This window comes from Triturus cristatus, chromosome 10, assembly GCF_964204655.1.
Source record: "Triturus cristatus chromosome 10, aTriCri1.1, whole genome shotgun sequence".
NCBI lineage: Eukaryota > Metazoa > Chordata > Amphibia > Caudata > Salamandridae > Triturus > Triturus cristatus.
In genome coordinates, this window is record NC_140593.1 from 276,656,110 (window position 1) to 276,800,288 (window position 144,179).

Sequence of the window (144,179 nt, forward strand, 5' to 3'; positions counted from 1 at the left end):
ACAACCTTTGATGCATTTTAAACACACGCCCCAGGGGGATGCCTTAAATAATATTATCGTTCTAAATGATTTATGTATGGTAGAGCCCTGGGTAGCCCCAGATATTTTGCCAATACCAACCTTTCACGGATCAAGAGGTGCAACAAGCACTATTGATTTTATTTTTGTGTCCAGTAACTTCCTGCTTTATGTCAATAAACTTGAGATAATAGCTAATGCCGCAAGCGACCATAACCCCTTAAAGCTATCTTTGTGTATTCCTGCTATTGGGAAACACTCGGTCTGGGACCAGCCTATAAAATATAATAAGAATCAGGGCGTTACCATGAAGTGGAGTAAAATAGATGCTGTAGGTCTAGAGACGAAGATCTTTAATGACTGTAAGACTGAAATCGACTTATGTCAAAAGTCAATATTAGACCCAGAAAAGGTTATTGAGAGCTTTGAAAAATTATGTGGGCATGTGGCTGAGTATCTCACAAAACCAGCAGGGAAAAAGAATATAAAGTGCTTCAGATGGTTCGACTCCGCATGCTCCGCCTCACATAAATCCCTAAAAGCGGCCCTTATGCAAAAACCAAGGAATAAAGACTTGGTAAGATCAACTAGGAAGGCCTATAAAGAGGCTATCATAAAGAGGAAGCTGGAGTTAAAAAATTGTGCCTGGGAGGATTTAGAAAAGGCCTCTGAGCTAAAAGATAGTAGGCTCTTTTGGGACGTAGTAAATCGTCCCCTGTTTAAAAGTGATACCAAGGAAAGCATAGTGATGCAGGTTTCTGGTGAATCCTGGGAAGTTCACTTTGGTTAAATTTTTAATCCCAAGGAATTATCACCCTCGGATTTGTTGGATGACCCAGGAATTTTGGTAGTACCATCTACAGCTTCACTTCTTAGCTCCTCGCTTACACTGGAGGAGGTTGAAGAAGCTCTGAGGAAAGGTACATCATTAAAAGCTCCGGGCCCTGATGCTGTTCCTTTGGACTTTTTCAAGCACAATATGGAAGTATGGGCCCCATTGCTGTTAAATGTTTTCAGGGCTGTGATTGTTGGTAGCATTCCTGTATCATGGAAGAAGGCAGTGGTGGTGCCGATCTTTAAGAAGGGCGATAGGTGTGACCCCCGATGCTATCGACCTATATCCTTGATTGATGCATCATGTAAGTTATTAGGAAGGGTCATTTTGGCCAGACTGGAAACGTGGGCTGATTCTGTTGGTTTAATTGTGAACTCCCAGTATGGATTTAGAAGTGGGAAGGGGACGGTCGAACAGTGCTTAAATTTGGCGCTGATTATTGGCAAGTACATGAAGGCAAGGAATTCTGCAATTTACCTTGCCTTCATGGACTTGTCTAGCGCGTTTGACACTGTTTGCAGAAGTAAGCTATGGCAGATGATGGATAGTATGGGCTTTGAAGAACCGTTGGTTACGCTGCTCCGCAGATTACATGCTGCAACATCCGTGGCCATAAGGTTTGGACCTGGGGATGAAATAACAAAACCGATTCCCTCAACTGAGGGGGTCCGTCAAGGGTGCATTTTGGCACCTTTTTTATTCTTGGTGTATACAAATGGATTGGAGAAGTATTTGCTGGACCATTGTTGTGATTTTCCAAAGGTAAATGGTAGGAGTATCCCCATATTGTCATATGCAGATGACACTGTTTTAATGACCCTCACTGGAAATAGCATGCAGACATGCTTAGATGCTTTTAACACCTTCATGTTGGACCTTGACCTAAAGGTAAATTTTGCAAAATCCTTTGCTATGGTCTGTGGCCCAAAAGGGTCAAAATCTAGGAAATTTGTGGTGAATAACTTCACCATTGAAAAGGTGGATAACTTTAACTACCTGGGAAATCTCTTCAACAACAAATTAAGTTGGGCCCCATTAATGAAGACTCGAGTTCAGAATGCTACTCGCTCTATAGAAGGTCTTTTCCGTTTTTGTGGCAAGTTGGGTCAAAAACCTGTTGCGCATCTCAAAGCCCTATATACATCTAAATGTCTATCTGTGGCCACCTATGGGGCAGGAGTATGGGGGACTGAGAATCCTTCAGTTATACAGGTGATGGAAAACAAATTTTTAAAACGGGTATTATTGATTCCATCGGGTTCATCAAACACCTTCTGCCACAATGAAATGGGAATGACCAAAGTGACTGATATTATCCGTCTGTCGCCTTTATTATTATGGTGCAAAATATGGTTATCTGATGACCTCCAACTCTCTAGAGAAATTCTTTTAGATTGTATGAGCCTGGATAATGTAAAACAGATTCCTTGGCTGTTATATGTTAGTGACATGTTGCATAAGATAGGTTTGGGCCATGTTTATGAAAATCCTGAAAACATTCAGGGAAACATAAAAACCCAAATTAAAGCATGTTATTGGAAATTCTTAGATACACCCAGTTTGGGAGGCCCAACAAGTTATGCATCTAAGGTTCAGCATCAGTTTTATTTAACTTTTTCGACTAATGTCCAATGGCGGTTTTATCTTACAAGGCTTAGGCTCAATACACTCCACTTCCTTTTTGCCTTCCCTAAGCAAGGGGGTTGGTGTGAGAGGCTACCCCTCTGTCCTTGTAATAATAGAGTCAGTCAAAGTACCATACATGTTGTCCTTTTTTGTTCTTTATACCAGGAACCTAGGATTAGATTCATTAAGCCTATCCTGAAGGGGCGGCAACCATGTACCTATAATGAAGGCTATGACTATTTGTTGTCACTATCTTCTGTTGAAGTTTGTTGTGCTATGTTGAACTTCATACGAGTGTCGCTCCGGATTAGGAAACGTTATGGATAATCTAGTTTAGATCTGTAATCTCCCATTGGATTTTTTGTACTTATGCTGTATGACGGTCTCTCAACTAAAATTGTGTTTCTTTAATGGCTCATTTTAACCATGTACTTTATGCTTTTAATTTTGTGCTTTTATGATTCTCTGTATGAATCGAATAAAGATATTGAACCGAACCGAGAAGGAGTGAACTGACTCACAACTGAATGCATGTACTTTTTTGAGACCATAGAGGTCCAGTGTCTTGAGTCATCCTCCACAAGGAATAAGTCACATATAAATTGGGCAATTCCCTCCAGAATTGGGATCCCTGGACCTTGGTATTTCTGCATTAATGGGACATATAAGTATGCTCCTCCTTGTACTTCTCTCAAAGGATACTCCTTCATCGTCCCTCTTGTGGCTTCTTCCCCGTCTTCCTTCCCATTCTCTTTCTTTCTTTTCACCTTGACCTTCTCCTTCCTGGACTACAACTCTCTGAATTTTTCAGTATCGCTCCACTCCCTAATGTTCTCAATCTATTCCCTTACATGGGTCCTTAATCCTCTTAACTTGAACAATTGTAATTCCTTCTCACTCATCATCATCCTAACGTTCTCCTGCAACTTCTTTCTCTGGGCTATGTCAATTCCACACTTGTGCGCCACCGTTTCCATCCTTGCAGGCACCTCCCTCACTTCTTTCTTGCTCATATATAACAACTCACTCTCATTGTAATGTCCTAGGAAGTCGATTTCCCTTAACAATTTCTTCAAATTCATCTGTTAGCTAGGTGACGTTAAGTCGCTGTGGGGTTTGCCCTGAGCTTGGCGAGTTAACTGGTAAGGCTGCAATAGCTGTCTGAATTCCTCTCATGGTACTAGCCAAACTATCTCTTTGCGGGGGTCCTAATGCCATTATTCGGGATCTCTGTGTGGGGTCTTGGGTACACTAGGGATAGGTTGACTGAATAGAGTACTAACAAGTGCCCCAACCGCGGAAGCGATTACTGTACCCAACAAGGGCGGTGTGCTTACTGCTACCGGCACAGGGATCTGAACAGGAGATAAAACAGTAGTCTCTGTACCGCTTGGAGGCCCGTGAGCTTCTACAGGGAATTCTGTGACAGTCCCAGTATCGGTTACTGCCTGGGTTGTAGCACTCGGTGCAGCAGCTGCTGCATTATTTGAAGATGATGTTATGTTGAGGAGCTTGTCTATGAAAGCATTCTCCTCCTCACTCTCTGTTTCTGTCAGAACGGCAGGGGGTCGATTCCCTCGGAGGCAGATGACTAGTCCCAAATCCTTCCTGCCAAAGCCGGCGACAGGTGAAGACAACTGTCACTGACTTCAGCCCGGGGGAAAGGGGAAGTGGAAGACAAAACAAGAGAGACTGCCTCTTGACTCAGGTCGCTCTCCTCACTTCTATGTTCAGAAAGAAAGTCACCTGCAAAAGAGAACACAACATAAACTTGCCCAAAGTTCTCAATTACCTCTCTTGCTCTCTCTCTTTCTATTTTATACCTATTTACCTGAGTCCCTGCTGAGGCTAGCTCCTCTCTATATGCCTTGTCTGGATTGTGTAATTATCTGACCAACTGGAAGGAAACTCCCAAGAGCTTGAATGTCACCTTGCTTTTAGGAAGTTTCTCACATAGACAACATGTGTATCCCTCAAGGTTAAATAGAAGAATATACTGAGTTCCTCATAAGTAGTTCTCAATCAATTTGGAAGTCCAACCATAACTTAGTTCTTTTTGGTTCAGTTCTTGATAACCTCTAGAGCTCTTGGTTGAATGATTCCTTGTTACTGCTACTCTTAATCACCAACAGTCTCTTAGTCTGCAAACGTGGACTTTGAAAATCACTTGAACACTCTTACTTGTGAAACGGGGGCTCTTCTCTTCACAGAAGCAACTCCCCTTACCAAACTTCGACTCTTGCCTTTTCCCTCGACGGGGGTCAGAAGCTGCTCTGGTTTTCACCTTGTTTCTCTGGTAAAGAATTTCAGAAAAGGCTTGAGAAAACTAATATACATGCAAGAATTACAAGATAGCATTCGCTACTTCCCTACTGATAACTTTGAGTCGTCTTATAAGTTCTCTGAGGTACTTCAGTAGGTTGACGAGAAGCGCTGAGGGAGAACGCTCCTGTCAACGGTTTTCAAATCGTTGAAGTGCGCCGCGCGATCTTCGCGCATGCGCATCAGTTCTTCCGAAGCGTCTCGAGGGCGTACTACTAGACCGCGCACCACCACTGAAAGTGGACACAGTCGAGTCTCGATCCCCTGCTAAGGGGTGCTTCAAATTGCCAATAACTGCACACAAGAAGGACCTCCAACCAGGACTAATTCTCCTCCAACGCGGATACTTGGCTGCCGGGATCTTTATGGAGACATGTCTTTTCTTGTCATCATGATGCCTAGCATAAACGGGAGCGTTCCTGACAGTACTTCCCACCAAAAAGCGCTCCCCCAATCTAGGCTTTGCTGGATTGGCTTTATGAAATTCACGAATCAATCTTGGAGCATGTATGCTGGTGTGAGGCTCCCATGATCTTTCCTCTGGACCAAAGTTCTTCCAGTCAATCAGATAACACAATTTGCCCTTCCTAAACATGGAGTCTAAAATTTTATGTACCTCAAACTCCTCTTCTCCATCTATCAAAACTGGTTTAGTAGGTGCCTGACGTCTCAAATTAGGTGGACTCTTTTTTAGCAGGGATACATGAAACGTTGGATGGACCTTGAGATGGGAAGGCAAATGGATTCTGACTGTCACTGGATTTAACATCTTGTCTACTTGGAAAGGACCAATAAAGCGAGGCTGAAACTTTCGATTTTCTTTTAACCTGAGGTTCCTAGTGGATAGCCACACTTTATCTCCTGGGCTAAAAACTGGACTGATTCTCCTTTTCTTATCTGCCTGAGTTTTATAAGAAGTCTTAGCCTTGGTTAGATTTTCTTTTACTTGAGCTAAAGAATTTTGAACTTCTTTTACATATACCTCTACTGCAGGGACTGGACTTTCTTCCTTGTATAATATTAAACTAGGATGTCTACCATAGTTTAGATAGAATGGTGAATTTCCCGTGGAAGAATGCTTGGCATTGTTATAGGCGAACTCTGCTGCCCACACCAACTCTGACCACTCTGCCCCTTGATCTAAGAGATAAAGCCGGAGGTACTGTTCTAGGTCTTGATTCACCCTTTCTGTCTGCCCATCTGTTTCCGGGTGAAAACTAGTGGAATAGCGGGCATCTATTCCTAACCTCTTAGTGAAGGCCTTCCAAAAATGGGAAACAAATTGCGAGCCTCGATCGGAAATCAAAACTTTTGGAATCCCATGTAACCTCACAACATGTTGGGAAAACAACTGAGCTAAACTTGGAGCATTGGGAATTTTCTTAAGTGGGACAAAATGAGCCATCTTTGAAAAGGTATCTACCATTACAAGGATGGTATTAAAACCTTGACTTGGAGGGAGATCTACAATCAGATCCATAGAAACCGTATGCCAAGGATGTGGTGGAGTGGACAATGGCATTAACAACCCTTGAGGGGCCTTACGGTCTGATTTCCCTTTTAAACACCTTTCACAAGTGGACACAAACTGTCGTATCTGCGGTCTCATCCCTGGCCACCAAAAATTTCTTTCCACCAATTCAACTGTCTTGCAAATTCCTTTATGACCCGCTAACAGATTGTCATGGCAGGACTTCAGGGCCTTTTCCTGGAGAGCCTTTGTTGGAAGGAAAAGACGATTTTCATAGTAAGGTAATTCATTCTTTAGTTCTCTACCTTCTTCCTCCAAGGCCCATTGATTCATTTCTGTTTTAGTCATCGATCTCTTAATCTCAGTTGAAAAATCTGAAGGGTTTGTGGCTGATATAATTTTCTCCTCCGGGATAATAAATTGAGACTCTTGGATCTTTTCTTGGGAATTGGAGTCGATTCTGGAGAGTGCATCTGCTTTAGCATTACTGGCCCCTGGCCGGAAAGTGATCACAAAATTGAAGTCCGCAAAAAACAAGGACCATCGCAATTGCCTGGAAGTCAGAGTGCGAGCAGACTTTAAAAATTGCAAGTTTCGATGGTCAGTGAACACTGTGACTTTGTGCTTAGCTCCCATCAAGTAATGTCGCCACTCGATAAAAGCGCATTTCACTGCCAACAACTCCTTGTCGGCAATGGAATAATTACACTCTGGTGGAGTCAACTTTCTGGAGAAATAGGCTACTGGGTGAAGTTGTCCGGTGTCTGCATGGCGTTGAGAGAGAATTCCCCCAATGGCGACATCCGAAGCATCTGCTTCTACATAGAATGGATCTTCCGTCTTGGGATGCAGTAAAACTGGAGACTGAGTAAAAGATTTCTTTAAAAATTGAAAAGCCTCTTCAGCTTCTTTTCCCCAGACAAACTTCACTCCTTTCTTCAAGAGACAAGTGATGGGGGTTACCACGCGGGAAAAATTTGGGATGAATCTTCGATAGAAATTGGAGAATCCCAAAAAACTTTGAATCTCTTTGACATTCGTTGGAGATGGCCACTCTTGCACTGCCTTCACCTTGGTGGTATCCATACTGACGCCTTGAGGGGTGAGCACAAAACCCAAAAACTCAACCCTTTCAACATGGAACGCACACTTCTCCAATTTTACGTAAAGATGATTTTCAAACAGCCTGGTGAGAATGGCTCACACATGTTGCACATGCTCATCCTTGTTTTGTGAAAAAATCAAAATGTCATCGATGTACACCACCGCCACTCGGTCCAAAAATTCTCCGAGGATATCATTTACAAAATGCTGAAAGGCTGCGGGAGCGTTGCACAACCCATATGGCATTACTTGATATTCGAACAATCCATAACGGGTGCGAAACGCTGTCTTCCACTCATCGCCAGCTGCCACTCTAATCAGATGATATGCCCCTCTTAAATCCAATTTAGTGTACACCTTGGCATCTTTTACTTGATCCAGTAACACTGAGATCAAAGGAAGAGGGTAACGGTTTTTTACAGTCACTTGATTCAAGGCTCTGTAATCCACACATGCTCGAAGATCTCCATCTTTCTTGGGGATAAAAAATAGGGGAGAGGAAACTGGGGACTGGGAGGGGCGTATGAATCCATTTGCTAGATATTGATCTAGATAAGATTTCAAAAATTGATTCTCAGTTTCGGTAAGGGCATATATACGACTGCACGGGAGCACTGCCCCAGGCTCTAGTTCAATCTTGCAGTCATATGGGCGATGAGGGGGGAGTTTTTCGGCCTCTTTTTTGTCAAATACTGATGATAGATCCTTGTACTCAAATGGAATTTCTTTGGTTTCCACTGAACAAATTTGAACTGGATGGTGGACCAGACCTAGAACTGGCGATTCTTCTTTAGATTGGATCTGATCATTGAAACAATTTTCCTTACAGAAGGGGGAGTCCATGACAACTGTTCTCTTACTCCAATTTATGCTTGGATTGTGCTCTGTCAGCCACGGAAGTCCTAAAATTAATTGAAACTGAGGAGCATCAATTAGATTGAACGTCATGTACTCCGAATGACCATTTAGTCCATTTAATCGAACTAATTCAGTTTCGTGGGTGATAGGTCCTGAAGATAGATTTGTACCATCCACAGCCCTCACTGCTTCCAGAATTTCTTTTTTGACAAACTTGATTCCTTGCTGGCGGGCATAATTGATGTCACAAAAATTTCCGGTAGCCCCTGAATCTAACATCACTGAGACCTTCTTTATTTCCAATCCTCGAAAACTTATGGTAAAGGAGACTACCAAATGGGGAGCGGCAGACTGTAAAGTGTTCACAACTTGCTGAGGTTCTTGAGCTGACTTAGTAATTGCTTCCACCCGCGCAGCTCCTTCTACGGGTGAAGCTTGTCTTTTCCCTGCTGAGAAACCTTTGGTCTTTTTGGACACTCTTTTACAAAATGCCCTGCTGATCCACAATATAAACAGAGTTGTGCACTTCGTCGACGCTCTTTTTCTTCTTTAGTCAGGGGCCCTCTGACGGATCCAATTTGCATTGGTTCTTCGGTGGAAGCCCCGTCTGAAGTCTTGTGAGTTTCCGTCTTAACTCGGTCAAAGCGAGGAGGAAAAGGTCGAAAGTCTTTTTTCTTTTCACTACGTCGCTCACTCAGTCTGTGATCGAGCTGTAGCACCAAGTCAATCAGTTCTGAAATTTCTGTGGGTCTTCGAGGAATTTGGGCGAGCGCATCTTTTAATTCATCCTTCAATCCTCTATAAAATATGGCTGCTCTTTTTTCTTCAGGCCAATTGGTCTCTACAATCAATTTATTAAACTGCGCCAGATATCCTACAAGGTCTCGAGATCCTTGCTTGAGTTCTAACAACTCATTATCCGTGGCTTGGGATGCAGAGCGTCGATCGAAAATCCTTGAAAAAATTTTTTTGAAACCTTCAAAATCATACAAAACTGGATCATTCCGGGTGACCAGAGACATAGACCAGGCAGCTGCATCGCCATTCAGATACGACAGGATAAAGGCCACTTTAGATTGATCTTCAGCAAAGATCACTGGGCGACATAAAAAGTGCAACGAGCACTGGGTCAAAAATATTTGCGCCTTAAGAGGATCTCCACCAAATCTTTCTGGGGGCGCCAAAGGAATGATTGGCGAGATTGCGTGAATGACTTGAGTGGAAATGTCTGCAGAGGAGGGGTAACTTGACGTAGGTAGGGAACCCTTAAGAACTGACCCTGAAGCCACCAACTCATCTAATTTCTGCCTTGTTTGCATGGATTCATGACTAGACCTCTTAACTTCCTCCCTCAGGGATTTGTTATCGTCTAGGGCACTATTTAATTGTTCCTGCATATTGGTCAAAATACTAGTCAAGGATTTTAAATCTATACCCTCAGCCATACTGCCCAGGAGGGAATCTGCAATCCTCAATTAAGAGGTGGGCACTTCAATCTGTCAGAACGGCAGGGGGTCGATTCCCTCGGAGGCAGATGACTAGTCCCAAATCCTTCCTGCCAAAGCCGGCGACAGGTGAAGACAACTGTCACTGACTTCAGCCCTGGGGAAAGGGGAAGTGGAAGACAAAACAAGAGAGACTGCCTCTTGACTCAGGTCGCTCTCCTCACTTCTATGTTCAGAAAGAAAGTCACCTGCAAAAGAGAACACAACATAAACTTGCCCAAAGTTCTCAATTACCTCTCTTGCTCTCTCTCTTTCTATTTTATACCTATTTACCTGAGTCCCTGCTGAGGCTAGCTCCTCTCTATATGCCTTGTCTGGATTGTGTAATTATCTGACCGACTGGAAGGAAACTCCCAAGAGCTTGAATGTCACCTTGCTTTTAGGAAGTTTCTCACATAGACAACATGTGTATCCCTCAAGGTTAAATAGAAGAATATACTGAGTTCCTCATAAGTAGTTCTCAATCAATTTGGAAGTCCAACCATAACTTAGTTCTTTTTGGTTCAGTTCTTGATAACCTCTAGAGCTCTTGGTTGAATGATTCCTTGTTACTGCTACTCTTAATCACCAACAGTCTCTTAGTCTGCAAACGTGGACTTTGAAAATCACTTGAACACTCTTACTTGTGAAACGGGGGCTCTTCTCTTCACAGAAGCAACTCCCCTTACCAAACTTCGACTCTTGCCTTTTCCCTCGACGGGGGTCAGAAGCTGCTCTGGTTTTCACCTTGTTTCTCTGGTAAAGAATTTCAGAAAAGGCTTGAGAAAACTAATATACATGCAAGAATTACAAGATAGCATTCGCTACTTCCCTACTGATAACTTTGAGTCGTCTTATAAGTTCTCTGAGGTACTTCAGTAGGTTGACGAGAAGCGCTGAGGGAGAACGCTCCTGTCAACGGTTTTCAAATCGTTGAAGTGCGCCGCGCGATCTTCGCGCATGCGCATCAGTTCTTCCGAAGCGTCTCGAGGGCGTACTACTAGACCGCGCACCACCACTGAAAGTGGACACAGTCGAGTCTCGATCCCCTGTTAAGGGGTGCTTCAAATTGCCAATAACTGCACACAAGAAGGACCTCCAACCAGGACTAATTCTCCTCCAACGCGGATACTTGGCTGCCGGGATCTTTATGGAGACATGTCTTTTCTTGTCATCATGATGCCTAGCATAAACGGGAGCGTTCCTGACAGTTTCAGTCTCCCTTTTAGCTTTTTCTTCTCTGTCTCTCTTTTCTATCAAGGAATAGCCGTTAAAGGTGGAGATGACTTCCTCCCTCCATTTTCAATGCCTTTCCTCATCCTGTACACTTCTCTATGAATGAGCCCAACTGCAGATTTTTTATTCACATTTTTTCTTTCCTTTTTGCTTGCCATTTACACCCAACGATTTAAGGCTTCAAATTGAGCGGGCCTAGACTGAGGCTTTAAGCCATACATTCTTCTCCTCAAATTCTTTATTCTAGGGATATGGAAGGTCCTGCTCAGTGGAAATTGTAATTGTAATTCTCCATATTTGGATGTGTATTTGTATGCCATATGTCCAACTGTAACCCTTTCTTGGCTGAAATTTCCCTAACTGGTGTGCCTCCGGAGAATACTTCTCTTACTTATTCACATCTTTCTCCTTTTTCTACAAGGGATTCCCCATCCTGGCAAATTCCCAATCACTCTCTGTTCCAATCTTTACGCTCTCTGTTCTATTGGGATCAAAATCTGTCCAACAATACTAGCGCGTCTCTGTCAAAGGTCACCCTATCACAGCACCGCTACGGCATTTGGCAAACAATCCCAGCATGGCACCCTAATGACGCAACGCCCGAATACTGTCAGAGCTTTGCCCTCTCTATACGCGCAGCCTACCATCCCGTAGTCACTGCCCTCCTTGCCCAGCAGCCACAAGGGGTCTTGATTCTCCCACTCGCAATGTTCACCACTGGCTGCACTTGGGGAGCCCGTACTTGAGCGACCCACTTCATTCACTTCACTTACCCATACCTGTAATTTGGCCCGATAGGCGTCGCTTCAAATGGGCCTTGCTTCGTCATAGGAAGCAGTTCTTACCATACACAGAAAGTGGATCCTGCTCCCTGGGGAGCCCATACGTGTGCTACCCACTTCATTCACTTTATTTTACCCATACCTGTAATTTGGCCCTAAAGACGTCACTTCATATGGGTCTTGCTTCATCCAAGGAAGCAGTTTTTACCATACACAGTAAGCAGATCCTGCCCCTTCCTTTTCTTTATATATATCTCTACCAGGCCCTGCTACATGCACCTTCCTGTATTATCTTGGGAGTGGCTCAGGTGACCGGCCTGCCTAAGCTTTATGTCTTCTCCGCTTCTCCACTTCGCTCCATCCCCGTTCTCCTCATACATTACTAGACTCCGACCGCACCCGCCATTTTCCCTTTCCACCTTTACCTACCATCATCTCTCGCCCCAATGTCCTTATTTTCGTGATGGTGGACCTGTGCTCACACGTATCCTTTCTTCCACCAGAATCAGCACTCACTGGCCCTTATCAAGGAGGCCCACACAGTCGCATTAATTTGTGCACGTGCAACTTCTCTTTGCCACGACTCCACGTTCTGGACCGAGCTCGCACTTGGCTCATAAGAAACATCAGGGGGAACTTAGGACCTTCTCCCCCAAGATTGTACATCACTCAATGTTATGTACATGCTCTATGCACTCAAGTTGCTCTTTTTCCTTGTATTATGACTAATGTTTTACTTGGGACTGCCCGCATATTGTAGAGGTTCCCTATAAATAGGTTGAGGGCCCCACATACACAGGGGCAATGTGCCCTTTCTGATCGCGCTCACACCCCTTTGGGTTTGGTTGGAATAGGCGTTGGGCTCTACGGGATATAATACTCACATTTAAGATTCCCATATTGGATCACAACCTGACCTGAGCGACATACCATACACTCGCATTGGGATGGATTCTGACCTTGGATCATATCCCGACCATGTTTCATTGGTTACACCATTGCTGGGGCAATTTACCTTTCATACTCATGAAGGAAGATGACCTGTAGTTAGTTTGTGCTCCCTATCCTGGGTAATGCACTTGTTTTTCATGTACAGGTAGATTTCTTTTAAATCATACATAGAATCATATGCCCACCACACACATGTTTTTATATGTTTTTACATGTAATTTGTCACTTTGTTTTTGAGCATTTATGTTTTACCACACATTCACTGTTTTCATATTGTAATGACGTTCTCATGCTCTCTGGTTTTTACTTGGTCTCACCCCTTGTGCTTCACGTCAACCACCTCTGCTCCCTCCAACCCCCTCCCCCTCTTCCTCCATTACTTATTTTCCTTGCTGGTTTTATCCCTTTCTTCTCCACTTACGTTTTTCCTTTCTCACATTGTCTTTCTTCTTGTTTCTCCTTCTTTGTCACAAGAGTCCTGTGTCAAGTAATTATGATTGTGTGTCTGTGTATATATATTTATGTCTTTTATACTGTAATTTACAGCCCTGAAGAAGTTCATTGTATATGAATGAAACGCGTTGGCTGGTAACTTTAACTGTTGGATGCTTATGAAAATAAAGGATTTACTAAGACAATACAAACAAGACTATATTACTTATTGAAAAATAAACTTTGCTTCAGAGTAGTGCACCACTCCAACTTTTGGTTAGAGCTTCCTAAACCACTTCTCACTAAAATTCTTTGTTTGTCTGCTTCAACTAAACAGAGATCTCTACAATAGCAAAAATACTACATATTTTCCGACTACAGTAGACCTTCGACCTGTGGCGACTGTACTCAGCGCACTCACTCCTGTGATCGAAGGAAGAAACTGCTACTTAGCTCCATTAGTACAACTGCACAAGAGAAAAAGTTACGTTCTTGACTTGGGATGACTGATAGCACCTCACAGTACACTTCACCTTAGCAGAAGATTTCAACAATTTAATACTCTAACTTGAGGTACCTCTTTACAGCTCTATACCAAAATTATAGCAACTCGTGCATCTGTCAGTTAAAAAACAAATCAAAGAATATCATCAAAAACGCAATGACTATTATTCCCGCAAAAGCTAAGGCTACATAATAGTTCTCAAAATATGTCCACTGTGTTCTGCCACAATGCCCCCACTACAACTCTCACACTGCCTCGCAACTCATTCATTCTTTACATACGTGCAAATCCCTATTGATACTCATGTTGTCCTTCTTCAGCCACCTTGGCCACGTCGTCTCCCGGAACTAGGATCGGGTTAGGACTAGGTCAATTTGAATCCCAAGGAAACCCATAAAGACCATGAAGGTACAGTAATTGGTTTTGTGGGCAATTGGTTTTGGCAGTTACTGGTCGGATCCTGATGAAAGCTGAGCCTAGTTAGGCGCCTTGGCTGAAACATGTTGACCACTATCTTATATATTGCTCCATTGGTTATATTGAATTAGTGGGGCTCTCACTTCTTTTAATCTAGCATCGGTACGGCGGTGTCCAAGAGATTCCTCCTGGCCGTCCCATAACTAGTTTTAACACACTCTTATTGCACTATTATTTCATCAGCACTGCACCCCCTACTCACACCCAGTTCATTTGTGGATTTAGTCCACCTTCCAGTGCAAGACACAAACATCGTTGAGCTCTTACCTCTCGTAGAGGGGCCTGTGGCCCCCTGAGAGTTTGAGATTTTTCTTTGGGATGAAAATCCCATGTGATGGGGTTTGTTAACCCGGGGTGAGTGAGTGACTACGTTCCTAAGGGATTGCCCTTTCACCACGTACATTAGGCTTTTGTTTCTCATTTCACACATCACCTTTCCATCTTTCTTTTTTGCTATTTTAGACCTCAGGATTTTCAGTGTCTTTAATACTTTGTTTGGGGATATAATCCTGTGCGGTCTTTAAAAATGTTCCCTCTGACCCTCCGGTACCTAACCGTTTTGTGACAGATTTCATGTACAGCTTTTGGCTGTGGGTCTTTAATATGGCACATAGTTAGTGCCTTAACTGTTTTGCGAAATTAGTCTTTTTTGCAGGTTGATTTCTTCTCCCGGTGTGCGCAGTTCGCACACATCTTTTTATATATACCTTTCTGTGGGTTCTTTCTTTCTGATTCCTTGGTTGAGACTGACTTTACCTTGTTTGCACTAAATAGCTATTCTTACAATCATGGCAGAACGCCTTGGTTTAACTTTTGACGATACCATAGCTCAAGCCATTTTAGATACACCAAGTATCATGGATACCTTTCAAGGCCCCTCAATCAGCGCTGAGGTTGATTGGACTAAGGTTTTAACTTTAAAAAAATCACATTCCCGAGTGTATATCCACGGAGCAATTATGACCGAATATTTGAGAGCCAATTGTGCCCCTACAGGACTCATTGTGACAAACGCTCCCAGATTGTTTCTGGACGACAAAACTTTTCTCAATGATTGGTCCCTAATAGCTTGGAAGTGTACCAGAGATTGGCTAATCCTCATCATAAGCACTGCCAAACGAGTTGCCGATGCTGTGTTAGTTGAGATCCAGGCCTTGGAATCACAAATTAAGGTGACACTCACTGGCGCTCTTTTCAAGAAACAACAAGAGGAATCCAACAAACACAACAAAGAATTCAAGGACTCGGTACTGATGACTAAGATTACCAAATTTAAAAAAGATTTGGCACGTTTTTCACTAGAGAAAGTGTACCCATACACTAGTGCTGACTACGTGCCTCCTCAACTCAATCGCCAGGGCCGCAGGTATGGGTCCGACTACTCTACATCAGGCAGTGATGACTGGTCAAGTGGGTCAGAAACTGCCTCGGGTGAAGATTCCTCGCTGAGAGGCAACAAAAGGAGAGGTAGAGGCAACAGGAGAAACCTGAGAGGCGCACCTAACCCGATGTATCCTTCTCAATGGTGGCCCCCTGCCCCTTACAACTATCCCCCCTTTCCTCCGTTTGGACAACCCCCTCCCTTTGGACAACCTTGTCCTTATCCCCCTCCTCCACAGATGTATTCCAGTCAGCCTTTTTTAGGGTTTGGCCGAGGAAGGTCAAGGGGAAGGAGACGGAACCAAGTCCATTGGGCAGATCAACAACAAGTAACTCCATCATCGAGCTCGAGGGACACTCCAGTAGTCCCGAGCACGAGCACGAGCACAACCTAGTCATCAATTTATCCAGCAGAGTTCTCACACAGGATGATAAGTCCCTCCTGAACAAAGGATTAGGATTTGTTCCTTCCTTCAAAGGAGATCTGTTCTCCATAAATCAAGAACTCGCTCATTTCTTCAGGAAGATTCGCTTGAATTTCTTTTTTCGTGCTGAACCCAGTACCTCTCTCGATGACCATGACTTGAATACGGGCTTGCGCAATAAATCCACCTTTAATCCCTTGCCCAGTCAAGTCCCTCCACAGGTACTCACGTTTGAAAAAGCAGTGACCTCACAGGTATCCTCCTCCTGTATTTCAGAAAACCGCCAATACCAAAACCTGACCAAATCAGAGCGCTTAGCTTTGCGCTCCCTCACCTCTGATGACTCCATCATGATCAAACCGGCTGATAAGGGTGGTGCCACCGTTATCATGGATACCACCGCTTATCGCTCCGAATGCTTGAGACAGTTGGGCAACACCAACTTCTATCAACCTCTTGCTCAAGACCCCACCACACGCTTACTAAAGACCATTCAGATCCTAGTGAATGAAGCCAGCACCAATGGTTGGATCACTTCCAATGAAGCTCAATATTTGGTTAACACCACTTCCATTGTACCTTATTTCTATATCCTACCCAAGGTACATAAGAATGTGAATCCTCCCCCTGGCCGTCCCATAATTTCAGGACTAGGGTCCCTATTGGAACCACTGTCGGCATTTGCTGACCACTTCCTACGCCCTTTTGTGGCCAAAATGCCTACGTACCTCAAGGACACCAAAGACATGCTGATCCTACTCGAAGACTTGTCTTTTGATTGTGAAACAGAGTTCTTAGTCTCATTTGATGTAGAGTCATTGTACACATGTATTCCGCAGGATGAGACTTTAGATGTCATCGAATCTCTCCTGCTGGCTAATCCACCTGACTCCATCACTCCTGTCTCATTTATCATGTCATGTGCGAAGCTCGCCATGAAAGAGAACTTTTTTCAATTTGAGGAGCAGTTGTTTTTGCAAGTGTCAGGCACTTCAATGGGGAGCATTTTTGCTCCCAGCCTGGCAAATTTGTATGTTCATGTTTTTGAGGAACAACATGTGCTTAATACCAACAATCCTTACAGAAATCAAATCAAGACATGGAAGAGGTACATAGACGACGTGTTCGTACTTTGGCAGGGACCTCTTTCCTCACTTTTGGCTTTTAAGAACTGGCTCAATAACTGTGACCCCTTTTTGAACTTCACCTGTGAGTACTCCAAGACTCAGCTACCATTCCTTGACATTTTGATAACCCCGTCTGATGGTCACTTGAGTACTGAGCTATACAAGAAACCCATGGCGGTGAACGCTCTTTTGAAGTATGATAGCTTTGACCCACGGGCTTTGCGGGACAATCTGCCTTTCGGACAGTTTCTGCGCCTCAAAAGGAATTGTTCCTCAACTGACAAGTACAAGGAACATGCTAGTAATTTATCCAAACAACTATTGGCCAGAGACTATCCCAAATACTTGATCCGGAGAGCGTCCAAACGCGCCGCGAATAACAATCGGGAGACTCTTTTGGCACCTAAGGTCCCCAAGACATCTGAGAACAGACTCACCTGCGTGCACACCTATTGTCAATTTTCCAACCAACTCAAAAAAATCATTTTATCCAACTGGAAGATTCTGAACATAGGCCATGTAGGGCTGCCTAGACCCCTTTTTGCGTTCAAACGCAGCAGTAACATCAGAGACCAGTTGGTACACACTCGCCCACGCACTAACCAAACAGGCACCCAACATACTCTGTGGGGTCTACCCCCAGTTGTGGGCCACTATCCATGTGGTTCTTGTGCAGCATGCAGCCACACCTCTGTGACCAAAGAGATAGACATTGGCACTGGCAGACCGTGGACTCTTAGAAGCCACAGTAATTGCAATAGCTCAAATTTGATCTACCTGATAACCTGCCCATGCGGGTTGAGATATATTGGAATGACCACCCGTCGTATTAAAACTCGTATTTTGGAACACAAAAGCACGATACGGTGTGGTCGTTCCTCTACTAAACTCACTAACCACTTTTTAGAGGTCAATCATGCTCCCAATGACCTACACTGGACAGTCCTTGACAAACCCTACATACCACCACATCTTACAGATAGCTCTTCCTTTCTATTCAAACGTGAGCAAAGGTGGGTGTATAAACTGAACACACACGTTCAGGGACTGAACGACGATATTCCATGGCTATCCTTGTGATTTACATGGCTTGAGTTCACCATCTGGCCCATGCTTCACACTCTGCTCATGGGCATCTCCTATCAAGTATATGTATTAACTTATTGTTACTGTACACATTTCTTGCGGTTGCTCTGCTGGGCTACCGTATACTGGCACGCACTTTTCCAGGCTGCTGGCCAACCACCGACTGTACTTGCTCTCTATACTGACAGTCTTCCTTTGTCCTGCCCTACTTATCGTTGGCTATCCATTTTATGTTGTCATTAATTTTCCCGGCGAACCTAGTGCACTCCTAACTAGCTTCGATCGCATTGTAAGAACCGATGTTTTAGCATCAGTTCACACCAACCTCTGCGAGTTCACACCCACGGAGCGATCCGCGCTGTGAGAGCTAATGCCGTTTCACCCAGTGCGTCTCCGTTTGGATTACTCAGCTTGGGCTTATTTTGATTTTGCCCATTATGTTTCTCCATGCGTCTCTAAGGCATTGTTACGCCTCTGATTCCTAGATTCCCTCTTTTAACCCGCACACTATGTGTAGGAGCGCAACCACCTTTTTCCTTAATTAACCGTGGCGCGCATTCCTTTGTTTTTTTGACAGCGTAATTCTAACCCGTCAGCTGCATACTAGTTTCCTTGGTTACTGACACACGGTTGGCTCAGTACTTTCGATTGGTTCTCCCTCCTCACAGCATGAGAAACCAGTCCCCTGATTGGCCTATATCTGCTGACACATTTTTTCTTAACCCGTCTCCGTCCAACCCCGCGGGACCTCCGGCTGCAGGCTCATTCCAGCCCGGTTCCCCGACGGAGAGGTAGGGTTTCTGACGCTGGGCACACACCGCCCCCTTTTTTCATTTCCTTTTTAATTCAACTATTTTTTCATGATGCCGGCTAATCCCACACCTTCTAGCGATATGTTTGGGCATATATCATGGTATTGCTTTACATTTTTAATTTCTTACTGTTCAGACCGATTTGAACATGATAGGTTACGGTTCCAACACCGGTCTATCCTGTTGGTAAACGGTGATCTCTGCATCCATTAGCATTTTGTGCATTCGCTGATTTTGTTAGTCTCCCTCTTTGTCAGATGACCGACTCACATTTCTCACACACGCTCATGACATGTAAGCACCCCATTCTTCAGTAGTCTTACATTTTTTTTCAGAGCTGTGTTCCTTCCTGAGCGGTTGCCAGGTGGAGGTCAATTTTCCACCCAGTTTTCACGGGTGAGTGGTCCTTGCTTACAGTTTACACATTCTTACCTGTTACTACTTAGCATTGGTGACCAACATTCTTACACTGAATCTTCTTTCTTTTTTGTTTAGGTGATGTTTGTATCATTGAGGAGACATACACCCTACAAGCAACTTTGGGGTGCCCACTGTATCCTTTGATACGTCATTCTTTCATTTTTGCAGTAGCTAATTAGGTCCTGATGAAAGCCGAGCCTAGTTAGGCGCCTTGGCTGAAACATGTTGACCACTATCTTATATATTGCTCCATTGGTTATATTGAATTAGTGGGGCTCTCACTTCTTTTAATCTAGCATCGGTACGGCGGTGTCCAAGAGATTCCTCCTGGCCGTCCCGTAACTAGTTTTAACACACTCTTATTGCACTATTATTTCATCAGCACTGCACCCCCTACTCACACCCAGTTCATTTGTGGATTTAGTCCACCTTCCAGTGCAAGACACAAACATCGTTGAGCTCTTACCTCTCGTAGAGGGGCCTGTGGCCCCCTGAGAGTTTGAGATTTTTCTTTGGGATGAAAATCCCATGTGATGGGGTTTGTTAACCCGGGGTGAGTGAGTGACTACGTTCCTAAGGGATTGCCCTTTCACCACGTACATTAGGCTTTTGTTTCTCATTTCACACATCACCTTTCCATCTTTCTTTTTTGCTATTTTAGACCTCAGGATTTTCAGTGTCTTTAATACTTTGTTTGGGGATATAATCCTGTGCGGTCTTTAAAAATGTTCCCTCTGACCCTCCGGTACCTAACCGTTTTGTGACGGATCCAATCGTAACCATCATCTGTGCTACTAGATCTGTCAGCACGAAACCCCGTCTAAAATGATCATGCCAACAGATCGCCAATGCCTTAGACTGGGAACGGTGTAGACCTGATGCAGTCTTTGGTGCTGCCCGATTGTACCCATCACCAATACATTTAGAACAAATTCAGTATTCAGGATCGAAACATTCTCAATAAGAATGACAGATACAGAGTATGGTTTTGAATGTTTATATATGAAATGAATAGGCAAATTACATAAGCCAGGTCATCAATAAGTTCAGCGGTAAAGCATATAATTCATAAGTACAAAGAATCTAGTAAAGTTCAATTTGAAATCCGGCACAGATTTGGCCTTCTAATGGTGGGAAATGGGAGTTCTGGGGTACAGAGAAAAGCATGTCCTTTTATAGGACTGTAGACAATGGCTTTCATACATTTCTACACAAGTGCAAGATATGCACCAATGAGGAATAAGCAAGAAGAAACATTTTACTACAGAATACATTTGAGGATTCTCTCATTGTAGTATTACATTGGATTTAGTCGCTCTCACAGTTTACTCAAGCATGCTAGTTGATCCATTGTTCAACTGTAGCCTGTGATGGAGCGCAAAAACCCTTGTAACGGGGAAAACAAACCTGTACCTCTATCCTCCCTGCGTCAGACCCGACGTCACACTAACTCATTCACACATTCAGTCATTGGTGGGGCCCATAACACCAACACTCACTCTAACCATTCTCCGGTCTGCACGCACCAGGAGGGATGAGCGGTTCAAGCGCTCGACATGTGAGGGGAACACCTTATAACCTATAGGGAAAGAAAAGTTATTTTACAACAATGTACATCAATACCCCTTCCACCTACAGATCTCAATCCTAAACATCAAGGCACTCCTCCCACAATGATCAATTGATCGTTTAGTTGGATTGGTTGATGGTGCTTTAGAACCAGCTAAAACACATTCAAGATTTAGATCTTACCTTTCTCAATAAACCACAAACTCATTTCTTGTTAACCAATATCTGTTTATCTAAATTTCTTGGAGTTATGTTCGCATTTTGGAAAGTTTATATCAAATTTCAAATATAGCGCAGAACATCATGTTTACCTAATCTGGATATTCGGAGTCCTCTAATTCATTGGCTCATATTGCAGTCAGTTGTCCAAAAGCTAACCAAAGTTCAAAGTTCTTTGCTCAGCACGCTACAGTCTCAAAGAACCGCCAGGACCAGAGACGTGCAAGCATCTATCACTGCCCGTAGATCTAAGGAAAAGTCGCAGTCATCGAGTAGTCTGGCAGCATCCGGACCTTCTAGGATTCAGGAAAACGCAGCAATCGTCGTTGATAAAATAGTAGTCGATGTTGGGAAATGGGAAAAATAACGGATGGGTGTGTAACCCTCTCTATTCTACCGTGCACTTTTATAATAAAATCGAAACGAATAAGATACATTTTTAAAGTTAGCGCAGTCCTGATTGGCTGGTCGAGATCGTCCGATGCTAGGGTTTGGGACCTTAGTACAGTTGGAGGGGTGAGGTAATCAAGTGCATGTAAAAGTCAGTCTGTTTCGGTTTTACTGTAAAATCAATTGTTTTCAGTCTTGGCCGTCTTCCCACAGTGTCCTTGCTTGGGTACATGGAGATCACAGTTCACGACGGGGTCTGGAAGACTTTGTCGCTTCTGCGCACGTCACTCCGCACCTCATGGGACAGTGGCCACTTCGTCGTGTAGCGTCAGCGGCCATTTTGAGTTTTGGGCCCAAACGCCAACTTAAGCGAAACAAACACAAAAGAGTAATTAATGCATAGAAGTAATAAATCTAATGTTAACCCCTTACTAATCCCTCTATGTGCTTGTATTTATCTAGCGTATAGCGACATTTAAAGCAATTATATTCACCCTTTTGGTCCTCCTCCTGGGCAACATTACAAGACATTACAAAAGCAACATATATCATGCAGTATTCTATTTACTACATATACTACTGTTAGTATGCATACGGATTTTAGTCATAAAGGTTATTTAGCCATGCAATATGCAATCCTACGTGTAATTTGGTTATTAGTATTGTTGGTTTAATATACATGCAAACTCATTTAATTATAATTAATAGATTATTCAATTAGTATTTTCATGCAGAATGGGGGAGGCATACAAAATTTTGTACTACCCGCTCCATCACCTTGGACAGTTGGGATCTCTTGGGTTAAATACAGTGCTGGGAGAAGTCTCTGGGAGCACTCTCCAATTATTATTGTAAAGCTTGCAATTCTTTATTTACAACCAGAAATAACAGTAGTAGTCGTTATGTGGTGTATTATGACATCAGTTCTAGATTCTTTGACTCTCAATAATGCACTGCTTTGTCTCACCCTATACTTTTCCCAATATATCCTCTACCTCCACTCTCTGACTCATCCTGGTATTTGTAAAAGACAAACTAATCACCCGTAAGGGTCTCAAGGTGCTGGGGGCCGTCGGGGAGATTAAGTGAGCTATTGCCCAGAGTCACCTGATGCTGAGCTGATCTGCCTCCGGGCGCTGGGGATCGAACCATGAGCCTCATGCTCCAGAGTCAGCCGCCCTGGCCACTGCGCCTCACCTCTCCCACTCATCCCAAATCTCATTCTACTACTATGATCTCCGAATTAACCCTTTCAGGACTCTTCCCTCCTTGGCTCACCCAACCTCATTTTACTAATATGATCTCCCAAATAACCCTTTCTATATTCTTCTCTCATGTATCCCTTCTTTGAGTCATCCCAAATCTCATTTTACTATTATGATTATGATCTCCCTAATCTCTTTATAGAGATGCTTAATGCCTCCATCTCTACTTGTACTCATCCCAAACCTCATCTTAGTACTATGATCGTGCAAAAAACACTTTCTAGATTCGTCCATCCCTCCATTATCCTATTCAATCCACCTAACATACTTGCATATCTGCCACTCAAATTAACTCATATTCCCCTATACTAATCAACCACTAATCCTTTTTTGGGTTCTGGAGTAGCGTGCTACTCGCCGAAAAGCGCTAGAACGCCTCGTCAGGGGTAGTAAGCGCTATATAAATACAATTATGCACTTGATTTTATTTAAACGCGGTATAATGATGCTGATTGTTATAACGTTTTTAAATAGTCATTATTTTATTGATTTTAATACTTTGTCTGGGACAGAACAATGTTGGTATTCTAGTGTATTTAATATATTTTTTTTATTTACAGACTGCTGGTCAAAGTAGGTACCATATTTATGTATTAAACAATTTTACCGACTATACATAACAAAGTTACAAATTATATTCACGTCACAAATATATCTCCAAATGCCATATTATTAATAAATGTAATGCAATACAAACTAGTCAAACGGAGAACATTCTTCTGCTGAAAAGATGGTTACGATTAGGTTGTATGAGGAAAATGGGATGCTAATGGTGTAGGCATTAACAGCCCACTACAGGTGTATGATACGCGCCCCCGCACTCCCCACCACAAAGCATCATCCACCCCAAACCACCCCTCACCAATCACAAACTGCACGAGCGTTCCTCATTACGCGTCAGGGATACGTAGAAAGGAGCCCGTCGGATTGGATTGCTGGCCACGTGATGTCACATAGGCAGACATCGGTTCAGGACAAGGTGGCCAATGGTAGTGCAGCGCAGCAGAACGGCTCACCGCTAGCTGTAAGTTCCTTCCTCTTCAGAGTTCCCGCCCCGCCCAGCCAGATAGCAGCAGCCAACAGTGATGAACTGGCGCTAGTCATACTGACCCAGACAAACCCGCCCTTCAGCGCTAGGCCCGCCTTCGTAACACGAAGGACCCGCCCTCCCCTCGCCAGTCCACGCCCCTATGGCCAATAATCGGTGACAGCTGTATAGGTGCCCCAAAGCCTGAGCGAGTGCAGCATCCCGCAGTGCTCCCAGAGCTATTCACCAGAGCACCCCCATAATTACAGCCGTCCCTGCATCCAGCGCAGAATTCCTATCTGGAGCAAGGACTGAGCCCACTTTAGTCCTGACCCGCGGTCCCCGCTCGCTTCCCCGTCATGCTGCTGTCCCTGTTGGAGGCTGGCGGCTCGCTGCTCGAGGGCGCCGTGGAGCAGGTGGTGGGTGGCAGCCAGGTATCCCGGATACTGTTGCCCTGCGCCTTCCTCCTTAGCCTGGCGTACCTAACCAAGCTGGCCTTCAGGCATCTGCAGCAGGACAAGAACCATGCGGTGAGTGGCAGAGGTGAGGTGGGTGTTAGGTAGGGTGACCACGTACGTAAATTGCAAGTTCTGGGCAGGGACTGTGAACATTCAACACCAAATTCAGGGTAAAGGGTAATCAGCTATACAGACACATCCTTGTTAGTCAGGAACTTATAGGGAGTTAGTAAATAGACTGTCTTGACACAAGTATATTTATGTTGTTTGGTTTGTATAATACGGAGCAGGGTGGATTACAAACTAGAAAATATTTGCTCAATTTGACGCTACTGGTATATGCGACAGTTATCACACAATTCTGTACCCTTACCAGAATGACACACCGCAAGGTAGATGTCGTACTACTTACTGCTAGAGACAGAGAGGGTGAGAAAGGTAGCGTAAGTGGTTACAGCTCATTCGAATGAGATAGCTCGTGCGTGTCAATGTATTTGCTCAGTTAACCACCCCTCAGTGTTATTTCCTCAACCATTGCCTTCAAGAGCTTTGAAAAGACTCTGCCTTAGGTGGTAGCTTCAACATCTTGTCCTACAAGAAATGCCATTGCAGAATGATAAAACATAAAAAGCATTGGCAAAGGCAAAAGGTTTGTTGCTTGCACTTAGGTGCTGACAAAAGAAATATAAAAATGGCAGCTGCAAAACAAAACAATTAACATAGGATCGCTTTGTGTATACAATGTATGGATGAGATAAAGCATTTAATGTGTAATGTCAGTGTATGCTTTTGCAATGTAAAATTGTCCCTCATGCATTCCAATGAAGTAGTAATTTTCAAAAGTCAACAAAAAGAAGGTGACGTTAAAATACTTATGTGGTCAGTCCAAAGATGTGATTGACTACATCTCAAGCTAGTGGCTGATGGTTTATGAGCCGAAGAAGCTAATGGCTGAAAGAGTCTGCTACAAAGCCCCCTTGAGTAAGCGTAGAATACAATAGGTTCACAACGAATAATGCAAGAATAATTACACCATGAACCTAAAACATGAATGAGGGATAGCAAAGGAGCTCAGACAACAGTTTGAATAATCCCTCACATTAAATCCTTGCTCATCATACCAGGGATGTGCAAAGTTCTTCAGGAGGTGATGGGAGTGTGCAGGTGAAGTGTTTTGTTCCTAGCCATAGGAGGACATTTATCTTTAGTGGTAATACTCTGTGGTTCATGTGTTTGAGGGCACATTTTTGCCATTTTTTTGCATTAAAAACAAGCATTTGCAATGCAATAGGTCTCCCATTCATGCAAGTTTGAGTTATTGGCATTGTAAATGACAATGCCTATTATTTATGTTTTGGGTTTTAAAACACAAATAAAAGGCATTGTCATTTACAATACTAATATCTTAAACTCTCGCAAATGCGAGACCTATTGCATTGCAATAAAGGGCCTTCTCGACCGCTTGTTAGATTGTAAATATCAGAGGAAGAGATCGGCCTGCGACGCCTTCAAAGTAGTGATAAATAGTGCAGTGAAGAAGATATGTAAGTGATACAAATTGTAAAGTGAGTGTTACATTTGATCCGAGCCATAAACACTAACAAAGCACTCCAACACCTTTCTCTCTGTGATTACACTGTTGTGACTCGGTGGAAGAGCGGGGGGGATTATTTCCTGTCCTCTTCGTGATTTGAGTGTGCGTAATGTCATTGCTACTCCAGCTGTCGTAGGACCCTGGCTTCACTTCCTGGTGCAGGGCGGGCTGTGCTTTATGGTAGGCATGGAGGGAGGGAGGGATGGTCTGGGCTGCAGCTCCGGCCTCGTACAGTGCCCCTGCTATTACTATTGAGTGAGAGGCTCTGAGGTATTGGTATTGGTGGTGGTGCTATTTGTATTGGTGGTGGTATTGGTGGTGGTGGTGGTATTGGATTGGTGGTGGTGTTAATAAAACAGGCTTTTGAAAAAAACCCGTCAGGTGGCTTTATTGCAGATGACATGTAAACAGATGTGCTGTTGTCCGCTTCAGCTCATTAGCACACGATTATGAGCTACCTGGAATTCACACGACTTAATTCGCTGATCATTTCCAAATCCATTTTACTTGGGGGGGGGGGGGGGGATTGAACAGACACGAGATAATGCCGGGTTAAAGTGATTGAAAGCAGGCACCCGTGATATGGGCAGGCCGTGCTGCTTAAAAAAACACAAGCTGTTTCGGCTGAAGCAGCGCATGTCCGGCCTGCAGTAAGAGAAACTCAATAAAGTAACTAGTGCTTACAGACTAAATAACAGGTCCCGTGTAACAACCGAAGTAAAGGGTCCAGTAACTATGGGAGGTTACCAATGAAGACAAGACCGTACTAAGGAGGGACTAACAAGCCTATTAACGAATCTGAAGGCAGCATTTACGAAAGACTATGATACAAGCCAATGAAAAATATGGGAGGAGAGTGGGTGCGGCTTTTCTCCCATACTCTACTACAGCAGTCTCACAGAGCGAGCAGTGCATGCTGCCGCTAGGCTCGACATTAAAGGCTATGTGGTGCCAGAATAGCGCACATCAATTTCCATCTCAGTTGGGAAGGAGAACTCAAGATGTTAACTTTATGGGTTTTAAGTCCCAAGGGAAATTTATTTATATACTCCACTTTTTACATTCATACCACAAGTAGATTTTCGCTTTTAGCACGATTGCATTTTAGTCATTGTTCTTATATAGCACACTCAAAGAAGGGGTTTTATAATACGAAAAAGGCAATGAAAAGGCACATATGTAATGGTAACGGAGCCTGCCTTGGCTCTTGGTTTTAAAATCAACACTGCTTCTGTTTTCCCGCACATTCTGATCCTTTTATCTTGTTTCTTTCCAGAATTACCCGCCTTTCATTTCCTCTCCGGTTCCTTTTCTGGGACATGCAGTCGCTTTTGGAAAGAGCCCTATCGAATTTCTTGAAAATGCTTATGAAAAGGTGAGATGTGTTATTTACCCATTCTGATTATTAATTTTCTGTCCTTGTGTAGATATGGTTGCTTCAAAATAGATGCCAAACAGTAAGGAATGTCAAACCGATACACTGTTTATGAACAAATGTATGGAAAAAGTAACTGCTGGACACCATCTCCTCTACGTAGCCAGATGGGACTTTTGCTCTTTACAGTGGGGGTACAGGAACCAGGGGCATAGCAAGCTGTTGATTGCCATTGACGATAACCTCACTTTAAACTTATTCGATCTCTTCCCATCATTGTATACTACTCAATATCTTGGCTGTTTTCTACAGTGAAGAGGGGAATAGAAGAAGCAGTTATACGATGGCTTTAAACAGGCCATCCCATGAATGATGTTATAATATATCTCAAAACTACAGCAGTCGTCAGCAAACAAAGCAACTTTCTAGAACGCCTATTGTTGGTGATTGTTGGCAGCGAAGAACTGGGTATAGATTTTTTTTTTCTTCTAAACTGCATGGCTTCATCAATATTTTAAAAAAGACAGCAGTGGCTCTTCTTGGACAATGCCTCCTTGTGAATGTGTGAGTAGGTAGACATCCTCCCACTTATTTTTGTCTTGAGGCAATAGAATTTAACAGCTTTGATCTATGCAAATTATGGTTGTCCCGAAAGAAAGGAAAATAGCACTCTTTTACATATGATTATAGGGTTGGTGCACATCAATTTATTGATAAATAGTGTAACTAACGAACTTCGTGAAGAAGGGACTGATTTGAAAATGACATCCAAAAGCAATGGCATTAGCAACCTACCTGCGGTAGGGGGATGGAGTGGGGCCTAGTCACAGACCAAATGTAACAGAATGTTAAAGATAAGGGCCCACACAAGATAATTTGCACTTAGGGGTGACAGGTGTGAAAAACTGGACATTCCACATCCTGATTAGGAGAATGAGGCGTAGAGTGCACTTAAGGCAGTGGAAAGTACACCATTATGAGCGAATTATCTACTAATGCTAATTTTAGGTTAGGTACGACCAAGGAGGTCTTTCAAGTGGAAAGGTGGCCCTATCAAATGCATTACAGTCGCACAAAATCGTCCGTTTATGGGTACTTTCGAACATTTTTCATATTGCCCTTAACATGCGTATATCACCAAACATTTCTATGATTAGAAATGTTGAAAATGTAAATACCCACAAAAGCGTAATTTGGTGCATGTTGACAAATTGTCAGGACATGCCCATTTTGGAACACCCACACCGCACTTTGTGGAGGAAATTTACTCACAGAGAAACATCTATGTGAGTAAATGCTTATGAGTTTAAAACAAAGTTCTGTCAATTGCAAAAGTGGTTTTCACACCTAAAAAAGGCTACTTGCGCTTGTGAGTTCGAAATTAGCTTTGTGAAGGCTGCCTGGTATGTCACACCATAACAAACATGCTGTAAGAAGACTCAAGGGCAGTAATGATCAGGAATAAAAAATACAAATAAAAAAAGAGGCATCAGAAATAAGGGAACACAGCAGTGGAGCTGAGAACTCGGACGCCAAAACCATGAGAAGGGTGAGGAAGTGACTAATGCAGGCCAGAAGATATTTAGTTGCAAGCAAGACCCAGACAAGACAAGCTATACTTATTGGTGTGGGTCACTAATTATTCTATATTCTTGAGTGGCGTTAAAACTCCTACATGAGCTTTCAAATGCCATTTTTAACCATCATCCATGCGACTTGACCGATTTACAATTTCAAGAATATTGTAAAATAGGCACAGTTTATGGGATTCAAATAGTGTCCGGAGCAGCTCTTGCTATTTGTCATTCTAACAATCAATTTCCCTGCGCATTCTTAGCTATAAATTAAATTCAACAAATATTTTTTAATTATTGCTTATTCTTAATTGCCTTTAAATTCAGTTTTTGTTACTATACAAATTGAGCATTTCTTGGTTCACATCCACCATGCTTGGATTGGAATCCTTACATGAGATGGCCCTCTTTGTTCTGTAACACTGTTCTAATCATATTACTTAAACCAGGGCCATCCTTTTCAAAACGACTAACAACCTGCTTTGCACCCAAATCAAAACTACTTTACGTGTCAAAAATGTCAAGCTACAGCTTTTTTTTAATCCAAAATGTTTTTGATATGTTTGGTTTGAGCCCTCTCTTAAAAAGGACTTTTATTTTAAATGTCATGGTATTTGCATGCACATCCTGTGTGTCTATCTGATTAATGCAATTAAAAAGTAACATACCAATAACCATAACACATTATCTGCCTGTGACATGGGGGCGCTAGGTGGCGCACGAGCGGATTGGCCGCCATTGTGTAAGGCTCCCGCAGTTCGGCGCTTAAATCTGACAATTATCCTGGTTCTCTAGAAGGGATCTGCCCGTGCACTACGGAATCGTGCAGCTCAGCAAGTACGGAGCACTCGGTTTAAGTCTCGCAAATATCCACAGTGATTTGAGGCGTCTATCGCTGCTACGGGGCTGCGGCCGGATCGTGCTGGAAGTGACCCTGGAGCTGCTGCTGGGCTGAGGCAAGTGCACGACCACCGCGGCGTCCACGAGGTGCGCAGGCCCATGCAGAGTAATGGCGGCGGACGAGGAGCGCTGAATGTCCCGACTGGTGAGAGACGCCCTGACATAACCGCTGGCTGGAGGCGGAGGTGTTGGCGGGCCGGGTGACTGTTGGCCAACGCCACGCTTGGACGGAGTTGGCGGGTACTGGCGCCCGGGGCTGCGGCAACTCTGCAAGGCAGGCAAGTGGCGAAGCGGCACTACCTGGCGGGCTCCTCTTAGGAGGTGTCTGGGGGTCTGCTCTGCTTCCACTGCTAATTAACTGTGATTTGAGGTGTCTATCACTGCTGCGAGACTGCGGCCGGATCGTGCTGGAAGTGACCCTGGAGCTGCTGCTGGGCTGAGGCGAGTACGCGACCACCGCGGCGTCCATGAGGCGCGCAGGCCCAGGCAGCGTAATGGCGGCGGACGAGGAGCGCTGAATGCCCCCCCTGGTGAGAGACGCCCTGACATAACCGCTGGCTGGAGGCGGGGGGTGTTGTCGGGCCGGGTGATTGCCGGCCAACACCGTGCTTGGACGGAATTGACGGGTACTGGTGCCCAGAGCTGCGGCAACTCTGCAAAGCAGGCAAGTGTCAAGAGAGGCGCTACCTGGTAGGCCCCTCTTAGGAGGTATCTGGGGGTCTGCTATACTTCCACTGCTAATTAACTCCAGTGAAACATGAATGGCACAGTGATATATTCGGGGGCTAGTACCTGCCCAAGACTCCTGGATAACACGCTTCAGTGAAGCCATAAGGTGAATTGCTACAGCGCTGACTACATCGCAGGGCGGAAGGCGCAGAGTGGGCCAAAGGGAGACGATTGGACAGTAACGTGAGGCCAGAGAAGGTGCTTCGTCTATGCCACCTGCCCTGGCACAACAGAGGCGACTACTGAGCGCGACCTAGCAAGCAGGGCACCACATTCTTCCGCAAGTTCTACTGTGACCAAGCTTCATACAGCTGGAGGGGTACAAGGTGCAGATCTGCTTATCGCACTAAAAAGGGGATCAGGCCAGGATCTCCAGCCAGTTTGGCAAACAACTACTGTCATCACACCAGGTCGCAACATATCCGCTACTGCGGACGCAGGCGCTGCGATGGGGAAGGTGGATGCGCGCCAGCCGCGGCTCACTTTCGACGCCAAAAAGGGCCGCAACTGGGATCACAAGTAGCACCAAGAGATGATGTGACGTCGATCCTCTCAGAGGTGCGGCAGGGCTTCGCGACCATCGTGGACAAGATGGACACAATGGCATCACGAATGGATGCCATAGCGCGGAAAATCGAGGGTCATGAGACACGCATAAAAGATGCCGAACACCGAATCTCGGAGGTTGAAGATGTCACAAACCAGGTGCAGGGTGTAACGACACAAATAGAAAAGCTCTTGAAGGTCATAGCGGCCAAAAATGAGGACATAAAGGCGAGAAGTAGAAGGAACAATATTTGCGTATTAGGTACTCCGGAGAGTACCAATACCGGCAAAATGGAGGAGTACATTGAAAAGCTGTTGGTAGTGGGCACTGAATTACTGTCTCCTCACTTCATCGTGGAAAGGGCTCACCGCTCGCTTGGACCAGGCCTATTATTGCGCGCCTATTGAATTATAGAGATAGGGATGTGGCTCTGCGGGTGGCCAGGGAGAAAAAACAGTTGCATTACGATGGGGTCCCCTTCACAATGTACCCGGATTTCACAATAAAGGTCCAAGAGGAACGTCGAAAATTTCTTGCAGTCAAACAAAAGTTAAGACAAGCCCAAATTGACTATGCTCTACTTTATCCCACCCGACTCTGGATCACGCATCAGGGGACTCAAACGTTCTGCACGCAGCCTCAACAAGCCAAGCAATTCCTCAAGCAACTTAAGAAACAAAAGAAGACGTTGCCTGTAGTGGAAGATTCGCTTCAAGCAACAACATCGGACGTTGAGTGACAGGAGTTATGGAGCGCAACTTTCTGATTGTAGTTTTTTCTTATGCACCATGAATGTAGTACTGGCTACAGTGCACTAGACGTTCACGGAACAATCCACCGTGCCTTTGAGAAGTACGACCCGGAAGATGATGCTGATAAAGAATGGAACACAAAATTGGCAGGCAGCCGAACACCCTCGCAACCTATTCAGGGACATGTTCAACGATGCAAGGTACCTGGACTGGCGAGAGGTACCCGTGGGCCACCCAGCTGCGTTCCCCCAAACGGGTGTACCCCAGTGTTTTACTTTTAATGTATCTTTTTCTTATTGATTTTTCTTTACTGCTGCTCTGGGAAGGAGCAGGGTCAATGTTGGTTGCAGTTAAGTTTTGGGGGTCGAGGGAGGGGGGGGGGGTTGTGGACAACTGGCATAATTGGGATGCGTCAGTGGGAGGGGGAGATGGGTAGAGGAATGTTACAACAAGAATAACATGGTATGCTTTTCAGTATAATGACTCTCACATTGCATGCATATGGTGCCATGTGATCTCGCAATACATTTGTTACGGCTTAATAGGTTGTGGTGATGGTGCTGGACGATAAATCCATACTGAGGGTGCTATCTTGGAATATCAGTGGCCTTGGTGATCCGAGGAAACACAGGCAAATTTTGGCCTACCTTGACAGACAACAGATACAAGTGGCTTTGCTACAAGAGACGCACCTTAACCCAAGGACCCCAGTGACGTTCGCCAGTAAATGGGCAAGCTATAGGATTTTTTCCTCTTATTCCACATATGCAATAGGTACAGCCATACTAATCAAAAAGCAGACCCCATTTGAGCTGGCGGGCACGATAGATGACCAACAGGGACGATATGTCATTGTATGGGGGCGACTTGGAAGGGAGTCGATCACAATAGCGAATTGCTATCGACCTAATGTGGACACCCCTGAGTTTTTTACTACTGTATGGGGCAAAATACTGAATGTAGGATCCACCCATATCATCTGGGGCGGTGATTTTAACGTAGCCCTTAATAAAGCTCAGGACAGGTCTAATGATGCTAAGCACCATTACAACAATTCACAAGGGGTATTGCAGGGAGTATTAGAGGAGGGGGGTCTGACGATACACACACCCAGGGGCGCAGGAGGGAACACACTTCCAGTATGTGACGTGAACATGGACACGTATTGATTATTGTCTGCTTTCAAGGGGGCTGGGATCCGCCATTTGTAATGTTACACATCCAGCCAGGACATTCTTGGATCACTGCCCCGTCAAAGTGTCACTCGCCCCACCAGGATATGACAAACCTAGACCTCACTGGAGGTTGCAACCTACTGCACTGTTAGGCGCAGTTTTCCAAGCTGAATTAGGTGAAGAAATAAAAGATTTTTTCTCCAGAAATAAGGGGTCAGTGGACAGCGTTGAGGTTATATGGGAAGCGTTTAAAGTTACCATAAGGGTGTACTGCATCTCAAAGAGCTTTGGGGTGCTTCGGGATATACAGAGGACAATCAGGAAACTGGAACAGGAGTTGAAGGAACTGGAGGGACGGATGGGACGGGGGGGGAAACAGGTCAGGTGCAGCAAGCTTTCCGCGAAAAGCTATCAGAGTATACAGACACTGCACTGAGGGAGGTGAAATTTAAGGGGCGTTACTGGGTAGCCCGCAGGTATGGCGAGGGGGAGCGACCGGGCAAAGCGTTGGCTGAAGTGACCAGATGTCCACGCTTCACAACACATATATTAGAGATTGGAGTGGAGATACAGCGAGATTCACTTAATATACTTGAGCCGTTCACTGCCCACTATAAACAGCTCTATACATCGCAGAGGCAGAGGGGTTGGTGGATCTGGATGGTTTCATGGGGGATGTGGCACTAGGATGGCTCAGCGACACGCAGAGGGGATTTCTGAGCCACCCTTTTGAGTTAGACGAAATCAGGGAAGCAATCATGCAATTGAAGAATGGGAAGGCACCGGGATCAGACGGGCTTCCTGCCGAATTTTAGAAACAATATTTTGATATCACGGCACCGGTGCTCCGAGAGGTGTATGATGAGTCTGTTGGAGTTGGGATACTCCCCCCCCCCCCCCCCCCCTCGATGAGGGAAGCGATGGTCACGTCTCTTCTGAAGTCAGGAAAACCATTTAGATCGTGCGACTCCTACCAGCCCCTGTCATTGATAAATTGCAACACCAAGATCCTGGCTAAAGTGCTAGCATACGCCTGACTCTTTTGATGGACAAACTCCTACTCCCTGACCAATCAGGTTTTGTTCCGGGTGGAGCTACTACTCATAATCTGCGCACTCTATTCTCGTTGATTCAGACGGTGGCACCCGAGTTCCCACTAGCTGTAGTATTCCTGTACGCCACCAAGGCGTTCGATTCTGTGGAGTGGGACTATCTATTCGGAGTGCTGCAGCGTATGGGCTTTCCGCTCCTTTATATATCTTGGATCAGATTATTGTACCATCAACCCACTGGCAAGATATTGATAAATGGCCATTCCTCTCCTCCGTTTACCATCTCTAGGAGTACCCGGCAGGGATGCCCGTTGTCCCCACTCCTATTCGCCATAGCGATTGAGCCACTGGCCTCCAGGCTTTGTCAATGCCACCAAGATAAGGCTTTCCGCTGTTGTCTGCATCAGCTCCTGATTTCGCTGTATGCGGATGACGTGACATTATACATTAGGGATCCCCAGCAGAACATGAATCCCTTTTTACGGGAATTCATTGTGTTTGGCAGATTGTCTGGCATCCCAATTAATTGGGGCAAATCTCAGGTCTTTCCTCTCACGCCGGCGGTCCCTCCGTTTCAGCTTGACTTTTCATTGGAGTGGTGTGACACAGATATCCAATATCTTGGTATACAGGTGGCTAGAGACAGAGAGGACACGATACGGCTCAATTATGGCACAGCCATTACGCGTCTGTCTAGTAATGTCACACGTTGGATATCCCTACCTCTCTCACTTGCAGGTCCAGCATCCCTCATAAAAATGATCATACTGCCGCAGTTCCTCTACTTATTTCTAAATATACCTTATCACCCTGGGTCTTATTTTTTTTTTAAACTCTACGTATGGAATTACTCAGATTGCTCTGGGGAGGCAAACAGCCACGACTCAAATGGTCTACACTCACAAAGCCATACGATCAAGGTGGCTTTGACATCCCAGATTTCGAGGTCTATTTTCTGAGCGCACAGGCGCATTATGCCTATTATTGGATATATCCCCCTAGATATGTGCCGCAGGTGGCAGTAGAAGATTGGCTCGCAGACCCTATCCCATTGAATGACATGATACATGGCCCTATTCGTACCTGGGCAACACCACCCACCATGATTACTGGCACAGTCGATGCGTGGCACCGGATAAACGAGCTTGTCGCCTCGCCCTTCCTGTACTCCTCTAGACTCCCACTATCTTATCACGCTAGTATATCTCTACTGCAAGAAAAAGGATTTCTCAATCTATGTAAGCGCAGTCATATTAGCACATGGGGAGACCTCTTTCATGAAGGACTATTCCGTTCCATGGATCATGTCTTCCAGGGGATACAGCCTACGCCTCTTGATGTGTTCTTATACGTGCGCCTGCGACAGTGGATGAGGTCGGTGGTCCCTGACTTTCCAAAGGAACCTCCAAGTCTCACCCCATTACACCAATTGCTGGGATCCACGGATGAGAAACACCTGGTTTCGGGTCTATACCGTTGCATACGCACGCAAGTGAAAGTTACTAGAATTGAGACGAGATACCAGATGAACAATGGCGGTATTGTTGCATCCAAACCGGACAAATCTTTGCCAGTTGTAGGCTGCGGGTTATCCATTATAAATTTCTGCAGCGGCTCTATTACCCGCCTGTCAAAAAATACAGGTTTAAGCTAGTGGATAACGATAGGAGCGAGAGGTGCAGGAGGCCTGGGGCAGGTTTCTTGCATCTGGCGTGGGAATGTCCTGGGGTGCAGGAGTTTTGGGAGCGGGTCTTTGGAGCACTCGAGACAATGATAGACAGCATACTGGTGAGGGATCCCATGGTAGCGCTTCTGGGGTATGTAGCAAAGGTACCCAAATCATACAGGAAATTCCTTGCTATTTCATTACTATTGGCCAAACGAAGGGTGGCTTGCAGATGGGTAAGGGGTCGTGCCCCGAAATTTAAGGTTTGGTTAACGGATTTGATGTACTGTCAAGAGAAAACGACTACATATGCTGAGACACTCCCAAGAACATCCAAACCAAAGGATATATATGGGGCCCATTGCAATGGTATCTTCTTTCACAAAACTCGGGGGAGACAGACTCCATTCCCCGTGATCCTGAGTGATTGCTTTGTGATAATTTATATTTGGTTTACTATCGCTGTCGCGCAGGTGCACGGTAAATATTAGTTGTGCCTGTAAGGGGATGGACTGGGCCCTTTGGGGGGGTTTGCCTGCGATAATATTGCATAACGATAGTCATCTGCCTCTGGAACTCCAACTATGTTATGGTAGCACCGTCTATATTTCTCTGTTACGGAATGAATGTATGCTATACAAAATGCAATTATTCGATGGATTGCCTATACGACGATGTATATGAGAGACCACTATGAGACAATTGGAGCTTACTACATGTTTGATACGTTTTACTGTTATTATGTATGACAAAATCATAAATAAAATAAAAAAAAACAAAAAACATTATCTGCCTGTGACATTAGTTGTGCAATTTAGGTGTTCTCATAGTCAAATATTTAGAAAGAACAGTTATCTAATACTGGTTATTCAATATGGGTATCTTGTCATACTCTACAGAAATCTCTCACCGTCTCCTTCCCCGTTGTGATCCGGGGTCTACTTCTAAAGCTTATAGGTATAAGGAAGAGCATCTGCTGGCCAATAAGTGTATTGTGCATATACACACATCTCTGGTGTAAAGCAACACCTGTGAATACCTTGGTTGTCTATGCCCATGCTCTGTAAAGAAGATAGCATTTTGTCACTGCTGAGCTCTTCTGTTTTTGTGTGTTTTTCAGTACGGACCTGTTTTTAGTTTCACCATGGTGGGAAAGACCTTCACCTATCTTCTCGGCAGCGATGCAGCCACTCTGCTCTTTAACAGTAAGAATGAAGATCTGAATGCAGAGGATGTTTACTCCAAGTTGACAACACCGGTTTTTGGCAAGGGTGTGGCATATGATGTCCCCAATCCAGTAAGTTTCAACAGAGTGCACTATTAATAAAACCTGTAACCTACATGCCTGCAAGTATCTGGGACAGTCACCATACAAGGATGGGGATCGTTAACAAACTGCAATTTGTAGTTCCACAAAATGCTATTCACAGACCTGCATGCGGAGGTCTGCGCCTCAGTCTCTCCTATCTTGTATGTGCAGAAATCTCCACATATGTATGCCTACTTTTTATTAGTAAATGTGGATGGGACGGGGAAGTTCCTTGAATGAGGAGAATACGTTCTACTAAATGTGAGGGCTTTATGAATAAATAAAGAGGGGTTAAGGTGTTACGAGACGGTTAGGAATGCGTATGAGGGTTATGCACCCACCCACAAAAAAGTAAGCCCATTCCTACGCAAAAAGCACACTCCTAAAGTAATTGGAGCCACAAAAGGCTCAAAACATTAGCTTCAGACCTAACGTTACATCCAACACCACACAAGACCAGCCACTGGTTCTGCAACACCATCCCATAGAAAATAATAGAGACAGGACTTCAAATAACACCACATAGGAAATAATGTTAAAATAAATTAATTTATTTTGAGTTCTTGAAGATTATCTAAAAGTTAAAATTATATATAAAAAGAAAATGATCTTTATTTTATTATAAAATATTTTATTAATAGTTTTTAATTTAAAAATAAATAACTTTAGTTTAAAAAATAACCAATTTAAATTCTGTACATAACTTTATATATTTTTTACTACATAATAAATATGAATATTTTACTTTAGGGTGTTTACTTAAAAAAAAAGAAATCCATAAAAATAATTTTATTTCATCCTAAGTCCCATATACTGTTGCTTTTTTTTCTTTTTACCTGAGGAGGCATACTGCTGCTCTTCTAAAACTTCTTCCAGACATCTTCCACTTTCTTGGGATGTAAATGTCCCCTGCATGATAAATATGCATGTACTCCTGCTCTGAGTTCCCCAGCATGTGAACTGGAATGCTGACTTGTATTTTCCCCTGGTGTCATGCTGGCCTGACATGGACACAGAACTGGCACCTTACAAAACCCTGCAAACGTATCTGCAGAGTGCTTCAAGCATGTATGATTCCTCTGGCCAACATCATTTGCATAAACCCCAGCTGTATGACATTACCATACCTTCCGTCACCACGCACGGTTTTACATCGCAGATTTTACTCGTATCACTATCACGCCTTACATTCGCTCACAGTTGAAACACCTTCACCATGCATACTTTTACCACTCTTACTGTTACTGAAAAATCATCTCACAGTATAGCACTGCCACCTACTGTTCAAAAATTACGTTTTTAACTATATATATATATATATATATTCACTGAAAAAACCATAGGTTTCACACAAGTTATAGTTAGCGGACATTTTACTGATTAAAAAACCATTGAAATTCCCCCGTTATAGTTAGTGCAGGCAACTATAACTCACGCGACCGCAATCCTCTGCTGATGCTAATACTGTATTTAGACACTTATTTACCCATGTCTTCTTCCATAAATTTTTAGCTATACATATATTACAAATATTTTTTTTTCATAAAGACACATATGTCATCAGCAGAGGATTGCGGTCGCGTGAGTTATAGTTGCCTGCACTAACTATAACGGGGGAATTTCAATGGTTTTTTATCAGTAAAATGTCCGCTAACTATAACTTGTGTGAAACCTATGGTTTTTTCAGTGAATTTGCAAGGTTTTTTAAATGCTAATTCCTAACTATAACGTGTGTGAAACCTATGGTTTTTTCAGTGAATTTGTACGGTTTTTTAAATGCTAAGTTACTTTACGCCGTTCGTGGCGTGCGCGCCCACTTTACGCAGTTCGTTCCGTGCGCGCACAGTGAGCACGCTGTGCGCTTCGCGCACCGCGCGCCCACTTTACGCAGTTAGTGGCGTGCACGCACGGTGGGCACGCGGTGCACTACGCACACCGCGTGCCCACGTTACGCTAGATGGGCCATGTACGCACGATGCGCTTCGCGCACCGTCCGCACACGGAGGCCGTATTAGGCGCATCGTTGTTAAAGGTTATCTATTGATTGTCTTCATTATAACTATGCAATGCACTAAAGGTGCCCTTCGGGCACCTTTTGCACACGGGGTGTGGAAAACGTGGGTATTGTTTTTTTTTTAATTTATTTTTTACCGTACGCGTACGGTAAGCGTAATCGGCGATTTTCCGAAAATAAAAAAAATTACATTTTTGGCATTGTGGGTTCTTTGGGGACACCATAACCATGACTGGGTGGTTGGGAGCTGTCTAGCAAGCCTCTTTTACTGTTTTCCGACTTTGTTTTTCCTCCACTCCCCTCAGAGTGCGAGAGAGAAAATGGCGGCCGACACTTCCTGGTTTCGACCGATTCAAATGCTTACTAAGATCTAACAGCCAATCAGAATCGCGCTCGCGCACGGCACCGTACGCGTACGGTAAGCTTACCGTAAGCGCACGGTAAGCGCACCGTAAGCTGCCACAGATATATATATTGATTTAAAGGCTATTTTCTCAGGAACTACTGAACAGATTTACACGAGACCTACAAAAGGCACTTCCTTGACCTGTAGACTACCTCTCTGCCAAATTTCACATAACTCTGTTCAGCCGTTCGGGCTGTAGCTGTGTCTTGTTTTGGGACCCCCCTTTTTTCTCAGCCCCCGCTGGACGAATCCCCCCGAGACTTTCAGGGTAGGAGCGGAGCGTAGCGCCCCATTAGTTTTGAAAATTTCGCGAGGATTCATCGACCGGCGCCAAAGTTATTCAAAATAGAATGTTGCGGTTTTCCTATGGAAACAGGGTCCTAACTATAACTACCTACTGGCGACCGCCATTAGGTAATATATATATATAAATTTTTTTTTTTTTTTTTTGGAACAAATTACATTTGTCGTCTATGGGATTGGGACAAATTATTTTTTTTGGGGGGACCCCCTTTTTAGGTCTCGCCTAGCGTTGCAGCGCACTTGCGCTGCTCGCTCTGCGAGAGCTATAGTAATCGATATTTCAGAAGGGGACTTTAAACCACACCCCTGTTTTCAAATGGCTGGCGTCATTGTTTAGGCTAAACTCTGGCTCGTGATTAGCAATCGGGCTTTTTTATTACCGCCCTGTCACCTTTTGGGACGGCCCATCTGGACTGGCCCACGCCATCTTTGTTCCCCATGATGTAGGAGGGTGTGCTGGTAGCTTGTTTACTGGCGCCTGATTAGAAATCCTGCCCGCTCATCCCTTCCCTTCCCCCCCATCCCAAAGCAAACTTCCCAGAGTTGCGCTCTTCATTGTTCATGGGCTTCCTGAGGCGGAGGGCAAAACAGATGCATGGGAAAGGGGTATACCTTATTATACCGTTTATTTATTCTTCCCATCACCGCCCCTCCCCTCAATTGTGCTTAACTTCATAAGGCATTGAAGCACTTGAAAAATGCCTTTGAAATTAACTTTAGTCATGAGCGCGGCGCTCGCTTCAGGGACACAACACTTTTTTTTTTTTCTTTCTTTTTTTTTTTAGTTTAATAAGCGCAATGCCGTTTTCACGGACACCGCGCTATACAATGCGACATGTATTGCTTTTAATATTGCAAATGACAATGCCTTTTCATTTTTTTAAAGACATTGCCATTTGCAATGCCAGTAGCTCCAAAACTCACAGTTCTGAGACCTATTGCATTGTAAATGCTTCTTCAATTACCTGTAAAAATATATAAAGTGCCTCACATTGAGAAACACTGCCACCTACTGTTCAAATGCGTGGTAAAGTTTTGACTTGTAAAGACTTGCGTGCCAATAGTCTTTACAGTTTAAAAAATGCAGGGTAAATGTTATGCGAGGTAAGAACTTCAGAGTAAAGGCTGTTTCCCATACACAACATTCTCTCCTACATTGATTACACGCAACTCATAATGTCCCTCTCAGACATGACTAACCCTGGGCATAGTTTGCGAAGTAGCACTACGCGAAGCTACGCAAAGTGCAGTTCGCACTACGCGAAGCACTTCGCGAACTGCGTAGTACCTTGTTCGCACTGTGCAAGATGTTGTTTTCAATGATTGCACAGTGCGGACAAGCAATCGGCACTGTGCAATCATTGAAAACGGCATCTTGCACCGTGCGAGCTGTAGTTTTCTGCCGCTCGAGTAGATTTTTACTCGAGCAGCAGCTTTCTCAACGCGAACTGGTAATTTCTCATTGCGAGCGGTCGCGAGCATACGCGACCACTCGCAATGAGAAATCTGACCTTCTCGCGTTGAGAATCTCGCCGGGAGGTTTATTTTCCACGCTCGCGATCGCCAACTTGATGTTGCTGATCGCGAACGAGGAAAAAGTCTCGCAGGGATGTCATTTTGCATGCTCGCTTGTCGCTCGCTTATCGCCAACTTGCCGTTGAGGACCGCGAGCAAGCAAAAAATGACTGCAGCACTACGCTACGCGTGTTTGCACTGTGCTACGTGCAATTCGCGTAGTGCGAAGTAGCGCAAACTTCGCAAACTACGCGAGCGTAGCGTAGTGCTTTGCCCAGGCTTAGACAAGACCCCCCCCCCAACACAAGAAATAAATTCACCACCCACATGACCGAAGTTGCTAACTGAATGAAAGCCAGCTGTCTCCAGCTCAACACCGACAAGACAGAAGTAGTGATCTTCAGCAAGAACACCTAACCATGGGACTCCAACTGCTGGCTGGCCGAGCTCTGATCCACACCTAGCACCCATGCCAGTAACCTCGGAACAATCATCGACAGCAAACTGGACATGACCGCACAAGTCCGCTCCATCACTGCATTCTGCTTTCACACCCTGAAGATGCTGTAGAAGATCTTCAAATGGTTTCCAAGCAACACTAAAAAAACTGTCCCTTACAACATCCTCTACGCCGGGTTTACTAAGCACCTCACTAGAAGACTACAAGTAATCCAGAACTTGGCAGATAGCCTCCTCCTCAACCTCCCACACACAGCTCGCTTCACACCACTCTTCAGGAAGCTACTCTGTCTCCCGATACACTTATGTACTCATTTAAGATTCCTCACACAGACTTTGGAGGCACTTCACAACATGTGCCCCACCTACTTTAACAGTCATATCTCCTTCCACAAACCACCCAAACATTTCCGCTCCATTAGACTCCTTCTCCTACACATCCACGCATACACAGAACCAGATCATGCGGAGGGGCATTCTCTTACATCGCAACTAAAGCGTGAAACGGCCTCCTTCTCCACATTAGAGCATCCTCCTCTCTTTTTGCATTCAGCAAGAAGCTGAAGACCCAGCTTTTAACCAACCTTCCATAGGCAGATCCAGGCACACTCTTGCTCAGCACCAGAATACCTTTGCAGGTGATAGTGTGCTTTACAAATCTAACAGAACAGGCCTAGGCCTATGCTTGAAAATGAGGGGGTCCGGGGCCTCTTCTGTGACTCAGAGGGACACATCCTCATTCTAGGCAGTGCGCAACTGTCCTTGCCCTAGGTACATCAAGTAAAGCGGTGAAAGCAGTAATACATGTTTTGTGAATTTAAACTGTGCCCATACCATTTTCCTCTGTATCAGTGAATGCATGGTTTCCTGATCCCTCTCATGTGAAGTTCAGCTTTATTGTGAAATAGACCTATACAATTAAGTGTGTGTCACAAAGGGGAGATATTTTGTTTGTCTTTGACTCCAAAAACCCTGTCCCCTTGCGCCCAACTCTCCTCAGGCGGTCAAGCCCCTGTGAGAAGCCAACAGCCATAGACCACCCTCCCACGCCCCCTCAACATTCTTCCTTGTGGGACTTCTTCAGAAGCACAGTGATCAGCGCAGCGCAAGGGCGCCATGCTGGCTCCTGCGTGACCATGATGGCTCTGAAAGTATGTTAAAAAAATTGGCCCCTTGGCCCATAAAGGCTAGAGAGTCCATACTCTGACTTCTGTGTTTTTTAATTTTTATTATTTATTTAATTTTGTCGCAGCCATTACAGGGCTCTGGGATTTGGCCCCCCGAGTCCTTTAATAGCAGCCGCAACTATTTTCCTCATGTTTTAGACAGCCAATAACTTTGCTTGGTCCGTTATCACTCTGTATGAAAGCCTGCAGGGAATGACTTTGTTATGTGGATTCTCTCAGATTACTGTAGCAGGCAAGGCTTTTGGTGTTGGTTACTCCCTGTTACACCCTGGGTTTGTTGGGAAATGCTGTCCAGAATTCTCTTGCAATGTTACTCAATTTAGCAAGTTGAAGAAATTGGCCTCGTCCTACCCCAAAGGTCTCTCATTCTTCCTCAAATGTGATAAAGGAGTCTGCTGGGCATAAATCTTTCAGAGAGAGACAACCGCCCTCTTGCCACTGCCCTGTTAACATGTCCCGGGCTATGTGTATGGTTTGATCCACTCCAAAGGCAGTGCTTTAGAAAACGGTGGTCTCTGCATCACTTTGGCGACTGCCGTACCCCATGCTGTAGTTACTCGTTGAACTATAGCTGGTAATTTCATGGTTTGATTCTGGCCTTGTATTAAATAATAGTGTAGCTTATCAGTATCAGTCAAACTGCTCAGCACAAGTTTTCTTCCAGTTCTCCCCCTCCTCGCAACACTGAGCTTCATGATGGAGTTGACCGGCTATATTATGTAGCTCCATATCCGGTAGTCCTAGACCTCCCTTTGTCTTACCCCATTTGATGTGAACCAACTGTACTCTGCTACCTTTGCTCACCCATACCAGGGAAATCCATAGTTTATCCAGTTCTCTGAATGTTGCCCGAGGGATTTTGTTAATAGAATGCTGGAGAGTGTAGAGGCATCTGGGGAGGATGGCCAAGGTTGCCAATGCCACTTTCCCGATTACTGATATTGGAAGCCTATTCCAAAATGTAATAGAGTTCTCTAGCCCTGTAAGTACCCTACAAATGTTGTTTGTATGCTGGCGTTCATCTGAGTGCGCATTGTGTATGCCCAGATACCGAAATTAGTCAGTTTCCCAGGTCAGTCTGACCTCTTGCAGCTTCGCTGGAAGTAGCCAAGCATATGCTGCCAGTGGGAATGGTACTGTGCTTGTTAGGTTCCAACCCGTACACGCTCCCAAACATTTGCAGGTTGTGGAGCAGCTTTGGGATGGCCTCTCTCTAAGACTGTTAAGGTACACCAAGGTATCGTCATTGTACATGGACACTAAATACGCTGTGTTGCCTATCACTATACCCCAGCCCTTCATATGTTCCTGGAGTCATAAAGCCAAAGGTTCCATCGCTAGTGCAACAGCAGTTGGGAAAGCAGGCAGCCCAGCCAAGTACCTCACGCTATAGGCCACTGTTCTGAACTATATGCCCCCTTCTTGACTCTGGCCACCGGAGCTGTATATAGTAATTAGATCCAATCCCGGAATCTAGAACCAAACCCCATGGGCTTCAGCACTGCACACATATAAGACTATTCCAGTATGTCAAAAGCCTTTTCTAAGTTCAAAGCCACCTAGGCTGCCTCTAGGTTGGTCTCTGCCACCACGTCCATGACGAGGTGGAGCTACTCAATTTCATTTCTATACTCCAGCCTGGTATAAATCGGCACTGATCCGAGTGCACCAGGGAAGTAATCACTGGAAGGAGCCTGTTCTCTAATGGCTTAGCCACCAGTTTCACATCCATATTTATCATCAAAGGGGGACTATAAGCCCCCAATTCCACCGGATCCCTATCCGGTTTCAGAAGCAGCAGAACCAGGGCCTCCTGCATGAAATCTTAGTTGTAAGTATTCCCCATTTTCTGTCCCTTTCCCCATCCCTTCCACAGCTACTACTGAAACGTTGGCATATGCAAGCAGAGATTGCTGCATCTCCGCACAGAAAAGATAGGAGAGGTGGATGCGTAGACTTTCACATGTAGGTTTGTGAACAACAATTAGTAGTACATGAGTAGCACTGTTGTAGTGCTACTAAATGTACTACAAAATGCAGTTTGTGAATAGGCACTTAAACCTACACATGTTTCAGCACATTCTTCCAGTGTTCCTCCTCGCTACTCCAGTGTTTTTCTCATATTTATTTCTTTATAATATTTTTATTGAAACAATAACACGCCATCTGTATTTACAGGATACATAATGCAAAATAGACCGACAGGTTACCCACAAATCAGATATGTCATGATCATTAGCTAATAATAATTAAGTTACCAGCTCTCTTCCCCCCCCCACCTCAGCTCCCCCTCCCCCAATAAAAGTGATTTGTGCTCCCGATCATGTACAGTCAACCGGTCACATATCGTACCCTGATAGCTATTCCATTTCTCCCAGACTTTTGTCCATTTTCGTGCGAATCCCCTACTCTCATAAATCGTTTGTTCCGCTTACACACACCAATCCAGGTCAGTCCTCCAATCCCCAAACGTTGGGACCTCCACTGCTCTCCATTTCTTCTCCTATTTCTTTCTTAAACGAATATTAAAATATTTAAAGTATACTGGGATGATTGTCCTTTGTATCTCTTAAGCTCAACTGATTCTGTAAATTACATTTTGAGAAGCATTCGGTTTGTGCGCTTAAGGCACTTTTTCAATTTGAAACATGTACCCTTTGCTGTTGTGTGGTTGAGCAAGTGCATAAAAGCTCTTGGATGTTGGTCATTACTGTGCAGTTATGCTCTTAAGTATGCATTCTGTTTTGCAAAGATCCCCCACCATGTTCTTCAGCTACATCCTCTGGCACTATGTAGAGCTGCTTCTCAATAAAGTGCTTCGTCCAGTTACCCTGTTCCTCCTGTATAGGTACGCTGTGCAGGCTGGGTCTATTGCACAGACCTGGCCTCCTGTGATCTCTGCCTCACTACACTGGAGTGCTCCTAATTTGCATTGTTTGAATGTGGAAATGGCCTCTGGTTTCTGTGGTCTGTCACTCCATGTATTGCTTAATTTGCCAACTGCTAAGTGTGATTTGCAATGTGATTTGTTTTTGTGCGACTTGCAAATTGTTTGCAGCAAGCCTATTTGCGTACAAATTTTCAGTTGCTTGTTAGTAATCCCCCCCCCCCCCCCCTCCAAAAATAATTATCATCTTTCTGAATCGCTTTTTCAGTTTGCACATCTGGCCCAATGAGAGGTCTTACATTGGCCATACAATTTAATGCACTCTGTCAAGAATGCAGTATAAACAGATACCCGAACTGAAGACTTAACACTAGTGCATTTTCTGAGTAACTGTATGATTGCTTCAAATTGAAGGCATTGTTTACCTTTTGGATAGTTTAATGTTGTTTAACATTTTCAGATATTTTTGGAGCAGAAGAAAATGTTGAAGACTGGACTCAACATTGCTCAGTTTAAAACTCATGTTCCCCTTATCGAAGAAGAAACAATAGAATACTTCAAACGGTGGGGCGACAGCGGAGAGAAAAGTAAGCTTATATAATATATAAAAATGTAATTGCCATTGAGGTGTCTGCAAGTTTTTTGGAAAACCTATTTATGTTTTTTGAGTTATTCCTTTCAATTCAATAAAGCAAAAAAGTGATGCGAAAATCCAGCCAGGTGACCACTGTGAAATGGGAAAAATATCCACTTTATTACAGTAAGTCACAGGCCTATTCACTTGTTTTTCTCCTCCTAGACCTGTTTGAAGCTCTTTCAGAACTAATCATCTTAACAGCAAGCCGATGTTTGCACGGAAAGGAAATCCGAAAGCGGCTTAATGAGAAGGTGGCCCAACTCTATGCTGATCTAGATGGAGGGTTTTCTCATGCAGCTTGGCTCCTGCCAGGTTGGCTTCCTTTGCCCAGCTTCAGGTAACGTGAGATTTGGCTATACTGGAATTGTAAAATTGACTGAGCAGATTTTGCTGCACAGCATTTGTTTCTCACCTTGCAAGAGAAGAGTTCATGCTGATGAAACGTTTGGGGCTGGAGGGACAGATCTGTTTTAAAAAGCCTGCTCCATCATTAAAACCTGATTAATTCAACACTACACTTGATATGTTACTGCCAAAACAGGGGACAGATGTAAATGTTTCGGCCCAGTTTGAAAGATTGAACATATATAATGTTCTTCAGTTCTGAGTGTTAATCATCGGGCATTCATAGGTTTTATATGAACCAGGAATCCTTTTTCTTTTATACCCAACATAGGGCAGAATGCAGAACTAAAAGTTTAGATGCCAGTAATAAGAGTATTTAGTATATGGGAATATATGGGGGGAAGTCCCTTGAGTGATGACTGTGGGCCTAGTCTCACACTCTCAACACCTGAATCAACCCCATTGTGTGATTAAATAATTCTTCTGAACACCGTTCTTCTCTTTGTGGACTTCAGCTGGACTCTTTCCTTTGACTTCAAGAATGCCTCTTATCAGTTATACAATTGACCATCAAGTGAATATGTCCCTCATTGTTACTCTGCTAGGATAGGTGAGTAAGATTCCACCTCTACATCAGAAAACAAACTCCTATGCTATTGCTCGTCGCTAAGCATAGAATTGCGATGGCATGGATGTGTGGTCTCCCACGTATGGTCCAAAAATGATGAGGCCTGTTGTGATGACATTGGAGAGGCATACTCCTGTAACCTACCTAATTAAAAACAGACCAAAAGACTTATAGGGTCCCTTGAGGTCAGTCATATAAAGCTATTCGACCCATAACTACTAGTGAGATTTCAAACTCTCAACATAACATTATCCAGACCACAACAATACTGAAGACGATTAAAGCATACATAGCTAATCTGTAAATGTAAAATGATAGTTAAATACTTTGCATGCTACCAATTGCATTTTATGTAAATAGGCAGCAAAGTCACAATACAGTAGCACTTAATTTTACTGTGCTACAAGTATATTCTAAATGCTTAATTGTTATCCCCATGTATACAACTTTTCTGGATATGTTACAGATTTACTGTTGTGTGTTAGCTGACATAAAGTATTATTTTTTAAAATAAGAATGGTCTGTATCAATTTCAACAGCGTTGGGTAATGCTTTCTACGTTTGAGTGCAGCAGTCTACTTCCTCATTACCTTTTAGCAAGACCATGGGAGATTGTTGTGTGTCACAACCAATGGCCTCCTTTCCTCTTATTTAATTTACATAGCGCTGTATGGTAAACATGAGCTGGTGTCTCGCTCTGTCACAGAATGGGTAAGAGTAAGTGGCCAGAATCTTTGCCTTTAAATAATTAATTTAGCTTTATCTGCATTTGCCACCTAAATCCATATCTAACATAGAGGGTGGGAACCCTGGATAAATATACTTATTTCCAACCAGGAAAACCTAAATAAATGCATGAATAGCTCCTATACCTTATGCCTCTGAGCATCTTCATAGTACTTTCTTTTTTCCTGCAAATAAATTTCCATATTGCAACTTCCATGAAATCTCATTAGTAGACAAATTATACAAGACATCCTTTGTGCTTTCATGTTCCCTAGAGTTCCTGACGTGACTAACATTATTGACCCTGAAGAGCAAAGTAAAAGTGCACTGGTAGAAGTTTTCTCATGGCTAGTAATTTGTGTCTGATTTTACAGGGAATAGATAATCCTATTTTATTGTCATCTCTCCTTGTTCAGCTGTATGCTTAGTGTAGTATTGGGACTTCTGAGTCTCGGCGTCCTGTAGCATTTATTCAATAAAATCTAATAATGCATGTGTTCAGTAATTTATTTATGAATGTAGTTCACATATATATTGGATGTTCAGGATCCTTTAAAGGCAGTATGCCCCATTTCACCTGCCCGTTCCTGTTTTTTAAATTGATTTTGCTCTAGAAGTCTCTGCCGTCAACTGTTCCAGTTGACGGCAACACTACTGAGGAAGTCCACTTAGCTTTCCTACATGCACAAACCTGTAAAGATATCTTTGAAGGCATTACCTTCAACTGGTGCATTGATGCGTGGTGAAAATGAAACCCTATTTCAAGGTCTAGGATCATCCAGGTCTGTGAGATGCACTGTCACAATTAATTGACACTGCAGTTAATTTCCTTGAAACAGACTTTGCGACCACATTTTATGTATTCTTTGAGTCAGTTTGCTAGTGACTCTAGATTAAGGAGGACGTGGGTTAGCCTTTCTGCCTTTCACACACAATCATTGTCATCCTAACAGTACTTTTTTCTTACCGTCCACATTACAAGGTCTACTGTGATAAATATAGTGCCAAGCATGGAATCCTCGCGCTTATGCACACTATGCAAGAATACATCTACCTCTCACTTGGGCTCCAGTAATTCTAAATGTTCTAATAGTCTCAGGGCTAATACTGCTGATCATGCAATTATTGAATCAACACAACTGGACTAGAATAACATACCTGAAAAATATGAAATGTGCTGATCCTGTTGTCTCTCTAGACAATCACAGCCTACCTAGGTACACCTTAATACTATTTGAAAATGTCAAGCCTGCTGGATGAAGAGAGCGGTCATTGCAAAATGCCGGAGGCTCCGACTCTACTTGCTGATTTTGATTCTGAATAACGATTAGAGATCTTCCTTCCTCAGAATGTGTGTGGTAGGTGGAGTAAAAAAACACAAGATAGGAGAGACAAGGGATTAAGCTTTCTCTGACTCCCTCACTAGTACTTAATCTCACACGACAGAGAAACAATCAAAAACATAAATAACTGAGATGGACGCTACGGGTGGGAAAATCAACGGATGTCTTAATACTGCCCTCACACACTTGGTAGTGTCATGCTTCATCATTGGGCCGCATCAAACACCCAGGTGCAGACCAACACCTTGGATGGAGCGCAATTTTTTTAGTATATATGATGAAGAAAAGTGGTGAGGGTAAAGTTTAGTGAAGAAGACAGACAAAAATTCAACACTAAAGTGTAGCTCTAAACAAAACAGGAAAACAAATTTTCTCCTGGAAGAAGGGACCAAGAGAAGTGCAGAAATAGATATAAAACTGTCTCGAGGTAAACCCACAAATTTTATTCTTGTCAACCTCTGGCAGGATTAAAATCAACAAGATGAGGTATTTTGGGAAGGTAACGACCCTTCAATCCCCACTGCAAAAACCACTCTTTAACTGTAAGAAAAGCAAACAAAATCTCAAAACCTCCTCCATAGACCGCAGTTTTACACAACTGTGCTATAACATGTTTGAAAATAAAGCTGCAAACTGCAGGAGAAAAACCAAATTGATGTAGACAGATGGAGATTTTCTTTCCATTTGTAGCACTAGGTTTTCAGGGATAATATCTGATCTGACCCACACCTGGCTTCCAATGTAAACTACTTTCTCGATAGAGCTTAGTTGTGAACAGGTACAATATATATTCAGTTTGGTCTAATATCCATGCAACATATCAATGATTGTGAATATTCCTTCTTAAGATTTGTGCTTTAGTTTATTACATTTGCAACCACTCTTTCATACCCCCCTGTTTTGCTCTCCTTTCCTCCGCCGTTGACATTAGGTAACAGTGGCAAATACACTGACAGAAGAAGTCTGTAAAAAATACAATTCCGTACAAAAGCACTATCAAACTTCCCATAAGCATTTGTTTTAGATTCCAAGATTCTGTGGAAGGCTTTATGTATCCATAAACCCGAAGCCACAAAGTATGTCAGTCTGTACCTCCTCCTGGAGCTAAAAGGACACCTCTTCTTCCATGCCCTTCCTTTCCTACTCCTGATAGCACTAGGTTATATTCTCAACTCAGGGCGATGGTAGGATGGAGCCCATATCTCCTACCCACTTCAATATAATCTGTCTCATCTCTAAGAACTTGAAAGGCTGACCAAGAGGGCACAGGACAGGGGAGAACTTGTCTTTATTTTTTTATAGCAGATCCACTTTGACACGGTTAAAAGGCATGCATTCAATTGTACGGCAAGATTTTGTAGTGCTCAATTAAGTCAGTCTGGTGATATCCATTTTAAGTTTTTATTCCAGCTCCAACACCTGCTTATAGGCCTTTGCAATGCTGAAACTAGCTTCAACTCGAAGAATAGGAATAAGTTCGAGGCAATAAATGAATATGTTTTTCATGTGACTTTAGGTTTTATAGCTGCTTTGACATATATCTCCTCATCTGTAGCCCAAATATCTTTCAGGCTTGGAAAAGAACCGCATTCGGGATGTGAACCATGCTCTAATGTTCCAGATTGCACTAATATGTCAACAAACCTATTTCTGTCTAATACCTCTTTCTTGCCATCAGCCACTATGGAGCCATGCTCCAACACTTGATGACAAACTGGCTGCTGAACCTTTTTTTTTTATTTTTTTTTTTTTAAATAAATGGATCTACTTCTCCCATCAGGAGTACCTTACCATGTCCTATTTCAGATTTCAGAGTAATGAAAAGGTCCCCTTTTCTCCATTATTTTAGATTTTAATCTCTACAATACCACATTGCATGAAGTATTCCAGCTTCATGCATAGCTATTAGATCTGTACATTTTGTATGCATTGCAAAATTAGGTAACTGCAAATATACTTATATAAATGTTCTATTTTTGTTTTCTGTAAATCAGAAAAAGAGACAGGGCGCATAGAGAGATCAAAAATATCTTCTATGAGGTTATCCGGGAGCGGAAGCAGTCTGGAAAAAGGGAAGATGACATGCTGCAGACTTTGCTTGATGCCTCTTACAAGTAAGTGATAAAGAGTCTTTTTAGAATCTGGATGATTACACAGTGGTTGCGAGAAATTAATATTGTGATTGAGGAACAGTATTCTGAAACTAATAACTAAAAACGGGCTGTTTGAGCGTTCATATCACTTTAAGGAAACAAGTGAATTGAGAGTTGCTATTAATTATAGGTATAGAATTTTTAAAAGCAAAACATTTATTGAGATATAATAGAGTAAGCTTGGCCTATTTGACCCCGGTGAAAATCAGGCGATATTTTGGTACGACTTCGGCGGAATGCCCCAGGTGCCCGGCCCAGGAGGCGGACCTCCTCCATATGCTGTGGGCCTGCCCGGGATTGTCATCCTATTGGGAGGAAGTGGGGAAGACCCTGGACGAGACGACGGGGAGATCTTTATCGCTTGACGCGGCGGTGGGTCTCCTGCACTGGTTCCCTCATACCCCCAAAAATAAAATTTCTAGCAAGTTCATTGATCTGGGGCTACTCCTTGCTAAACGGGAGGTGACCAGGAACTGGAAGGCACGAGCTGGTCCAACGGGAAGCCGGTGGCGCAGCGAATTTTTGAAGTGGGCGGCGGGGGAGAGCACGCTCAGATACCAGCTAGCTTGGAGGCAGCGTAATGAGAAGGCACAGGAGGCAGCGCTGGAATGGGAGATGTTGGTGCAGGCCCTTAGGGATTATGGCGCCCCCAGCGACTCTGAGCTTGAGGAAGAGGCTCGCCCTGAGTCCCGATAGACGATTGCACTTTTCAGATCTATTGCTTTCCCCGTGGGTCCTTTTGGAGATCCTGTGGCGGTTGGTGCCGCGCGCTGATGGCGGGGGGAGGGGGAGGGTTTACCTGGGGTTGGGGTGTTTTAAGAGTGGGGTGTTATTTTGGGTTTATGGGTTTGTTTGGAAAAGCAGATGACGGACAGCGGGTTCTCCGGGCCAGCTTCGACATCCTCCTGAGCCCCCATTGAATTTCGCCGCCCGACCCTAGGGTTGTGGGCTGAATGGCTGTGTAAGTAACTTACGGTGGGGGAACGGAGGGTTGCGTCTCATTGATCGGGCTTGATATATAATGTTGGCCGGTTATGTAACGATTTACGGATTCCTGCAATAAAAATATTTTTTAAAAAAAATAAAAAAAAATAATAGAGTAAGCTTGTAAAGGGCAGTCTCTGCCCTTGTCTTGACCTCCTGGTGATCAATCTTAATGCATTTTCTGATTTGTTCATGGTCGGCATTTTAGAAAACTCTGCTGGTTTAGAGTTCCACAAGGCGTCTATAATTTCTTAGCCTTAAGAAGGAATTTTGTTTTAATTTAATTTTAATCTAATGATTAGTCTTCCTGGTTTGCACGACACAAGGCAAAGTAGGCAGGGTGAGTATATTATTTATATTTATTTTTTTAACACTTTTTATTGATTTTACAGTTTTCAGTGAAAAAGCAGCACAATGAGCGCAGCACCAATGCAAAAAATCGACATACATTCCATTATTACAAGAAGGCAGAAAAGACATCACATTGTATTTCACAGCTGATCTATTGACCACCCGGCCGCAGGGCAGGATCCGATCCTCCCGTTCACGCATTTATATTTTCCACCACACACAGATCCATGACCCCACCACCTGCCCATGACCTCTCAGTGCATGGCTCTCACTGTATCCCTCTATTTGGCCATTTTTCCAGTTCTTAAGTGTTTCTGGGGGCAGCCCTGTGACAAAAAAATTGGACGTTCTATTCCCATGCAATGATTCATACCCTTGGCCCTGGTGTCCACAAATGGGGCCTCTTTTGCCTTCCAGACCCTAGTGTAATTCCTCTTCACGACCATGAGTCCCAGACAGAGAAGTGCCCTCTGACAGTGAGTGTCCCCCCAGATTGTCTGTGATATGCAGAAGTATGAGTATAGGGGATATTCCAGCCTATCACCCATCAAGGTGGCCCCGCACCCCTCCCCCACTACCCTAAGTGGGCCAGCCCCGTGGCAGTGCTTGAACGTTTGAGGTAAATCCCCCCTTGGGTCATCGCACCACAGACCGCTCCCTGTGGGGACCAGGCCCATGCAGAAGAGCCTGGCCCTCGTCAGATGCACTCTATGAAGTATCTTAAGTTGGGTCAATCAAAACTGAGCAGCTATCACTGCCTCCCTGGGTGCCTATAAGAGGGAGGAGGGCTTGATGAAGCTGCAAATGTCTAAAGAACTGCGACTGCGTATGGTGCGTATGGTGCATGTCATATATTTTCTTTCACGGCCTGAAAGGGCTTGTCAGTGCCCCCCCCACCCCCCGCAACACATCTCCCAGTGTTGAGATGCCTATAATGTCTCAAGCAACAAATCCCCTCCGGGCCACCACCTGCAGAAGTCTGGTGCCTTGCCACAACCTTCGGAAGTCTGGTGTCCTGTCACAATGTGGTTTTCAAAGTGAGACGATCAGCCCATCCAATAGTCTTCATAGCTCCATCCCATATCGCCAGCATAACGCGAGTGGCAGGAGGGAATGTTGCAGTGGCTCCCGCTCCCCCCCATCCCCATAATGCAGGTGGGTAAGGGCACGCCCGCCCAACATACAACCTTCCCCCGCAAACGCAGGGTCACAAAATCTCCCAAAACACTGGTAGAGCAGACGCGTGAGGGCACCCATTTTAAAAATTGCAGAACGACCCTGAAATGAGAGAGGTAGAGTGGACCAGAATTTCACATCCCATCCAAGGTCAACCTACAGAAGCGCCACATTCCGTTCAAAAGAGCTTGTTGTGTCACCAGTAATAAAACTAGGTATTTAAAGAATCGGTAACTGGTTGGAGTGGACGAGGCATGTAATTACCCTCGCAAGATGAGTGCCCAGCATCATAGCCCATATTTTAACTTCTGGGTTTATGGACGAGATTGGTCGGTAATGCCTGCAATGTGTGCCCTCCATGTCCGGCTTCTGGATCAACTCAATCTCTGCCGTCCACAGATCTGGGGGCAACTTGCCCCCTCTCGCAGCCTACAGAAAAGCCTCTAATAGTAATCGGTCTGTGGTCCCACCTGGCGCCAAAACTGGACCGGGAAACCATTGGGGCACGCGCTGAGCCAGGGCCATGCACAGCTCATCAAAAGTAAGTCTGCCTCCAATGAATCTTGCTCCTCAGGGGTTTGGCGCGGTATTGGTAGGTCCAAGACAAATTGGGGTAGATCGGCACGGGGTCAATGGGTCTGCACCATACAGTTGTCGGTAATACGCTGCAAACGCACTTGCTCCTCATCATCTGTCATCAGAAAAGCTATCGGGCTCCAAACTCCCTGGGGGATGCACAGCCAGTACAACGTCTTGCTAGCTTTATCGCCCCACTGTTAGACCCTGCCTGCTGCGGGTGGCCATCCACACCGCTCTCGCCTCCTGTGTAAGCTCCTGGCAAAGTTTGGTTATGTAATGAGTACCTCTGGAGGGGTTCCTGCTGTGATGGTGCATACTGACTAACTTAATCTGGTATACTAATGAATTGGCCCCTCACTGTGGCTTTCGGAGCCTCCCACAATGTAATGTGGGAAGATACAAAACCCTGTGGCCCTCTCTGCCCTGCATGAAAAAGTAGTCCAGTCGGGAGAGCGAGCGATGTGCCCCTGAGTAGAAGGTGAAGCACCTCTCCCCGGGATGGTGCACCCTCCACACGTCTATCGGATTACAGTTACATGAAAGGTCACAAGGGGAGTGAGTCCATGCCCCATACCTTCAGAAGTAAATGAACAGTCAAGGCCCGCTTGTCACAGCAACTGTGCGCTCAGGACCCAATGACTAGACCTTACACCCCTGCTTTTCCGCAAGGCTGTACTCTATTCTCATGTTGGGCCTCCAACATCTCTACAGACCTCCCTCCCTCTCTAGGGGATAGAATCAACTTCTGGGCGTGGTGGTGGTCCCTTTCACCCACTCCCATACCGCCTCAGGAGAGTCAAAGAAAAGGCTTTTTTTTATATAAAGGACCTTTAGGTGGGCTGGGAACAAGAGCATATATTTGAATCCCATTGCATTCAATTTCTGCTTAGCTTCCTGAAAGCACCGCCACTGCTGTTGCACCTTCAAGGAGTAGTCTGGAAAAACCATCACCGGAGAGGATTGAAAATTCAACTGGACAGCCCTGTGTGCTGCCCTACGGACTGCATCCCTGTCGGTGTAGGTAAATATGCACACAATAAATGGTCTGGGACGTACGCCAACCGGGGATTTGTCAGTCAATGCAGTATAAGCCCTTTCTACGAAGAAGCAGCTCGAGACCTCATACTTGGGCACCCAGCTGGTCAATGAGGCTCACATGAACTTCATCGGCCTGAGCCTTCTTCCCCACCATGCAGAGATTGTTCCTGCAGGACCTACCCTCCGAATCCTCAGCTCTTGCCTCCAGCTGACTCGTCAGGCGTTGCAGGGTTGCAAGCAGTCTCCTTGCGATATGAGGGTGTCCTCTTCCTCCGACACCCTGCTCCTTCCATCTCCGTCACCCTTTGCGTGGGATTGCGTAAGTCTTGGCGGATCAATGCCTAAAGGTCTACCTTTTAGTTCTTCCATCCTGCCCTCCATAGAGGCCTTGAGGTCCTGAATGGCACTCAGGATAGGCGAGGTCTGGGCATCCCCTGACTCAGGAGTCTTCCGCCCCCCCCACCCCCTGCTTCTGTCCCCCCTGCGGGAGCTTGCTGTTTGATTTACTTTCCCATCTTCTGTTGGGAGGCCGCAGGGATCAGCTTGTCTTTCTTTTGCCATACTGGTGGAGTCCAAAGGAGGCATCTCCAAGATCCCAAAGCTGCAGGGGCAGAATCTCTCCACTCAGGGGCGAGTAGCACGCCACCCCTCCCCCCCACCCCCCGCACCTCCCTCCTCCTCCTCTCCCCAATAGCAGTCATGGTCGTACCTTAAAAGCTGGCCGCCAGAGCCCCATCAGCGTTCTCTTGCCCTTGTTCAGGAAGCTAACCTCCGGGGTATTTGTAACTGTCCTGAGGGACCGAGGAGAACGCCATGCGGTCGACCTGTCCCCCTCCATCTGTAGGCTCAGAGTCGATCCGGATAAGGCCCAATCCTATAACTTCTCCAGTGCCCCTCAGAAGCCACCACCTCGAAATGACCAGAGAGGGGGCACCAAGAGGGGCGACTCGAGCGTGAGCCGAGGCCAGTTGTATGCCCTCAGGCAGGCTCTATGCCCAGTTAGCCACCACCACCACCACCACCTTGCACAAGGCTATATCGGGCCGCACGGGTGGATGGGGCAGGCTCTGTCCCCCTAAGTCTCGGGCAGCAGTGTACGTTGGAGGCCTGTCCAACCTACACAACATCACAACATCAGCCTTCCATGGGGCCTGTCCAGTCTCCTTTTGGCCTGCAGGGCTGTGCCTCAGTTCGCTGCCAGGATGAATTTGGACTGAGCAATGGCCCCAAGATCACCGTGGGCAGTCCTGCCCCTCCTTTCCCTTCCCTTCCCCCCCCCCTCCCCGTTCCCCGTTCCCCCTCCCCCACCCCCCGGCGGCGTCCAACTGTAGAGTGGCTGCCCCAACTGACTCCTCTCCACCTCGATGCCAGGGGGCCCCCTGACACTCACTGGAAGGGCAGAAGCAGGGGTTCTCGGAGTCCTGCCACTCTCAGGGCCAGGCAGCCACCAATCTCTATCTCGCTTGTCGGCTGCTTCAGCGCAGCAGGGCCCAGTCGAACACCGGCGTCCCCACCAGCGCCCCAGGGTCGACCGCTGCGGTAACTTCAGGGCTCACCGCATCTCAGCAGTGGCATTTCTGGTGCTGCCCTCGCTCCAGATGCCCCACAGTATCTGGCTGCAAGCTCACAGCACCACGCAGCCAGTGGTGTCCCCACACCACATCCGAGTGGCTCCCAGTCACTCCATCCTTTCAGCACTCAGGCCGCCACTGGGCTCCCCCCCCCCGCCCCCCCCCCTCTACTGCAATAGACCTTAGGTTTGGCACTCCTATGGGGGGGGGGCGGTTAAGCACGCTGGAGCAGCATGCTTGTGATAGCACAACAGATCAGCACTGCCTCAAAGCTTGACCCCGGTTGGATGTGAGCGCCATGTTTGCCGGCTAAGCGACTTCCCCGTAAATATTTGATTCAACTACACCAGGCCTGCAGTTTCCCTAAATGAGCTTATAGATTTGCTTGCTTACATTACTACTCATTATCTGGCATGGATTTTGGGGGTAAAACTTTTTTTAGTCTTTTAATTTGTTAGGGACAGCTCTTTTGTTTAGACCGTAATGGCAACAAAAGAGGGAATCCCTACAACTAAGTGGCACTTGTTGTTCAGGAAGGTCTCTGCCACCCTGTTTTCAAATCAACACACATTTTGACAGTAGTTTATAATCCTACTCCCTGCAAGTGTTCATCTTTCTCCACTTACTGTCATCCTGTTTTTTTGGGTGCATGCCACTTTATTCACTGCTAAGCGTTTTACTTTTACACCTCTAAGACAAAAATTACACCCATTACATGATTTCTTTTATTTCAGATATTATGGTAACCGCTAAGAAATTATGGTAACTGCATATTAAAATCATTTAATTCATATCTTTCACCTAATTATGAGACATGCAGGTGGGGAGTTCATAAAGGTCTGAAGCCCTAAAACGCTGAAGGCAAGAAAATAGTGTCAAGTTGAATATATGCCTGAAGTAAAGCTACCATCTTGCTTCCCATAGGATAAGAAGGATTTGAGGTTGAGGGCTTTAGAGGAGATGCCTCACCCCAATGAGATTCTTATATTTCTTGTGAAATTTCTGAAGTGACATTTTTTGACTCTCCTCTTGTTTGGCTTTCACCTACAAGCCTATGTTGCCCACACGAGTTGATTACAAAAGTTCAGGGTAGTCATCAGTCCTGTTCTCCATTTTTCCTACCAGTGCTTCAAGGAAAACAGTCTAAAATTGGAAAAGACAGCTCAATGAGGAAGGAGGGGAATTGCAGTACTACCTTTGAGAGGAAACTTATTGTTTGTGGTGCTTAACACAAGTCATATACATGACTGTTGCTACAATTTGTGGTTGCTCACATGAGACAAAAATAATAGATTTGGTCAAGGTCTTCAAATCACAGTGAACATTAGCAATGTAGAAAACACAATACGTCAAAACTGTGCAACCAGATAAATGATCTCCGCTTCCATGGACTCTACACTTCCTATAACGTGGTGAGCAGGACTAATGCACAATAAACCACCAATTTGTGAAGTGCAAAGGGACAAGAGTCTCAAAGTTTGGACCTTGAATAGACTGATTCACTGACTTCTCTTTGCCCACATCTCATATCTAATACAAATAGATTCCGTAAAGTATGAACTGTACTAACGGATAAAGAGAATATGGTGCATCATACAATTCAGCACTGATGAAGTTGGCAATTTGGTTTCTGAAACCTTTGACTTCAAGCACCTCACTCAAATTTGTTCAGTCTAAAAGAGACTTAGAAATGTTTGCCCATAGTGTGCCATTTATGTTCAAATGGAAAATACTGTGCTATAGGCTCAAATGGAAAATATTGTGCAGGTTTTTATACACACAGGATTATCATTTATGCTATTTTGTTGAGAATATTTAGTATTTTCTCTTGGATATACTCAACACAGATCTTCAGTCCTTGCTCATTGTATTTCCGACCTTTCATAGCAAGCCAAACAAACCTCCTGTCTTCAAAGTACCATTGACTTCATCCAGGTACTGAAATAATTCCACCCAGTTATCATCTGATTTACTCATGGGAGCATAGTGTTGCTATAGCTAAGCTTATGTGAATTACTTTCCAGCCTCCAGAAGTGCCCTTTAATACTTGTTTTATCATGGAAAGTCACTTTACTTTTTCATTAGAGCGTCTGCTAGATGGATTACTGACACCAGTGTGAAGTTAGTTTTTATAAAGATGAAGTAGTTTTTGAGAATTAATTTAGCTTTTTTTGTCAAAGAAGATTAACTTTGTGGGCCCGATTAACAATCATGTGGAGCAAAATTCCCTTTTGGAATTCTACTCTGCCAACTCACAAATGGCCTGTTGTTCAAGCTCCCAGTTTTCCCAGGTGCGGGAACACCAGAACCGATTTTACTCGCTGGAAACTCAGGGCGGTAAGTTGCTTGAGACTTTGACTGAGGTAGTAGCCAAGCCCCTGTCCCTGCCCCACCGCTTTCTGCAACAAAGTTGGGGAGGCATGCAGTTCTCCCCCTGCCAGGGTACGTTTTCCCTTTCCCGCCCCAACCCTTTACTACCCTCCCAGTTCCCGTCCCTCCACCCTTGCTATGCATACAGGATACTGCTCCAATTTCCCACCTTCTCAGAGAATAAAACACTTCGGGCTAGGGAATACCATGCAGAATGTTAATAGGAGACAATACCAGCCAGTAACAGTAATCCGCCAGGAATCGCTTCAGGAAATTCCCCCCTACTCGTAATCTGGACTTCGGTGTGTCAAGATGGTGAATTCTCTTTCAAGCTTCACTCACCTCATGCTGGGTAGTCTTAACACCCCTCTGGCACTCCAATGGATATGAATTATTTTTAGGATATGGTTAAACCATCTGTAAGACAATGTCGTTTTCCATGGCTTAGGAAACTGGTTTTAAAGTGAACACTGTATTCGTTTTAAAGTCTACAACAGAGTGTTCAAATGGTCAGTCTGTTCTCAAAAACATGTTTAGGCAACACCTGTATCCTCAATGCTCCACTTCCCATTATGTTAATTGCATGACATGCTACAGAAAGGGCCATGTTGGAATAGTTGTTTTCCTTTAGTAGTTGGTCCAGTTTCTCTCTTCATTGACTAATCAGGCCTTTCCATGGGTTGACCTAGCCATCTATGTATTGTAATGGTTTAACTAATGCCAGTTGGACCTTATCTGACCACTTTTAATGAGATTCAGTTATATACGTTTCCTGCTCCAAAACAAATATAACATTACACTTGGTTGGTCATTTTATGAACCTTAGACATTCTAAGGTCCTAAACAAAATGTCTTTCCCTAATGACACTGAGAAACTAGAATTATTAAATAAAGTGGTTTGATTCTATTCCCTTATTGAAATGGGCAGCAGATAACATCTAATTAAGTGTTGTAAGTCTTCTAATTTCTTAAAATAACTGAAAACTCTGAAACGGACAAAGAAAAACAGTGATTGGGCTCTGCTTGGGGAACATTTACATGATTCCCAACTCTTCACCTTCACGCTTTAACTGTTCCACCAGGATTAAGCTGAAGCATTCATGATTTTGCTGTGTATTGACTTTAATAATCACCTCTTCTCCACCAAATACTCTACTGCTCTATTTAGATTACACTGTGATGCTCCTTCTCAAATCCCATCCCTCTGGGGACAAGTCTGCATTCAAAACGTTTTCCTGACGGTGTACTCATGGTGCTTCTAGATCATTCCACTTGTTTCCTGATTTAGGGATGGGCATCCTCTGTCAGATGACGAGATTGCTGGAATGCTTATTGGGCTGCTGCTAGCTGGACAACATACCTCCTCCACCACAAGCGCATGGATGGGTTTCTTCATGGCGAGAGACAAATCCCTCCAGGAAAAGTGCCACGCAGAACAGAAAGCTGTCCGTGGGGAAGACCTCCCTGCGTTAACCTATGATCAGGTGTGTAGGATTTCTGCTTTAAAATATGTAAACCACCTCCCCTTGCAAGATAACATATGGATTGAAAAATTCGAATGTGTTAACCCAGAATTTTAATTAGTATCTGTGAGTGAGCTTAAACACTGACCTACATTATTTTTCATCGTCAGCAAGCCTTCCCCTGATTCAAGGAATGTTAGGTAAAACTAGACCAACATGTCCACCCTTCTTCAGGCAAAATTCATTCCAACTAAAATAATGCAGTGACCGTACAACTAAAACCCTGGCCTGAACTGCTTCTAGAGGGGACTAGATGAAGTAATGAAATCCATTTGTTAGGTATATACAGTATTGTCTCTTGTGACTTGCAATACTTTGGAACCAATAGTGGTATCTTTTTGTAGATCCAAAATGTGAAATATTTGAGCACGGTTTACTTTTTAGCAAACCATGGTCTGCGAATACAGGAATTGTATGTACAAAGCAATACTTTTGTTGTTTCTTGTGCACTGTAGGACACATTTTATTGCTTTTGTGAGCACTGGAGTGCAAGTGTCAAACCTATTGGCTTTGACTTCTCGTGTTGTTAATTGGGAGTTATTTTTTCTGTAGTTGAGTTTTACAAGTTAATTATGTATTTTATTGTTTTTCAGGTGCATAATATATTTTGCCTTTCACATGCGTTGATACCTGTCTTTGGTGTGCTGCACCTGCTGCTTGGACTCTAGAATCTATGGATGACAATCTAGTTATTCCGTGCACGTGTGGATGTGCATAGTGTGGGGGGGGGGGGTGGTAGTATAAACAGGGAGGTAGAACAGTTTCCTCGGTGGAACATGTGAGACAGCCAGATTTATTATTTAATGTGTTTTTAGACTGGTCTGTTTGCTTCCTATTTTAATACCAAATCCGTTACTCAGTCTTTGAAAGGATTTTGTTGCTGGAATTCCTTTTTGTTTAAAAGAACCTTCAATTCTGTTTCTAGAATTTGTTTTGGTCGAGTCGCTGCATGGCATTCTCCACTTTTGTGGATCTCGTCCACAGTTTCCTCTGTTGAACTGCACTTTCAATGCTTTGTATTATCCTTTGTAGGTTTTGTAAGTGGTTCGAGCAGCACCAATTTGCCTTGGGTCGGGTTGACCACAGGTGGGTTATGTGTTCCTGCCGCATTGTGTTACTCACCCCAGTAAATGGGAGATCTAAGATTAAATATTTGTTTCACCTATTGATGGCTTGCTTTTATTATTGAGGGCATGTGCCTTATCTAAAGAATTACAGTGCAGTGTCAGTATTTGTTGTTCACTGCCTTTTTCATTTATGTTTGTGTATTTTTGGTTGTACTTGTCACACTGCCTCAAAGTTAGCTTTGAATCCTAATAGTATCATATGAAATATGACTTCTGGTGGAGAAGATACTTTGGGTGCCACAGTGGTTGAAACACGGACAGATTTGTCCGAGTCATTTTTAAGAGCACTCTATTCATTCACTTTTTACCCGCTTCTCTCCTCACTACTTGGTGCCTGGTCCTGTGCTGTCTGATGGATCTGGTAACAAAACTTTTCTGGAGGCTCACGTCTGCTTTTCAATTATGCTTAATATTGAATAAGAAATTACAAATAACAGGCCAAGGTTTGAAGATTGAAAATTAGGCAATATTAACCAGTTGTTCATTTACACACATTATTTAAGAAGAAAGACTAATTGATATTTTCAATCTTGCTTGTAGCTGAAGGATATGAACGTACTCGATCGGTGCTTGAAGGAAACGCTACGGCTTAGACCACCCATAATGACAATGATGAGGATGGCGAGAACTCCACAGGTGAGGGTGTGCTTTTCCATCTTCCTTTCTAGCAAAACAAAAGCAATGGTGCCCAGCCTGCTTAAAGCAGTGGGAACCTTCATGCGTCAATTTGTAAACCTTTTTATGACTACAGCTATCCATTGTCAAACCACTGTGTAAGGCATCATAAAATCAGGACAAATTACCAGAAGGGTCTTAGAAATGACCACCAGTAACTAAATAATTAAGTGAAAAAAGGCAGTGTAGAGTGAAGCTCTAAAGGACCTTTATCAGTTATGTGAGTGACCAATCTTTGCAGTAGGTGTAGCCTGATACTGCTATTAACTAAATTCTCTTTACAATGCAAAGCCAGTAAAGCTGCACACCTTTTACCTACTTTAAATAGGTGCTACCTATATGACCCAGTATCACTGTTCTACTTTCTCATATTGGTTTTCATTCTTCTTTTGTGAGCCTTTATCGACCTCCATTTCCATCTGGATTTCGATTTCCATCTAGTGATGCTCTATGTCGATTTAACACATCCCTATTTAGCAATGTTGCAGGTGCAGCCAGCATCATTTTGCTTATTGTACTGAATGCAATTGTCAGACTTCTAAAATAATCCTTAAATGTGTCCAAACCATAAACACCTTGCAGACCCATGGCTTACAATTCTGTCTCTCTTAACTGCAGAAAACCCACAAAGATATTGTTATATTAAAGAAAGTCCAACTTCAATCAATCAATCGGGGGCATTATAAGTGCACTACTCACCCCTGAGGGTCTCAAGGCGGGGGGCGGTGCGGAGGGGGGTCAGCAGTTCCGTCAATTTGCCCCGTCAACGTTTATTAGTCGTATGCAAAGTAAAAAAGGTGAATGATGAGAAATGTCTCTACTAGCTGCTTGAGAGTGTAACTAAAAAGCAATCTATCTTTGACAAAATGTTGATTTTTATCTTATATAATTTCTCTACCGGCAGTGCAAAATTTGTGAAGTTTTATTTAATTGGGGTATATTAAAATCTCCACTATTATCACATGTCGAGATGCAAACAATGCTTTACATGCGTAGTTACAACTATCATAGTTCCTCAAACAGGTCAGTAAATATTGGAAGGCACACATTTTCCACCAGTTGCTTTCCCCTCCTCCTACTGGCTTCTGAAGATAAGGTGTGGGTAAAACATTTTGTAGAAATTTACCTGAAATAAAACAAAATGAAGCAGAAAAAGGGATTTAGCATCTCACTTTATTTAATAAACAACAATTAGAGATAACTCACTAGATTTAATTGCAAACTTTAACTTCTGAAGCTCATATTCACGAGCTCATAAATCCCCGATATAGGGAATTACATAGAACACCTTTGCCTACCTGAATTTACAAGGTGCTTTCTTTGTTTAGACTGTTGCTGGTTACACCATTCCCCCTGGGCACCAGGTGTGCGTCTCACCCACGGTAAACCACAGGCTTCGAGACACATGGGTGGAAAATTTAGACTTCAATCCTGACCGCTACCTTCAAGATAACCCTGCAGCAGGAGACAAGTTTGCTTATGTGCCATTTGGTGCTGGTAAGTTGAAAGTGTCTCAGTAAATCCTGTTTTGATTTCATCATTTTCCTAATTCTATCAGTCCCATTGAAGTGTTACCCTTTTACCAGTAAGCAAGTTAAATACATGATTAATAGAAATTCTACAAACATATTACATTGAGAAGAGTGCAATAATGTTGTGTGTTATAGCAATTTGCATAGTGTTCTAATCGCCTGTGATGGTATCCAGGCACTTGTGCAGGTCTTAAGCTTCTTTTGGAACTCAAAAAGGGACAAGGAGGCTCTGTATTGAGGGAGGCCGTTCCATGTTTTGGGTGCGGTGTAGGAGAATGAGTGACCTCCTGCTCTGCTTTTGTGAATACGGGGGGCTTGTGAGAGTGAAGCAGAGCATAGGTGTCGGACAGGCTGGTGGAAGTGTATGCAACTGTTCAGGTATGCTGATCCAGTGTTGCGTATCGATAAGTATACATTGTATTCAAACATAAGATTATTTTGCCAAGTAAGATGGCTCACAAATTGAAGATTGCGGATGGGAAGCACTGCAGATTTAGAAAATGATTTCTGCTTGTGCTGCTTTTTTCAGTATTCTATGGCAAAGGCCACTGACTAGATTCCAGGTAAAGTAAGAAACAACTTTTAAATGTACGAAGCACAAACCAGAAGATCATTGTCATCAATACCCTCTTCAATGACTGCAAAACTAACAACAACTGGATCATTGAGTGCAATCACACCCAACACGTATATTTCTTCACCATCAGGATAATGCCCTGTACTGCTAACAGTCTTTTTCAATAAGGTAATAGTAGAACTACCCTGAGAGAGTCTTCAGGAGAAAGAGCACAAAAAGATTAAAGGTACTACTCTTGAGGATTTTTCATATCCTAGCCACTTGATCCATTTCCTTTCGGAAGACGAGAGGAAAAACATTACGAGGAAGAATAGAGTTCCTACTAACCAATCACCTTTCACCCCCATTTTCCTCACTTTCCACAGGTCTTTCTGTCTGGTCTGCAGTAGTATAAGTGCCAGAAAATCTGTTGCTGTTAGTCTAAGAAATGACGAATCGATTTTTATCGTAATTGCCTGATCAAGTTACTCAAGGTTTTCCGACCTCCTTCAAACTCCTTTCTATGCACCATCCTGCCTTGTTTATTAATTTCGCTCCATCAGCAGAGTCTCCTGCTCCTGCGTACATTCTGTTGCTCTTTTACCTCTTTTTGCCAAGAGTGGAAGGAATGGTGGATATAAAGGAGGATATGAAGCATGGGAAGGATATGGAGTAAGAGGACCTGGTAGAACATTTGGAGGACAAGGACAATATGAAGGAGGAAGATGATGATGAGGAGGAGGTGGGAGAGTTAGTTTTGATGATGATATGCAGGACTGTGACAACAGGGAAGTCTATGTTGATTCTACACTCCAACTTCGCCACATCATGATGGCACCTCAAAGTTTTTTTCCATATTGAAAATTTTATCTGGAAATTTTAAACTTTCAATGCGAAAAAAAATGTTTTCTTTACAATTTTTGTAGCGGAGTTTTGTAAGATAGTATAGGTTTTTTTTTTTTTTTTCCAAAAATTTTTATTGAAACAATAAATCAGTTACAAGCATGGGCCTACAACCGCCAGGGCCGGCCGCTAGATTCAGAAAGGATCGTACATTAGTTAAAGCAGTAGGCGACACCTGGGGCCCAGCCCCGTAAATGGCTCAGGATAGCTCGAGAGAAGCAGGAGACATACATTTAACATAAATAACAACAAAAAACAAAAGGCGAGGCATACGGGCAAAAAGCGTGGGTCAGGCTACATCCGGGGGACTTTTACTCCAAACCTTCAATTAGCTATCAACAGGAGGGAGTACTGAGAGATCGGGGGGGGGGTAACGGGTAAGGAACATCTATATTCGATTATTACAATCAGTTGCAAGGAACCATCAAGGGTCAGGGGGACAAGGCAATATCGGTGTCCACTAGGGGGGGCGTACAGATACCCCCACGATACACGTTCCATTGCCCCCAAATTCTACCCCATGCCCCGGGTTTACCGCGGGCCACATATACAGTCTTCTCCCTGAACATACACCAGTCCATGTTTTCCTTCCATACTGACACGGTGGGTGGCCGCTGGGAGTAGTATAGGTTTTTTAAAGTCATGCCCCACCTATGAGAAGACTGCTTACGTACTATAAAAGGCCCAGCTTTAGGGGCATATTTACAAAGAAGTGACGGATAGCGGCATTAGCCTTTTTGGCTAAGCGCTGCACTCCGTCACTTCTGAAACACATGGCTGCACCATATTTTCAACAACACGGTGCAGCCCTGCGTTTCACCCTGCGCTGGTACTAAATTTAGCTGCCTACGCCAATGCAGGCACCCTTGCACCATAGTGCAAAGCCTGTGTTGTGGGGAATGATTGTTTATGTGCAGGAAGGTGTCCCTTCCTGCACATAAACAATCTTAAATGGCGATTTGTAACTTCAATGTGCGCTGCTTTGTGCAACACACATAGAAGTCGCAACGCGTCATTTTTAAAATGATTGTTTATGTGCAGGAAGGGACACCTTCCTGCACATAAACAATCATGCATGGTGTTTTGCTGTTTTTATTTGTGCTGCACAATGCAGCACACATAAACAGCAAAAATGAGGAGAAATAAAGCATTTCTCCTCGATGCGCCCTGTTAAGACCAGGTTTTCCCTGGTCTTAATTTTGGCGCTGCCCCATATTTACCCCACTGTTGTAAATATGGGGCAGCATCAAAATCAATGGGTGTTGCAGCGTAACGCCCACCGCAACACCCATTGCGTAACGCCCACCACAACACCCATTGCCCACCCCTTTCAAGCCAAGTATAGCGTGAAAGGCTGCCTTATTTACAAGGCAGCATTAAGCCACATTAAGTGGCTTAACACTGCCTTGTAAATAAGAGGAAACCTGTATCGCCACCACAACGTTTAAAAATGTGATGTTCTTAGGATGATAGGGGCTTGTAAATATGCCCCTTAGTCTCTTAGACCATCACCAGAATGGGAAAAAGATATAAAGGTTGAGATTTCTCACCTGCTTGCCTCATGTGTCACACGAAACCAGATTTTGTGATTATTGCTCAAAGGTGATCTTAAAACCCTTCTCTGGCTCAACACCTTGATATGTTGGGTATGAGGGTGGTGAACTCTCCTTGCTGTCATTGAAAGGTATGTTGGGCATAAGGGCATGATATTGAAAATCATGTACACCTGATCTCTTAACTTGGGAGGGAGAGTTGAAGTGAACACCATTTTGCAAGAGGGAGAAATGGCCACACCCATTTTCATTAATGCAGCAATGAATATCAACACTTCATTATCAAATCAGATAGGTGTCCGAATGACTTGAAGAAAGTTATCCTGTCGCTACTCCTAATATTGGCAGTTGAAGAAGTTCATAAAAAAATCGATACAACAAGAGATTTAATTCCTGGGATTTTCATTTTCTGGTCAGGTATCAGTTCCCATCCTTGGCTGTGGACTGTTTCAATGCAATGCAATGTAACCTAGCTTTGTAGCTCGAACCACAGTAGGTTGTTTTGACTGTGTACATACAAATTTAGCTATCTTCACATCCCTTTTTTATGATCACTGGGGACACTAAGCACTCCTGTTTGCGTAATGGTTGGATTTCTTTGCCTTTGATTGTAAATTAGTTTTGCAAATGATTGTTTAGTGCAGATACAACGTGAAGTGTTTACAGTAAATGAATAGCTATGAATTCAAGACTAGCTCTACTTCTGAATGAATCCTTGGTTAACTACTATCCTCAAGGCATCGCACCACAGATGTTTTGGTCCTCGACCTCGCAGAAAATAGTTATATGCTATATTTCAGGTTATTACACTGGACACTCCTTCATCACATTGACTTTGCCATTAGTCAAATCTACTTCAATTACTATAGGAGTTATCCATCATATGTGACAAGGGGGCAGTATAAAGAGTTCACCGCCAAGTATAAGCATACTCCAGGTTCTTTCTCGTTCAGTCGTGTCTGGGGGCTTAACGCATACTTTATCTAACATTCATCAGCAGAGACATTTTACGAATGTTTGTCCTGCGACAGATGACTCCCTCTGTTTATAAGGGGCTGCTGACTCTGCAGTATGGACCTTCAGGAATCCCACTGCTGCATTTTAATTGGACAGCTTGCTCTTCAGGCTCCAAGTAGGAATGGAAGAGTATCTCAAATGACTCTAAGAAGATATTTTTCCCTGGGACTAACTCTGATACATCAGCCGGAAACATATTTCTTGAAGACAGGATTTTCCTACCCCAAATTTACTGAAAACGCTTTTTCCTGAAGAATAACACTCTGACATTAACTAACAACAGTTTAATAGTTGCTCTGCATTATGGCTTTCTGCATTGTCATCACACAAGCCTGACCAAACTTGTCTACTTGTTGTCTTGGGGAAACTGGGGAGCCAGAATGATTACACAGAAATCCAAAGTCTCCTTATAGGGGTGGTACATCAGTGCTTATATCACGAAGGGATGCCTTCCAAGGAGCAAGACCCAGAAGTGCAGATCATCTCTGATGCATTTAGTCAGGGCTGGGGAACATACGGAGTGTAACTTCAATAAAAGGGTCTTCATCATCAACACTTCAATAAAACATAAAATATATTAAAACTAAGTGCAGCCCATCTTGCTATAACTGCTTTTTTTCTTTAAAAAATCAGTGCTATTTCAGACAGACCATTGATATGAAATCGGGGATTACAAACTCACTGGGCCCTGAATCAAAAACTTTCCCTCTGAAGCACATATATCAAGAAAATAAAGCACTGTGGTAGCCACACAATTGAGTTATTCACTAATGTCCATGCCATCATCAAGACCTGTTTTTTTTTCCTTTTCCCCAGAGATCATCTTGTTTGCTGTGTTAGGCAGCTTATTTTACACCAGGCTTTCAGAATAGAATTTTTAGAAATGTCATGCTGATAACCTCAGCAACAGTATTTACATCCTTTCTTTTGATTCGCAGAGTAGTAAAGTTATTTGTGCGGTCCAAAATCTGATCCTCCATGTTTGACCAAGCCAGTGTTGATAGCCTAGCAGACTGAGATAGGTGGTTGTTCTTATTTGCCCTTGTTTTCTTCCTGAGGTATGCTTTGAGTTCTACATTGACTGGACAGTTTATTTCTCTCTAATCCACAGACAACAGCAGACTTGTGGATGATAAGTAAGCTCTCGTTATTACATGGATAACACTAACCACTTGAGACAATCAAAACAATCATGAATACCCTATTCAACCACATGGTCTGGTATTTGTCTAGATAAGAAAACTATTACCAAGTTGGTAGTTGCCTAGATAGTGAGCTGGACATGTTCATCAGTACATGGGGATTATTTGGAGTCCAGATAACAACTACTAATTGAGATATACAACAGATAAATTTGTCAATAGAACTGTTTTGTTTGACCCCTTCCCAAGATGGTGGTAGGTTTATTTATATATATATATATATATATATATATATATATATATATATATATAATATATTAGGGTAGTTTTGTTCTCTGACTTTTTCATTAAAACGGTTTTAAACAAGAAATGCTATATTTAAAATTCAACAATATTTTTAAAGACCTGTATTTTATATGTATCTGTAGGCTGTTGATGTAGTGGGGGAATGTCTCAGGAGGGAATACTGTTTCTGGTTTTATGTTGTCTGCGCATGTATGCAGAAGCATCCTGAAATTGTGGTCAATATTTACACAAAAGCAGTAATGTACTTCCGTGGATGCTGTTGAGGAATACTGTATATCTTTTGTGTCTTCAGAAATGATTTATGGAAAATGCCAATAAAGACCAATTTTAAAAGAAAAAAGCAATATCAAACACATGACAAATCTGACCCCAACATCCTTACATACAATGATAGCCCTAAATCCTTCCCAAAATGCATGCATAACAAAGTCAACTTCTTCATATAGTGTGGAGCTTCAGGCTTGTGAATGATTTTTGGGTCAAGATAACACAAAGATTGAGAGAGATTATATGCCATATTGGACTATTCTCCCCTTGGGTATCTCATGTGAGCTTCGGTGCCTGGAATTCTTCCAGCGGGCAGCGATATCATGTTTGGCTACCAGCAGTGCTGCCCCCAATATCGCTCAATCTGCACGGGTCCCTCCCGGACCCTCAAGTACTCCCAATAGGATTAAGAGCGGGGAGAGGTCTATGTCGAGGTTTAGGGCATCAGCGAGATCAGATACCACCCTTTCCCAGTAGCAGGTGATCACTGTATAGGACCCCACCAAATGGAAAAAAATCAACTGGAGCATGGGAGCAGCAGAAACATCACGGACTGGGAAGCAACCTAGCTCGATGTAGCCTGTCTGGGGAGAGATAAGTGGTGTGTAGGTAATATGTATGCACTAGACGTAAACGTAAGTACCTTTGGGGCCATCAAGCATCTCAACAGTCTGAGTCATATAACGGCCTAGCCATCCCTACCAACGCGTCTTGAGTGCTGTCATCGTGTTTGGGGCATTAATAATTAATTTTCAGTAAATCTGGGAGACTCTGCCCCTACCCAATGTCCTTATCATAACTTTCGCCTCCACCAGGCTGAACTCTGGGATCAAGATATTCAAAGAGATGTGTACTCGCAGTGCGTACCGTAGTTTTAGGTATTTGTGGAATTGAGTGCCAGACAAGGAGTACATCTGTTGGAGCTCCTGAAAGGAAGACATATCTTTCCCAGGACGTTCAGCAGGAGCTTTTGTCGCTAGATCCTCTTTTTATTTACGGATGAGAGGCGTGATATTACAGAACCATGTCATTGCTGTGTTCTTTGGCGACCCGGAGTCCAAAGTTTTCGGAAGTTAAGACGGCATTTAGGAATGTACACTTGCCAGTCCATACAGTCCCGCAAGAGAGCCAAGGGTACCAGCAGAGATTACGCAGGATTACCCCACAGTCCCGATGCATCTGCATAAAGACTCAAGATCTGGAGACATGGAGGGCCACTAAAAGCTGGATTCGCCAGGTACAGGAGGATGCCATCTCCGTACACACGGATACGTTGTGCAAGAGGTTCAATGGCTAGTGCAAAAAGGAGGGGGGGGACAGCCCTTGCAGGAATAAAACCATATTGTCCTGGAAGAATTAGCAACCACAGAACCCAACGTAAACCGGAAGCAAGAACAGTAGCAAACCTTTTTACTTCCCAGTTTATGAAAGATATGGGTGGTATTCCACGCAGGAAGAGGATGGGAGAGGCGTTTTGGGTATAACAACAATTGTGGCAAGGTAAATCACTTTCGCCACTTCGTTGTAAATGCGCAAGGGGTGAGGGATGAGAACATCATGAAATTTGGTATAAATTTCTATGGGGTATCCGGCCGTGTGTTTTTCTGGGTGCTTTTCTGGGTGCCATCGATGTAATGGCCTCAGTCACCTCCTCTGCCGTGATAGGCTCTTCCAGTTCCCGATGCTTGGCATCTGATAGACAAGACAGTAGTACCTCATGTAGAAGGGGACCCACCATCTCCTCCACCGAACGCGGGAAAGCTGCATATAGTGATGCATAGTAGTCGGCAAAAGCTTGGGCGATGGCGGAAGAGGTACAGTGGGTCAGGCCGAGCCGATCAATAATTTCAGGAACAACTATTGGCCAGGGGCCTGGAGGCCAACCAATACAATAGCTTCCCAATTGTATGCCCCACCCATACACCCGTGCTGCAGATGTGCACCAGATTTGTTTCACAGCCTCCATGGAGAAAAGTTTTATTTCCTCCCAAATCAGCCCCAACCCCAGTTGTCTGGTAACGTCTCTATGTGGATCAGAAGTAAGCTGAGACTCTAAAAAAGGGCTCCAGATTCTAACTGCACAACACGGTGGTCCCGCGCCCTTTCTTTTTGTCTGAGGATACCCTTGGTGTGCCCACGTACAGATGCTTTACATGCCACCCAAAGGATGCCCTTGGAATGGACGGACCCACTCAATCTCTTGGAAGTAGCGTGTGATATCTTGCCCCACCGCTTCTCTGTAGGTTTTGTCCTGAAGATGTCAAGCGTTTAGGCACCACATGGGATGGTGACAAGTGCTGGTCTCACTGACTCGGATCAGTATCGGGCGTGATCTGAGATCCCTAGTGGGAGAATCTGAGCATTAGACACCTGTAATGCATCGGGCGGGCATAAAGAGCAAATCTCAAAGAAACGGTTAGTTATAGATTCCTTACCTTAGAATTACCCCCAGGCGTCAGACTGGATCCGGAAAGTTTTTCGTCATCAGTACCCTTGCGTGTCGAACGGTGGCGTCGGTCAACTCCGCGTTCGACGTCAGAGTTGTGGTTGCCAGGATGATGTTGCGGTGCCTACATAGATGCCGCCCCTGCACGCTGACGTCAGTTCTTTCTTTTTCCACGCCAGCAAGCGCAGATCCGGAGAGAGGGGTACCCCCAGTCATTTTTTGACTCAGCTTTTTCTTGACTTTTTTGTTTTTTGAGTCCATCGACTCCTGGTGCACGAGGGATGCCCGGCTTTAAAGCTTGCGGTTCCTGTAACCAACTGATGTCGGTGACGAATCCGCTCCGTGTATGCCTCTACTGCCTGGAGAGCGACCATGATCCCAAGTCCTGCTCGACTGCCGGACCATGGCCCGAAGACTTTGCGGGAGCTGTCCCGAAAGCTACTCCAAGCCCAGCAGTCGGCTCTGCGCCGCTCAATGTCCCGGTCGCGTAGGAGGTCGAGGGACCGGTCGCGGAGCCAACACCATTCTTCCTCTAAGTCTTCGCACTCGGGGTCAGGTTAGTCGAAGCACAAAAAGAAGTCGAAGAAGCATCATCGCTCTTCGACTTCTCCCAGTCCATTGGCCAACACGACGAGGGATGCGGGTTGTGCCCCTCCCGCAGCTCCGTGTGCAGAGCCCGTAGGGTCGGCTCTTGGTCCCCCCCCCCCTTCCCAGGAGCAACCCCTGCCCAGCTTCGTCAGTTTCACGAAGCGTTGCACGCCATCTTTGGGCAGCCCGACTCCGCTGACGTGCCTTCGGGACCCCCAGACTCGGCAGGGGGCCCTGGGTCTTCGGCGGCTTCAGCCTTGGCGCCGCAGGGTCCCCTTGGATCCAGGCCTGGATCCGGATCGGCACCGGTCGGCCTTGTTAAGCCTCCCCCGGCGCAGATTCCACCGGCACCACATCCGCCACCGCCGTCTGCTGTGTACCCAGCTGACGTCGACCCTGGCCTGCACCTCGAGGTAGACACGGAGTCAGACCAGCATCGACTTACGCCGGATCGGACGCCGACGGGTACTTTTGTGCCCCTGTTCTAAACTGGCTCTTTGAAACCAGATTGGCAGCCAGAGGAGGGTGAGGAGGACAGGGAGGGGCCTGGGGACCGTTTAACCGACCAGTTGGTGTATGAACAGGACTGGAGAGAAGAACTAGGGGAAGCCAGTGGTCTGGATAACTCACTAGACCTTGGCATGTTGTCTCCTACCATGGCTATGGAGGAGTGAGCGTCATACACAGTGGTGTTGCGTAGGGTGGCCGAGGCTCTCTACCTTGAGCTACCTACAGTGGCAGTCAGGACTAACCTCCTGACAGAGGTCCTTCAACCGGCAGCGAGTTCTTTGGAGCCCCATCGGCCATTTAAGGAAGCCCTCGCGGTAATCCTTTTGGGCACCAGGTCCAGGCCCAACACAGGGGCTCCTGGGACAGGATGATTGCCCAACGCCACCGCCCAGCTCCGGGCGACCCCACTTTCCTCTCCCAACACCCCACCCCTGGGAGCTTGGTAGTCCAAGCCTTCACTTCTAAAGGCGCATTCCCTCACGCACCACCAGATAGGAAATACAAAAAGCTGGACCACCTTGGGAAGAAAATGTTTTCTTCCGCCAGCTTGGGACTGCGGTCGGTAAACACCGCATGTCTGTTGGGCTGTTACACCCACTCTGTGTAGAATACGGTAGTGCAGGTGCTGCCCCAGTGCCCGGAGGAGGCCTGGGCTGTGCTCTCCCGTGCAGTTGCCGAGGGGAGAGACGCAGCGAAGTTTACCATCCGCTGTGGGCTGGATACCGCAGACGCACTTGGCAGGACGATTTCCACGTCAGTAGCCCTTCGACGCTACGCCTGGTTGCGTTCGACTGGTTTTTCCGGGGATGTCCAATCCACCCTTATGGACATGCCCTTCGATGGCCGTTGCCTTTTCGGTGACAAGGCAGACAACGCCCTAGAGCGCTTTAAGGACTCTAGGGCTACGGCCTGGTCCTTGGGCCTCTCCACCACCCGCCCTGCGCAGTCTGCCTTGCGCCCCTTTCGTGGCTACGGAAGGGGTGCCACACTACGTCCCGCCCAGAGCCTCAGGCCGGCGCAGCGCGGCCGGGGACATGGGAACCACAGCCGTGGTTCTGGGGGCCAATGGGCAGGCCAGTCCACCACAGCCCCCTCTGCAGCAGCTTCCAAACCCTCCTAGTCCGACCCTTCAGGGCCACCAAACACCAGTGGGCGGCAGGATCCGCCATCACCTCCCCCATTGGCGCACCATCACGTCAGACAGGTGGGTTTCGCAAATAGTCAGAGGGGGCTACTCCCTCCCCTTCGAGACTACCCCTCCATCCATGCCACCTCAGTACCATCGCATGTCGGAGGATCACCTGGCCCTTCTCCAACAGGAAGTTTCGGCACTCTTGGCCAAGGGTGCCATTGAGCGCATTCCTGCCCCAGAAGTAGGTCATGGTTGCTATTTCCACTACTTTCTGGTGCCCAAGAAGGACAACAGCCTGCGTCCTATCTTGGATCTCGGGGACGTCAACTGCTTGAAGGAGACGTTCAAGATGTTGACGCTCGCTCAGGTCTTTTCTGCCCTGGACCCTAAACCCTGGAGACTGGATGGTAGCATTGGACTTGCAGGACGCTTATTTTCACGTCCCCGTCCTTCCGGCCATCGGCGTTACCTGCGGTTCACAGTAGGCCACGAGCACTTTCAGTTTACCGTCCTCCCCTTTGGCCTTATCAGCGCCCCTCGGGTGTTCACAAACGATGGCAGTGGTCGCAGCAAATCTGCACAGATCAGGGGTTCCAGTCTTCCCCCTATCTCGACGACTGGCTGTTGAAGGCGGGCTCACCCCAGGCTGTCGTCTCCCACCTCCAGACTACGGCCGACCTCCTGCATTTGCTGGGGTTCTCCATCAACATGCCGAAGTCACACCTGACCCCCTCTCAGAAGCTCCTCTTCACCGGAGCGGTTTTGGACAGGGAGCAGTTTCGGGTTTATCCCCCCGAACAGCGAGTCTGAGATAGTCGGGCTATGATTCTGATCTCTCAGCCTCTATCCCAGGTTTCGGTCAGGATGACCCCCAGGCTGCTGGGTCTGATGGCCCCCTGCATCCTGCTGGTGGATCATGCCAGATGGCATATGCAGGCTCTGCAGTAGGAACTGAAGTTCCAGTGGGCGCAACATCAGGGGAATCTGTCAGATTGCGTCCAGATCTCGGAGGGCACTGCACACCAATTGCAGTGGTGGCTTACGAACCAGGAATGGGTCGAAGGTAGATCCCTCTCCCTTCCTCGGCCAGAGTTCACAGTGGTGACTGATGAATCAGTTCTGGGATTGTGCGGCCACATGGGGGAGGCGGAGATCAGAGGCCTCTAGTCTCCGGCGGAGTCCGGGCTCCACATCAACCATCTGGAGCTTTGGGCGATTCGTCTTGCAGTCAAGGCATTCCTTCCCTCTGTCCCGGGAAGAGTAGTGCAGGTGTTTATGGACAACAACACTGCCATGTGGTACTGCAACAAACAAGGCGGGGTGGGGTTGTAGACCCTATGTCAGGAGGCCCTCCGCCTATGGACATGGGTGGAACATCAGGGCATATCCCTGGTGATTCAACACCTGGGAGGGCGGACGAACTCAGCCGCAGGTGCATGATGGATCACAAATGGTGTCTTCACTCGGAGGTGGTGCAATGTTTCTTTCAGCAGTGGGGAGAGCCTTGGTTGGATCTATTAGCCACCAAAGAGAACGAGCAATGTCAGCAGTTCTGCGCGTTGGAATTTCCAAGGCGGCACTCGCTAGGCGACGCTTTTCATCGCAAGTGGAGTTGCAGTCTTCTAAACGCCTTTCCGCCTATACCACTTCTGCCCAGAGTGCTGAAGAAGGTCAAGCGAGACCGGGCCCAAGTCATTCTTGTGGCTCTGGATTGGGCGAGAAGAGTCTGGTATTCCGAGCTGCTCAACATGGCCATAGATCCTCCAATCCGACTGCCTCTTCGGGAGGATCTTCTGTCGCAGCAGGGGACGGTCCTCCACCCGAACCTGTCCAGCCTCTACCTCCTTGCGTGGAGATTGAGCAGCGGCAGTTGACGTATTTTGACCTGCCTCCCGAAGTCTGCGATGTTCTCTTGGCAGCCAGGCGTCCCTCCAATGAGACGGTATACGCCTGCCGATGGAATAAATTTGTGGCATGGTGCACAGCAAAGGCTGTGGATCCCCTTTCCGCCCCTCTTTCTGAGGTCCTCCGTATTCCTCCTTTCTTTGGCCCAGCAGGGCTCTGCTCTGGGCACTCCCTGTTCCCTTCGTAAAGCCCCAGTGGGACTTGAACTTGGTTCTTACATATCTTATGTGTGCTCCCTTTGAGTCGCTACATAAATGTCCTCTCAGGCTTCTCACTTTTAAAACTGCTTTATTGGTGGACATCACCCCTGCAGGGTGAGTGAGCTACAAACTCTTTCTTCCAAGTCTCCTTTTCTGGCTGTCCATCCCGACAAGGTCTTCACAAACTAGACCTTCCTTTCTTCTAAAGGTGGTTACTTCTTTCCACATCAGCCAAACCATCACTTTGCCCACCTTCTTTCCACCTCTGCATCCAAAACGTGTGCTTTCCTTCTTTTTGTATCGCACCAAACAATTCCGGGTGGACGACCAGCTCTTTGTTGGTTACGTGGGCGCTAAGAAAGGTCGGGCCGTGCACAAACGGACCATGTCCAGGTGGGCGGTTCTGTGTATCAAAGCCTGTTATTCTTTGGCAAAGAAGGAGCTTCCAGTGGGACTGTGCGCCCATTCCACCAGGCTGACGGCAGCTACCACTGCTTTGGGACGAGGAGTCCCCCTAAATGACATCTGTCAGGCAGCTACGTGGGCATCGTTGCACACGTTCACTAAACACTACTGGCTGGACAGCCAAGTCCGGAGAGACTGCTTCTTTGGCCGTTCTGTTCTCCAGGACTTTCTGGTTTGAACTTAGTTCGCAGACCCACCACCGGGGTTGGTATTACTGGGGTATCTATAAAGTTATTTACCTTCGGTAACGATATATCTGTAAGAAACATAGGTTAGTTAAAGATTCCTTACCGCCCCGTTCTGCGAACTGACTTCTAGGGTTAAGGACTTCCTTTTAGGGCCCTAGTTTTGTGCACCAGTGGTCAGTGTCTTGCATGGCTCTGCGCTTATGGCGTGGAAAGTCGTCTACAGAACTGACGTCAGCGCACCAGAGCGGCGTCTATGTAGCTACCGCGACGTCATCCGGGCGATCACGACGACGGAGGCGACCGGCGCCACCTTCTGACGCGCAGGGGTACTGCTGACGAAAAACTTTCCGGATTCAGTCTGACGCCTGGGGGTAATTCTAAGGTAAGGAATCTATAGCTAACCTATGTTTCTTACAGATTAATCTTTACCGAAGGTAAGTAACTTGTTCGTCAATGCAAGTGTTAGTGTGGTGCGCAGTGGATGTGTGTGTACATTGGCTCTGCCGGGGGTTCCAGATCTTCCATATATCGCATAGACCCAGGGTACCTACCCACTGTTGTAGATATGTGGCCCACGTCAGAAGAGGGGCCAGGGGAGTCTATAGAAGGGTCGGGTACCGTGTTGAAGTCACCATTATCGGGGGTAAGTCCAGGAGGAATCTGTGTCACCACTTCAAGAAGAGATGTCAGGAAGACCTCTAATGCTACGGGGTGCATAAATACATACCAGGTTCAAGAGACGGCCTTCTACTAGGCCTGCAAAAGCAAAGTACTGACCTTGGCGCCTTGGTCGCCACCAGGGGGAAGGCCTGACATAGCACTTCTGGCGAAACCTGCATGGTGTACCCTGTCGTAGCCAATCCTAGCTAGAAACAGGCATTTTATGCCTAAGAGATGAGTCTCCTGCAACATAAGGACTGAAGGGGCAAATCTTTGGGCGTAGCGTAACACTGCGGAGCTTTTAATTTTGTCTAGAAGGCCGTTAACGTTCCAGGACATGATACTATAGGGGTTCATGGCGAGGTGTGCGAGGACAGTAGAATCAGGAGCAGGAAATGCTGAGACTCCATGGGGACCCACAAGGACAAAACCCAGTCAGGGGACATGTGAATATAGGGCACCTGTTGCCATTGATATAGTGCCAGATGAGTGAGACAACCTAGGGGAAAAAAAGCAAGAACACAGAAAAAAACAGAACAATAGCATTGTGCATGCATCTGAACATTTAACTTCCCACCCCCCCCAACTTACTCCACACCCATACTTTCCCCCGAGAAGCATCTGTCCCCCCATAACTAATACCTAAAAACAAATTCAAGTGTCCAGGTTAGGTGTGGAGTGGTGGACCTCTTCTGTTAGATAGGATCAGTGTAGTGTGGCACCTGAGTCTGCTTAGGTGGTCATATGTTGGTCATGGAACAGTAAGAATTATTTGTTTTCTAGTGGCCTGGGCCAGTCCAGTCCAGTCATCCTTCATTCAAATAGGCGGAGGGGTTTGACTCAGTCCGTCCTCCAACTGGGCTGGGCCGGGAGTCCTCTCTATCAGTGGAGGATGAACCTGATCTATGTTTTGGTGGAAGAGCCAAGGATCCCGAACTCAGAGAGGTTGGCGCATTCCTGCTTTCACGCCTGTTCGGGATCGGGTGCGGACCCACCTACTGCGCCGGTACGGCTGTAGGCCTCGGGGCTAGGTCTGCCTAGCAGAAGCGAGCGGGTGTGAGGTGGGCCACGTAACTGTTTTTCCTCTGTGAGCCACTCCCAATCCGACCCTGAAGTCTAAAAAAAAAATAGGATTTGCCCTCAAATATAATTTTGAGTTGTGCTGGGAACAAAAGCATGTAGGATAGTTGAAGAGCTCAAAGCTTCTATTTGACTGATTCATAGCAATGTCGTTTGACCTGGACCTCTCGGGTGTAGTCTGGAAAAATAAAACTTTTTGAATTTTGATACAAGAGGTCAGGGTGAGCCCTTGCTTCTCGCATGATACAGTCTCTGTCCTTTAAATTAAAGAATCTCGTGATCATGGGTCTACGTGGTGCCACTGGGCGGGTAAAAGAGTGGGGGAGCTTGGGGGTGAGTGCGCAGTGTGCCTGTTCTATTGCAAACCAGGGGAAAAGCTTATCTTGTGGCATCCAGGATTTGAGGCACTCCTCCAGGAAAGCGGCAGATTGAGCACCCTTCCATGTCCTCTGGGAATCCAATAAAATGTAGATTATTGCGCCTAGTGCGTTTTTCAGCCTCTTCAGCGTGTTGATGATGATCATTTGTTCGGTTTAAGAGACTGGCCACAGGATCAGCCCTGTGTGTCCACGGATTGGGAGGAGGGGCAACAGCCGGGAAAGCAATAGCAGGACAGACTGAAGTTGCAGGTATGGTAAGTATTGTATTGTGAGCTTATATAGCGCGAACTGTCACCCTATGGGTATCCTGGCACTATAACTTAGACAGATGGCATCAACAACAATGGGCCAGATTATCAGTGGAAAGCACTACTCTCAATCCTAGGGAATAGCCAAGTTTTCAATTTCTTTCTAAAGCATAACAAGGAGTTAGCTTGTCTAATACTCTGGGGTAGCTCGTTCCAGAGGCGTGAGGCCACTGTGCCGAATGCCCTGCCTCTCATCCTGGATTTCTTAAATCTGGTAGTTGTTACCAGGTTTGCGCTGGAAGAGCGAAGATGTCTTATGGGCTTGTACCAGGTAAATCTCTCCTGCATAGATAAAGGGCCCAAACCGTGCACTTCTCTAAACACAATGCATAGGGATTTGAAACTAACTCTTTCCAATGAAGATCTCTCAGGGCAGATGTGGTGGAGGACCTGCGTTGCCTATTTAATGCCAGCTTTGCTGCTATAGACTGGACTCTCTGCAACCCCTGCAAGATATATTGTGGAGCTCCCAAATACAAGGAGTTGCAGTAGTCCAGTCTACACAGAATTATGCTCCTCACTACAAGGGGTCTAGCCTCATTAGGCAGCAATGTAAGAATCTGCCGAAGCGCATTTAGCAAAGCAAAGCAGACGCTAACCATTTTCTTAGCCTGTGATGCCATTTGGAGATTGTCATCAATCAGGACGCCCAGGTTGCGTACAGTTTTGACTGAGGCCAATGGGTCATCCCCAGGGGTGAGTTTAAACTTTAGCGGCAGGTGCAGTACCATTTTAGCAGTAGAGCAATATACCACCTCTGTTTTCCCCCCGTTGAACTGCAAAGAGTTTTATTTGAGCCAACCAGAGGTCTGGCGCATGCATTCCTGGAATGTATCCATGGTCACCGCATGCTTCCCTTCCAAAGAGAACACCAATTGGGTGTCGTCAGCATAGTTGAACAGGTCAATCCCAAAAGACTTTATGATGGGATCAAAGGACGCAGATATATATTAAAAAGAGTGGGGCTTTTTGCCGAACCCTGCGGCACTCCGTAGCGTACCAGAGACTTAGATGAGGCCAACGGTGTCATGGTTACGACCTGTTGTCTCTCTGATAGGTACGATTGCAGCCACTTCAGAGCACGACCTTTCACACCCATTCTTTCCAGCCTTCCCATCAAAACTGCATGGCTCACCGTGTCGAATGCGGCCGACATATCTAGCAACACTAACACAGATGAGTTACCATTGTCGGCTCACATTCTCAGATTATCCAATACGGTTGCCAAAGCTGTTTCCGTCCCATGTCCTGGGTGAAAACCGAACTGATCCCTATCCAACAGATGATTCTCTTCAAGATAGCACGATAAGGACTTGCTGTCAGCCTTTTCCAGAATTTTTATAGGATAAGGCAAAAGAGATATGGGCCTAAAGTTTGCTGGGTTTGTTGGATCCAGAGAGGATTTCTTAAACAGGGGGGTTACCACTGCCTGCTTCCATACCTCTGAGACCACGCCTTCTTCTAAGGATTGACAGCAAATCTGTCGCATCCAGGAAAATAATTCTTGTCCACACTCCTTCCAGATCTTATGAGAGAGGGGGTCTAGTGGGGACCCAGAAGATACACTTTGAGCAAGGCTGTTGAAGAGCTCCTTGGTAAGAGGTTGAAAGTACCCCAAAGATGTTTCTGCCCAGGGTTCCTCAGCTAGTATCTGAGGTAGTGCATCCTGGCGACTAGCATTACCTGGCTCAAACCCTCCGACGATTTTGGGGATCTTTTCATCAAAGAAAGTGGCGATCTCATTGCATAATTTCTGCGATGCAACCACTTTATTACCCATGCAGGCGGGGCTAGAGAGATCCCTTATGGTATTGAAGAGAGCTTTTGTACTGTTAGGCGCATGTAGGATGGATTTAGCATAGAAGAGTGCTTTGGACTTGGCAATAGTCTCCTTATATTGGGCCTGCACTAATTTCAGCTCTTTCCTATCGGAATCTAGGTATGACCTTCGCCACCTCCTCTCAGCCTGTCTACATGTGATTCGTATTAATTTCAGCTCCTCACTGTACCAGGGAGCTGAAGGTTTCCTTCTATTCTTCATTCGTTTTATGGGAACGCACAAATCGAAAGTGTTGGTAATATGATTACAATAAGTTTGATAGTTCTTGTCCACTGAGTCATCAGAAACAAAAAAGGTCTGATTCGGGAATATTGGGTCTGTTCTATTTTTTTATAATTTGGCCCAGTCTCTTCCCTTGCGATAGGTCACTGAACGATTGTTGTTATTCGCAGGATTCAGCATTATAATCCTGAAATGGATTAATGAATGGTCAGTCTGGTTTGAAAACAGGAGATCCAGCACATGTCCTCATAATGGGTTGGCTGTTGTACTAACTGGTGTGGACTAAAGTTCTCACATGTATGCCTCAGGTCTCTCAGATGATTCCCTAGGGCCCTGTTATCCCATAGGTTAAAATCCCCTAGAAGCATCATTCTGGAGTGTGTTAAAGTCAGGGCAGCAATGGTATCAAACAATGCTTGGTACTGAGTATCTAGACCCGGAGGTCTATAGCAGACCATTCCGGTTAGTAGCCTTCCTTTTGTCTCTTGCACAGAAAAGCCTAATAGCTCAATCCCAGCAACCTCATCAAACTGTAGAGGTGCAAAGTTCCAAAGTAAGGTGGCACTCTGCCCCAGCCTGGCTGCAACAGGGAAGGCATGAGAGTACACTGCACCACACATGCACATCAATCTGTTGAACTTCAGTGAGCGGGAGCGAAGGCGGGCAGGAGAATCCAGGGATCACTTCCTCTACAGGGGGAAAAGGATCGAGGCTAATCCGCTGGGAGGAGAACCCACACAGCATGCTTCCTCAAAACTGAAGGGGGCAACAAGGATATCAAAAACACTTTAATAGGCCCGGCCTCCAAGATAATAAAACATCCCCATGTAAGAATTGAGTCCACCACCCCTCCAAGTGTACCGAGTCTACATTCAGTGGTGCCACAGCATCAGTTTGGCCCCCGACCCGCTTGGCAAAGGGGCAGGCTGCAGTGCCAAGGGGTGAGTCACTCACTCTCCAATTCCACAAGATGGAACCCAGTCACGCAATTCAAGTGAATACCAGGCTCTCCAGGGCCGCTTCCTGATTGAGCCAATGGGAAGCTGCCAGGCAGGCCTCCAGGTCCCGTGCCTGGTCACAGCTGGAGGTGTGCGGTGCGCAGCGTGCCTGCTTGAAGGGCTTGCTCATGGAGGCCGGTGCACTGCCTCCTCAATTGGACACGTCGGGCCTCGCCCCGCGCCAGGAGGTGTCTAGTAATGCCTCGGAGCCTCGGTGAAAGTCTGGTCCCGATGTCGGCCCCCTCTGTCTCACACCGATGGATCTGCTGCAGAGGGAATCAAGAGGATCTCACGAGGGCTCAGCTCCGGCGTCTTCAAGTAGTATAGAGCCCTACTGAGCCCGTCGCTCACTCTGCAGGATTCAGGAGGTGGAGGAGGGCCAGGCCAGGTGATCATCACTACGGGCCGCATGTATACAGGACCTGTTGAGCCGGCAGCTGCCCCCGTCAATGACCTGCTGCCCCCTCAGCCTCTGTGGAGCATGTCGCCTCTCCGTGCGGGTGCCTCTGCGGGACCCCAGTGTCGCCCAGGATTGTCGCAGCGAGGAGGTAGGCATCTAGGCTGCCATTTTATGTCAGGCCTGACTCCGGTTGCAGGCCGCACCGTTGGTGCCTTGTGTCTCCGGACTCGCCTCACCACAGCTCTAGTTGTTGCCTGGACCAAACAATGACCAATCCTGCACAGACACAGCAAGGCACTGCCGCTCAATGTGACTGAGGGGTCTGGAGTACTCTCAAAAGTGTGGCCGCCATCTTGACGCCCCCAAGCCCTGCCCTTCCAATACGGAAATTTTACTTCATTGATTACAGGGGGGATGTTTATTTTATTTTGATTTACCTCATTGTATTTTCCATTTCATGATTCTATTTCTTGTTCTCTTGTCTCCAATATCAAATCAACAGAAACATTTAATAACATTTGTTTAAAGGACAGCATAGACCTAATGTTAATAACTTTTGCTGCAGAAATAGTGAGTGAGACTCCTAACTAAATAAAATGTATCTGTGGCACGAGTGACAAGAATAGCATACCTATAAACAAACTTGCATTTTAGATGATCTTTTTGAGAAGTGTACCGAAATGAACAAGTTAATTACCTTTGGTAAAGCTTTTTCTGGAGGACACTCTATTAATCCGCAGAATCCTAGCTTTTAGAATATCACAGGTGCTAGACTAGATCCACAAAATTCTCCGAGCTGACAAGTGACTTTGTGTTGCTGTGTGGCAATCTTGTGCTGCCCTAGAAATTATGGAAAAAAGCTCCATCTAGGAGTCACCACTGCGCACTGAGGTCAGTTTCTTAATCTTTCTGCGTCCATGCCCTCCGATACAGATCATTGTAAACAAAATGTAGGTGGCAATATTTTGAAATCTGACTTTTGGACCTTAAGAGGCTGTCTAGTGGTCCATTCCACCGAACAGGGAGGGAGGGCATCGCGGAATCTGCTGTTAGATTATCAAGCAGAAAGAGCATTACTGAAGGTAAGTAACTTGTTCTTCCTATGGATACTTGTAACGAACAAGTTACTTACCTTGGGTAACGATGTATCTGTTAGAGACATATGTAGTTATAGATTCTTTACCTTAGAATTAGCCCCATGCATCAGACTCGATCAAGGGATTTTTTTTTTGTACCAGTACCCCTGTGCATCGTAGGTGGCGTTGGTTGACTCCAAGTCCATTGTCATGGTCACCGGGATGACATTGCGGTGTCTACTTAGACGCCGCCCTCGCGCGCTGACGTCAGTTCTGACACGACTTTCCACTCCAGAAGCGCAGAGCCATGCAAGACACTGACCACTGGCACACATAACTAGGGCCCTGTAAGGATGTGCAGGATACAAGACCACAGTGCAAGCCAGAAAGATGTAGTGCGACATCATAGGCAGCAGCAGCGCAGGTGAGGGGGGGGGGTTGTTGGAGGTAAGTTGGGAGGGGTGGTAATGCCTACACAGAGGTAGACTAGACAGCGACGCTATGACAAGGTGTTATTTATCACTGAAATGTATGAATACTCTGTAATTACTAACTCAGAGATATGAGGCATAGGACTTTGTAATGCATTGTTGTACTGGCAGATGCATTGTTGATTATAAAAGGCAATAAAATCTGTTTAAAAATAAATAAAAAATCTGTTTAAAAATAAATAAATAACTAATGCCCTGTAAGGGAGTCCCTATCCCTAGAAGTCAGTTCACAGAACGGGGAGGATGAGTGGGTCGTTAAGGAATCTATAACTACCTATGTCTCTTATAAGTAAGTAACTTGTTCATCTGAAAGAGACCGTAGTTATAGATTCCTTACCTTAGAATTGCTAACCCAGCAATGCCAACCCCGGTGGTGGGTCTGTGAACTGAGTTCACACCAGGAAGACCTGGAGAACAGAACAGCCGAAAAAGCTGTCTCTCCGGACTTGGCTGTCCAGGCAGTAATGTTTTGTGAACCTGTGCAGGGATGCCCACATGGCTGCCCAGCAGATGTCAACCAACGGAACTCCACGTCCCAATGCAGTAGTGGCTGCCGTCGCCCTGGTAAAGTGGGCGCGAAGTCCTACTGGAGGTTCCTTTTTTGCCAAAGAATAACAGATCTTAATGCATTAGACAACCCATCGAGAGATGGTACGTTTGTGCACTGTCCGACCTTTCTTGGCGCCCACATAATCCACGAAGAGTTGATTGTCCACCCGAAAGTCTTTAGTGCGGTCAAGGTAGAAGGACAGCGCACATTTTGGGTCCAGACGGTGGAGTCTTTCCTTCTCTTTGAAAGGGTGCGGAGGCGGGAAGAAGGTGGGCAATGTGATGGTCTGGCCTATGTGGAAAGTAATAACCACTTTGGGCAGAAAAGAAGGCGTAGTACGAAGGACCACTTTGTCCGGATGGACAGTGAAAGCTAAGGTTTGGAAGAAAGAGCCTGAAGCTCACTCACCCTGCGTGCAGATGTAATGGCAAGCAGGAAAGCAGTCTGTAAAGTAAGGAGATGAAGAGGACAATTCTGTAATGGCTCAAAGGGAGCATACATAAGATAAGCGAGGACAAGATTCAAGTCCCACTGAGGCATTTCGGAAGGAGGAAAGAGTTGAGTAATGCCCTTCAGAAATCTGTTAATGATAGGGAACTTGAAAAGAGAAGGCTGATCAGGAAGGCGAAGGAATGCCGAAATGGCCTAAAGATAGCCGTTAAGAGTGCCCAGACCAGAGCACTGCTGGGCCAAAGAAAGAATGAAGAGGCAAACCTCTGAAAGGGGGGGCAGAAAGGGGATCCACAGCCTTTGCTGTGCACCGTGCCACAAATGTGTTCCTCCTAAAGGCGTATACCGTTTTAGTGGACGCCTGGCTATCAAGATGATGTTACAGACTTCAGGAGGAAGGTCGAAAGCTGTCAACTGTCCTCACTCAATCTCCACGCACGGAGGTGGAGACTGAACAGGGTCGGGTGGAGAACTGTTCACTGCTGCTGCGACAGAAGATCCTCCTGAAGAGGCAGTCTGATCGGTGGATCGATGGCCATGCTCAAGAGCTCGGGGTAACAGACTTCTTGCGCCCAGTCTGGAGCCACTAGAATTACCTAGGCCCGGTCGCGCTTGATCTTCTTCAGCACTCTGGGTAGAAGTTGTACAGGCGGAAAGGCGCACAGGAGGCCGCAATTCCACTCGTGACGAAAGGCGTCACCGAGCGGGTGCCACCTTCGAAACTCCAATGCGCAGAACTGCTGACATTGCGGGTTCTCTTCGGTGGCAAATAGATCTAACCAAGGCTCTCCCCACTGCTGAAAGAGAACTTGCACCAACTCCCGAGCGAAGACGCCATTCGTGATCCATCATGCACCGTCGGCTGAGTTTGTCCGCCCTGACGTTCGGGGAACCCGCCAGGTGTGAACCACCAGGGATATGCCTTGATGTTCCAGCCATGTCCAAAGGCGAAGAACCTCTTGACATAGGGTCACAACCCCACCCCTCCCTGTTTGTTGCAGTAGCACATGGCGGTGGTGGTGTTCATGAACACCTGCACAACTCTTCCTTAGACAGAAGGAAGGAATGCCTTGAGTGCAAGACGAATCACCTGGAGCTCCAGAAGGTTGGTGTAGAGCCCGGACTCTGCTGTAGACCAGAGACCCCTGATCTCCGCCTCTCCCATGTGGCCGCCCCATCCCAGGAGTGACGCATCCGTCACCACTGTGAACTCTGATTGGGGAAGGGAGAGGGATCTGCCGCTGACCCAATCTTGGCTCATTAGCCATCACTACAACTGACTCGCAGTCCCCTCTGAGATCTGGACGATATCGGAAAGATTGCCCTGATGCTGCACCCACTGGAGCTTCAGATCCTACTGCAGAGCCAGCATATGCCGTCTGGCATGATCTACCAGCAGGATGCAGGAGGCCATGAAGCCCAGCAGCCACAGTCATTCTCAACTAAATCCGGGATAGATGCTGAAACATTGGTATCATAGCCCGAATATCCCGGACTCGCTGCTCGGGAGGATAAGCCAGTAACTGTGTTGTATCCAGAACTGCTTGGATGAAAAGGACCTGCTGAGAGGGAATCAAGTGTGACTTCGGCACGTTGATAGTGAACCCTAGCGAATGCAGGCGGTCCACCATAGCCTAGAGGAGGGAGACGACAGCCTGGGGCGAGCCCGCCTTCAACAGCCAGTCCTCGAGATAGGGGAAGACTGGAACTCCTGATCTGCGCAGATGAGCTACGACCACCGATCTCACCTTTGTGAACACCCAGGGGGCGCTGGTAAGGCAGAAGGGGAGCACGGTAAACTGAAAATGTTTGTGGCCTACCGTGAATTGTAGGTAACGCCTTTGGTCAGGTAAGACGGGGATGTGAAAATAAGCGTCCTGCAAGTCCATTGCTACCATCCAGCCTTCAGGGTCGAGGGCAGACAGGACCTGAGCCAATGTGAACATTTTGAACTCCTCTTTTTCGGAGGAAACGGTTGACGTCCGTGAGGTTTTCTCGGGTACCAGGAAGTAGTGGTAGTAGCAACCACGACCTACTTCTGGCACAGGGAGTCATTTGATAGCTCCCTTGGCTAAGAGAGCTGTAACTTCCTGGCGGAGAAGGCCAAGTGATCCTCCGACATGCGATGGAGTGTTGGTGGCATGGAGGGAGGGATAGCCTCGAAGGGGAGGGAGTAGCCCCTTCGGACTATCTGCAAACCCCACCTGTCCAACGTGATGTTGTGCCAGTGGGGGAGGTAAAGGCGGATCCTGCCGCCCACTGGCGGCCCTGAAAAGTCGGACTAGGAAGGTTTGAAGGCTGCTGCGGGGGGGGGCATTGGTGGCCTCCAGACCCGCGACACTGGGTCCCATGTCCCCGGCCACACATAGACTGGGTAGCTTGCGCTGCCCTGTGGCTCTGGGTGGACCTTGGTGGGGCACCCTTCTGTAGCCACAAACGGCAGACTGCATGGGGCGAGAAGTTGCTGCGAGGCCCAAGGATCTGGCCGTGGCCCTAGAAACGCTCAAGCGCGTTGTCCGCCTCGTCACCAAACATGCAACAGCCATCGAAGGGCACATCCAAAAGTATGGATTGGACATCCCCAGAGAAGCCAGACGTTCTCAGCGAGGACAAGCGCCTCAGGGCCATCGACGTGGAAACCATCCTACCCAGCGAGTCTGCGGTATCCAGCCCACACCGAATGGTGAATTTAGCTGCGTCTCGACCCTCAGCAACAGCACAGGTGAGCACGGCCCGGGCCTCCTCCCGGTACTGTTGCAGCACTTGCGCGACCTTATCCCACACCGTGTGTGTATAACGGCCCAGGAGACATGCATTCCAAAGCTGGGGGAAGAAAACATTTTCTTCCCAAGATGGTCCAGCTTCTTGGATTCCCTAATTGGGGGAGCAGTAGGGAATGTGCCTTTTGAGGATGAGGCTTGGACCACCAAGCTGTCAGGGGTAGGGTGTTAGGAGAGGAAAAGTCGGTCGCCCGGGGCCAGGCAGTGGCGTTGGGGAATCATCCTGTCCACAGGCGCACCTGTACTGGGCTTGGACCAAGTGTCTAGACGGATGTCAGTGAGAGCCTCATTAAAAGGCAGCAGGGGCTCCGAAGAGGCTGCTGCCGGCTGAAGCACCTCAGTCAGGAGGTTAGTCCTGACAACCACAATAGGAAGCTCGAGGCCCAAGGCCTCCGCCGCCCTATGCTACACCACAGCGTAGGAAGCTCCCTCCTCCGTAGCCACGTTAGGGGGGAAAAGAATACCAAGGTGTGGTGACCACTGGCATCACCCAAATCCTCATGCCAGTCCGGCTCCTAAAGGTGGTCTGCTAGAGGGTCAACCGAACCCTCCCAGTCCTCCTCACTCTCCTCTGGCTACCACTCAGGGCGGTAGGGAACACCAGGGATGAACAGGGGTACAAAAGTACCCTCCGGCGCCGGTACCAACGTCGGTCGACATTGGTCCGGAGCCGTGTTCAAATCGGGATTAAGGCTGGGGTCGATGCCGGTTGGGGGTGCAACCGACGTCGGGGCGTCATCACTGGAATCGGAGCCGGGGAAGGTTCCGGGAGGTCGACTAGCACCGATCAGGATCCAGGCCTGGATCCTTGGGAACCCTGCTGCGCCTCCAGCATTGAAGGCCCAGGGCCCCCAGCTGAGTCCGTGGGGTCCAAGGGTGTGCCTGCGGAGTCGGGCTGCCCAAAAATGCTGTGCAGCGCTTCGTAAAATGCATGAAGCTGGGCAGGGGAAGCTCCGGGAAAAGGAGGGAAGCACGGATCCATCCCAGGGGGCTCCGAGGAAGGAGCCGGAGAGCGACGACACTCCGGGTCCTGCGTTGCGTTGGCTGACGGACAGGGAGAAGGCAAAGAGCGATGATGCTTCTTCGCCACCTTCTTGTGCTTCGACTTACCAAAGGAGTACGAAGACTTTGAAGACGAATGGTGGTGACTCTGCGACTGGTCCCGCAACCTACCCCTCGACCGGGTCCTCAAATGCTGCGGAGCAGACTGACAGGGCTCCAGAAGCTTTCGGGACCACCCCCGCAAAGACATCGGGTTCAGGGCCTGGCAGTTGGAGCACGACTTCGAGTCATGGTTGCGTTCCAGGCACCAGAGACACATGCGGATTGGTGACCAACATTAACTTGTGACAAGAGTTACAGGGCTTGAAACCGGACCGACGACTGGACGTCCCTCGTGCACCAGAAGTCGAAGACTCAAAAAGACGTCGACAAAAGTCGAAAAGGGTTAGTCAAAAAGTGACTAATGGGCACACTCTCTACGGCTCTGCTGTGGCTGCCGTGGAAAAAGAAAGAACTGACGTCAGCGCACAGGAGCGGCGTCTAAGTAGAGGCCACAACATCATCCCGGCGACCATGACGCTGACGATGGACGCGGAGTCGACAGATGCCACCTACTGACGCACAGGGGTACAGCCACGAAAAAATTTCTCCTGATCCAGTCTGACGCCTGTGGGTGATTCTAAGGTAAGGAATCCATAACTACGGAGAAAGAAAGTTTTGAGTTGTAGGAAACAACTATGCACGGGCTAAAATGGTGCCCACATGAGGAATTTGGGGACCAAATTGAAGCCCCACAGTTGCGTAGCAAAAACATGCGAGTTTGACCTTTAATCAAGTGCATCACAGCAAGTGTTTTGAAAAAGGAAGACTGATCTGGAAAACATAAAAAAGCTGAAATGGCCGACATTTAACCCTTAACTGTGACCACTGCAAGACATTGCTGGGCAAATGACAAAACAAACAGTACATCAGAAAGTTTGGCCTAAAGCATATCAAGATGACTGGTCCTAAATACTTGCCAAAGTCCTGGCTAACCACCTCCTAGAGTATACTGACACATTAATCAGGGCAGATAAATCGGGTGTATGCCCTACAGAGCAACAGAAATTAATGTCAGATGCCTATATGGCGTTCTTGAGCGTAGGAAGTCCCTTGAGGAACTGATGGTAATCCTTTGGTTGGATTCTGAAAAGTTGTTCAACTCCCTCGAATGGACCTACTTGATGGCTGTACTTGATAAAATGGGCATCGGCCCAGCATTCATGGCATCGGTGCGCCTCCTCTATACAGCCCCAAGAGCCGCAGTGAAAGTTTATGGAACACAGTCATAGGAATTCGGGTTGGGTGAGGTACTCGGCAGGGCTGCTCACTCTCCCTCCTGTTGTTTGCCCTGGCCATTGAGCCCTTTGCGGAGTGGGTTCAGAAGGATGCCCAGTTGAGGGGTCTGAGATGGGACTGTGACTAAGAGCACGTAGTTTCTCTGTACGCAGATGATCTGCTTCTCTAGCTAGCTGACCCCTGCATTTGATACCAAGAGTGGTGGAGATGTCAAATACCTTCGCGGAATTCTCAGAGATCAAAATTAATTAGGGCAAATCGGTAGCGTACTCTCCCATGGGCTGGAAGCCGCCGGCTGAATGGGTCTGCCTGATGCAATGGGTCACTATAGGTTTCCGATATATGGGTATTCATATTACAGAGTTCAACAGATTTAATTCGTAGGAACTTGGGAGGGATCCTTACGCAGTACAGAACAGATGTGGCCCAAAGGAGACAGCTGCCTTTGTCCCTTTTGGGGCGGACAGCCTTATATAAAAAGATTTTCCTTATCCAGTTTCTGTATGTACTACAGAATACCAAGTATACGATCCCTGATACTTTCTTCCAGGAAGTGTAAGAGATCAATGGGGCTCTGTTATGGAACAGTGGCCTGCCCTGAATCGCTCTGACCCCCCCTCATGCGGGGCCCATTTAACGGGGGGGATTGCACTACCCAAACTGAAGCTGAATTACTGGGTGGCACAACTGACGGTCATGAATGACTGAGCATCATTTTCGCTACCTCCAAGTCCAACATGCTCTGGCCAAATACCTACCATGCACAGGTGAGTTGCCTGAGGGACCACCATTGGAATACAGGGTCTTGGTGGCATCCTTGCATAGCCATGAAGTCTCGCAGACTTATGCTGACCAGAAACTGTCTGAAACTCCTTAGACCAGCTCAAGGATAAAAGGGAGCAGGACCTGGTGATTATTGACATCACTGATTGGGAAGAGGCATGTAGATACCCAAGGGAGGTTGCAATACAGGCACATTTCAGACTAATACATTTTCATAGAGCTTATTTCTCGTGCACCAGACTTTACAAAATGGGCAGGGCAGCCACTGACTGATGCCTCTGTGGCCGCAGCCAAATGGGTACATTGCTGCACACTCTGTGGACTGCCTGAAACTACATGCCTTCTGGCGACACGTAGGGACATATTGGGACAGGCCTCCGGGATTCCGATAGGCCTCACATCTCAATTGGTGTGCTTAGGAATGTGGAGTGACTAGACAATACCCTAATATTTTACTGTGTTATAAATAGGCTTTCCTGTTTTCAGTTTCTCTTTTAGGTAATTCTGGTGGGGGTTTTTTCAGTGTTTTCTCAATACCTTAAAAAAACAGTGGTTATCAGTGGTTACATATTTTCGTGCCATTAAAAACAACAGAAACAGTGTTTTTCCGGTGTTTATGGAATGTTTTGCTTTTAATTATTGCTTGCTTTCTGCACTGATAGTGCATGTGCATAGACCGCGTGTGTACAGGGTATATGAGATCCAAATACATTTTTACAAATCAAACTTATTGTAGTACACCATACAATACTTCTTTAGTGAGTCTGTGGTCATGCGCGCTCGCTCTTTCCTTCCTATGTAAACGTTTATCTGTGAAAAGGCCCTCTCAACATTGGCACCTGAGACGGGCAACGCCAAAAAGGCCAGTACACAATTTGCTTACTCTGGCCAATGACAAAGCTTTCCATGTCAGTACTAGTGCACCTGAAGATTGTGATTCTCTAGGACATGTTCTGCAACATATGCGTTGAATAGGGTGCATATGCCCTCAGTTATTGAAGCAGTAAAAAATGAAGCTGTACTTTTCAAAGTCTGGAGAAAATTCAGAAGGTATCTGGAACTTGTGCAGTGAGGCTTCATTAACATCAAATGCCATGGTTGGGGAAGGGACATTTCTATGCATCATCACAAGCCATTTCTCATAGAATGTAAAATAACGTTTCCTGAATTGCTTCTCCACATTTCTTTGCTTACCAAGTGGCAAGAATTCTAACATGCAGCATGTTGCAATGCCAAAGTCACTAAAAGTGTCGCTCCGCCTACTCTCAAGGAGATGTTTCAGATCTACACCAATAACGCTGAACTCTTGGTAGACAAGGGTGTTTTCAGACTCTAGCATTTTGATTATGTCCACTACATCAGTCATGTATTCCTATAAAAACCTAAGCATGCAGTAGACTGTACTTTTTTCACATCACTATCAATATGTGACCAAAGATCATCACATTTCTTACCTTTGGCATCATTACTAAGCAAAAATTCTGTAAACGATCGCCACATGGATAATATATCATTCACAGCCTCTAGGACTGAGAACCACCGGCTAAATGACAGTTAGGATGACTCTTCCTTTGATGCCACACAAAGCACAAAATGAGAAATATTTGCATTTTAGTTCCTGGGCATATCGAAACAGTGCAACAGATTGGACTACAAAGTCAAAGGCATTCTTCATTAACTCTGAAGATTGTAAAGCGGCGTGGCCAAGCAGGCTACGATGGTGGACGTGCTCTGCTGAGGCTCCGCGATCGGGCTTGCATTGTGCCCGCTCCACTATGTCGAATCTGGCAACCAAACCGACATCCAGCCGTCGAAACACACGGAGCATTCAGTGGTGCTTAACTTCTTCTGAAACAGAGCAGATCTGCGGAGCAAACCGCGCCATCAAGGAACCCGACACTCGGCGGCAAGATAGTGCCCGCCCGCACCTAACCACGAATACAAGAGGCCTGAGCTGAGAGGTGCGCTCCGGGCGCAGACTGCGGGACCAGCGAGACCAGGATCCGGAGGTGTGGAGGAGACAGCACGCCCGAACGTTGTTAGTGGCCGATGCGGACCAGGAAAAGCAGCGGATACCAAGCTGGTGCCCGGAGGCGGCCAACCGCGCAAGACGCTGCAGATAGGAACCGAGGCCTGATTCACATAGTGTGCAACCGAGCAGAGCCTGGAGGAACTCACCGGACAGCGGGGCCCCAGAGATGCCGGGACCACTTCCACCCACAGGCCGCCAAGGACTGGAGAACTGCTTGTCCCAAGATCGCCTGACCCTAACATGGCACCCGATAAATGCAGAGGCTGACCAGGGGGGGGAAGCAGAAGTCTGGGCCCACTGGGAGCGGGTTGCACAGGGTCAGAGACGGTGAGTGGCGGGCCTCCCCCTAAGTTGCCCGGTGCCAGGGGTGAGTGCGTACGACAAACCCCCCACAAACCCCCCACAAACACTGCCTGACCCTGAGATGGAGGGCCTGTGTCCCACTCCGACACTCGGCCTGAAAACGAACCATCAGCCGTGGTGAGAGCAGCATACGCCTCCTCAGCGTGTTCTTCACGACCGGTGGCGTGCCCCCACCCCCAACCCCACAGCACGCCGTAGGGCCGCTCACCACTGGGCCCGCCTGACTCCACGAGATGCCTGGCGACCGCAGCGGCGGACAAGGGAGGTGAGAGGGGCCAGCGCCCCCTGTGGCTGCACCGTGCAGGCTAAGAGAAGCTGACCCACACTGCACCAGCATTGGCACTTTGCCGGAGGCCTGCGTCCCCGGGGAGGGCACACGATCCAGCAGCCGGGGCAACCACCATATATCGAAGGACCAGTGTGGAGCGGAGTACACCCCGGCCCCCTCTCAGAGGGACAGGTGCTCGGCCGCACGCCTCCCAGAACCCGGCATCACATCACCCCACGCGGGAGGAGGCACCCCAGGCGGCACGATGGGGAAGCCCAAAGCCACACAAAACTCGACTGTGCAAGAGACGGCGCATCCCAGGGCCGGACCCAAGATAGCCGTGGCCCCGTCCGACCCATCCATTTCGGACAAGCTCGACCAAGTATTAGCGACTATTGAACTCTCCAGGGTGTCTATGGAGGAACTCTGACAACCAACATAAGCCTTATCAGGGATGGCCATCGAAAACTGTCCGACAAGGTGAACGAGGGGGAGAAGATTGTGGCTGACCTGAAGCCCATAGTCAAGGCACAACATGCAACACTCGAAGCTGTCTTGACCCGCCTAACCCCTATGAAGGAGCGAGTGGACGATCTGGAGGGTTGCTCGAGGCGCTCTAATATCCGGGTGCTGGGGCTACCAGTAGGAATTGAAGGGTCAGATCCGGTGGGGCACATGGAGGCGTGGGTGAAATCCTTCACTCCAACTACCGGCCTTCTTCTCCATTGAGCGCGTTCACAAGGTCCCAGCGCGCAGGCCTCAGCCCGGGGCCCCCCCCCTGGCCGATGTTGGCAAAATCCCTCCACTTTCGACACCGCAACGCGGTGCTCAGAGCCGCCAGACAATCTGGCCCCCTCCGGGTCGAAAACAAACAGATAATGATCTTCCCTGATTATGAACGAGCGGTGCAGCAACAGAGATCGTTATTCCTGGAAGTGAAACGATGACTAAGGGCGAACAATATTCAGTATTCCCTATTATTTCCCGCCCGACTGAAAGTTATTCATAACGGCTCTGCCATATTCTTTACACACGCCGAAGAGACACACGACTGGGCGGACCAGTACTGCCCGCAACTGTCCGGGGCAGAGACCGCACAAGAGCAGAGACGTAGGGCGCTGCGACCCAGGAGGCGCAACTCAAAATGGGGCCACAAAGGAGGAGGCGCAACGGCAGGGAGTCATACCCTGGACTCCCCGGACCTGGAGCAAATTCTGCAGGAGCGCCGGGACGCTCTGCGGGCAGTGGCAGAACTGCGGGCCTCTTCACCCCCAGAAGACATGGATCGAGCCCAACACCTATTCTCATCGGCAGGAGAGGAGGACAGTGACGGAACATCATCTAGGGTGGTCTCAATCTCACTGCCTCAGGTCACCCCTCAGATAGCGGATCACATAGCTTGATGGCCACACTTGGCGTCTAGAGGGATTTAGCGGCTGGCTGTACACAGACCGAGCCCGTCCCCCCCTCCACGGATGCAGTCGACGGCTGCAAAGGGACACCCCCCCCCCGAAGGGCCCAGATCACCACGCCCCTAGTAACTTGCCAGGCTGCCGTCGATACAATGTCAGAATGTAACTTGCAACAGATAGGCACAGGGCAGCCCGACTAACAGCCTCCCAGCCACCTACAAAGCTGCAGCTCATCCATACTACACAAGCAACATCGCACCGGGGCCCCCTAAACCAGATGACGAGCATTGATCCTCCACAAGCCCTATCGGGGACCCACCTCACACGCACTTACCACCACCCCTATGTCACGTTTTTGCACTCTTCTTCTAGGAGAGCCAGCCCCCAGCGATAGGTCCCCGGTATTGGGACTATTCCCCCGACCCCAGTTCCTAGTTCACCTTCCCCATGTAGCATGACCTCTCGTTACCTCTCACATGAAGGGCGGGGCGTTCACCCACAGCTTCACATTGTTTCGCACGCACCCCCGGCGACCCAACACCGCAGCAACACAACTTATCACCCACCACGAGCCACCATGACCCACACGGACTTCACTTTTTTAACCCTAAATGTGAGGGGGATGCACAAGGCCAGGAAACGCTATGAGATTTATGCATATGTTAAACGCCAACAAGCGCAGATCATCTCCCTACAAGAGACCCACCTCACGCGTGCGGAACTGGGCAAACTGCAGAAGAAATGGCGGGGCACATTCTGTGCCACGACCTACTCCGCATTCGTGCGAGGAACGCTGATCTGGATCCGTCCGGGAGTTCCCTTTCACGAAACCGGCAGGAAGGTAGATCCTGAGGGACGCTACGCACTACTGGAGGGGTTATTGGATGGACAGCCCATCCTCATAGGTAGCATATACGCCCCCAACATAGACCAGGCACCTTTCTGGAGGACGTTAACGAGCAACCTAGCCCTGTTTACATCCTCCCCATGGATATTAGGAGGGGATTACAACTGCTCCCTAGCTCTTGCACCGGATAGATCCCCCCCCCCCCCCGCCAAACACTCCCCAGCCCACACACATACAGTCTGATTTCGTGCCTGGGCCACCCACTGGCCCTTAACGGACGTGTGGCAACCCACACACCCGACTACCTATTCATTCCATTCTATCCCCCACAACTTGCGAGTTCGTTTAGTCCGCTTCATGTGCACACAGTCTATCCTTCCACTCATCCGACAATCTGACTACTTGGGCAGGGTCATATCGGACCATGACGCGCATGTCGTGACTCTCACATGGCGCCCACCCACGCCACTGATCCCTACATGGCGCCTCCCCAGGGACTGCCTCACAGACCCGGTGTTTCAACACGAGCAGTCAGAAACCATCCAACACCATTTCACCGAAAACACGGGCACTACACCTGCTAGATTACTCGAGTGGGACGCCTTAAAGGTAGTCTTACGGGGAGCATGCATCCGGCAAATTACAGGAGTGAGGCAAACACTAGAGAGGGCGGTACAAACCACAGAACAACAAGTGGCACATTTATCTAAGGCAGCGGACCAGCGGGAGCTCCCTCGCATGCAAATAGCGGAAGCCAAAACCAGCTACGAGGAGGCGTGTGCCGACCTCCGGCGATATAATTTTCGTGCATACACCACCAGAGCCCACAATGAAAGGAACCGTGCCGGCACCCTACTAGGTTGGCTCATTAGACAAGACACGCAAGCGCAACCGATCATCGGCATCCAAAATGCCGTTGGGGAGGTGGTATACACGCAAGCGGACATTCTATCAGCCTCCCATGACTACTACACCACCCTATACAAGGAGCCGATCCTGGACGGGGGGGAACATATTCGTAGTATGCTGGCCACAGACACCATAGCCCAAATAACAGATGAGGAGCGGACGTCGTTAGACAATTTACTCACAACAGCTGTGATCAAATCCGCCATTCACCGCCTGGCCAAAAACAAGGCTCCAGGACATGACGGTTTCCCCATAGAATTATACTCCACATTCTCTCGACAACTGATCCCACGGCTTGACACCGTCTTTCAAGAAGCATTGGAGGTAAGGTTACTCCCTCAATCTATGCGGGAATCCAAGCCCGACCGAGACCTTCTACTTCGGGCCTCATACCGCCCCATCACTCTCCTGACCGCGGATTGCCAAGTACTAGAGAGGATCCTAGCGGACAGAGTCACAGAGGTACTCCCCAGACTGATACACTCGGACCAGTGTGGATTTGTCCCGGGGAGAAATACCTCCCAAAATATATGCCGGCCGAGCCCTCCACAATAAAGAGTGGCATATAGCCCTAGAACACCACAAAAAAGTGTCCCGCAATAAAAAATATAAAAATGTCCAGTTCAACATACTGCACCGCATTTACCTCACGCCGGCGCGACTTAAGCGCTTCTACCCAACGTCACACTTTGACTGCCCCCGCTGCCACACTCCTGACGCCCCATTCATCCACATGTTTTGGACATGCCCCACGATACAAGCCTTTGGGTAACGGTACACACAGTGGCGGCTCCTCCATACGGGCGTTTGGGCGCCGCCCCCCTGCTTTCTCGCAGTGCGAGAAGGCAGAAACATAAATGGTAATAACTACCATTTATGTTTCTGCCTTCTCGCACTGCGAGAAAGCAGAAGTGCCTGATCGGGGGTGGGCGGTCCTGCTTGAGGGCAGGGGGGAGTGGCTTGCCCAGTGTTGTGCATAGGGACTGTTTGGCCGGCCCTGGGGCCGATCAAACAGTCCGTATGCACAACACTGGGCAAGCCACTCCCCCCATGCCCTCGAGCAGCACCGCCCACGGCGCCCACTCTACATAGCGAAAATGGTCCCGGCTGGGGCGCTCTCTACTGCGCCTCAGCGTTGTGATTGGCAGAGCGGAGGGAGGGAGGCTGCCTTTCATTCATGACGACATGACGACGAGAGCTTCAGGACGGCGGGAGCGGCAGTTTGGACGCATCCAGAAGCTGCGGTGTTGCAGGACGGAGCGGGAGTTGGAACGCATCCAGAAGATGTTGCAGGACGAGGATGGTAAGTTTTATAATATTCTTTCCCACCCGCCTCCACCCCCCGTGACGACCCCCACCCCCATCATGCCGGCCGTTACTGTGAAGTTATGAATGTACAAAACTATTTTAGGCCCTCCTTAGGCCTAAAATAGTTATGTACATTCATTACTATTTTAGACCCTCCGGTGCCGTATCAATGCCAGTCAGGGCCGGCTTTAGGGCGGTGCGATCGGTGCCACCGCACCGGGTGCTGGAATCCTGGGGGCGCCGTGTTTGAAAGTTTATTATGCCTTTGAAGCACCTGCTGCAGCGTTTCTTTCACCCCGCAATTACCAGGCCTCACATAAATGTCAAGATAACTCGTGCCGCCATTGCTTCTAATTCTCATCAAGCCATTCCGTTTCGATAACAAAGAATTGTAAATGGAAGCTTTTTGGAAAAAACTGCCAGAGTGATGGCGCGTTCTTCTGATGGAAACAAAGGTTCATTTCTCAGAATTTCAGCTCTGTGTGGAAGTTGTGTCGCTTGTATTGGCGGATGGAAAAGGCTGCAGCCGAGGAGCGGTGCGCGCGTGAAGGCGTCTACGTCACCTCATACACACACCAATAGACCTTTTCTTCTCTGAGAATATCGTGTGATTAATTATCTTCCTGGAGAGAGAGATCAGCATTTTGTATAGTTGTGGTTTTGACTTAGGTGAAGTTAGTGCAGAGGGTTAATATGCCTGCTGCAGAGAACGTGTACCATGTAGATTACAGATGTAAACAGATCAGCAGGTTACTTGCAATGTATAATTTAAAGTCCTTAGTCCTAATATAGAATAGTGAGGTATTAACTTTCATCCTAGAACTGCATACACGCTGCAAAGTACAGAACATTGATCAATGTTGCAAAAAGGGTTAATTTGGCTAGAAATCGATTCTTATTATTAAAGAAAACTCCCAACTATGCTGTTTCTTTTTCGACTCTGAGTTTGTGCTTCTCCACACCAAGCACTCTTAAACTATGCTGCCTACCAGTATGGATGACATGATGTGACTCCTACACTTTTAGTCCTTTGGCTTACGTAACATTTCCTACACAGTGATTTACACATGTATGATTGAATGTCTGTGTGTAATATGCATGTGATGCAAAGTGCTCAGACACCCTGCACTGGTATGAGTGGCGCTATATAACTAATTCAATGCATCTGAGAGAGTGTGGTTATGGAGACTTGGTCACTGTTTTCGCCACCCAATCTTTGGCCCTAATGGAGACCTGAGGTGACATATAGTTCATCTTTCTTTGGCAATAAGGTCAGGCGGCTAACGCCAATGTTCCCTTTTTTTTTTAAATAATGCAGTCAGGCTAAATGGATGGCACGGGTGCAAGCAGGAATGAAGCACGATATGGGACAGTTTTAAATGTGTTTAATTATTTCAAGTCTACATATCCTACCTACTTTTATAAATATTCTTGCTTTCTGAAATGTGGTTTAACCTGCATCCTTTGGGCCTTTTTTTTTTGTTCTTCAAAATTTCCTTGGCGTGAGGGTCCTGCAGTTCCCCTTTAGTCAATCAGGCTCGCTATGACACAAAACACATTTAGACCCTTTTTTTACGCCCCACCACTTTCAAATGTCACCAGCCACCACTGGGTACACACTACAATACAAAAAGTCACAGGTCTGACAGAATTCCACACGTGGGAGGCATGCGCCCTTGGCATTTATAAGCGCAAGAAGCAAAAAAAGGTAGAAACCAAATTTGCAATGCTAGCCGTACTCATAGCAAAGCGTAGTATAGCAATGCACTGGTGCTCACCGGAGGGCCACCCAATAGCAGCATGGTGGGGGGCGGTAAAGAAAAGGGGCACGGCTGAAGAAGATATTATCAGGCAGGAGGAGGTTTGCGGTATGCGACGGCACCCAGTATCATTGGACTGGGCGATGATCCTTCATGACTTCACGCAAACACAAACTACCAGCGGGGAAATCCCCGCAAGCCACCCGGACGGACCCAGGACCCAGCGCATATTGCCCTTCACAAAATCCCCCTCCTCCACACTAGCTCACCCCTCCAGCCGCCTTCAGCGTACCGCACCACTAGTAACGTTGGGAACCATTCCCCGCAGTTAACGTAACAACATGGAGCTTCGCCCCACCTAGCCCCTACCCCACTCCCCCCCCCCCCCCCCCCCCCCCGCCGCATTTCTTCAGGAGTTATAGATCCCCAGTTCAGTACCTGGATTACCATTTAGCAGTGCCCTATATAGGGAACAAAGGACTAGCAACTGTCATACGGGTATGGGTGACTCCGCAACCCTCTCAACAGCATCTTCAAGTATGTTTCACAGCATATCATTCAGAGGCAGAGAGGCATTCCCCCCTCCCCCCCCCCCCCCATCAACAGACACTCGGCTATCCAATGCAGAAGTGTTGATATCAATTGTAAAGCAGTAGCAGATGAGTTTGATTGTTGTATGACATGTATAATACAAAAATCCAATATCTAGCAAGTGAGAAGGATCTCTTACAGAGAAGCACTTCAGCTCTGGTATCGATTTTGACAGGTCATCATACAACTTTTTCATATACGTAGCTGAATTACTGCAAATACAAACAATATCACTCCAATCTTTATTGAACTTGGTAGGAACTTTTTTGCAGCAGCATTCCAAGTGACACAGCGTTCCATGTTTACCAAACTTCTGGTGTCACGTTTTCACCACTATCTCCGATGCTTGGTGACAACACTCTTTTCACATATACCTGTCACTACACCTTGCATTGAATGTTTAAAACCTGGAGTGTTTGGCAATTCATCTACAATCAATAATGACTCACTAGAAAAGGGGGCTGATGTATCAAAGGATTTCACCCATTCTCTGTCTGTGGGTGAATGTGACGGTACATATTGGGAAAGATTCTTATGAAACCAGCCGTTTTACCTATCCGTGAAATCAAATGTAGCCAAAATATTAAATATGATTTTGATATTTCCTGATTGTCTACAGTTTATAAAATAACTAAAGAAGACCTAAAACGTGCTTCTAAACACCGCATCTTTAGACCAAAGACCACATAACTGAAAAAAGTAGATGGAAGAAGAAAGAATATTTTTGTGACATTCCTAAACAACAAAACTCAAGCAGAATAATGTTAGCCCAGTCTTTCTCACTGCCGCCTTGTATAACAACGTTACATTGTATTGGCCCCTTCAGGAAGAAATAAAAATGAGTCATTCACTCATCTTTTCCTTTCTCTGAATGTCACTTAGTTTGTGGTTCTGAAGGTGTTTTTTCAGTGTTTGTGTTTATACTGGTGATGGCTATTTTCCTTTCAGTGGGGTTTTATCAGTTATTATAGGTTTAAACCTAAAACCAGACAGCCTAGTTATAAAACTAATAAAATGATGACTGGTCCTACACCAGACAACAGACTTTTCCCAAAATCCAGTGTAAATGGATTTAGTTAAAGGACGTCTAGCTACAAGGATGCTATCCACTATGGCAGGTGGCTAATCAAAATAACTCGCCGGTCACTGCTTAATTTCCACACATGGAAGTTGCTTGGATTCGGGCTTAGGACCCTACCCTACTGCTGAGGGAGGAACCGCAGCCAAAGATGTAGCCAGATCAGAGGGCAAATGTTTAGACTCAAAAGATCTGGGTACCACAACCACCTGGCCCAGTGAAGGGCTATGAGGATGACTTGGACCCAAAAGTCCTGATTTTCTTCAGAACTCGAGTCAGGAGAGGTAATAGTGGGAATGCTTAAATGAGACCCATGTCTCATCACAGACGCAATACATTTCCCAGTGGCTCTCCTGGAGGAAATATCAGCGCACAAATGTTTAGATACTGCCTGTTCTTGCGGTGCCAAACAGATTTAGGCTGGGCAGGCCTCACTGTTCGAAGATGCGTAATACTGCCTCCGGATGGTGACACAATTCCTGATCCGCTGTCCTAAACATGGTCTGTTTGTTCACTTTGACATTCAGAGAGCCTTCCAGGTGGTTGGCCACCAGAAAAATCTAGTACGGTTTTAGCACTCTCTGTAGACGCCAATCCTATAGGCACAGGATTCAGAAACCTACTCCACCATCTTTTGCATGCACGTCAGTCTGGTTGTTAGTGAAGACCTGAACCAACCTCCCCCTTGATGAATAGCAAGAGGGTTTTCAGAACAAGCTGTATTGTATAAAGCTCCAAAAGATTGATTTGGAGCCAGCGCTCTGCCGGAGAGTAGATGCCTCTGATCACCACCTCTTCCAGATTGAACTCTCCCACCTACCTCAGCAGGGATGCATCTTTCACAACTGTGAATCCGGGGTGAGGAAGGGAGAGCAGTCTGCGGCAGGCCAGATTGGTGTTCATTTATCACGAGCGAAGATTACGAGCAGTCTCCTGAGAGACCTCGATGAAATCAAAGGGACAGCCCTAGTTCTGGGCCCAATGAAACTAGAGGTTCTATGTAGGGCCTGCATATATCATCTGACTTAAGGCACAAAGAGGATTCAGGAGGCTAGGAGCCCAAGAAGCGGAATAACTATCCTCACCAAGACCTAGGACTGAGCCAAAACATCTGGATCATATTCAGAATTTCCCAGATTTAGTAGGCAGTGAAAAAGCCTTGAACTGCACTGTGTCCAGGATAGGCAGATGAAGGGAATTTCTGTGCAGGGCTAAATTTGGATTCCAGCTTACTGATGGAAAATCCCAGAGAAAGAGCATCTGTCGTCTGGAAGTAGAATGCGACTGACTGCAGCAAACCCAACTTAAACAGTTAGTCATTGAAGTATTCGAATATATGTATCCTCAGTCTCCGAAGATGAGCTACAACCACTGCTATTAATTTTGTGAACATGAGGCCAAAGTAAGGGCAAAGGGTACCACAATAAATTGGAAGTGCCCCAATCCTACTTTTCACCGCAGGTAGTGTCTGTGGGACTGCTGGATGGGTATACAAACATGTTCACCCTGCAATCCAAGGTCACCATCCAGTCACCAGGATTCAAGGCTGAGAGAACCTGCTCTAGGGAGCATTTTGAACTTGTCCTTTCTCCGAAATCTTGTCAGTGGCTGGAGGACAAGGATAGGCCTGAGGCTCCCGCTTTTCTTCACAAAGAAGCAAGTAGTGCCCCGTGTCCCTGTCACTTGTCCAGTGGCACATTGAGCCAGTGGGAGGCTGACTCTGCATTAAGAGTGACGCACGAGCTACTGAAATTTGATGAGGCATGGGGGGATATGAGACAGGGAAGAAACAAAAAGTAGGACGTACCCCTTTTGAACTATCTGCAAAACCCATTGGTCTGATGTGGTGGGATATTCTAAAGGTGAGGAAGCTGTAGGTTCGAGGCAGGTGTGGCTGTAGATGCACATGCTTGGCATAAATCCGCCTCTAATGTTCGAACAAAAGCTATTGCAGTACTCATTGGTGTAGTAGATGTTCCAAAACAAATGCATTGAATCCAGAACTAGAGGTGCGTGTGTAACATATTGGTTGGTAACCAATACATCACACACAGATATCTGACATGTGGTAATTAACCCAGTGAGCTGTCTTACTGGTATTAGAATATACATAGATCTCTGCAGCAGTTACATTTATCCACAGTATTAAAACTGTGATATGTAGACTTCACAGGCATCTCTTCGGTCACTTATTAAACTTCTAAACTATCCTATAAGGATTGGAAGTCTGTAACAAGGATCAGTGCTCTCTCTTTGGTCTGCCGTCTTTGCTTTTTTTCCCCATGTGTTTTCTATTTTCCGTTTTACTTTCACAAGGCGGCAAAACTACCTTCTGGGGCACATTGGTTTCTGATCCCGCCAGTCAAACCAAAAAAGAATGGTGGATTGAAGAGGGGAAAATATGCCCACAATGCAGGGATCACACCTGGAGTATCAAGCCTGCTCATTGCATGCTGAAAAGCTAGAAGCAGTAATTACTCTATGGCCCAGTCACCAGGTTTCACTTGGGTGTATTATTTAACAGTTTATTGGTTGTGGGAGTTGTACTGTTGGTTCATGCTTCCATTCAGCCTGGAACTTCCCGAATTAGAATACCTTCCTAAAAACATTTGAGTCCACCAGATAAGAAAGGCCTATGCAGATGGACCTGGAGCAGTGCTTTTTATTGCCCATATCAAACTACATGAAACAGTCTGGGACTTACGAATGGATGAGCCCTTGCTTGACAATGAATGAAAAAAGCTTTGATAGTGGTGTATTTTAGTAGGCTAGCCTGTGTCTGAGATGGGAGATTTGGTGATCTAAAAATGAGATGTGACCTTAACAACAGTGTTTGTTTAGTAGCATGTCCACCTCATTTGAAAAAACCCAAACTGCAGCGAATGAGGTGAAAGTGTTAAGCTGTTCTACTCCCCCTAGAGGCCACCATTGTGTGGATTTCTATTGCACATTGTGCGAGGGATACTCCAAGAAGAGCTCAGCTCTAACCTCCCAGTGACCTTATCCTGTTACTTTCCTGGTTTACCTTGGAATTGAACTAAGCATATCTTCAGTTTTCAGAGTAATATAGATTGTTCTTAGGGTAATTTTGAGGAAAAATTAATTTTCTGGGTCAGACTGACCTCTCTTCTGTCACCAACTATCACCATGACTGACCAAGAGAAAAACATCTGTATTCAAATCTTGTTCTACCTGTGGACAGAAAACGATATATAGTAATGACTGACATGAGCAGTGTATTTATTGCCTTTATCCAGTGCATAAGGCTTATTGCTAAAACATTTGTAAAACCCTTTCCTCCCCGATTTTGTTCGGAAGAATAGGGAGATGAGGTTGGTGCTATATTCTTTAGTGAAAAAGAAATCCACCCCTTCCAAGGGGGATGCTTCCTTGTTTGGGGATGTTTCTGTGAAAAATCTTCCACCAAGCATCTCCACAAAGGCAGCGCAAAAAAGCAAACTTGGAGTTTCCAGAGCTGGACTTACAACGTAAAGTGCCTGCAGCTGCTGCTGCCTCACAGGAAAAAACAGGAGTTTCCCCAGTAACGGCGACCACCTACCTACACAAACAACTACACAAAAGTCCATCTCCCATGATGTCCATGTTGAGGCTGGAGGTTTAGTCAGGGCGTCCTGGTCATCTTCGTCAATGAAGAAAAAAACACTGTTGTCACCATCCTTGTCAATGACATCCTCACTGAGATCTATGGAACCGGTCTCATTGACTACCACGAAGAGAAATTTGTCAAGGACCAGGCCCTCATCAATGACGACTGCTTCTTAAGCAACAAACTCGTCTAACACCATTGATGACCACCTCAAGGATGTCTCTGCTTCCACGGTTGACGATGATCCCATTGACGATCAGCTTTCACCGTTGAAACCCATGAATGATACCTATTACTCTGTTGATGACTGCCACCTCGACAACAGATTTTTCAATCCCAGTTACCTTTTCACTGTAAATCCCATAAAGGTGATGGCAAGTCTACGAACCCAGATTCTGGACTGTGAGCTGGAGGTGGATCTTAGTGACTAGAGTATCTCGCTGCCCCTGATTGTGCCCGTTTTTGCCTTCTGTTTCCCCCTCACTGCCCCTGATTGTGCTCGTTTTTGCCTTCTGTTTCCCCCTCACTGCCCCTGATTGTGCTCGTTTTTGCCTTCTGTTTCCCCCTCGCTGCCCCCGATTGTGCCAGTGTTTGCCTTCTGTTTCCCCCTCGCTGCCCCTGATTGTACCCGTTTTTGCCTTCTGTTTCCCCCTCACTGCCCCGGATTGTGCTCGTTTTTGCCTTCTGTTCCCCCCTCGCTGCCCCTGATTGTGCCTGTGTTTGCCTTCTGTTTCCCCCTCGCTGCCCCTGATTGTACCCGGTTGTCTTCAGGTGCCCTCGCCGCTCCTGTTCCCGTCGCTGCGTCCCGTGCGGCCCCGCCCCCCTCACTGCCCATTCGCTGCCCTTGCATCCCGGACGGCTACAAGATCACCCGCAGAGACCGCACCAACGGAGTCGGAGGAGGAATCGGCATCATCCCGAAGAACAGCATCAGGGTCTCGACCAGCACCGCCGAACACATGCATAATCTCCTACGCCGACAACACTCAACTGATCCTCTCCCTCACCAAGGACCCCATCACCGCTAAAACCAACCTCCACGAAGGAGTGAAGGCCGTCGCCGACTGGATGAAGACCAGCCGTCTGAAGCTGAACACTGACAAAACGGAAGTCCTTATCTTCGGCTCCAACCCTTCAGCCTGGGACGACTTCTGGTGGCCGACGGCACTGGGGGCAGCCCCGACACCCACCCACCCACCACGCACGCAACCTGGGAATCATCCTCGACTCAACGCTCTCCATGACCAAGCAAGCCAACGCCGTCTCCTCCTCCTCCTTCAACACCCTCCGCATGCTCCTCAAGATCTACATGTGGATCCCGACAGACACAAGAAGAACAGTCACCCAGGGTATGTAGTGCGCTCTACAAATGTTTGATTGATTGAGTGAAATAGAGTTGCTTCCACAAGACGTGTATTGGTATAGCCCTCCTTTCTATTACAGATATATACAAGGCACATGTATAAAGGGTGTGGGGGGGGCAAGCAGCACAGACCACTTGTTGAGTGAGGAGGCTCTACGGCCTGTGACTCCCTACCTCGGCTATCAAGAACACCAGGGGAGGCCGGGGCTGGGGCACCGATGTATATGGGACTATTCAGTGCCTCTGGCTACTCCTTATTTGAAAAATGGGCCCCCCCCCCCTCTGTCTAATGGGTGTCATCGATATTGTTGTGTGGAGGCGTAGCAATTCTGCAACCCATCTGTTAGGTGCCTACCCCTGCCCATAACATACAAGTATTGTATGATAAGATTTGTGGGCTGTTCTGTGCTCTTTCACCCCATTTACCTCTGAGGGCCGCTAGGATAGAGTGGTATTGTAAAAACTGACCAGGCGGTAGGTCGTTCATATCCGCCAGCTCCTCATATGGTAGAATCACCACTTCCTAATAAAGATCTCCCAGCGTTTGCACTCCAGCGGTTAGCCAGGTCGCTAGTTCCTCAGCGGTCACTGCGCTGCCTCTTTGAGGTGTGCCCTGTAGTGGTAGGGCAGAAGCGTATCGAATTGTTGTGCATGTAGTATACAGACTTCTACGATAAGCTTTGTTTGCAACCTTAAGGAGGAGTTGCTCAGGTTGTTTACACCTGGCACATGGGTGGAATATGCAGAGCATGTCTTCCAGGGACCGATGTGGGCCCTCCGTGGCAGTATCAGATAGTTGTACCACACACCCACGCAGAGACTCAGAAACACACACAGCCACTCAAACATCCACAAAGTCCCTCTTACAGCCACTCACACATCCACTGAAACACTTATAGAAATTGAAATAGCATATGTTTGTATTAAATGTGTTGCTCTTTTAGTATTGAATGTGTATAACCGGCAAACCCCTTAATTGTCTGAGGATTTGCAGCGGATCCATAAAAGTTTTTTTTTTTTTTTTAACTTGGTGCATTGCATTTATAAAAAGACTACATAAGTTAACTCACCTTCATTTTTATATTTTTAGTTTAAAGAATATATAATAATAAGAATTGTGTGACTAAAATGTATCTGTAAACTTGTGAAAATTTATATTACTAAATTGAACGTATAGTTCAAATCGTAGTACAATTTATATTTTAATAAAACGGTGTAATTCACAACAACAACAAAAACCAAAGGTTACAGGGATGTTATAGTTAGGAAATAGAATTTTAAAAAGCCATGCAGTGCTAATTACCACACCTACTACATCACTCATGACATCTTCTATTACATCATTGATAATATCACTGCAAGATTTGCACTGAAATTATTGATGAGAAAACTGTGCAGGGAGGGCACGAGTTATAGTTACTTGAGATAATTACTGCTCAATTTATATGGTGTTGTGTGTATAAAATCTGAACCTAACTATTACGTCCCTGTAACCTTTGTGTTTTTTCCAGTGAAAATCTTAAGTGTACTTTCCTTTCCACATCCATATATTTCAAATTTCTGTTTGCAATCACTTCTAAAGTTGCAGCCAGCACACACTCCCCGTCTCCTAACAATCTCATTATGATCACTTCATTAATACTATAAATAATGTGTGTGTCTTCACTTGTTTTACATCCACATTTTATTTGTTTGTAGGACGTCATCGATGTATTGGTGAAAATTTTGCATACACCCAAATAAAGACAATCTGGTCTACTATGCTTCGCTTATATGAATTTGATCTTGTGGATGGCTATTTCCCCACCATTAACTACACGACTATGATCCATACGCCTAACAACCCTGTCATCAGATACAAGAGGAGGTCACATTGAGCAATGAAAATAAAATGACTCTGCAACAGAGAACGTGGTCAAGAACATTTTTACACCTGGAAGTACAGTTCCATTGACAAGCTGAAGATCAAATGGATAATATCTCATATGTGCTACCCATTCATGGTTTTCTTTCCGTTGAGGAAAGCATGTGACTGATCTACCTGGACAAGTTTAGTAACTTCATGTGAAAGCAACCTTTTTGCACTTACTACTTCATAAGTATGAGTACCAACATGCGAGTCCTAGCTTCCTTTTCTAAAAATGTTGGAAAATACTGAAATGTAGTTTTTTTTTAGTACAGTACTAGAAAAGTTGAGGTATATTGATATGTATTTTGCCCCGTAAAATACAGAATTCAGTTGAGAACTTGGTATTTCCTATTGTTGTCACACAGCTTTCTCAAAAGTTAAACCTTCCTCAGTATTTTGGTATCCTGTCTTGATGCACCACTTATCTCACAAAAAAAAGTTTTGTCCTCAATGGTGAAGTTGGTAGATATTGATGGGGAGGGTTGGTTTGTGTTAGAAGTGCATTGTATCTCGAATAAAAAGTAGAACCTCAAGGGAACGTTTTGTAAATATGTGTACAAAACAATTGAGACACAAATAATTGATCATTCATGATCTTTCCTCATACAGTGTACATTATGCAAGTTTGACTTCTCATATGTATTGATTGTTTCCTTAAATGACACATAGGCTTTCATCAAATCTTCTCAGTTGAATATTGGCATCTGAAGCAAAACCTTTTTTTATTAAAAATATTATGATTTTGTTGAAAAGGTTTTTGTAGCCTACACATCGAATGAGTTCTAAACGCCAGTTTTATGTAGAGTATTGAGCGCTGAGTACATTGAACTACACCTATAAATTGGGTGAAGAAGTTAAAAATGTTTGCTTTATGCGTTACTTAAGCTAGTAAGTGATGCAGGTTATGTTCACGGTTGTTCATTTTGTATGTATTAAATGATTTTGTGAACAAATATGCGTGTGGTATTAATTTAAACTACTAATATTTGATTGAGCCACATTACAAGACAACTGTTAGATGAAAATAATGTCTAGTTTAGAGCTCACTATCTTATTTTAATTGGAGAGGATGAGGAAAGTTATTGAAAATAACTCTGCTTGATGAACAAGTTACTTATCTTTGGTAATGCTCTTTCTGCTGTATACTCTTATTTAACTTCGGAATCCTTACCTTGTGAATCTCCCCATACTGTATACAGGAACTCTTGTCATCTTTAGCTCCTGCAAGCCTCTGCTGCATCTCTGTTCCACTTTAAGACATTATGACATAGTCGCTTACAGCGCTTCCCCTACATGCTGACATACATTTCTCTATTCCCATGCCAAGTCTTGCGACATTTACCCTCTGGTGAATCAGAAGGCCTGTATGGAGCAAAAAGCAAAACACTATAGCGCATAAGAAGTGTGGCTGGTCCCGCTATGTCGCGAGTCTGTTCCCAATCCCACTTACCATCTTCGGCTAAATCCAAGCTGAAGGTGAGAGACTAATTGAAAAGAAAACACTAGGGGCCATATTTATGAAAAAGTGGAGCTGTGCAGCAAGTCACCTTGCTGCGCTGCGTCACTGAGAAAGGGCAGGAATGTGCCATATTAAAGGCAATCTGGCACATGCCTGTTCTTTCCCCTTCGCTGGCGCACAATGGGTTGCCTAGTGCCAATGCAGTGCGTTGCATATAGGATTGTTTTTGTGCAGGAAGGAGCACCTTCCGGCACAAAAACAATCCTGAGTTTTTTTTCCAATTTCTATGTGTGCTGCAGAATGCAGCACACATAGAAAGAGGAAGAAACTAGGCGAAATAGAGATATGGCTCCTTGTTACCTCTTCTGGGGAGTTGTATCTTTTTGGTGCATTCCCAGGTTTACAAGTTCTTGTAAACCTGGGAATGCTTCAAAACCATTGATGTTGCATGGGAACACCCATAGAAACGCCTCCCTGGCGCTGAGTAAAGCAACAAATTACTTGGGATTTCTGAAGCCACGCAAGATGACCTTGCCTGGCTTCATAAATCTAATTTTTCATTTTAGTTGGAGCTCAAATGATGCTCCTAAAAGTCCAGGCCAGGCTTTTCGTTGCCATGATAATCCTGCTCCGGGTAGAGTTCTCATAGTGGCATATTTACAAGGGCTTTATCTCAGCTTCTTTGGCTTAAAAAGCGGAGATAAAACTATTGCCCTATTTACAAGAGGGTGCAAACATGCATAATCGCATGTTTGCACCCTTTTTCCCAGCGCCTCCCTTTGCATCTCTAATGTGATGCAAAGTGGGCGTCACTGGGCGTACCCCTGATGGACTACCTTGCAAATATCACTGATGTTCACATCGCGATATTTACAAGGCAGCCCACGGGATTTTAGCAGACGTTAGATTTTGGCGAATACAGCCGTTTTCTGTAAAAGGGCCTGCTCCCAACTTCTAAAGAAGTAGATGCTTTCCCAGCAAGGCCCCAACTTCCTTAAAGCTGACCCAATACCTGATTCCATCATTTGAACAGCAGTCAGAAGGAAGCTTGCCTCAGCTTCAGTATCCACTGCTTCCCCAAAAGAATGGACGCCACAGGAAAAAAATATGCGGCACAGCTTTCACCCATCTAAAGAACGCCAATGCAGCAACTCGCCTGGGAGTTACGGGACAGCATGAAATATTTTGTTCCTGACTTACCATCTCATAGACAAGAAGATTTTTTAGAGATGGTGAAAGAAGGTTAGATACCACAGCAGTACCCCTCCCCCCGACCATCTTGTGAATAGATACCAAAGCAGTGCCTCTCACTTCCTTGGGAGGTACTGCTTTGGTATCTATTCACACGGTGAGGAATCTGCAGTTAGAAGTATCCCTCAGAAGAACAAGTTACCTTTTGGCAGTGCTCTTTCTGGTGCATATTCTAACTGCAGATTCCTCACTGCTCTACACCTGCCCCAGTCACTGGATTGGCTTCTTTTTAACAGTTAAAGTTGCTGCGTTAGTACTTAGCACACTGTAACCAACAATTTTTCACGCTCTGCGTCTGAGTGTGCAGAAAGGGAGAAGATAAAAACTGACATCAGCGTGCAGGGATGGTGCTCATATGCCAAGTTGGTGGATTTATGGAAAGGCCAAGACGAAAAAGTCCTGCATGGGCAAAGCTCTCTTGGTGTCTAACCTATGGACTCTCCTCCTGTTTCGAGGGGTGAGGTGGAGCAAAGAAACCAAAAGTATGCTGGATTTTCCGACATGAAAAGGCATCACAACCTTCTGCAAGAATGCTGCCCGAGTCCGCAGCACCATTTTGTTTGGGGAAAAAGGTGGAGTACTGGATGAGCGGACAGAGCCTATAAATCACTTGTGTGACAAGCTGAAGTTATCGCTATAAGAAAGACTTTCGAGTCAGTAGGTGCAAATAACAGCTGTGAATGGCTCAAATAGGGCACACAGAGCCAAAATATGGTCCCATTACACCAAAGCAAAAACGTATCCCAGCGCCCAGCATAAGTAGTTGTCGTAGATGGACAGCTGGCTACTAGAATGACATCCACCACTTTGGGAGGAAAATCAAAAGCATTCAAACGTTACCACTCAATCTATAGGAATGCAAGTGTAGATTGCACAGGCTCTGGTGCAGCACCCTGCCCTGCTGCTGCGACAGAAAAGCCTACCAAAGTGGCACCCTGATTGGAGAACAGGGGGGTCATCCCCAGAAGTTCTAGGTACCACACTTTCCTAGCCCAATCTGGAGCATTTAGGCTTAACTTGGGCTGGTCAATCCTGATCTTCAGAACTATGGGAAGGAGAAGCTGAGGTGTGAAGTTATGCAGAAGTCCTGAGCTGCACTCTAGGTGGAATTTTTCTCTGATAGAGCAGCTTTTTGGGAACTTCAGCATGCAAAAGTATTGATATTGCTCATTCTCAGCAGTGGCGAACAGATTGATCCACGGTTCTTCCCAATGCTGGAAGACTCCCTGCGGCACTTCCATTTTTTTCCCAAACATATGTTTTTGGGACAGTTTCATTTCGATGTTCATCAAACAGGGAAAAAAAAACAGCAGAAATCACCATAACTTATCCTATATCAACATTGCCATAGATCGGGGACATGCGCACGTTATAATCTGTATTTCTTTTTGTTTTGCTTTCTTTATCCCCTCCCAAAGGTTGAAATGTGGGCATTACAAGGATACTTTCTGGGTTGTGTGTGATCCCACATCTAGGGGCTTACCATGAATCCGTCTCACTGTTGGTATGAAACTATGTAACCTTTGCAACTTAACATGCAACGTATTGTGCGTTGGGGTCCTTGTCTTAGATCATGTCTGTGATATATGGTGTGTGTCCGGGGTGAGCGGTGCATCTGGGTGGGCGGGAGGAACCCCATGCTTCGATTTTGCCCAGGTTAATATTCAGCCATCGCTACCCATCGATTATATATTCTTGTGTAAATAAAGATAGTGCATATGAGACAGGAGCCTAATCCAGCCTGTGTTCTTTCTTATCAATCTGACGGGCTCTGAATATGTTAGCATTCTCCATTCAAGGTTTCCCAGCGTTGGGTGCTCATATATGTCTTCCCAGAGTCCCATCCACAGCTCAGCTGCTCCATTATCACTCTCTACCTCTCTTCGGTCCTGGTCTGGGTTTTCCCAGTCCTCGAGTACCACCCTCCAATACTCTGCTATAGGCTGTTGTCTCAGCCCCTGCAGTGCCTCCCTGCCCTCTGCTCCAGCCCAGTTAGTCACATCTCACTTCCAAGTGGCAATGGCCGGCCCAGTCTCAGATTTCCAGGCCTGCGCTATCTTTCTCCTAGCCATGACCAACGCAAGATCCAGGAATCTGCTTCCCACCTTATGTTTGGGTGGTCAAGGAAAAAGTCCCAACAAGCACACATCAACTGTGGGTTCCAACATACGACACACCGCCACCCCAGAGGGTTTCAGTGCTTCTTCCCAAAACCTATGGAGTATAATTCAGTCCCCGGTCATGTGAACGTCTGCGTCGTCATGGTCATATCTCTGGCATTTGCGCATCTAGTCTACGTAAGCCATCCGAAGTCTGTGGGGCGTCATGTAGGTGTAATTGAATTGTGTGTATTTGAATCTAGAGAGACTTTCTTAGGATATGCTAATATTCTGGCCCATTCTGGGTCTGTAAAGTCTCTACCCACAGTGGCTGCAGCACCTCCACGGGAAACTGCCAATCATGATCCACTAGGTTTCTCCGTCAGAGCTTTTTCGGCCTGTTGTTTAAAGACTCAGATGACTTACAACCAGTGAGATGTACTGCCAACTCAGCCAGCTCCAGAGCCTCCAGAGCCTCCTGGCACCAGTTTGTGAGAACCTGGACCAACCTCACTTTGAAGGACTGTAGAAACGCCTCCAACGCCAAGTGAATGGCCTGCAACTTCAACAGTCTGATGTGGAGGTGGGTCTCCCCCGGGTACCAGAATCCTCTGATTTCCACCTTTCCTCAATGAGCTCCCAACAGCAACGTGTCCATCACGACTGTCAGCTCTGACTGGGGATATGGACCTGCTGCCATTCTAATATCGGCAGATCTGCTACCACTCCAAATCTGTTTTAATGTCTGAAGAAATCTGGATGGTATCGGACAGATTCACATGGTGCTGAGCCCACTGAGACTTTAGATTCCATTGCAGAGCCCACATGTGCCAATTGGCAGAGTCCACATGCAGGAGGCCAAAAAGTCTCAAAGCCACTCTCACAGAGACACAAAGCTGCTGAAACATTGGAATCATAACCCAAAACTCCTGGACATGTTGAACTGGAGAGAAGGCTTGAAACTGCACCATATTCAGGATGGCTCCGACAAACTGGATCTTCTGTGGAGTCATGTGTGACTTTAGCGTGTTGAGTAGGAACCCCAAAGATGTTGGAAGTCTCGCCGTCGTCTGGCTGGATGGATGGATGGAGTCTACGACTGACTTGGGCGAGACAGCTATCAACAATCAGTGGTTGAGGTAGAGGAAGACTGGTATCCGCAACCTCTGAAGATGTGCTGCAATCATGACCATTACTTTATTGAAGACCCGAGGGGCACTGGTAAGGCCAAAAGGGAGCACGGAAACCCGAAAATGATTTTGACCCACCTTTTTATTTTTATTTTAACTTTATTGAGCTGAAAAAAGTAATACATTTCAAGATTGAAGCTCAACAGGTAGCCCCAGAATCATAACATCCAATGCATTCATGTTACAGGTACTCAAGCAACTTATATACCCACTGCATATGTTCATTTAACAATATTGCAATTGCAACACAATATGTCAGGTAACTTTACTCAGGCCTGGTGACATACAGTCAGCGTCTCAGTGAGGTCTCATAGCCCATTCCGGTGGTGCCCCGAAGAGGCAGTCAGATCACCAGGCGCAGCTTGTTCAGGCCCGTCCATCGCTGTGGCAGCCATATGTCTGAGGTATGTAATAAAAGGTTCCCAAATGTCTATGGGTCTGGATCTTGCAGGCATAGGGTCCCAGTATATAGTGAGTTGTTCCTGACAGTAGGAGACATCTGATAGGCAAGATGTGTGTTGGCTTCCAGCCCCAGTGCATTGCTACCCTGCGCTTCGCGAGCAGTGGCATCATCGCTACGAGATGGCGAAGTGTGTCAGGAGCTTCTTTTACATAGCCTAGGAGGCAGATCAGAGGGTCTGGCAGGATAGGAGTCCCTATAATGTCACCGATAATGCCACACACCATCATCCAGTAGTTCCCCACCCACAGGCAGGTCCAGGCCAAGTGTAAGAATGTGGCCCTGGTCACAGAGCAGTATGAGCAATTAGAGTTCCCTAGCAGACCCATCTTGTGTAGTTCAGAAGGTGTACGTTATATTCTGTGTATGTATTTGAAGTTTATTAATCGCAGGCTATAGTTGGAGGATAGTCGCTTCGTCTGGCCACAACAGAATTCCCATCTGTCTGCTGGGATTTCATAGCCCAGCTCCCTTTCCCAAGCCCCCCCGAGCTTTTGAGGTGTCAAGCATGGAGGCAGTCATCGTGATTGAGTAGAGTCGGGTGATAAGTTTGCACGGAGACGTACTAGTGTAAATGTACTCCAATGCTGTAGAGGTGGAGGAGGTCGGGAATGTATTGTATGTTGTGCGGCAAGTCGCTCTGATTTGATAGTACAGTAGTGTGTCCATCGCTAAGAGCGCGCACGTGGTGGAGTTGGAAAGCGAAGGGAGGAACTGGCCATCTGGGAATAAATCTGCACCCGTTTTCACTCCGAGTGCGCCAGCTCAGCCGGAAACGGGTGGGATGGATCCAATAATGCAGGAAACCTGCCTGAAGGCATATAATTGTAATTTCGGCGCACCAAGTCCGCCGCGCCCGAGGGGCAATATTAGCAGTTCATATGTTACTCTGTTATCGACGGCCCCCAATTGCTCTGTACTCCCGAATATCCCCCAAATTGAATTACTTCACGCATCTTGGGCTTGAGGTTTTTGCATGGCTCCAGGATACAGAGGGTAATGTCATCAGTGTACATTGACACAACAAGTCCCCAGGTGGAAAAACCGATGCCACATTCAGCATGGTGTTGACGTAGTCTGGCTGCCAGTGGCTCCATGGCCACTGCAAACAAGAGTGGAGACGGGACAGCCCGGTCTGGTGCCAAGGATAATCACAGTTGGCTCGGACACAGGCCCGTTCAATCTAATACGAGCAGTGGGGAGGGTATATAGGATTTGAATCTTTCGAATGAAGTTGGTTCTGAACTCTAGTCATTTAAGTAATGAGAAAAGGAATGGCCACTCCAGGGAATTGAATGCCTTAGTGGCATCAACAAGAGCCGCCACAGCTGGTAGGGTGGATATGGTGCATGACGGAGACTATGGTACGGAGATTATGCGAAGTGGCGCGCCCCAGTACGAACCCCAACAGGTCTGGCCTGATGATCAGGGGCATGAATGGCAGCAGGCGTTTCACCAATACTTTCGCGTATATCTTATTATATATATTTATTAGGGACAGCGGTCTGTAGGAATCACAGAGTATAGGTAACTTTTCTGGTTTGAGGCTAGCTACAATAATAGCCTCTCTGAGGGATGGGGGAAGCTGTCCCACTGTCAGCGAGTTACGATACATCTCTATTAGATGTGGGATAAGTTTGTCTGGATATTCTTTATAGAATGCGGGTGAGTCCATCCGAGTCCAGGGCTTTACCGGCCGACAATCTCTTCCAGCATTATTGGGGCATCAAGAAGGGGGCGTGGTCTGCAGCCCAAGATGGCGGTCGCATAGGCGACGTGTAATCCGTGAAAGTATCCGCATAACCCTACCTGATACTGCAGCAAGCGGAATACGGCAGGCGTGCTGTACCGGAGGGAAAGCTCCGACGAAGTTTTCCGGCAGTTCAGCTCCCTGGGGAGCGCCCCCTGTGCCGGAGCGGATTCGGGGCCTGGCCTGGGCCTGGGCGGACGGCTGGGCGCCGGCCTTGCCTGGAGCCCGGCGGGGCTGTGGAGTCTGGGTTCGGCGTGAAGCGTCCACGCGGGACCCCCGGCGCTGGGCCTGATCGGAAGCAACATCGAGGACTTCTCCTGAGTGGTGTGCTGCCTGGGTGGGCTGGCGTGGTCAAGACTCTGGCCGAGACAGTCCAGGGGCCGGGTCTGCAGGCCCGGCGGGTGTCCCGGTACGGCTGAACGAGCTGCTACAGCTGCATGACAGCATAGGCCCCAGGATCGTGGCCTGGTCGCCGCTGCTGGAGTGGAGCGCCGATCTCCCCAGGGGGACCGGGAGTGAGGAGGAGTCCAGTTGAAATCTCGCCTGGAGGGAGCATAGCAGGTAGGACTTGGCACAGAAGAGACGGGGGCGAAGAGAAGGAGCTCTTCGGGGGGCCCCCCTCCCCTGCCAGTGGGACTGACTGCACTCGCAGAGCGGCGACGATCTAGGGGGGTGCTTCTGGATAGTCCGGTCCGGGGAGCGCGGCGGAGGGCTGCATTGGTGGACCTCTGCGGCCCCCCCCCTCCCAGCGTGAAGCGGTGCCTGTCCAACCGACGGAGTTCGTTGGCGCCGGTGGGCTGTGGCCTGGCGAAGCGCCATAGATCCCTTTGACTGCGGGGGAGCCCGGCCTGCCCCGGTGAGGTCTGCGGGGATGAGGTTCTGGGTGAAGTAAAGCAGCTGGAGTACCCTGGAGTCTGCGGCATAAGGCCTTAATCGCTAGCTGGGAGAAGGCTATATTGCTCGGTGCAGCCTGGATGCTGTGGGAGAGCCCTGAGCTTTCCGTGGAGGCCATAGCTGCTGTTATAGGGCCAGGATGTTAACGGAGACCCACTAACCGGTTAATACACGGCTGTCACAGTAAAGGGGCAGGGGTGGTCCCTGGATTGGACTCGGGGGCTCCGTGTAGTTGCCTTGGACAGGGGCTCTGACGGGGCCGCATACACGCGTGCAGCATTGAACCACCAGCCGTGCGGAGGTCACCGCATTGCCGCGGCCACTGGATATCTGGCACTGGGCCCCATTCTATCGCAAGCCATAGGGAAGGGAAGACCCAGGATACCGCCACCGACGGAGGGGGCGGGATCCCCTGCTCCAGCATCAGGACACTCATCGGCCCAGCCTCGCCGGACGGACGGGGCGGCGGAGACCGACACGCCAGGGGATAAGCTAGACATGATACTGCGGAAGATCTGTGATTCCCGCGCAGTGTTAGAAGCGCAACTGGGCGTCGTCTCAGTGGAGCTCAATCTGCTCAAAGACGACCACAAGAAACTGGCAGAGAGAGCCCATACGACAGACCAGAAGGTGGATAACATGGTACCCCGGGTGCAGGCCCATGATGAGCAGATCCAACAAATGCGCCAGCAGATTGACTCTCTCCAGGCACAGGCTGATGATGCAGAGGGCCGGGCGTGCCGGAATAACCTCCGCATAGTGGGAATGCCGGAGGGGACGGAAGGATCTGCGCCCACGGAATACATAGAGGAGTGGTTAAAGTCAACTGTGGCCCCTACTGGTCTATCTCCTCACTTCACAGTTAAGAGGGCGCACCGAGTCCCCGCGAGGCGCCCAGTGCCGGGAGCAAACCCCCGCCCTATCCTGGCCAGGATTTTAAATTATAGGGATCGAGACCATTTGTTGCAGGCAGGACGGAATCAGGGCCCTCTGCTAATAGCTAATACCAGGGTGTCAATATTCCCGGACTACACTTTGGCAGTGCAACGTAAAAGGTTTTTCTTCATGGATGTGAAAGCACGGGCTCGAGCGGCGGGATTCTCATTTGCTTTGCTGTTTCCTGCAAAACAAAAAATCCTATATGACCAGCGGTCCCTGTTTTTTGATACCCCTGACAGTGCTTGGGAGTGGCTAGACAAAAAATTCCCCGAAGTACACCCTATGAGACGCATGGACTCTTCCTTGCCCAAAGCACAGGGTCCCCCTAGTCGACGGAAGAAAGGCCTCCTTACACAGAGTTCGATTTCGGCCACTCTGGACCGCCAGCAGGTGATGGAGGGCAGGCGGGGAGCACTACGTGCTGCCTCCACTTTGCGTGCCCCCCACCCAGACATCAGCACTAGCCAACCTGAAGGTGTACCTACGGACACTGACTCTGAGGGCAGCATTGCATTGTTTCCTTCTGCTGCTTCGCGGCTTAGTAACAATCCCCTAGCCTCAGCAGACTAATAGTTGCAAGTCCATGGGCTCATGGAATATGCATTGTCTGTTGTTGTCCTGCCTAGACTAGCGAGTCATAGCGCGCTACACGCGCCTAGCCAGTTAAATAAATCACTATAGAATATATACACGTGTACGACAGGAGGGAATAGATGACTACGTCCCTGGCCCGGGCCCCGTACTGGGCTCTCACTTGTGTGACACGACAGTTACTGCAGTTAGCGACCTCCCCCCTAAGGCAGTTGCATTGGTTAGATGAGTGGAATGCTTGCATGGCTCACATGGTTTGGTCGAACAAGGTTTGTACGTTGGACCCAGTATTGGGAATTAGTTAAACTTGTTATATGTGTGCCGCATAAATTGTTGTTACCGGGGATGGGGGTGGGGTTGGGTGGGCGGGGATGGGACCCGGGCGGGACTTCCTCATTTGATTGTATTTAATGATGTCTGCTACTAATACTTACACCATGGTTTTGTGGAATGTGCGAGGCATGGGTTCTATCTCTAAGCGACATAGAATAGCTGCGCAACTACATTGTTGTAAAGCCCAAATCATCTGCTTTCAAGAGACACATTTGCTTCCCGCTGAAACCGCAAAACTACAACGGAGATGGCGTGGGCAATTGTACGCAACGGAATATTCCGCCTTTTCCCGAGGGGCAGCCATTTGGATCAGGGCAGGTATCCCTTTTTCTCTCACTGAGTGTAGAACTGACGACCAGGGCTGGTTTGTCCTCTTATTGGGTATACTAGACGGGAGGCAGGTAGTGCTGGGTTCCCTATACGCCCCAAATATAGATCAAGAACAGTTCTTAGCGCGGGTATCCCGGGCGCTTGCGGGTTGGTCCCATGTCCCGTGGCTGCTGGGCGGGGATTTCAATGCAGTAGTTGACATTAGCTTGGATCGCTCCCACCCTCCGTTGCTCCACACGGCAGCTAGGACGCAGGCGGCAGCCCTGACCCGCTGGGCACAGGGTTGGGGTCTAATAGATATCTGGAGGGCACTACATGTGAATATGAGGGAGTATTCCTTTTATTCCTACCCCCATAAACTACACACACGGCTGGATCATTTTCTTTGTTCTCTTGAGCTTTCCACAGCGGTACTGCATTGTGAGTTATGGGGCAAGACAATATCGGATCATAACCCTATTGAGATGCGATTATCCTGGGGCCCTTCCCTGACTCCCATCCCTGCATGGAGGATGCAGCCGCTACAGCTCGAAGATCAGGTCTATCGGGCGGCACTGTCTTCAGCTGTGGACACCTTTTTTGCGGAAAATGAAGGCTCAGCCTCGTCTCGAGCAATAGAATGGGAGGCCTTCAAGGTGATGATCCGTGGGGTTGCCATGGGTACGTTGGCGGGATCACGGAGGGAGGCGATTAGGGACCTTACTGATCTTGAGGGGAAGCTGCAGGCCCTGGAAGTTGAGGCCCAGAGAGGAGTAACCGGTGCGGAACCCTTACAGTCTGCTAGGATTCAATACGCAGAGTTGTTGGAGCGCTTACGTCTGTTGGATTTTGCTGCTTATACGCAACGTACGCACTCCAAGGCAGATAGGGCAGGCACCCTCTTGGCACGGATGAACCAACCGACATTGAGTCCTACCCCGGTCCTGGCAGTGTACACCATTAATAATATTTTGGTTACGTCTCAGAGGGACATTAATCTGGCATTTCAGGAACATTATGCCCGCTTATATACGGCCCCTTGCGTGGACGATCTAGCGCCCATGCACGCTTTTCTGGCAGAGGTTCAGGCCGAAGAGATGGCTGCTCCAATCGCAGCTGTGTCAATCAGGATGGCAATAAAAGCATTGGCCCGTGGCAAGACGCCGGGTTCGGATGGCCTCCCTGTGGAGTTTTACTCCACTTTCGCGGATAAACTGGTCCCGAGATTGTTACAACTTTATACTACTTCACTGGAGGAAGGCCTTCTGCCACACACTACCAAGGTGGCGATCGTCACATCCTTACTGAAACCGGACAAGGTAGCGACTGACCTTCTGTCCTATAGACCCCTCTCTATTCTGAATACCGACTATAAGGTACTCAGTAAGGTGCTGGCAGCGCGACTACTGCCCTGTCTGCCCCACTTAATTCACACGTACCAATGTAGATTCATACCCCACCGCAGCACTTCATTGAATATTCGCCGGCTGCATGCTCTGATGCGCGCGGTTTCGACCTCTTTTCCGCTTGCTGGCTGCTTGTCCTTAGACGTGCGCCAAGCTTTTGATACCCTAAATTGGGAATATATGCTGGCGGCATTAGCTAAATTTGGCCTGCCCCAGTCCTGTTGTGCATGGATTAAATTGTTGTACAATGGGCCCACAGCGCGCGCCAAGACAGGTAGGGCCATCTCTCCAATGTACTAGATATCCCGGGGTACTCGTCAGGGTTGCCCCTTATCCCCAATGTTATTTGTTCTGTCCCTTGAGCCGTTAGCACAACATCTGTGTCGGATTATGGCCCCGCTCGGCATTCCACTCCGTGGGGAGATACATTCGATATCACTCTATGCGGATGACATTCTATTATATTTCCGCGACCTAGGAGCTGATAAAAACTCAGTAGCTGCTGCCTTTGCCAGGTTTGGGGAGATATCGGGCCTGGGTCTTAATGCGACAAAATCTGTGGCCTTCGCCTTTTACAATGCTCCAGTGGCCCCTACCCTACAATTCGGGGACCTGCTATTTAAAGTTGAGCCTGTTACTTTCAAATACTTAGGAACCCATATTTACAGATCGGATGCGGATACAATAGATGGTAATGTAGTTCGCACCATTAACTCGTTGCGCTCTCAAATCGCCTTCTGGACTTCATTGCCATTGATGATAGCGGGCCGCGTGGCAGTCTCAAAAATGGTTATGCTGCCCCGCCTCCTCTATTACTTTGTGAATATACCAGTTGTACTGCCGGCTTGGATTTTTAAATTGCTTGACACATTATTAATATCATTAGTGTGGGGGCGGGCAGACGATGAATGGCGCTGGCTAAGCTGCAGCTACCTACCACTGTAGGTGGCATGGGGGCACCGGATTTTAGGGCTTATTGTATAGCGGGCAGCTGCAATGGCTGGCGTATTGGTTGGCAGGCAAGAACCTATTCGAAATCGGCTATACCCCGGAGTTGTTACGAAGAGGGACACTCCAGTCGCAATTACGCCCAGGGGCACAGAAATTGCGCGATCCTCCTTATTTGTGGAGGGTAGCATTGCAGTATTGGAGGCAGGCAAAGAAGATGGCGGGGTTACCGTTTCCATATGCCCCAAATGTCCCTCTTTACGGGCTGCCGACTAGGAGAGGGGTATTGACTCGGAACCATTTGCAGGGGTGGATTCGGGAGGGGGTGGAGTCAGTCGAGTATTTCTTCCTTGATGGCCAGCTGATGCAGCATGAGGAGTTTGTGCATACTAATTCGGTGCCTGACACCTTATTCCGTACACATGCGTCCATAGTACACTACATTCGAACTTATTGGTTTACGGATCGCATAAAGCCCCCAACTTTCCAATTACTGAGGTCCTTACACATTATGGGCCATGGTCGATACTTAGTGCGCTGGCTCTATCGCGGCCTGCGAGAGCATTTGTCGGTTTCATTGAGGCATAGTAGGCAGAAATGGGACCTGGTCTTGGGGCGGAATTTAGACGATAGGGAGTGGACTCAAATGCTAGAACATCCCCGAAAAGTCTCTCGGAACTGCCGTTTAAAAACGATCCAGCTGTTTATTCTTCATACAGCATACCTTGCCCCAGCAACAATACGTAGGATGTACCCCACGGCATCTGCGGCATGTCCGCGATGTCAAGCGCCAGACGCTGACTTCATGCATATGATGTGGAATTGTTCAAAGCTGCGGGGGTTCTGGGCAGAGGTAACGCGTGAGATTGCGGTGGCGACGGGGCGCACCCCTTGGGACACCATTGAGGCCTGCCTCTTGGGGCTGTTTCCCCTCCCCAAAAAAGCAAAGCTGCAGCGTAGATTCGCAGGGCTGGCTCTAATATTGGAGAAACGCATGATAACGAAGCGCTGGAAGGCCGCTCGGGCACCGAGAATTGAAGCCTGGCGTGAGGAGGTGGGTAGATGGGCAGTGGCGGAACGGGAGGCTCTATACCAGGAGGAGTATAGGGGCCTGAGAAAACGACCAATATCGCTGGACTGGGCTCAACTGATGGAACAGTTCAAGGCGATAGGCGCCTTAGATCCTGCAGTATCACAAAATAGTATGCGAGTAAGTGGGGCAGATGCATAAAAGCAGGTGGATGCATGGCGACCGAAGCCCTGAGTAGGTATCGTTATTGTAGGCCCCTCTCTTTGATAGGGATCTCTATCATCTCCTGTGCACACGGTCCCCTCCTGTGTGCCTTCCTGCGCTGGCTCCCCCCCTATTATTCTTTTCCTCCTTTTCCCCCTCCCCCTGCCTCCCCCCCCCTGTGCCCTTCCCTACCTCCCTGTCCCTCCCCCCCCCTCGGTACAGACCCCTAGTTGGGGGTATTTGAGCTTGGCAAGTGCCTGATGCAGGAACATCGGCGGGGGTGGTTCGGCCAAGCAGCGGCACCTAGGTTCTTTGTTTGTTTGGGTGGGGTGGGTGGAGGGTAGTTGTGGGAAGGGGTTGAAATGAGTATTATATTGATATGCATTTAGCAGGAATGGTACAAGCTGCAGGGGGTAATGGTTTGGTTACCTCTCTCGCTTATAACTATTGCCATCGCTGGAACTGTTGAATTTCACAGATGGGGAGACTGGACTTTGTGAACCTACTATCAGATCACTGACTTTTTAGCAATGTGTCCAGTATGATAAATTATTGTACGATGTAAGTATACTCTTCATGTGATTCTCAATAAAAATATTTTCAAAAAATAAATAAATCGGGGCATCAAGAAATTCTCTGTGTCCTGACTCCAGCCAGAGCAGTTGTTAATATCGAAATAATCTAATTGGGACTTTGGGTCACCTGTCGGCCCAGCTGTATAGAGCTGAGCATAGAAAGAAGACATGACCGGAGGCAAAGCCGACAGGGAGGTGACCATTTGCAAACTACTGTCCATCAGTTCGGTCACGAAGGTAGAGGCATGAGGCCTACACAGTAGTCCCGCCAGTGTTCTATAGGGGCGGTCTCCCTCACCGTAACGTCATGCATGTGCCTCCTTCCCCAAATATTTCACCTCCCTGTCCACTTTTGCGCAGTATTGCGATATCTTGTCTCTGAGGTCAACTAACATGGTCTGATTAGGGTCAGTAATGTACATCTGCTCCAAGCTGCGGATTTCAGATTCCAACCTGCTCAAGGATCTCCCAATTGTTTAGCGATGCAAGTCCCACGCATCACCACTTTGAGCGCCTCCCATAAAGTGGATGGCGACTGGAGCAATCCTACATTGTGGTCGAAACACTCCATAATGGCAGTGCAGATTTCTTCCTTAAATGTCGCATCTTGGAATGCATGTGGGGGCAGTCTCCACGAGAATGCCTGTGGAAGGTTCTGCGGGATAGTCACAACCAGTCGCACTTGCGCAAGGTCCGAGAGCATAAGTGGGAGATGTTTCACTGCCATGCTCCAAGTAAGTACGTCCTTGATCACGAGCCAGAAATCAATGTGGGACTATGAAAAGTGATTAGAGAAATAGCAGGTGCCGTCAACCATATCTTTATGAGTGGGCTGCCAGATATTGATCAATGAATTGTCAGTGATGAGTATGTTTAAGACGTCTGCAGCCTGTGGACGGTGCTGCCTGGCTCCCGAGCGGTCCAGCTGCCCATGCAGCGCCACATTAAAATCTCCACCCCATACTACCGTCCTTGGGCCATAGTCTGCCACCTGTCTCCAGATCCTAAGGAAAAAGTTTGGGTCATCGGAGTTTGGCCTGTATACTGCTAACAAGGTAATGGGTTGTTTGTACAGGGTGCCCACCAGGATTACGTAGCGACCGTATTTATCTATGAGAGTGTGTGTTGTGCCATGGCAGGCCCCTCCTGAGCAGGATTGCAACGCCTTTGCCGTAATTATATTGACGAGTAGAATTTGAGATGGATGCACCATTAAGCTCGGAGGCGAGATGCGGTGCTCTCCGTCAGGTGTATCTCCTACAGGAAACATACATCTACTCCTTGACGAGCAAGGTATGCTTGCACTAAGTGGGATTTCGAATGGTCATTGAGGCCCCTGACATTCGATGTCAGGTATGTGACGCTAGCGATACTGCTAGAAAGTTAGCAATGTTGTGTTGCAATACAGTGAGGTGTGCAGTGTATCGCTGGATGTAGTGATGCGCTTGTATGTCTGTGTGACGAATGTCCTAAGCAGTCGAGCAAATTTAACAGTATTCCATAAGATTCAGAATGCCTCCAAATGATCAGAGAAGCAACCCCCTCCTTCTCCCATTCCCCCAACTTAGCTGCACTGAGAACAAGTTGCGAACCCCCAACAGCCACTGGTACACTCATACCAACCCCTCAATCAGGTTGTGACAGTTTGCCCCCTTCCCCATTTACCCCAATCAAAAGGGAACATCTCAAGAACTTAGGGAATTATCCCATGGAGGCACAACCTCTTACAGCGGACATCCCTGTCTCTGAGAACAGGGTGGCCAAGAGGTAGCAGCCACTGATGAAGACCAAGTCACATATTAGCAAGTGTCCTGCCCTCCCAAGTCGCACCGGTGGGGGTTAGTTTCAGGTGTAGTTGCAAGCCGGCCGTCCCGGAAAGCGTCCAGTAGGGAGTATAGGGGTCTCAAGTTTCGTTAGTCATTGTCACTAGTATGGCCTTCCTCAAACTGCCCAGGGGATTTGTACAGAGATCTGCACGCTTTATCAAGTTTTTTTGCATAAGTTAGAGCAGTGTTGGGATCCGTAAAGAGCTGCATTTTGCCACCCCAGTTGATGAGAAGCTTAGAGTTTACCCAGCAGGAATTCTCGCCTAGCACCTGTACAGCAAGAGTAAAGTCTGGGAAAAAGAAGATGGTATTCCCCTGGTGTCTAACCTCACCCATTTCACCCACTTTTCTCAAGATTGCATGACAGTCCCAGTAGTTCAGTAGACTGGCCACTATTGGATGTGCTGGGGTGCTGAGCGGTGGCCTCGGCCCCAGGGATCAATGTGCTCGCTCCACAATAAAGACCATGGAGAGTTCAGTCCCAAAGAGTTCCTTGAGCAATGTCTCCACATAGTCTTCCATCCGAGAGATTGCCGTGGACTCCAGTATTCCCGTGATGGGGAGGTTGTTCCTTCTGGAGCGTGATTCAAGGTCCTCATTTTTCGCTTTGGTAAGCTCCAGCACTTTATCAATTTTTAACAGTTTCTGCCTGTCTTCCGCCAGCATGTATTGGCATCAGACACTCTGGATTCCAGTTGCATAATTTTAGTATCATGTGTGTCCACCGGCTGCTTTACATGATCGAGGCGAGCAGTGAGGTGATTCAGTTTGGAGGGGTTTTCAGGCTGGTTTTGACCTCCAGCAGAAGAGAGCGAATGTTGTTGTCCCAAGTTGCTTCGCTGTCAGTCTGTGTGGCCAGCTCTTCAGCTTCTGTAGCAGGTTCTTCTTGCTGCATGTATCGTCTACCTTCAAATGAGAGCTTGGACTGCTTGGCGTCATCTTTCCCTATGGTAGGTAGTGATGTACCCCAGAGCACACTTAGAAGAGGGCAGGCCGCTTGCCAGCGGGTCGCCAGACATTTGTGCGCCAATCAGGCAGGGCGCTCCGCTGTCTCCCCGATCAGCACCTGATGTCGAGGTGGGTGGGCAGTGATGTCCTCAGGGGTCCAGTCTGTTATCTTTAGGGGCGGGGGCAGGATCTCCCCCAGGGCCACATCCAGGTCCGGCAAACCAGAAGTCTCCCGCCCCCCCCCTCACCCGACAAGGATACTCGGGTAGTGTGCTGTGGTGTGTGCGTTTCGGATCTGTCCAGCCCAATAGGTCACGCACCCTCAGGTGATTTCCTCCAGACTGGTATTGTAACCCTCGGATGTGGAGGCTGCTCTCGTTTGGATCGCTGTTGTGTCGTGGGACATTAGCGAGCACCCGCCGGTCGCCAGCATCCACCTCAGTCCAGAGCTCACGATCTCACAGCTTCTCCCTGTGTGCCTTAATCAGATAGGGGGGGGGTGGAGAAACCACCGCTGCCACAGGGGCCTGCCAGGGCAGGCGGGAAGGAACGGGCCACCCACTTTGGGCCACTGCTTAGGGGGTACCTCGCCCCAACCTCACTACGCTATGCCCCCAGCAGCAGCGGCACGAAACACCCCCCGCCCCCCTCTAAGGAGCACCTCCGCTCATCGCACCTCTGGGCCACAGCTCCTCATCTGCTGTGTGCCTGCCTCAGTCCCGATGTGTTTCTTCTTGGGCCGTCTGCACGGTCCGACGTACCGCCACAGTCTCTCCGGAAGCAGTTTCCTCCTGCGGGCTTAAGCAGGCGCTCCGCCACAGGCCCGGCCCGGCTCCACCCACCAGGCCGTAGACCGGTGTTCACCTCACTGGGACACTAGCAACCGGATCGATGGCCGCAGGGCCACCAGCACTCTCTGCAGCCCCCAGGTAGGCAGCACTGTGCGAGGTCAGTAGGCTGCCCCGGCCTTACAGGAGCACCGCCGCCGCTCCGCCACAACTCTCACGTGTTGCTGTTCGGAAAGCGTGCAGGCCCCTGCCTTCACAGGGTCTCCTTGCCGTCACCTCAGTGGCCAGTCATCAGCCGATTTTATATGGTTCGTTCCCCCTGGAATAGCAGGGCATGTATACCAGCTGCGAGGTCCGCGTAGAGACCCTCAGCCCCCAGGATGATGATGGATATTCGCTTGGCCGGCAGAGTGCACTCAAGGTGGGGCCATCTTGCAGCCGGCGAAACCACGCGTCCCTCGATTCTGGCCCACCTTGTAACATATGTGGGACTGCAGGGCAGGAATGTGAAATTGGGTCAGCCAGTATCATATAATCTTCTGGATCCAAGGCAGATATAACTTCAGTCCATGTAAGCATTTTTAATTTGTTGTTTTTCAGTAAGAAATTGAGAGGACAATGATCTAAAATAGGACAAAGGCCTCCATCCCAGAACTGGAGTAATATCCAGTCCCTATTTCCGATGCCAGGACCCTCTCTATGGCTAGTTTGTCCAAAAGAGCATGGACGTCCTGCCGCAAAATGGACAAACAGTCCTCTGGCAGCTGCTCTGATGTATGTGGAAAATGCACCTGATTGGAGGAGAGTGGTAGGGCATACCCTTGCTGGACTATCTGACTCACCCATCGGTTGGATATAATGCTCTGCCAGCTGTGGAGGTAATACCGTATCCTGCCTAGGGCAAGCAATAGTGGTTTGGCGGCAGTGTAAGGAACAGGCGACTGAGCAGTGCACTGCCCCTGAGGGCCTGTATGTTGTCTGCTGGATCCCCAGCGATAACCTTGAATGGACTGGTGGTCTGTAACTGTGGAGGTGGGCCTATGTGTTGTCTTTGAGCCTTGCCCCTTCCGAAGCCTTGGAAGGCGGAAAGTGATTTGATATACTACTGCATGTGTGCAGAAAGGCAAAAGGAGCACACTGTGGCCCTACTTTCCTTGGAGTGCTTCAGGCTGAGTCTAACTCCTTTTGAAGAGAGGGGTGCTGTCAAATGACGTCCATTAGTGATGCCTGAACATCACCCGAGAAGCCCTTGGAATTAATCCACCAAAGCACCACACTGGTACTGACTGCCCTGCCTAAGCAGTCAGTGGTGTGCAGCCCAGAAGCTAATGAAGTACTTTGCTTCATTCTGTCCATCCTGAACGGTGTGAGCCAAATTGGCACTATACTCCTCTGGAGCTACTGGCAAAATTTCAGCCACAGAGTCCCATGAAGCATGGGAGTAGCATTCTAGTAAGAAGATGGCACTGACTGACCAAAGGGAATGGCTGGCTGAGGAAGACGTCCTCTTCCCGAACTCCTCCATCCTTTTCCAATGTCTGGCAGGGTCATGGGTAAGGAATTGATATGGACTGTGTTGGTGGAGGCCTGTACCACCAGCCTCCCCGGAATAGGCTGCTGTGTAAGGAAGGCAGGGTCACCAGGGGTGATGTGTCACTTGTCTTGTCAGTGATGGGCATGAACAAGGTTTTGACCAAGTGAGTAATTGCCTCTTTAAATGGTAACAGAGGTTCCAAGGAAAGTTGTCCGGGTTGTAGGATCTCTGTGAGTATGTTATTCTTCTCTTGTGTTGGACAGGCCACACGAAGGGCTTGCGCCCTCCCCGCATGACAGGGCCCAAGCCCCGGCCCCCCAGGCGCGGCCCACGAGAATCACCCGCACCCCGTCTCCCGACAGAACTCCTGCCCTCGGACCTCCCTGTAGCACGGGCCCAAGCCACCACCGGCTCCCTCGGCCGGGTCAAGCCGCCATCTTGGGCCCTGCGCCACGAGGCCGCGTGGCCTCCCCCCGACCCTAACCCTGGGCCTGGCCGGCCCCGACATCCCGGCACCACCATCCACCCAGGAGGTGAGCGGATCACTTGGCAGGTCAATGGGAGGACGAAGTGCCAAGGACTCTCCCCCGCCAGGTGACGATCGCCTCCAGCTCCCCCAGGCACCGGCTCCACCCCCCGCTGGGTGTCTGGACACCTTCATCCCGGACCCTCCGACCCCCAAGTGCGAGGGTCCGGACATCAAAGGGCACCTGCCCTATAACTGGAGCAGCTGCAGAGCAGGAAGGCAGTTGTATCCTGGAGTCGAGAGACACCGAGAGAACTCAGCCTTGACGGACTACTGGCGCTGCCGTAGCCCTATCTTGTGATCTATCGTCCTGCCTGCTGGCGCTGCCGCGGCCTTCTGCAACATCCATCCTCGTCGGGACCTGCTGGCGCTGCCGCGGCCCGTTGTAACGACCATCTTCACCGGGACCTGCTGGCGCTGCCGCGGACCGTACATCGACCACCTTCTCTGGGACCTGCTGGCGCTGCCGCGGCCCGTGTAACGACCATCTTCACCGGGACCTGCTGGCGCTGCCGCGGACCGTACATCGACCACCTTCTCTGGGACCTGCTGGTGCTGCCGCGGCCCGTGTATCGACCATCTTCACTGGGATCTGCTGGCGCTGCCGCGGCCCGTACCAGCTAGACCACCTAAGCTCGAGGATTGTGAGCTACCCACCACACCACCTCAACTACCAGACTGGTAACCAGACTGTCCCGCTACCCCCTTTTCCCATCTTGAGAGACTTGAATCGAGGGGACCCCTGAGTCCAGACCTCCTTGTACCTTTTCATCGTACCTTAAGAAGTGCTTATAAAGAACGCTAACTCATCTCCTTGTGTGGTATCTGTCTGTGGGGGGGAAGTTATTTGTCTGTACGATCGCTGGAGACGGCTCTCCACGGAGACCTCTCCCCTTGTCCTCGGCCGACCCTCCCGGTCCGTCTAACATTGGTGGCAGCGGTGGGATCCGAATCAACGCGTAATCGTACAGAGAGTAGCTCACCCCACGACAAAACCACGATGTCAGCTAAAGATAGCGGTTCCACTGAAAAGTTCCAAATGGATAAGTTGGAAGAGTATAACCACCGCGAACTTAAACAATTCTGCATGGAACTAGGCATTGCTACCACCGGCCTGAGTACCAAAGAGGATTTGAAGCGCGCCCTTGAGTCGTGGGCAGAAACTGGGATCACCGGATCCTCCGACCAAAACAGTGTCGCACCAGAGGGGAACGCCACGGCTCCCGAGGAGAGGGGAACGGGCCTCTCGCAGGAGGAGATCCAGGAAAGAGAAAGGACCAGATTACACGAGTTGGAAATGGCACGACTCAAGATGGACGGTGAACTAAAGTTAGCCGAGCAGAAACTAAATCTAGAGCATCTGCGGCTCCGAGAGGAGCGAGAAGAAAAACAGAGACAGAGAGAGCTTGAGGAAAAAAGAATAACACTCGAACACGAACGCAAACTGGCGGAAATAGAACTTCGGAAACAGAATAAAGAGACGGGGGTGCCTGAGCGACCGCACACCCCAGGGGCAACCGAGAAAAAAGTCCACATCCCCAAGGATGTTGTCCGAGAGTATGTCCGAGAAGACGACATACAGCAGTGGTTCAAAGCCTACGAGATCGCCATGACCTCCCACCGGATCGACCGGAGTGATTGGGGAGCTGGACTATGGGGGAGGTTCGTCAACGAAGGTCGCGATGCCCTGTTGCAGCTCCCAGATCACCAAATGTCGTCCTACGACCACATGAAGGCTGCCCTCCTCACCCGCTACGGCCTCACACCCGAGATGTACCGCCAGAGGTTCAGAGATTGCACCCGGATCCCGGGTACAACTTGGGTGGAGTACGTAAACTATTTCAGCAGAGCCTTCGAGGGGTGGATCAAGGGGAGCCATGTAACGACCTACGAACAACTCTTTAACCTCATGGTATGGGAACACCTGTCGAACAACTGCTTCGTCGAGCTCAGGCAGCACCTCCTCGACAGTAAATTGACCGACCCCCGGCAGCTCGCCGCTGAAGCTGACCGATGGGAGAGCACCCGAGTGGGCCGGAGAGGACCGCACGAGCAGAACCGAAGCAACCAAGGCCAGCACCGCCCTCGGGGAGGAGGAGGAGGAGGCCAGGGGCGAGGGAGAGACACCCTCCCGGCAACACCCGTGGCCAGCACCCCGCCCCCGGCCGGCCGGGGAAACCCCCCGATGCGTCCAGGGTTCCGAGCCAATGTCACGTGCCACCGATGCCAGCGAGTCGGCCATTACGCCAATGACCCGAGCTGCCCGCAGAACCAAACACCCAAGCCCCGCCAGGTAGCTGCCGCCGCCCTGGGGGAAGAACGACTGTCAGAGGAACAGGAAGAGTATGAGCCGGCCCAGCAAGAGTGGGAACCGGCCGCCATGGTTCTAGCGTGCCTAGGGGGAAAAGACATAGTCCCGCGGGCTCCCCTACCCGCCAACACCAGGAAATACGGTCAGTGGGTAACCATTAATGGGCATCGGGCCGAGGCCTTACGTGACACAGGCGCCAGTGTGACGGCCGTCCACTGTCACCTGGTGAAACCCGAGCAGATCCTGCCGAACATCCTCTGCCCCGTCCGCTCAGCTGACAATTCCGAAAGTCTGTGTCAAATGGCCTGCGTCCCCTTCGAATGGGGAGGGGTCTCCGGCCTGTTGAAAGTGACGGTCCGGGATGATGCCCCCGTGGACTGCCTCCTGGGGAATGACCTTGAGAGTTCCCAATGGGCCACCGTCGAGAGAAGAGAGCACCTGGGGATGCTGGGCCTCCCGGACTGGGCCTGCGTAACCACCCGGTCCAGGGCAGCCCGTGCCGTTCCCCGACCAGAAGAACCGGAATGGCCAGCACCTCCGCCCCCGGTCGCCCCAGTAGAAGACAACGATGAGGCCAACCCCCCGGAGCCAACGACCGAAGGGGACGCGCACCTCCAGGACGTCCCCGGCCTGGCTCAGTGGCGTCAAGAAGGGGGGCCCACCCAAGAACAGTTCCGCCAGGAGCAAAAGACCTGCCCCTCCCTCGAGGGACTCCGCCAACAAGCCAGCGCCCAGAGCGCAGGGGACTCCACCGGAACTCACTGGGTCTACTGGGAGAACGACCTGCTATACAGCGAACAGAGGATCGCAGAGCTAGGGGCCGGTCGAGTACTGGTGGTACCTCTCCGCTTCAGAAACTTCCTGCTCAATCTGGCCCACGATGTCCCCCTGGCTGGACACCTGGGCCAAGACAAAACTTACAGTCGCCTAGTGACCCACTTTTTCTGGCCGAAGATGCGGAACGACGTCCTGAACCACTGCCGGTCCTGCCCCACGTGCCAGGCCAGCGGGAAGAGTGTCCGTAAGCTGAAGGCCCCTCTACAACCCTTCCCGGTGGTCACCACCCCGTTCGAGAGGGTAGGAATAGACATTGTGGGGCCCCTGGACCCCCGCACGGCACAAGGACATAGGTTAATCCTAGTACTGGTGGATCACGCCACCCGCTACCCCGAGGCGGTGCCTCTACGAACAGTAACAGCTCCGGTGGTTGGCCGGGCCCTAATGGGGATCTTCTCCCGGGTGGGCTTCCCCCGAGAAGTCGTCAGCGACCGAGGCACGAACTTCATCTCCAAATACATGAAGTCCCTCTGGCAACAGTGCGGGGTCACCTACCGATTCACGACCCCCTATCACCCCCAAGGGAACGGACTAGTGGAGCGATTCAACCGCACTCTCAAGGGGATGATTGGGGGATTGGAAGAGCCCCTCCGTCGCCAGTGGGATGTACTACTCCCGTGCCTCCTCTTCGCCTACCGGGAAGTTCCCCAGAAGTCCCTCGGTTTTAGCCCCTTCGAACTCCTGTACGGGCACCCTGTGCGAGGGCCCCTCAGCCTAGTCAAAGAAGGTTGGGAGATGGCCCCCCTAAAGACCCCTCCAGACGTCTTCAAGTACCTCCTGGCCCTACGTAATCAGACCCGGCGCTTCAGGGAGATGGCCAAGGCGAACCTCGAGGCCAGCCAGGAAGACATGAAGGGATGGTATGATCACAATGCCTCCTCCGTCGAGTTCGAACCGGGACAACAAGTGTGGGTGATGTCCCCCACCGAACCATGTGCCTTGCAAGATAAGTGGACGGGGCCCTTCAAGGTGGTCGAGCGCAAAAGCCCCGTCACTTACCTCATCGACATGGGGACCACCCGGAACCCCCTTCGGGTCCTCCACACCAACAGACTCAAACCACACTTTGTGCGCTCAGAACTCAGCCTCCTGATGGCTACAGACAGTGGGGCGGAAGAGGACTCCGAGCCTCTCCCTGATCTCCTGAAGACTCAGGAGAAAGACGGTTCCGTGGACGGGGTCCGGCTCTCCGATGCCCTCACCCCAGAGCAACGCCAGGGCTGCCGGGACCTCCTGCTGCGGTTCGCTTCACTGTTCTCCCTCACTCCCGGGGTCACCCCTTGGTGCTTGCACGACGTAGACACCGGGGACAGTCCCCCTGTCCGGCACCGGGCCTACCGCGTACCAGATCGGGTACGGGCCTGCATACAAGAGGAAGTGGCCAAAATGCTCACGATCGGGGTCATCGAGCCCTCGGACAGTCCCTGGGCCAGTCCAGTTGTATTGGTCCCCAAAGCCGCTGCCCCCGGCACCACACCTGAACTGCGATTCTGCGTCGACTACCGGGGCTTGAACGCTGTCACCCGAACCGACGCTCATCCTATCCCCAGAGCGGATGAATTGATCGACCGACTGGGGGCCGCCCGCTACCTCAGTATCTTCGACCTAACAGCGGGCTACTGGCAGATCGGTCTCACACCCCGAGCTCAAGAACGATCCGCCTTCTCTACCCCCGATGGCCACTACCACTTCAAGGTCATGCCCTTTGGCATGAAGAACGCCCCCGCTACATTTCAACGTCTTGTGAACCAGGTCTTGGCGGGGCTCGAAGAGATCAGCGCTGCCTACCTGGACGATATCGCTGTATACAGCCGCCACTGGTCCGACCACCTCCTCCACCTCCAGGAGGTCCTACAGGCCCTCCAGCGGGCCGGCCTCACGATTAAGGCCGGCAAATGCCAAATTGGTCAAGGGTCCGTGACCTACCTGGGGCACCAGGTGGGGAGCGGGCTGGTGGCCCCACTGCAACTTAAGATTGCTGCCATCCAGTCCTGGCAGCCCCCCGTCACTCAGACCGAAGTCCGAGCCTTCTTGGGGCTCACCGGCTACTACCGGCGGTTCGTGAGGGACTACGGCAGCATTGTGGGGCCCCTCACGGGTCTCACGTCCAAGAACCAACCAAAGCGGATTAACTGGACCCCCGATTGTCAAGCGGCCTTCGAAAAGCTGAAGGCCGCCCTGTGCACCGCCCCTGTGCTCCAGGCCCCCGATTACAGTCGGGAATTCGTAGTACAGACAGACGCCTCCGACCACGGCATCGGGGCGGTTCTTTCCCAAGTGAACCCCGAGGGTCATGACCAGCCGGTGGCCTTCATCAGCCGACGTCTCCGGGGCCGAGAACAGCGCTGGAGCACCATCGAGAGGGAGGCCTTCGCAGTGGTGTGGGCCCTCAAAAAGCTCCGGCCCTACCTCTTCGGTACCCACTTCCGGGTACAAACCGACCATAGACCCCTGCAGTGGCTGATGCAGATGCGGGGGGAAAACCCCAAACTACTGCGCTGGTCCATCTCCCTGCAGGGAATGGACTTCACCGTGGAGCACCGACCGGGCCAAGACCACGCCAACGCAGATGGCCTGTCCCGCTTCTTCCGCCTCGACGAAGAGAGTCCCCCAGGAGATGGGTGACTCTCCCCGCCTTCAGCTGGGGGGGGCGCATGTTGGACAGGCCACACGAAGGGCTTGCGCCCTCCCCGCATGACAGGGCCCAAGCCCCGGCCCCCCAGGCGCGGCCCACGAGAATCACCCGCACCCCGTCTCCCGACAGAACTCCTGCCCTCGGACCTCCCTGTAGCACGGGCCCAAGCCACCACCGGCTCCCTCGGCCGGGTCAAGCCGCCATCTTGGGCCCTGCGCCACGAGGCCGCGTGGCCTCCCCCCGACCCTAACCCTGGGCCTGGCCGGCCCCGACATCCCGGCACCACCATCCACCCAGGAGGTGAGCGGATCACTTGGCAGGTCAATGGGAGGACGAAGTGCCAAGGACTCTCCCCCGCCAGGTGACGATCGCCTCCAGCTCCCCCAGGCACCGGCTCCACCCCCCGCTGGGTGTCTGGACACCTTCATCCCGGACCCTCCGACCCCCAAGTGCGAGGGTCCGGACATCAAAGGGCACCTGCCCTATAACTGGAGCAGCTGCGGAGCAGGAAGGCAGTTGTATCCTGGAGTCGAGAGACACCGAGAGAACTCAGCCTTGACGGACTACTGGCGCTGCCGTAGCCCTATCTTGTGATCTATCGTCCTGCCTGCTGGCGCTGCCGCGGCCTTCTGCAACATCCATCCTCGTCGGGACCTGCTGGCGCTGCCGCGGCCCGTTGTAACGACCATCTTCACCGGGACCTGCTGGCGCTGCCGCGGACCGTACATCGACCACCTTCTCTGGGACCTGCTGGCGCTGCCGCGGCCCGTGTAACGACCATCTTCACCGGGACCTGCTGGCGCTGCCACGGACCGTACATCGACCACCTTCTCTGGGACCTGCTGGCGCTGCCGCGGCCCGTGTATCGACCATCTTCACTGGGATCTGCTGCCGCTGCCGCGGCCCGTACCAGCTAGACCACCTAAGCTCGAGGATTGTGAGCTACCCACCACACCACCTCAACTACCAGACTGGTAACCAGACTGTCCCGCTACCCCCTTTTCCCATCTTGAGAGACTTGAATCGAGGGGACCCCTGAGTCCAGACCTCCTTGTACCTTTTCATCGTACCTTAAGAAGTGCTTATAAAGAACGCTAACTCATCTCCTTGTGTGGTATCTGTCTGTGGGGGGGAAGTTATTTGTCTGTACGATCGCTGGAGACGGCTCTCCCCGGAGACCTCTCCCCTTGTCCTCGGCCGACCCTCCCGGTCCGTCTAACATCTTGCATTGAAGGTAGTTGCATATCCAGGATTCAGCTGCCCTTCTGTATAACCATGGCGAAGAACGCTGACTCTTCTGTAGAAGTACAAGGGGGACACAAGCTCTGTCAGGGGATGTCTGGCCCAGTCATCTTGTAAGTCCATATAGAAAGTGTTATCGTATTGTGGTAAAAAAATCATCCCCACTCACCAGAGTCCGACCAACAGACATTTTGTTTTATATATACATGTAATGCAACACATGACAAGATGAACAAGTTACTTACCTTCGGTAACGATGTATCTGTAAGAAACATTAGTTAGTTAGATTCCTCACCTTAGAATATCCCCAGGCGTCAGACTGGATCTGGAAGATTTTTGTAGCAATACCCCTTGCGCGTCGCTAGGCGTCGTCTGCGGCTCTGCGTCCGTCGTTGGCGTCGTGCACCGGAATGACGTCGTCGGAGTACTTAGACGCCGCCCTCGCGCGCTGACGTCAGTTTTTGTACATAGCTTTCCGCGCCAGGAACGCAGAGCGATGCAAGAGACCGACACTGGTGCCAAAAAATCTAGGGCCCTGAAAAGGATAGCCTTAACCCTAGATGTCGGTTCGCAGAACGGGGAGGATGGGTGGGTCGGTGAGGAATCTAACTAACTAATGTTTCTTACAGATACATCGTTACCGAAGGTAAGTAACTTGTTCATCTGAAAGAAACACGTTAGTTAGATTCCTCACCTTAGAATAGATACCCAAGCAATACCAACCCCATTGGAGGGTCTGCGAACCAAGATCACACCAGAAAGTCCTGGAGGACAGAACGGCCAAAGAAGCCATCCCTCCGGACTTGGCTGTCTAGGCAATAGTGCCTGGCAAACGTGTGCAGCGAAGCCCACGTCGCCGCCTGACAGATGTCCTGTAAAGGGACTCCCCGCCCCAAAGCAGTAGTAGCCGCCGTGGCCCGAGTAGACTGGGCTCGCAGCCCAACAGGAGGGTCCTTTTTTGCCAAGGAATAACAGATTTTTATACACAAAACGACCCACCGGGAGATGGTCCGTTTGTGCACAGCTTTTCCCTTCTTAGCACCCACGTAGCCAACGAAAAGCTGGTCGTCCACCCGGAACTGTTTCGTGCGGTCCAAATTAAAGGAGAGTGCACGTTTTGGGTCCAGACGGTGGAGCCGCTCTTCCTCTTTGGAAGGATGCGGCGGTGGAAAGAAGGTGGGCAAGGTGACAAGATTGCCCAAGATGAAAGGGGGTCACCACTTTCGGTAGAAAGTAAGGACGAGGCCGAAGGACAACCTTGTCCGGATGAACGGATAGAAAAGGAGGCTTGGACGACAGAGCCTGGAGCTCACTCACCCGTCTAGCCGAGGTGAAGGCTACCAGGAAAGCAGTCTTAAGAGTGAGAAGACGAAGAGGACAATTGTGAAGAGGCTCAAAGGGAGCGCACATCAGAAATGTTAAGACAAGATTCAAGTCCCACTGAGGCATTACGAAAGGGACAGGAGGGAACGTGTGAGTAATGCCTTTAAGAACGCGTGACACTACAGGGGACTTGAAAAGAGAGGGCTGATCAGGAAGCTGTAAGAAGGCAGAGATGGCAGCAAGATAACCTTTCAAGGTGCCCAGGGCAGAGCCCTGCCGGCCAAAGAAAGAAGAAAGAGGAGAACATCAGAAAGAGGGGTGGAAAGGGGATCCACAGCCTTTGCTGTGCACCATGCCACAAATTTGTTCCACCGGCAGGCGTATACCGTCTTTGTGGAAGGACGCCTGGCTGCCAGAATGACATCACAGACTTCAGGAGGCAAGTCAAATGGCATCAACTGCCGCCGCTCAATCTCCATGGAGGTGGAGGCTGGACAGGTTCGGGTGGAGGACCGTCCCCTGCTGCTGCGACAGAAGATCCTCCCGAAGGGGCAGACGTATCGGAGGATCGGTCAACATACTGAGTAGCTCGGGATACCAGTACCTTCGTGCCCAATCCGGAGCCACCAAGATGACTTGGGCCCGGTCGCGCCTGATCTTCTTCAGCACTCTGGGCAGAAGTGGTATAGGCGGAAAGGCGTACAACAGACCGCAACTCCACTCGCGACGAAAAGCGTCGCCGAGCGAGTGCCGCCTTGGAAATTCCAACGCACAGAACTGCTCGTCGGTGGCAAATAGATCTAACCAAGGCTCTCCCCACTGCTGAAAGAGACCTTGCGCCACCTCGGAGTTCAGACGCCATTCGTGATCCATCATGCACCGGCGGCTGAGTTAGTCTGCTCTGGCATTCAGAGAGCCCGCCAGATGTTGAACCACCAGGGTGATGCCCTGGTGTTCCAGCCATGTCCAGAGGCGCAGAGCCTCCTGACAAAGGGTCCACGACCCCACCCCGCCCTGTTTGTTGCAATACCACATGGCGGTGGTGTTGTCCATGAACACCTGCACGACACTTCCCCGGACAGAGGGAAGGAAGGCTTTCAGTGCAAGTCGGATCGCTCTCAGCTCCAACAAGTTGATGTGGAGGCGAGACTCCGCCGGAGACCTGAGGCCTCTGATCTCCGCCTCTCCCATATGGCCACCCCATCCCAGGAGGGATGCATCCGTCACTACGACATGCTCCGGTAAGGGTAGGGAGAGGCTCTTGCCCGTGACCCAATCGCGGTCCGTGAGCCACCACTGCAACTGCTGTGCAGTGCCCTCCGAGATCAAGACATGGCCGGACAGGTTGCCGTGATGCTGGGCCCACTGAAACTTCAGGTCCCACTGCAGAGCCCGCATGCGCCGCCTGGCGTGATGCACTAGTAGGATGCAGGAGGCCATCAGCCCCAGGAGCCGCAACACTAGCCTGACCGAAACCCAGGATAGAGGCCGAAAGATGGGAATCAGGGCCTGTATATCCCGGACCCGCTGTTCCGGTGGATGGACCGGGAACTGTGCCGAATCGAGAACCGCTCCGATGAAGAGGAGCTTCTGAGAGGGGCTCAGGTGTGACTTCGGCACGTTGATGGAAAACCCCAGCAAATGCAGGAGATCCGCCGTAGTCTGGAGGTGGGAGACGACTCTCTGGGGCGAGCCCGCCTTCAACAACCAGTCGTCGAGATAGGGGAAGACTGGAACCCCTGATCTGCGCAGATGAGCTGCGACCACCGCCATCACTTTCGTGAACACCCGAGGGGCACTGGTAAGGCCGAAGGGGAGCACGGTGAACTGAAAGTGCTCCTGACCCACCGTGAACCGCAGGTAACGCCGGTGGGCCGGCAGGACGGGGATATGGAAATATGCGTCCTGCAAGTCCAACGCTACCATCCAGTCTCCAGGGTCTAGGTCAGCTAGAACCTGAGCCAAAGTCAACATTTTGAACCGTTCCTTCCGGAGGAAGGCATTGACGTTCCTGAGGTCCAAGATAGGGCGTAGGCCTCCTTTGCCCTTCTTGGGAACCAGAAAGTAGTGGGAATAACAACCACGACTTACTTCTGGGCTCGGAACGCGCTCGACGGCCTCTTTGGCCAAGAGGGCCGAAACTTCCTCTTGCAGAAGATTCAAATGATCCTCCGAGATACGGTGGTGCTGCGGTGGCATGGCTGGAGGGGTCGTCTCGAAGGGGAGGGAGTAGCCCCTTCGGACGATTTGCAGCACCCACCTGTCCGAAGTAATGGTACGCCAGTGGAGCAGGTGATGGCGAACCCGGCCTCCCACTGGCGAGGAATGGGCCTGAAAGCTCGGACTAGGAAGGCTTTGAGGCGGATGCTGCCGGGGTGGATGTGGACTGACCGCGTTGTCCTCCAGTACCGCCTCGGCGGAAACCACTTCCGCGACCTCGTGCAGGCTGGTTCTGCGGCCGGTGGCTAGGCGGACGTGAGGAGGTGCCCCTTCCTTGGCCACGAAAGGAGTGAAAAGCGGAAGTTTGTGGCCGCAGGGCCGAGAGGCCCAAGGACTTGGCCGTAGCCCGGGAGTCCTTGAAGCGAGCCAGGGCACTGTCCGCTTTCTCACCAAAAAGGCGAGCGCCATCAAAAGGCATGTCCATGAGTGTGCTCTGGACATCTCCTGAAAAGCACGTGGACCGCAGCCAGGCGTGACGTCGAAGCGCCACCGTGGTAGTAATCGCCCTACCCAGCGAGTCCGTAGTGTCGAGTCCACATCGGATGGCATGGCGCGCTGCATCTCTCCCATCGGCCAGAGCCGAGGAAAGCCGTGCCCGGGCCTCCTCTGGGCACAGTGGCAGCACGTCCTCCACTGTATCCCACAGAGAGTGGGAATAACGTTCCAAGAGACAGGCGGTGTTTAAAGACCGCAGGCCCAAACTGAGCGAGGAGAACAGCTTCTTAACGAACTGTTCCACTCTCTTGGAATCCCGGTCCGGAGGAGCGGACGGGAAGGAGGATTGGGAGGTAGAGGCCTGGATAACCAGACTCTCGGGGGTGGGGTGTTGGGACAGAAAACTGGGGTCGCCCGGAGCAGACTGTGGAGGGCTTGGACCAGGTGCCCTGCAGAACGTCAGTGAGGGCCTCATTGAATTGCAGCAGAGGCTCAGTGGAGCATGCGGCAGACAAGCACCTCAGTGAGGATGTTAGTCCTCACAGCCACGGCAGGCAGCTCAAGCCCAAGGGCCACGGCCGCTTTGCGCAGCACCACAGAAAAAGCTGCACCCTCCTCCGAAGCCACAGTCGGAGGAGAGATGAATCCAGTGTCCGGTGAGGTATCCAATCCACTGGCCTCCCCCAGTTCTTCTGCCCAGTCCTGAGAAAGTTGCCCTTGAAGGGCCATAGGGTCCTCAGACCCCTCCCAGTCGCCCCGTCATCCGATTCCTGGTAAACAGGAGGAATGATCGGAGCCGGTCGATAGACATACTGTGTCTCTAGCGGCGTCGGATGCGGCGTCGGGCGGCGCCGCATCGGCGTCGGGACCGGACAGGGGCTGAACCGGGGATCGACGTCGACCGGAGTCGGGGGTGGTACCGGTGTCGACGCCGGCGGAGGAGGCGTGACGAGGTCGACCGGCGTCGATGGGGGTCCAGGCTCAGGCCCCTCGGGGACCTGCGGCGCCGGGGCCGGAGCCGCCGGCACGCAAGGTCGCCCAGTCGAGTCCACGGGGCCCGAAGGCGCACCAGCGGGCATCGACGGCGGGGCCAGGCTCCTCATGGCCGAGAGGAAGGCACTGACCTCCACCGGCGTCGCGTCAATCCCAGGGACCGGCGTGTATGGGGATTTGCGCAGCGCCAGCGGCTCCAGCGGAGCCGCGGGGGTAGAACCACTCTGACTCTCGGCCGAGTCGCGCAACCGGCGAGGGGAGTCCGAAGAGCGGTGTCGCCTCTTGGACTTCTTAGAGCGCTTCGACTTACCCGAAGACTTCGAGCCAGACGAGCGACGATGTCGAGTGCGGTTCCGCGACCGATCCTTGGACCTCCTCCTGGACCGGGATCGAGAGGGGCACGGAGCAGAGTGGCGAAGCTCGAGAAGCTTGCGGGACCGCTCCCGCCTAGCTTTCGAGGTCAGGGCCATACAATCGGAGCACCACTCCGCGTCGTGGTCGAGGCCCAAGCAGTACAGGCACCGGCGGTGATGATCGGTCACCGACATCAGTCGGTGACAGTCGTCGCAGGCCTTGAAACCAGGCATCCTACCAGCACCAGAGTCGAGAAGTGACCAAAAAGAGTCGAAAAAGTTAGTCAAAAATTGACTAATGGGGTAGCTCTCCCGGATCGGCGCTTACTGGCGCGGAAAAAAGAAGAACTGACATCAGCGCGCGAGGCCGGCGTCTAAGTACTCCGACGACGTCATTCCGGCGCACAACGCCAACGACGGACGCGGAGCCGCAGACGACGCCTAGCGATGCGCAAGGGGTATTGCTACAAAAATCTTCCGGATCCAGTCTGACGCCTGGGGATATTCTAAGGTGAGGAATCTAACTAACGTGTTTCTTTCAGATTGACAAATCCGCATTGAACAGCGCCGTACACCACTGGACGTCAGATTACACAGGTAGAATGTAATTAGCAAGTGAGGAAAATACATTGATAAATCCCAAAGAACGGCCTCCACATTTCCTCCCTACCATGCCCTGCATCAGGGAAAAGAACCCACTGCGCCTTGGCCTGGTCACCCCAACGCTCCCAGTTCCTCCTGCTCCTGCCTCCTGCCTTCTGCTGCTGTGCCTGCCTGCCTGCTCGCCCTTGCCGTCAGCGAGCTCGCCTTTGCCGTCAGCGAGCGCCCCTGCCGCCGCAGGGCCGCCCGCCTAGCCCGCACTCGCTTTCCCGCCGCTGCCTGCCTGCGGCCCCGCCCCCCCGCCAGCCGATTGGATCCCACGCTCCCGCCTCCTAGCTGACCCGCCCTCCCGCTCCCTTCTTAAGGGGAACCCGTCTCCGTCTTGGGAGTGACCACTGCGCCTCGGCCTGGTCACCCCAACGCTCCCAGTTCCTCCTGCTCCTGCCTCCTGCCTTCTGCTGCTGTGCCTGCCTGCCTGCTCGCCCTTGCCGTCAGCGAGCTCGCCTTTGCCGTCAGCGAGCGCCCCTGCCGCCGCAGGGCCGCCCGCCTAGCCCGCACTCGCTTTCCCCCCGCTGCCTGCCTGCGGCCCCGCCAGCCGATTGGATCCCACGCTCCCGCCTCCCAGCTGATCCGCCCTCCCGGCTCCCTTCTTATGACGCCCCCTCAGCGACCGCGCAGCGGACGCGCGCAGCGGGAGCACCGATTG

The 144,179-nt window shown here is 48.2% G+C and overlaps 1 protein-coding gene across 1 annotated transcript; it reads left to right on the plus strand.

The window, feature by feature from the left end:
- The first annotated feature begins 23,944 nt into the window (after positions 1-23,944).
- CYP51A1 (cytochrome P450 family 51 subfamily A member 1) lies at positions 23,945-110,417 on the plus strand. Its single transcript, XM_085631091.1, has 10 exons — positions 23,945-24,351; positions 27,150-27,248; positions 36,764-36,940; positions 46,184-46,310; positions 46,523-46,697; positions 51,397-51,516; positions 60,913-61,108; positions 62,815-62,910; positions 64,278-64,446; positions 109,254-110,417. Exons 1-10 carry the CDS (start codon positions 24,181-24,183, stop codon positions 109,430-109,432), a joined length of 1,509 nt encoding a protein of 502 aa, XP_085487217.1. The 5' UTR covers positions 23,945-24,180; the 3' UTR covers positions 109,433-110,417.
- The last annotated feature ends 33,762 nt before the right edge of the window (positions 110,418-144,179 follow it).

What these genes read in the sequence shown, in the direction of transcription:
- CYP51A1 (XM_085631091.1), top strand. Translation starts at nt 24,181, where the DNA reads ATGCTGCTGTCCCTGTTGGAGGCTGGCGGCTCGCTGCTCGAGGGCGCC. An exon ending in TTGAAAATGCTTATGAAAAG is followed by an intron (nt 27,249 to 36,763) that starts GTGAGATGTGTT and finishes TGTGTTTTTCAG; the next exon opens with TACGGACCTGTTTTTAGTTT. An exon ending in GGGCGACAGCGGAGAGAAAA is followed by an intron (nt 46,311 to 46,522) that starts GTAAGCTTATAT and finishes TTCTCCTCCTAG; the next exon opens with ACCTGTTTGAAGCTCTTTCA.